This window comes from Anomaloglossus baeobatrachus, chromosome 3, assembly GCF_048569485.1.
Source record: "Anomaloglossus baeobatrachus isolate aAnoBae1 chromosome 3, aAnoBae1.hap1, whole genome shotgun sequence".
Taxonomy (NCBI): domain Eukaryota; kingdom Metazoa; phylum Chordata; class Amphibia; order Anura; family Aromobatidae; genus Anomaloglossus; species Anomaloglossus baeobatrachus.
In genome coordinates this window covers 592,840,211-592,984,389 of record NC_134355.1, presented here as the reverse complement: position 1 = coordinate 592,984,389, position 144,179 = coordinate 592,840,211, and the positions used below count along the sequence as shown (strand labels likewise).

At 47.8% G+C, this 144,179-nt stretch overlaps 1 protein-coding gene across 1 annotated transcript; it reads right to left on the bottom strand.

Annotated features, from left to right (window-relative positions):
• Positions 1–76,514: 76,514 nt before the first annotated feature.
• Positions 76,515–141,031, bottom strand: DZIP1L (DAZ interacting zinc finger protein 1 like). The gene is made up of 17 exons (XM_075341559.1): positions 140,567–141,031; positions 133,903–134,478; positions 132,592–132,676; positions 130,879–131,003; positions 123,967–124,119; positions 110,575–110,706; positions 110,415–110,477; positions 109,065–109,205; positions 105,217–105,253; positions 101,774–101,848; positions 98,607–98,734; positions 98,305–98,503; positions 96,210–96,215; positions 83,687–83,837; positions 78,318–78,535; positions 77,804–77,937; positions 76,515–76,887 (listed from the first exon to the last, which is right to left on the bottom strand). The coding sequence occupies exons 1-17, from the start codon at positions 141,029–141,031 to the stop codon at positions 76,726–76,728; spliced, it is 2,850 nt and encodes a 949-aa protein (XP_075197674.1). The 3' UTR covers positions 76,515–76,725.
• Positions 141,032–144,179: the final 3,148 nt, after the last annotated feature.

Here is a 144,179-nt window from a genome sequence, read left to right as displayed (position 1 = left end):
GAATGTGCTTGATGCAAATCAAAACATCCTGTTTGCAACTAGGGCACAAATGCTGCCACTGATAAGGTGTCTGTGTGGGGCCCAATTTTTGGAAAAAAGGGAGGCTCTGCTTGGAGTAACCCTTGCTTACATTGTTTTTAAAAGAAGCCAAGATGAACAGAGCTGGGATCAGGAAAGACTTTGCAACCTACCCCGGTGTCATCCTGGGGACGGTTAAGAATAGCGTATTTTTGAATGTGCTTGATGCAAATCTAGCTGTGAATTGTACAACTGGGGCACAACTGCTGCCACTGAAGGGGTGGGTGTGTGTGGGGCCCAATTTTTGGAAAAAGGAAGACTCCGCTTGGAGTAACCCTTGCTTACATTGTTTTTAAAAGAAGCCAAGATGAACAGAGCTGGGATCAGGAAAGACTTTGCTACCTACCCCGGTGTCATCCTGGGGACGGTTAAGAATAGCGTATTTTTGAATGTGCTTAATGCAAATCTAGCTGTGAATTGTACAACTGGGGCACAACTGCTGCCACTAAAGGGGTGGGTGTGTGTGGGGCCCAATTTTTGGAAAAAAGGGAGGCTCCGCTTGGAGTAACCCTTGTTTACATTGTTTTTAAAAGAAGCCAAGATGAACAGAGCTGGGATCAGGAAAGACTTTGCAACCTACCCCGGTGTCATCCTGGGGACGGTTAAGAATAGCGTATTTTTGAATGTGCTTGATGCAAATCTAGCTGTGAATTGTACAACTGGGGCACAACTGCTGCCACTGAAGGGGTGGGTGTGTGTGGGGCCCAATTTTTGGAAAAAAGGGAGACTCCGCTTGGAGTAACCCTTGCTTGCTGTGTTTTTTAAAAATGATCCAAGATGAACAGAGCTGGGATCAGGAAAGACTTTGCTACCTACCCCGGTGTCATCCTGAGGACGGTAAAGAATAGCGTATTTTTTAATGTGCTTGATGCAAATCTAGCTGTGAATTGTACAACTGGGGCACAACTGCTGCCACTGAAGGGGTGGGTGTGTGTGGGGCCCAATTTTTGGAAAAAAGAAAGACTCCGCTTGGAGTAACCCTTGCTTACATTGTTTTTAAAAGAAGCCAAGAGGAACAGAGCTGGGATCAGGAAAGACTTTGCTACCTACCCCGGTGTCATCCTGGGGACGGTTAAGAATAGCGTGTTTTTGAATGTGCTTGATGCAAATCTAGCTGTGAATTGTACAACTGCTGCCACTGAAGGGGTGGGTGTGTGTGGGGCCCAATTTTTGGAAAAAGGGAGACTCCGCTTGGAGTAACCCTTGCTTGCTGTGTTTTTTAAAAATGATCCAAGATGAACAGAGCTGGGATCAGGAAAGACTTTGCTACCTACCCCGGTGTCATCCTGGGGACGGTTAATTATGGCGTATTTTTGAATGTGCTTGATGCAAATCTAGCTGTGAAGTGTACAACTGGGGCACAACTGCTGCCACTGAAGGGGTGGGTGTGTGTGTGGCCCAATTTTTTGAAAAAAAGGGAGACTTTGCTTGGAGTAACCCTTGATTGCTGTGTTTTTTATAAATGATCCAAGATGAACAGAGTTGGGATCAGGAAAGACTTTGCTACCTACCCTGGTGTCATCCTGGGGACGGTTAATTATGGCGTATTTTTGAATGTGCTTGATGCAAATCTAGCTGTGAAGTGTACAACTGGGGCACAAGTGCTGCCACTGAAGGGGTGGGTGTGTGTGTGGCCCAATTTTTGGAAAAAAAGGGAGACTCCGCTTGGAGTAACTCTTGATTGCTGTGTTTTTTATAAATGATCCAGGATGCACAGAGCTGGGATCAGGAAAGACTTTGCTACCTACCCTGGTGTCATCCTGGGGACGGTTAATTATGGCGTATTTTTGAATGTGCTTGATGCAAATCTAGCTGTGAAGTGTACAACTGGGGCACAACTGCTGCCACTGAAGGGGTGGGTGTGTGTGGGGCCCAATTTATGGAAAAAAGGGAGACTCCGCTTGCAGTCACCTTGCGGTGTTTTACATGATTTTAGAAGGGCGTGCCATGCCTATATCTGTGTGTCCTCCACTTTTTCCTTGTCCTGCTCTTTTGTTTTCGCATGAGTATATGTCCTTGTCACTTTCCCATGTGTTTGTGTTGTGTTGTGAGTTGTTTGTCACCTTTTGGACACCTTTGAGGGTGTTTTCTAGGTGTTTTTATGTGTTTGTGAATGCCTGCCATTGTTTCCTATGCAGTTCGAGTTCGGTTCGTCGAGTGTTCGACGAACCGAACTCGAACGGGACCTCTGTTCGGCGAACCGACCTCGAGCTGAACCGGGACCGGTTCGCTCATCTCTAGTCCGGACACAACTTTTTTTTTAGGCCTGCGACACACATCCGTGCCACCGGCACGTGTTTGTCATTTTTTACACGTACTGGCGGCACAGAGACACGTTAAGCAATGCTACCCTATTGTAGCAGGCACACACACGTAAAACCACACAGAACGTGTGTCCGTGTGCGTTTGTATGTGTGTGCGTTTTTCAAAGCGCTGACATGTCAGTGTTTTCTCCCGCAGCACGGGTGTCACACGGCCCGCACCCGTACCACATGGGTGTAGTGTGGATGCGGTCCTGTGTGACACGCGCCGGAGAAAACACACGTGTCAGTGAAAAAAACCCAAAACATTTACTCACCTTCTCCAGCCCTCCTGTCTCTGCCGCTGCTGCCTCTTGCTGCCGACCGCCGCTCATTATTCTCATTAAATATTCACTTCACTGCCTGGCAGCAGCAGCGGGGAGATGGGAGTGCTGGAGACCGACGATCAGCACCACGGACAGCAGTTCGGACAGCAGGAAGGACCAGGTGAGTATGTAAATTACCGGTTCTACGTGTGCTATCGCGGATAGCACACGTAGAACACACGTGGCCCGCACATACCAGAGACACGTACTTACCTGCACACAACACGCAGGGGAAATGCGTGTCTCTCGGCACATGCGTGAATTTCACGTAAGCTGCGTTTTTGAGTTTAAAAAAAAAATGAACATGTCAATTCTTTCCTGCGTTTTTCTGCGTTTTCCCCCCATGCAATGTATTGGAAAAACGCAGAAAAACGCAAAGATCAAAAATGCAGCCAAAAACGCACCAAAACGCGGTAAAAATGCATACCGGTGCCTTTTTTGCGTGTCTTTGCCGCGGGTGCGTTTTTAGGCATTTTTATGCGTTTTTAGCGGCCAAAAACGCACAAAAACGCAGCTTCAAAAAAACGCTGTGTGCGCACATAGCCTTATTGGCACATCTGTCTGCACTGTATACATATTTTACCTATGAACTGATAATGAAAGTGCAGATCATGAGGAGAAAAGAACAGATTTCTTTGATAAGATATATAACAAAGTTTATTTTTTTCCTGTGGACTATTGATTTATGAAAAAAACTAAATTGTAAGGAGACATGTCAGGTTTCATTCCTATAATCACACCTATTAAAATCCAGAAACACTGCTGAAATATATTTAAGGTGTTACTTATAATTAGCTATGAGCGAACCTGAGGTTCAATTGTCGAATCGGACACTGACTTAAAAAATCAAGGTTCGGGTTCAGGGCTCAGATCCTTTACATGCGAACCTGACTCGAGGGAACAAAGCTGTGCTCAGGTACACTTGGTGCTCAGCCCTGGGCGAGCTGCTTGCGGTGTTCGAACGGTTCGCACTGGGGGTAACATCAGCCCAATTACATGTAGTGTGCAACCCAAAAAATTGTTTTAAAAAGCCCACCCTCCTCTGGACATGACCAGCTGAGGGAGGATTCTCCGGTCGTGATGTCTGTGTAACCAAACCCCCCTTATCCTCTAAGAATAAACACACGGACTGCATGCGACTTGGTTTAAAATGGCCACAGCAGCCTTTTATTGCCTATTGTTTAACAAACTAGCACCTTAGGGACGCCGTCCAACGGGCGACCCAAAACAACCACATAACAGTAACAATAGACAATAACATTTACAATACCCCCCGGGGTAGGCCCAGTCCACTAACTACTATTCCCCCTGTCCCCGGCCGCAACACACCGACCCAGAGACGAGGTGCCAATCACCCACGGATTGACCCCCACACTTTGGCAGAACCCCGTGCCTGCCACATCCCGGAAACCGAGAGCCACCATACCAAGACAATGACTCCCGGTCCAGCCACCAATCACTTCCAAACCTCTGGACCAGACCTACCCCCACCGCTGCTGTGACAAAGAGTATCCCAACTACCCAAAAAACATCCCCCACATACCAACACAAAGGGAGGGTGGGCGGGGATTGTTCGGCGTCCGGAAACAGAAGAGGAGGTAACTCTTTCCTCTCCCAGACTAACCCTTTCCCCGCTTCTCCTCTTCCTCCCAGGCTAAGACCATCCCCCAATGCCATATTAGGCATACACACAACTGTCCCTGTTAACCCCATCACTCCCTACCTCCCCCTTGGTCATGTCGCCCCTCCCCCCCAAGTGGGTCCGTGGCTTTCTTGACCAGCTGAGGGAGGATTCTCCGGTCGTGATGTCTGTGTAACCAAACCCCCCTTATCCTCTAAGAGTAAACACATGGACTGCATGCGACTTGGTTCAAAATGGCCACAGCAGCCTTTTATTGCCTATTGTTTAACAAACTAGCACCTTAGGGACGCCGTCCAACGGGCGACCCAAAACAACCACATAACAGTAACAATAGACAATAACATTTACAATACCCCCGGGGTAGGCCCAGTCCACTAACTGCTACTCCCCCTGTCCCCGGCCGCAACACACCGACCCAGAGACGAGGTGCCAATCACCCACGGATTGACCCCCACACTTTGGCAGAACCCCGTGCCTGCCACATCCCGGAAACCGAGAGCCACCATACCAAGACAATGACTCCCGGTCCAGCCACCAATCACTTCCAAACCTCTGGACCAGACCTACCCCCACCGCCACAGGACAGGCCACGTGACACCTTACGTGGCCTGGACCCGCCACACACCAAAAGCACGCTCCACACCATCCTGCAGACCCAACGCCCATAAATCCAGACCAACCTCGTTGAGGTGCACACCATCACCCCTCCGAAATCGCCAATCTGCCGGCTCCAAATCCCTGTGCCTTACCACAATCCCACCATTCCTGGTCACAAACCTAGCCACCACCCTATTCACCTGGGCCCTGGCCTTATTAACCTTCTCCACCGACCAAGCCCCTCTCCATGCCAACCTGGTCACTATGTCGGACCATACGACCAGCAAACCAGGATACCGCTTCCACAACTGCAGTAAGCCAATCTTTATATCTCGGATCAAATCCCGTGACGCCCTGGCACCAAGATCATTACCCCCCACATGTAATACCAGCACATCCGGGGGCCGCTCAACTTTACAATGGAAACGAAATTCCGGGACCACCCTGCCCCACTCCATGCCCCGAACTCCGATCCATCGAACAGTCGCCTGCGCCCGATCCAAACCCAGCTGTCGACCATTCGGGCGGACCTCAGCCCGACGGGCACCCCAAAATACGAAGGCGTGCCCCAAGATCCAGATCAGGCACTTCCCTATAACAAATGAAACAAAATGAAAATATCAAAACCAATAACAGCACAACCACCAACACAGCTAGAAACACCCCTTTCCTCAAACCTTCCGCACGTAACCAAAGTACCATAATGCTACAACAACTGCGGTCTCACATACCGCCGAAAACAAGAAGATTCCCATCTACCAATACGCTTCACCACCTCATCTCCAAGCCCCCAACGAGCTGCCTCCGTCGCTGCACCAATTCGGAATGAATGCGATCCGAATTCCTCCGGGCGCTCCCCCGCGTTACGTAGACTTAGCCGCAGCACCGCCACAAACTGGAACCTTGACAAAAACGACCCATTCAAATGCCGCAACAACGGGCCAGGTAAGCCTCCCCTCACGGCCATAAATCTCTCGACTAAACGCACAGGGCACAATTCCTCTCCTGGAACCGCATATAACACAACCAATCTACCCCGGCCCAGCTGATCCATTTTTGACCGGCGAATCCGGCACTCCACCTGACTACCGCTCACTCGCACGTCCTCAAGCATCAAACCACCACCCGTCACCCTGGACGGGCTCACCAGCTCGCCTATCCGGAAAGCCCCATAAAAAGCGAGACCGAAAGCCGTTGTGAACAGAACCGTCTCGTACACAGACTCACAAATGCCGCTCAGGCCCCCCACCATCCGTCTCAACAAACCGAACGATACAGGACGCCTCTTGTCCCTTTCCCGTACGCCGCGGCGAAAACCCCGCAAAGCCTGACGAACCCGAAAATCCTGTGAGACATCACGCTCCCCTCTCATTTTTAACCAAAACGCCACTGCCGACACCCGATGTGCCACAGCCGATGCCGATCGCCCGGCTGAAAAATCCGTACTCACCAACGACAACAAAGCCACCAAGTAATCCACGCTCTCCCCACCAAACATCAGACACAACAACTCCTCCCATTCAGCCCACACCTTAGCATACCGGCACCAAGTCACCTCGGTCACCGAGTTCCGAATCAAGTCTGAGATCACCGCCTCACCAGATGCCACAAATCCTCGGGACACTCCACTCCAACTTCGTCTGCCCACGGCAACAGCGCCCGAAACCTGCTGAACTGAAAACGAGACAAAGCATCAGCCACCTCGTTGTCAACACCCGGAACGTGCCTTGCCACTACCTGCACATTCAGCTGCAGACATCTCAACACCAAATGCCGCAAATACACCACCACTGGCTCTGACTTAGCAGACAAGTTGTTAATCGCGTGCACCACCGCCTGGTTATCACAATGAAAACACACTTTCCTTCCGGCAAAGTGCGACCCCCAGAGCTCCACTGCCACTACAATGGGGAATAGCTCTAACAGAGCCAAATTCCTAACCAAGCCGCTCTCCCGCCACGCCTGTGGACACTGCCCGACACACCAATGACCTCTGAAGACAGCCCCAAACCCGGCCGACCCCGCCGCATCCGTAAACAGCTGCAACGCCCCGTTAGACGCCACCCTCTCCATCACCAGCGTCCGGCCGTTAAAATGCTGCAAAAATTGATCCCATACTTCCAAATCGTCCCTGATCGCCTTTGTGATCCGCACAAAATGCGCCGGCGACCTTACCCCGGCCGTCGCCGTCGCCAAACGCCTCGCAAACACTCTCCCCATCGGCACAATTCTGCAAGCAAAATTCAATTTTCCAAGCAAGGACTGCACCGCCTTAAGCCGCACCTTCTTCGCCGCTTTCACCCCCGTCACTGCGGTCCTCAAATCACGGACCTTCTCCGCCGGCAACCTACATTCCATAGCAATGGAGTCAATTTCAATTCCCAGAAAACACATCACCGGCGCCGGGCCTTCCGTCTTATCCGGCGCCAAAGGAATCCCGAAGCTGGCTGCAACTTTTTGCAACGCAAATAGCAAACCCGCACAAACCATCGAACCCGCCGGCCCGACACACAGGAAATCGTCCAAGTAATGAATGATGGACGTAAGCCCGGACACGTCCCGAACCACCCACTCAACAAACGAACTAAATGCCTCAAAGTACGAACACGAAATGGAACAGCCCATTGGCAAACAACGATCAACATAATAACTGCCATCCCACCAGCAACCCAACAAATGCTGACTATCTGGATGAACCGGTAACAACCGAAACGCCGCTTCCACATCCGCCTTTGCCATCAATGCACCCCGCCCCGCCGCCCTAACCAGGTCCAACGCCTTATCGAACGACACATAATATACCGCTGACAACTCCGGTGCAATGCCATCATTCACCGAGAACCCTTCCGGGTAAGACAAATGATGAATCAGCCGAAATGTATTCCGCTCTTTCTTTGGTACCACCCCCAACGGCGAAACCACCAAATTCCCGCACGGCGGGGCGGCATAAGGACCGCCCATCCTGCCCAAAGCCACCTCCTTTTCCAGCTTCTAATCCACCACCTCCGGATGATCCCGAGCGGAACGCAAATTACGATACGGCGGGCCCGACGCATTAACAACCGACGGAATATGAAAACCATCGGAAAAACCAGAACATAACAACGCCGCAGCCTCCTCGTCCGGATACCTATTTAAAAACGGAACCATCACTTCTACCTTCACCGGCGTCGTCCCTCTTACCAGCCCCATCACCAGCCTTTCCTTTTCCTTTTTTAAAACATTTGGACAAGCTATGTCCTCCCCCACATCCAGAGCATTCATGCTTAAAACGGCACGCCGCTCCAAACCTACACTGCCCTTCATTGTACTGCCAACACAAACCTTTTTTGAAACTTGCCGGGGACCCGGCCCCCGAACCCCCGGCGCCCCCCCGAAAGGGCTGAGCCGGTGCCGACATCAGTCGCATCCATAAGGAAATATCCTTATGGTCCCAACGCATATCTGGCCGCAATGCCTTCCGCTGCCTAAATTGCTCGTCGTAACACAGCCACGCCAGCCCGCCATAAACTCGATAAGCCTCCCCTATCGCATCCATGTAGCCGAACAAAGCTGAACAATGCTCCGACTCTTTCTCCCCGACCACGCTCGCCAAAATCGCAAATGCCTATAGCCAGTTGGCAAAAGTCCGAGGAATAAGCCTATAACGGCGCTTTTCCTCCTCGTCCTTCTCCTTTTTGGAGTCACTCGGCTTAACCCTATCCAGATTAAATTTCTCCAGTGGAAGCAGAGAAAATATCTCTACATATTCCCCTTTCCAAATTTTTTCCCGCACCTCCTTCTTTAAATGGCCCCCCCGCGGGCCTTCAAAACAAACAAACTTCGCTTTTAGCCCTATCATCTAAGCGCACCACCTCATCCTCCTTCTCCTTTTTCTTCTCCTTTTCCTTCTCCTTTTCTCCCCCCGTCTCACTCCCCCCTTCGCCACCCCCCTTTACTCGCACCCGCTCCGTCACCCCCCGTCACCGACGAGGCCCCTAAACCGGCTGCACCCACCCGCGACGCCACCGGCGCCTGGACCCCCTCCCCCACCGCTCCCGAAGCCGCCGCCAGCCCCTGCAACAGCCCCAACAATTGACTCCACACAGCTAAACCAGCGGGCGCTGCCGTAGCCGCAGCACCCCCCCCCGAAGCCCCCCGCCAGCGCAGCCCCTGCCGCCTCCACGGCCGTCTCACCCGACCGCCGCTCAGCATCCCCCGAGACCGCCGCCTCTCCGTCCTCCGTCTGTCGTCCATCTGACTCCTCCGAAACGAAAGCCTCTTCCTCCTCCTCGACGCTGGCCTCATCTTCCATCCGACATCCGGGGGGCGCCGCCGCAGCACCCCCCCCACCACGGCTACCAGACAGGGCCGCCGCGTGGGCAGAGTCATCCCCGCTCCATCTCTTGCCCCGGGGTGACAACCCAGGAGACCGTCCTGTCCCCCGCGCCGGCACCCCGGGCCTTGATCTCTTGCGCCCGCCCCCCTGCCGACTGCAGGGGGCCTCTGGGCGCGGACGAACAGACGCCCGGCTCCGGGTCTCAGCCATCGTCGCCTCTGGCCCTCCTGGGCTATTGCAGGCCTCCGTCCGCCGAGTCCTCCCGCTCCCACGGGAGACTGCCACTTCCGGGGGCTGCACAGCAGTACTGAGTGACCCGGCGGTCGCCGCAGGGCTCCCGCCGTCACTCCTTCTCTCAGCCGCACCGGGGTCAGGCACCGCAGACCTCCCCCCGGCGCCGGACTTACCGCCACGTGCAGCCCCGCGGTCCCCCCGCCGACTGCAGGGGGATCTGCTGGCCTCTCTCCTGCGCCGAGCGCGCTCCCGGCCTGGAGCCGCTGCACTCCCAGTAAATCCAGCCCGGAGGTCGGGACCGGAAGTAAGCCCCGTGCTGGCCACTCCCACCTCCCGACCGCCGCGGCTGGAGCGAAGATTCCTCCCGCCGGCCTCTGCAGCAGCCAGACGCTGCTGCTGCGCTGCACTCTGCGGAGGGTCCCCGGAGGGGCTCTTACATCTCCTCCTCGCCCCCCCCGCGCCCGGGGAATACCTGCGGGGGGGCCGCGACTGGCGCCCGCTGCTGCTGGGGGGACGAGGGGCAAGCGCCGACGGGTTAACCCCGGCAGCCCTGATGTGGGACTGCACTGCCATGGGCCCGTGCGCTGCAACCGCTGCCTGGATCAAACGCTGCAGGTCCTGGAGGTCCGCCATGGAGGTGATTGTTCGGCGTCCGGAAACAGAAGAGGAGGTAACTCTTTCCTCTCCCAGACTAACCCTTTCCCCGCTCCTCCTCTTCCTCCCAGGCTAAGACCATCCCCCAATGCCATATTAGGCATACACACAACTGTCCCTGTTAACCCCATCACTCCCTACCTCCCGCTTGGTCATGTCGCCCCTCCCCCCCAAGTGGGTCCGTGGCTTTCTTTATCTGCTTATGGCTGGCTGTTTGTAGACAGAGACTCAAGTTGCCAATCAGTTACTTGCTCCGGGGTTCTGGTCAAGCTCGAGCCAGTGGAGGCTCAGCTCGTTTGATGCCTTTGAACCGAACGTCCACGGAACCGCTCATCTTTACTTATAATACTTTAGTGCTGCTGGCTCAAACATAGCAAAAGATGAGCATTCACATAGCAGGTAGGGAAGTAAGAGAGTGCTGAGCAGACTGACTGAGAAAATGCCGTGCTCACTTTCTGGTTTGCTACCATCTTAAATACAGATCTAAATGCCGGTAGTACCAATTACCTTCTACCTTGGAATTTTGAAGAAACTGATGCAGCTTCATTATGCAGGCTCTTGAAGTTAACCCACTGCTTGCCAGCAGATGATGACTGTATTTTTCAGTCATAATCTATTATTAGTGCTGTTAACCAGTTAAATGCTGCTGTCTGTCTATGACAGTGGTGTTTACAGCACGAGTCCTGGTGGGCACACTGTTCTAACCTACCAACGGAACCCATATGCTAACCACTCCCGTCACAAAACTCCTGTGAAAGCCAGCCTGTGGCCGGCGGTCATAGGACACTGTTATTTTTGCTAGATAGAACAAAACTATAGTACTGCTGTATATAGCCCAAGTGATCAGATGATCACGCATTCAAGTCCTCTAAGGCCCTGTGCCCACGGGAGAAAATACCTGCGGATTTTGCTGCGGAAAACCTGTGGATTTTCTAGATTTTCCATATAAATTCGCAGGTTTGCGCAAGTACACAGACTCCCTATGTTATCCTATGTGATTTGTTGTGTGGTGTTTCAATGCTGCGGATTTTGCACCTGCTGAAAATGCTGCGGAATTTCCGCTGCCACAAAGAACTGCATGTCAATTATTCCCGCGGATTGTCATGCGGATTTCCTGCCTTTCTACTATGGAGATACAAGGGAGTAATCCGCAGTACAAACACACGAATTCCGCATATTTTCCGTAGGTTTTCCGCACCAATGTCGCATGAAATCCACATAAATGGATAGCTGCGGATTATGGGGAGCTACTGGGTGACCCTGCGGAAATACCTGCAGAAAAATCCGCAGCTATTTTTTCCGGTGGACACAGGGCCTAAGGAAACTACAGAATACAGTAAAAAGTGCAAAACATCTTTTTAAAAATCTGAAAAAAAATATATGTATGTGTGACGCCCTGGACTAGCCAGGTAGTCACAGATAGCGCCCCGCACAACACCTGTCCCCTAAAAAGGTGTCATCAGCCAACTATTAAAACCTAGTCACCTCTCTCAGTGCTTGATGGACACACCAGGGGGCGGAGCCAGGTGGTTGCCACGCCCACCGAGTTCAGAGGGCCTGAGGCAGGAAAAACACAGTCTGTAGTCAGTTGCTAGCAGATGAGTTAACAGGAGTGAAGGAGAGTGGAAGCAGGCCTGTGTGTCAGGTCTGCAACTAACTGACAGGAGCCGGGGTCAGAGCCCGGGCACCCTTGGCTAGGAGGCAAGCGGTGGCCTCAGCCTGCAGGAGCCGGGAAGACGGCTCGGTGGAACCATGGTAATGGCTCGCCGGTACCGACCCGGGGAACCGACTCGGAAGCCGGAGCACAAAGTGGGGTACTCAGACCCTGAAACAAGGTCCAGAAACCACTGGATCAAGTTAATTAAGTGATTGCGGTCTGGACTATAGGTCTTTTCCCACCCAAAGTCCCGACTGAAGACAACAGCCCAACGAGGGGGATAGAAAGCCACCGCACAGGCAGAGAGATCCAACGGGCCAGCGTCTGCGGGCAAAAGGGCTCTCCTGACATCCACAAAGCCAGGGAGCAGAAGCGCAGGCAGTCCACAGATACACAACACGATGCAGGAAAAAGGCAGAGACCACCAACCGAGTGGGGGACCCGACTCAGCCGGCTGCGGGCACCGACCACCATCAACTTGTTTTACCAGAGACTTATGTGCGTTACTAATCATGAGTACAACAGTGCCCTCCGGCTGCGCACCTCCCTGCACCACCCAACCACACAACACCCAACGGGTCCCGGTGCCATCATCCCTGCCCACGGAGGGGTTAACATCTTGCTGCATAAACATCTCCCCCGAGTGCCCCGTAACTGCAGCGGTGGTGTCTACCTTCACCACATCCCGTGGGTGGCGTCACGAACTTAACCACAGCTCCGGCCGTACACCTACATCCTCTAAACCGCCAGCCCCCTTTCAGATCGAAGTGACCACGGGGCCCCCGGGTCCGGAGATTCTCGAGCCACCTACCAGCGAGCCCGGACCCGAGCGGCTCGGCTGCAGCCGAGCGTGGGGCGGTACAAATGCAAGTTTGAACCACCCCTCTTTTCCCTCATTAAAATAAAAAAAAAGAAAATACACATGTTGTATCTCATGAAAGTACAATTTGTCAAGATATAACATTAACTCAATCGGCAAATGCTGGAATGAGAAAAAAAAGTCTTGACACCAGAACAGCATTTTTGGGCTACAGCAAGAATGAAAAAGAATGCAATAAAAGCCAATAAAAACATAGTGTGAATAAATAGATAAATAGCGTACATCAGCTCAACAAAAAAAATGTCTTCCCGAATTTATAATTTTTTCTACACAATTTAAATTAAAAAAAAATGTATGTTTAATATCATGTTAATTTTACTGACCTGGAGAATCATACTTCCATGTGATTTTTACATTTTTATAGCTAACATTGTAAAAACAAAGTCAAAATACAAAGGCGGAATTGAGCTTTTTTGTAATTTCGCTGCATTTCAAATTATTTTTCACCCTTTCCAGTGTCTCACATAAATAAATGGAAGGTGTCATTAAAAATTTCAACTTGTACTGCAAAAAACAAGCCCTATATCTACAGTATGTCGTCAGAAAATGAAAAAGTTATGGCTTTTGGATGAAGGGGAGGAATAAAATAAAAACTCAAAAAACAGAAAATCGCCAGGGTGGGAAGTGCATCCAGGCATCTTCTCCATGCTGTTTCCATTCAGTTTCAGCACTTTTCCATCCATTGCAGCATTTTTACAGTCCTCCCAGACCTACTTCCAAGGTACTCAGGAAAAATATTTGCGTTTCCCATTGACTTGCATTAGGATCATTATTCGTGATGAATACACAAATAGTACAAACTATTCAGTATCAGTAATCCAAACCTGAATAATTTACTATTTGCTCATCACCAATAATAATAGGATAACAAGATAATATCAATAATAATATCAATAATATGATAACACAGCTCTCTCCCTGCTCTCCTTGTTATCGCTTCACCTACTGTGTAGCGTAAAGCTGAGCAACATCATTCATCTCATAGCATTCAGTGTGGGGAGATGGAGAGAACAGCAGAGCTTACAGTACCCTGAGATGAAACTGTTTGAGGTGTTTGTAATGACATATAGCTAAAGTCTCCTTTACAAAATAGGTGCAAACATAACTGAGGAGGGAAAGGGTGTGTGTCTTTACATGTCTCACACAGGCCTCTGCCACACTTACGCAAAAAACACGTACATGTCTTACGTTCCGGTTTTCAGGTCCGTGTTCCATTTTTTATGGGCGTTTCTCCGGTACGTGTGACATCCGTGTCATGGCGTATGCTCGCCGTGTGTGCATGTGAAATGTCTGTGTATGCGAGAGATACGTACGTGTAATGTCCGTGTGGTGTCCGTTTGAAATGATCCGTGTTTGTTGCAAAATGTCGTTGCTACATACCCGCTGACAGCAGAAAGCGACGCACGATGAGAATGAACTCTGATGAACTTCACCCGACTTCATTGTCATACCACGGCTCTGTCTGTGTGTGGCATCCTGATTAGCGGTCACCCGTGAAGGAGTCACCGGTGACCGCTAATCCCCTGAGTGACTGAAGTTAGCGGTGTGTTTAGCGCTGCTGTCACTCAGGCTACCTGCGGCTAGCTGGATTCCTCCACCTGAGATCGCAACTCACCTGTGACTTCATTGCAGATCGCTCAGCTCACTTCAGTCACTTGGGCACCTTGCTGTTACAGTTGGAGGATCCAGAGGTGGCCACGGGTAACCTGAGTGACGTCATCGCTGATCGCGCGGCTCACCTCAGTTGCTGCGTGAAGCTGAAAGAGAGCAGTCATGGTATGTGTCTGCCCCTGTCACCTTCATGCAGCAGAGCTGAGAGCATCGTGGGACCTCCGTGGATTACGCCGGACCTGGAGGGGTATTTGTGGCTTAATAAAGTGGTGAAAGAGGATGTTTGTTTTTTTGTATTTTTCCAAATAAAGCATTTTTTGGATGTGTGTTTATATTTTCTTTAACTTACAGGTTAATCATGGAAGGTATCTCGGGGAGACGCCTGTCATGATTAACATCTTGTTACCTCGATTGCCAACGCACCAGGGCATTTTGGGATGAGCTGGGTAGAGTCCCAGAACTGTCGCATCTAATGGATGCGGCAATTCCGGGCGGCTGCTGGCTGATATTGTTAGGCTGGGGGGCTCCCCATAACGTGGAGCTCCCCATCCTGAGAATACCAGCCTTCAGCCATGTGGCTTTACCCTGGCTGGTTTCAAAATTGGGGGGACCACACGTCGTTTTTGTTTATTTATTTATTTATTTGTTTTACTGCTTGATATAGACATGCCAACCGGTGTCTGTGATTGGTTGCAGTGAGACAGATGTCACTCAACGTAGGGGCGTGTCTGACTACAACCAATCACAGGCGCCGGTGGGCGGGGAAAGCATTGAATACAGGAATGAATAATGAGCGGCCGGCATTTTCAAAATATTAAAACCCGCCGGAGGTTTTTATCAGCTGTGCAGCGCCGCGCTGGTGATCGGGGATCGGTGTGTATGCGAGAGGGGGAGAGACCGACCGACGGGCAGAGAGAGGGACAGACAGAGAGACAGACAGACAGAGCAACCATCTGACAGAGAAAGATACCGACCGACCAACAGAGGGAGATTGACCGACATCGCTTCCAGAATTAAATAAAAAAACGAACATGGACGGTATGGGTAGCACACGGACATGCTACGTGCAGACACGGACCCATTGACTTTAGAGGGTCCGTGCCTGCGTGATGCCAGAGAAAAATGGACATGTTGAGCGTGTTGAAAAACGCACAAACGTACAAACGACACGGACACACGTTCCATGTGGTTTTACGTGTGTGTGCCTGTTACCATAGGGTAACATTGGTGTATGTGTCTCCGTGCCACCGGTACGTGCAAAAACATACCAAACACGTACCGGCAGCACGGATGTGTGTCGGAGGCCACAAAGGAAGCCAGCTCTAAGCTTCTCTAGCTTATCAGCACCAGGATAGACGAATTTGTGGTAACACCCTTGCTGGGGTGGCACAGGGCATTTATAGTTGTGGGTGTAGGCGATCCCTGGCTGCTGCACAGCTCTGCATGATTGGTCCGTGGGGACAAGTGTGGGGCACATTTTCTCTCACACACTTCAGACATGGACTCTAGGATCTTAGTAAACAGTTCTTTACTGGTCATATCAACTAACATTTGCTGAACAAGAACATTACGGGCACTTTTCTTGAATATTGCTGGGGCAGCAAAATTTTCCATCATTAACACTTTAAGCGCACACTTCTTCCCTGGCTCCAAAATAAAGAATATACGGTAGTTAATAATAAACATTGTCACTATACTTAAGCGGGCTTTACACGCTACGATATTTCTAGCAATTGCTAGCGATATCGTACGCAAAAGCACCCGCCCCCATCGTGCATGCAATATCGTGTGATCGCTGCCGCAGCGAACATTATCGCTACGGCAGTGTCACACGCACTTACCTGGTCGGCGGTGTCGCTGTAACTGCCAAACAATCCCTCCCTCAAGGGGGAGGTGCGTTCGGCGTCACGGCGACGTCACTAAGCGGCTGGCCAATCAAAGCCGAGGGGCGGAGATGAGCGGGACGAACATCCCGCCCACCTCCTTCCTTCCTCATTGCGGGCTGTCACACACAGCGATGTGTGCTGCCGCAGGAACGACGAACAACATCTATAAACAACCATTAACAATTTTTGGTTTTAGGACGATATCTCCATGGTGAACGATTTTCACCACTTTGGAGGACGTTTAAGGTCGCTGGTAAGTGTTACACGCTGCAATACTGTTATTGACGCCGGATGTGCGTCACTAACGACGTGACCCAGACGATAAAACATTAACGATATCATAGCGTGTAAAGCCCCCTTTACAGATCCCGCGATGTGTCCTGCAGACTCTGTCTCCCGGCACTTCTGCTTCCGTGCCCGATCATTACTGTGCCCCCCGGTAAGCACCACTGCCTAAATGATCTTCCATGATGTCATAGCCATCTGATGTGAATGTTGTACAAACATTGGCTTACAGACTGGTCACATGACTATGATGTTATCCAAGGTCCTGTTAACTGAACTTTGATAGTCACTGTGCTTGTGTCACATTGCATCACGGCGTACAATCTCCTGACAGGAGCGGGTCATCTGCATGTATCTCCATGCAGCTGAGGTGCTCCTGTTGTGTGAGCGTCAGCAATGTGAGACGCAATTGCAATCATACCCTAACTGTCAGCCTGCTTCTCGCTCTGTACAGAGCAATGTAGCAGAGCTGACATAGCTCTCTCTACTTCTCACTTTGTACAGACTGTGTCTGTACAGAGTGATGAAGCAGAGTTGACATTGCTGTCTCTGTGAATTATGTCGGACTATGGATTTTTTTATAATAAAGATGGAGTCTCTAAATGTTTTTCTTGTTTTATTTCTAATAAAAAAATGTCTCTGTGTTGTGTTTTTTTTTACTGTTTACTAGAAATTCATGGTGACCATGCCTAACTTGGCGTGACACCATTAATTTCGGGCATAGTACCATCTGAGAATACAAAACTGGTATTAACCCCTTTATTACCCAGCGTGCCACCGCCACCAGGGCCGCTGGTCGAGCCGGGTAATGCACCTGAAAATGGCACTAAGAAACAATGCACCATTTCCAGGGGCAACTGTGGGCTGCCAAGAATGCCAGCCCCCAGCTGCCTTGCTTTACCTGACTGGCGATCAAAATACAGAGGTAGCCCACACATTTTTTTTTGTATTTTTTTTTTAATAAATTAAAAAAAAATGAATGGGCTTTGCTGTATTTTGATTGCCAGCCAAGGTAAAGCCAGGCACATGGGGGTGGCAGCCCGTAGCCATCCGCTTTATCTACGCTGAAATGCATACAAAATCATAGCGAAGTCCACGTCTTTTTTTTTTATTTTTTTTTTTGGCAAAAAACTGAAAAAAAGGGTTTCCTTGGACTTTCCATCACCAGTGAAGGTAACACCAAGCCATAAGGTTAGCAGCCAGTAGCTGCTTGGGTTACACTTAGCTAGCAATAGAAAATTCAGCAGGAGCCCACGCATTTATTTTTTTTTTAGCCTAGGATTATGTGTTGGGTTTTTTTTATTATTTTTTATTTTTTTCATGAATTTTAAAAAAAAAAAAAAAATCGACATGGGCTTCACCATATTTTTGTAAGCCAGCCAGGTACAGCAGGCAGCTACGGGCTGTCCCCAACTCCCAGCTGCCTATTTGTACACAGCTGGGAGCCAAAAATATAGGGAAGCCCTTTTTTTTAATTATTTCATGAAATAAAAATAAAATAACTTGTCCTTCACCCAATTTTTGTGTCCAGCTAGGAACAACTAGGCAGCTGAGAAATGGAATCTGCAGTACAGGGTGACCCAAGCTTTCTGGGACCCCCGCTGCGAATTGCAGTCCACAGCTGCCCCAGAAAATTACGCGTTTATAGAAGTGCCATCTTCTGGCGCGGTTTCCAACTCTTCCAGTGGCACTGATGCTGGGTGGCTTGCTGGAAAATAATAAGGTAATTGCCAGCTGTGTATTATCAGCTGGCCCTAACCCTGAAATTCATGGTGTCACGCCAATATTGGACATTGGCACCATGAATTTCTAGTAAAGATAAAAAAGCACAACACAGAGAAAAATATTTTTATTAGAAATAAAACACAACACAATTAGTGACCCCATCTTTCTTGAACTAAAGAACCCCCCCTCCGCCGTAGTCCTGGGTCAAGGGTCCCACGATGTCCAATCTGGATCCAATATCATCTGATTGGTTTGATGCATCAGTAGAAAAAAAAAACTATACTCACCTCTCTGCAGACTCCCGGGACATGTCAATTGGCTCCAGGACCCTGACAGCATCATCTGATCGTTTAAACCTGCTGGGCGGTAAAAAGTCGGCTTTTGACTGGACTTAAATGATCAGATGATGCTGTCAGGTGACAGCATGAGATGATTACCAGGAGGTCCTGGAGCCGATAGGACCTGTTCTGGGAGTCTGCGGAGAGGTGAGTATGCTATTTTTTTTCTACTGTTCACGTTTGATTTCGCTTAGCAGCAAATGTACAGGCAGAAAGAAGCTGCCGCACATACGCTACTAAGTGAAAGTGCATGTCACACATGTCAAATGGGAGAAGGAACACAGGATTCTTCTACCCCCTAATACTCAGACAACATTTTTCACAGCAGTGACCTGGGAGTCTGAAATGCTTACAGGGGTCCTCCCCATGCTGTTCTCATGTCATCTGAGCACTGTTCTTATACATTTGTGACATTTTTAGGCTTTCTGCAGACCGCCAGGAGTGCTGGCGGAAAAATGCTTGAGTTTCCCATAGGTTAACATTGGGTTTGGTGCTCGGATTGAGCACCCAAGCATTTCAATATGCTCGATCCGAGCATCGAGCACCCGAGCATTTTTGTGATTGCTCATCCGTAGTTAACACCAATCATGGGTGTACCGGCTGCTAAAACCCACTCTAAAAAAACCCAAAAAAACGCAAAAAAGAAACCGCAACCGTTTTCTTCTTAATTTCACAGAGGAAAGTCCGTTTCTCCCCTGGGCTGTCTCCTTTAACGTTACATAACAGATTGCTGTCCAGCTCTATGTCCTCCCTCTCTCTCTCTATTGAGCCTGACAGTTTTTAGGAATAACCATGGGGCAAACTGGTAACACACTGATGAAATGTGTTCAAGTCCACTTTTGCAGCCGACTGTCCTCTCATTCCTGTGTGAAGCCCCACAAGTGCAGTGTCGGTGCATTACCTTCAGGGACTCCACTCAGCTGGATCCTGTCACAGGTAGGAAATCTTCTATTTGTCGTGACGCCACTCTCAGAATTGCGGTCAGTGGGGACCGCCACTGCAGATTAAGGGATGCCTGGGGCTGATGGTGGGTGCAGTCGGTTGTAGTAGCCTCCTGAGAGTGAGGCAAGCCCCAGGGCCCTGTGTAGGTGTGTAGAACCACAAGGCGCAGAATAACTCCACACAATCAGAATGTCTTTCAGGGGTTTTACTCACAGTTGATGGCAGGGTGAGTAACCCGGGCGTAGCTGGGATGAACCAGGCTGGAACCAGGTGTCCTTCAGGCTGACTGATGAGGGTGACTACCGACTCGCCTTCCTTAGCCCTTTGCGTTTTGGGGTAACCCCGACTTTTAGTCCCTATGGGGGTCACCCAGGGAAGTTGCTGAAGCCTCTCTCCCCTTCGTTTTGTCCGTTTGCTTGTAGCCTGGACCAGGACACTCCGGCTGCTTGCCTCCTGTGAACTATGGGCCCTAACTGTGGCGACGTGGCTGCGGACTTTTTAGTGTGTTCTTGGGGGTGTAAAGTGCCCCCTCAAGCAGGTTTGGCAAGGAAAGGTGGATCTATCCCTGCACTGGGACCTACTACCCGTTTGGGCCTGGTAACTCCCTAGCAGTCTCCTTACTTCCCACTCCGTTGATCTCTCTTTAGCTGAAGATGGATTTCGGGTAGCACTACTAGGTGACCGTTCTCCCCCGTCGGTAGCCACTGCGCGGACGCTGTCAGACTGCAACAGCCCCAGGGGTCTGCTCCTGACGTCTGCTCCCCCTGAACTGCACACTGAACCGGCTCACTGCTCCTCCTCTCCTGTTCTTGCCTACGCCACCTAGCAACCAGGCTCTCCACCACACCCCTTGAGTGGAGATGGAGGCTTTTTACCCCCTCCACTATTCCAGTGGAGGTGAAGGCTTTGCCCCCTCCTGGGATCCCCAGGGGTCCTCTCAAAGGTACATGTGTGAGACCTGATCACTATGCGCCTGTGTAGTCACACCTCGGTCAGCCTTCTGGATTACCTGTATTGTACTGTCCCCAGTATGGGTGCAGTACTCAGTGGTGCCTGACCAGGTCAGGGGCGCCACATTCCCCCTTAGTTATCACCAGCACGTCCTCGGGCTGCAAGACAACATTTTAAAATGCATAAAACAGTAAAACATGGTAAAACATCTTAAAACCACCAGGTACCATACATCACCACCCTCCACCCACAAGTCTGTTAACCCACCCAAACCCTTTCAGGAGGCAGGTCACCGGTCCTTTTGGTAACCAGATCTGGGCCATCTACTTCCCCAGACCTTTCCTCCAATCTGCCTCTCCCGTTGGCCGCGCCTTCAGCCACTTCTGGCAGGATGTAGAGGCGGCTTCCAGGGTCTGGTGGTTTTCAGGGTATACCTGGCCTGGTAGATCCGCGCCTTCAGCCTCTTCTGGCAGGATGTAGAGGCGGCCTCCACAGTTGGTGCTGACCAGGTACCCTCTTTGTGGTGGAGAGCCAGGCCCCATAAACAGGCATGCTCTCTGGTTGCAGGTAAGCCAAGGCCCCATAACGGACGTGCTCCCTGGTTGCAGGTGAGCCAAGCCCCTAAACAGGCTGGCCCTGGTGGTGGTACCCTCTGGTGTAACTATTTACACTGCGAGAGTTTGTGGCTATAGCCAGTTCATAGCCTTAAGGTTCATTTCTCACATTAGTTTATGTGGGCACATTGCTTAAACTTGTGAACGTTGCAAAAACTTTTTCAAAACTTGTCAACTGGTAACTTCTGTACTTTACTTTTCTTGCTTTACGTGGATTCCTCCTCACCAGGGCTTGAGCCTGTAGGGCTGCGGCACCTGTTGGTTTCTCGATCTTTTTCATCATCCGTGGTGGTCTCATCAGTGGGTTCTTTGTCTGTTTCTTTTGCAGGACATGGTGTAACATCTAGTGCATACCAGCCTCTTTCTCCCTGATGCATTGTAAACTCCACTGAGTCTCCCATCCGTAGGTTTCTTCCAGGATGTCCTCTGGGCAAATGGGCTCTCACGTCTCTTCTGTTGACAAAGATGCCGACCTTCATACCAGGTGCAACTTTAAAGCCGTATCCTGATTTTAGGCTGAAATCTTCTACTACTCCTCGACAAAGGGGTCCTCTGACCTGGGCTTTGGCCCTTCTCAGGAACCGTTTCTCCTCTAAGTCTCTGGCCGTTATTTCATCTTTCTGCTCTGGAGACTGTGGTGCAGGGGCGAACTTGGTTCTGCTACGGCGCCGTGTCTTGCGGACTGGATTCTGCGAGGTACAGCTCACAAGCTCCCAGGTGAGGCTTTTGGGCAGATCTTCTTCAGCGGAGGGTATCGGGTCTTCTTCGTCCCAGCGGGAGTATGGCAACATCTCTGGCTCGGGGTATGAATCCACTGCTGATGGCTCCGGAGTCAGCTCCTCAGCCTTCTGGCCTCCCCTCCCCCTTAGTTCTTCTGAACACTCCTGTCGTGGCAGTGCTGGGGATGGACTTTCATCAGCAGGCCCGGGCGGGGGACTCTTTGGCGTGGTCGCTGCAGGAGTCGCCTTGGGGGTATACGGAGGGAGCAGATACCGGTCCACCATCTCCTGTGGGAACTTGGCCTCCAGGTCAGCCTTCAGTCTCCAGTATTCGGGGTCCGCACCTATCAGGGACTTCCTAGCTGGGACTTCCTTAGACTGGGGAGCGGTGTCTGCTCTGGCCTTGCAGGCCGGGGTAAACAATGGTACGTCTGTCTTTTCTTGGCGGGCCGCGCCCTGCATGGTGGCGGCCTGGTCTTGGCGGGCCGCGCCTGGCATGGCGGCGGCCTGGATCAGCGTCGCTGTTGCAGCTGGCGTCTTAGCGGGCTTCGCTACTATGGCCGGTTCTTGGCGGGCCGCGCCTGGCATGGCGGCGGCCTGGATCAGCGTCGCTGTTGCAGCTGGCGTCTTAGCGGGCTTCGCTACTATGGCCGGTTCTTGGCGGGCCGGGCTGGGCGTTGCTGCCGTGGTCTGGGCTTGGCGGGCCGGGCCTAGCATGGCGGCGGCCTGGGTCAGCGTCACACCTGCGGCGTGGATAAGGGTCGCGGCGGCAGCCGGATCTTTGCGGGCCGGACTGAGCGTTGCTGCAGGGACCGGGTCTTGGTGGGCTGCACGTGGCGTGGCTGCGGCCTGCTTCAGCGTCGCCGCGCCGGACGCCTCTTCAGGGACCGCGGGCATGGCAGCAGGGATCGGGGCACTCGCGCTGGCAGGGGCAACACTAGACTCACCCATCGTTGGCAGCATCGGGGTCTGAGTCGTCACCGCCCGGTCTGGCACTCGGCACGCGGCTCTCTCCTCATAGGCCTGAACCGCCGCGGTCATTTCCAGAAACTCCATACGTCCCTCTCTGATCTGCCTTCCGACCCTGGCCTCCAGTTGATCGCAGAACTCGGCAAGCTCCCGACACCACCAGGCAGTGGAGCCCGGCTCTGGGTCTCTGCGTTCAGACGCCATCTCCTCCAACAGCAGGCTTCTGGCTCCCTTTCTGTCCCGACGTCTCTGAACGCCTCCGCTCTCTTCACTGGCGAGGTCAGGACTCTGCAGGGGATCTCTGGGTAGCCACGCCTCTTCGTGGGCGGTAACTTCTCCCAGCGGCGCTTCCAATTTTTCAAGCGGACCGCCCAAGCACATGGTCACCTGTCTGAACAGGTCTAGTCCTTATCCTGTTCGTGACGCCAGATGTGAAGCCCCACAAGTGCAGTGTCGGTGCATTACCTTCAGGGACTCCACTCAGCTGGATCCTGTCACAGGTAGGAAATCTTCTATTTGTCGTGACGCCACTCTCAGAATTGCGGTCAGTGGGGACCGCCACTGCAGATTAAGGGATGCCTGGGGCTGATGGTGGGTGCAGTCGGTTGTAGTAGCCTCCTGAGAGTGAGGCAAGCCCCAGGGCCCTGTGTAGGTGTGTAGAACCACAAGGCGCAGAATAACTCCACACAATCAGAATGTCTTTCAGGGGTTTTACTCACAGTTGATGGCAGGGTGAGTAACCCGGGCGTAGCTGGGATGAACCAGGCTGGAACCAGGTGTCCTTCAGGCTGACTGATGAGGGTGACTACCGACTCGCCTTCCTTAGCCCTTTGCGTTTTGGGGTAACCCCGACTTTTAGTCCCTATGGGGGTCACCCAGGGAAGTTGCTGAAGCCTCTCTCCCCTTCGTTTTGTCCGTTTGCTTGTAGCCTGGACCAGGACACTCCGGCTGCTTGCCTCCTGTGAACTATGGGCCCTAACTGTGGCGACGTGGCTGCGGACTTTTTAGTGTGTTCTTGGGGGTGTAAAGTGCCCCCTCAAGCAGGTTTGGCAAGGAAAGGTGGATCTATCCCTGCACTGGGACCTACTACCCGTTTGGGCCTGGTAACTCCCTAGCAGTCTCCTTACTTCCCACTCCGTTGCTCTCTCTTTAGCTGAAGATGGATTTCGGGTAGCACTACTAGGTGACCGTTCTCCCCCGTCGGTAGCCACTGCGCGGACGCTGTCAGACTGCAACAGCCCCAGGGGTCTGCTCCTGACGTCTGCTCCCCCTGAACTGCACACTGAACCGGCTCACTGCTCCTCCTCTCCTGTTCTTGCCTACGCCACCTAGCAACCAGGCTCTCCACCACACCCCTTGAGTGGAGATGGAGGCTTTTTACCCCCTCCACTATTCCAGTGGAGGTGAAGGCTTTGCCCCCTCCTGGGATCCCCAGGGGTCCTCTCAAAGGTACATGTGTGAGACCTGATCACTATGCGCCTGTGTAGTCACACCTCGGTCAGCCTTCTGGATTACCTGTATTGTACTGTCCCCAGCATGGGTGCAGTACTCAGTGGTGCCTGACCAGGTCAGGGGCGCCACACCTGGCTACCCAGATGAACATTCGCATGGCATTGGGCCCCTGGGTAACACCAAGTACAGTCACAGCAGCCGACACATCCCCTACCGCCACACGTCCATTGGTGGGAGAGCCGGAGTCATCGCTGTCGTCCCCACTGGGATGGCGGGACCACTGTGGTGTTGCCTTAGACGCAGCTCCCGAGCTGGGCTGACCACCACCACCCAAGCGGCCACCGCAAACGAGCCCAGCGGTTCTTTCTCCTTTATGAACCGGAGGTGGCTACCCATCTGCACCAGGAACCCATTGTCCAGGGACCCTATATTCAGATAGATTTTGTCACAGGTACTCTCCCCCAGCATGAACGCGTACCCGCGACTGCAGTCCATACAGACAATGTGCCCGTGGGTGAATCAGGCAGCTGTAGCCCCGCCACCGAGCATCACCAGCTGGGCCCAAATCTGCCGATCCCAGGCCTTCTTGCCCTGGATGACCCATTGCATCTCCATCTACTGAATGCTCCTTGGGGGTGGGAGTAACATGGCCTTTCGTCTGCTGCGCGGCCTCCTCCTGCCGTGCCACCTTATCTGTAGCTTGCGCGGCCGCTTTCAAGTTTTCGCCTGAGCATGCTTTGCTGCCTTCTGGACCTGAGCTGCCCTGTCCCAGGCCGCGTCCAGCCCCTCCTGGTCCTGCTTTGCCTTGGCCTAGGCCCACACCGCCTCCTCTATATGGTGCAGCTGCACCTCGTGGTTGTGTCCCAGTGAAGGGAGTGATGCCGGGAGCTGCACTATTGCCGGCTGAATGACATTATCTGTGCTCACCGCATCGGTCGAGTCAGGCTCCGGCAACCAATTTTGGAGACCTCCGAGTCTTCAGTTTCACAAACTGACCCTCCCAAGCCCTCCGACCAGGGCCTCGGGTGCGATGAGAGAACCAGCGAACCTCACATGGGGGTCCTGGTCTTCTCTCCATCATTTCCTGCAGCTCTCTGGCAGCACACTGCTTTCGAGGTACAGTCCGGAAAGTCCCTGTCCCTGGAAACACCTTCGAGGGTGCGTCTCCTTTCTTCTGCTGCACCTCACTTTGACTTTTTCCTGCCTGCTGCATCTTACAGTATAGCAGAGGGGGGGGGTTCCTTTAGGTCGCACACCCCTGGACTGACTGACAGGTACAAGGGATCCCGGGGGTGGGCCACACTTTCACGCCTTGGCTCCACTCATGCTGTGCTTGTCGCTCTTCCAGCGCGACCTCCACCATCTTGAATTTTGCCCTGCGGCCTACTCTGCGGCAAGGAAGTCCATTCTGCTGAATGCGCCAAAATGTAACGGGTGCCCAGGGGTGGGCAGCGGTGGTAACTGTGCATTCAGGGGTTACCAGGGCGCAGCACCCCCTCACCTCCCAGTCACCGTGTTACTACAAGGGTGACTTCCACACAGTTCATTCTCACACTGAAGCAATAAACTGCACACAGTAGTAGTCTTTTCAAGCAACAGAACTTTACTAAAATTCTTCTCAACATCATATACAGGATACAACTTCTGCATTTCACTTTTGGTCTCCTCAGTATTTACTACAGTTAACTTCTCAGTGTTCCTTCTCATCTGTTCAGTATCTACAATGTCTATCTTCTTCACTGTCCAGTCACCGTTCCTGGTTTCATTAGGGTTCCCTCTAAACTCCACTGCAGAATTCAATTTAATGGCTGGCCGCTTTCCTGGCACCTGGGCTCTTGATGACACCACTAGGCCCCCTCATTCTCTCGGCTAACACGGCACTGTGCGACTGACTCGCCCACCCCAGGGCTATGGGACACCCGGTGCCGGGCCGGACTAGTCCGGTGGTAGTCAGTGGTGGCTGGGCCCGGCTCCGTGGCCCTGGTGGGTGTCAGTTGAATATGTGGCTTGCTTGTTAATGGTTGTGTTCGTGACGCCACCTGTGGCATGCGGCTATTAAGCCGCCGCTGCTGTGTGAGGCCTCCGGGATGATGATATAGCAGCTATGGTAGTACTGCTCCCCACAGGTGGAGCAATGCCCGGGGCACAGTTGGTGCTTGTAAAAGTCTATGGTGCTGTGTGACTAACACGGTGCAGGGCCGACAGGCGAGGAAAGAACCAGGCACAAACAACAGTCTCTTTACCTTTTCCTCTTTTACTCTGGGAACAGTCCAGTCCTGGGAGACCGTTACAGGTGGTGATGGGGATCCGGTCGGCCTGGAAGTACTTGGGGTGATCTTTCTGGCCAGCTGAGTATGAGGCCTACTCCTGTACCTTTCCTGGTGATGATAGGACCCTGCTTCTCTGAATCCAGCAATGGCCCTCTTCGCTGCTGGGACCAATGGCACGTCCCTTCCCTCTGTAGGTGGCTGCGCAGGCCCACTCTCTGGTGCTTCTCCGCTGGGGTCCACACCGGGCCCTGATGCTGCAGCTGTACCTTGGATGTGTCTGGGCCAGGGGCTTGCAGCTCCCCTGCCCTTCGGATTCGGCTACCAGGGACGGATTTTATACCCTGGCAACCACAGACTCCGATGTCCGAGTCTCTCTGCTGCCTCTCAGCTACTCCTGCTTCTCTGGGCCAAACTGCTCCAGCTCTAGGCCCCAGATTCACAGGACAGCTCACTCTGTGTCTGTTCACTTCTGCTGCTCCCTACAGACTAACTAACTCCTCCCCCAGGTCAGGCTTAAGGAAGCTCCCTGAAACTTCAGGTTCAGAGCTCCCCCTACTGGCCTGAGAGAGAAACTGCGGTGGATGTTAACTTACTGGCCAGTAGATTTCCCCATTACCTCCAGGCTCAGCATTAACCCTCAGGAGGGCAATGCCGTTGTGGCGACCAGGTCCTAGGGCGCCACACTCCCCCTTAGTTAAATTCAGTACTCCCGGACTGTAGAAACAAAACATAACATGTCATACATTTCATCCCAATATGGGAGGCACATTCTCTTTAACGTTACAATCTTAAACATTTCTATAAGAGTCCAGTGTGGCTCCCTGCCGGGTGTCCATTACACTGCTCCATGGGGGACCCGCCGCGATCAAACCCCCAACGTAGGCTCTGGGCGTGCGTCAGAGCATTGATGACCCCACTCTATGCACGCCGGACGGGTTTTTCTTCAGGGGTGTTTGAGCACACTGGTACTAACTATGAACAATTTAGGTGTTGGCCACCCATAGTCCAGTGGCCCAATTGTCCATTTTCGCAATCAAAGAAAAAGAAAACATTTTGTACACAACATGACAGACATTTTGCATAACTATTTACACTCTAATAAGTACTCTTTACTTTATACAGTAGACTCCCTATACCTTAGAGGGGGTTGTCCCCGAGTGCTGCGCTGGGACCTACGTAGCTCTGGTGTTTGCCCCTGACTACGTGGTGCGTCTTCTATCTCAGCACTACAGGTGGGCCTAACCCCAATAGGTAAGCGTGATGGTTGCCTTTGTGGTCTAGGAGTCGCCAAGGGTATGACAGGTTCACCACTGACAGGGGGTTGATCCTCCTGTTCCACTGCTGGCGTGTCATCTCGTGCTGGAGCGGACGATTCTTTAGGTGGATCCGGAACCTTTTCTGTTTCTGGCTCGACCAACTGCGGAAACGCCAAAACTGGTACCACTATGGCATTGTTGATTCGGGTCCAAGTTTTGGGGAACTTCCCAAGGATGGTTTGAATCATCTCCCCTTCTTTCTCTTGACTTTGGGGACTTCCTTGTACTCCTTCCATTTCTCTTTGGATTCGGCACCGTTCAGGGCACGCTTTCAGGCGGTCTCGGGAAATTGCTTGACAGGTCTTGCCTTCATCTTTGCTTATGAGGCATACCTTACTATTGTCAAAGTTGGAGGGGATAATGGTGTAGGGCTCGTTTTCCCACTGATCATCCAACTTATGCGTCTTCCGCTTCTTCTTGAGGACTTGTTCTCCAGGTGCTAAGGGAGTTGCTGGGGCTGTTTGATTGTAATGCTGTTCTTGTCTCGTTCTTGCTTGAGACAGGCTCCTTTCCACGCACTCCTGGACCTTACGGTACCGCTGCTGCCGTTCTGCATCCCAATCCTCTATTTCTTGAACCGCCTCAGGCGACACAGTCCCCATCTCAAAGTCTACAGGCAACTTGCCTGGTCTGGCTCGCATCAGGTAAGCGGGGCTGCAGTTGGTCGAATTCACTGGGATGTGGTTGTACAAGTCTACCAGATCTGGCAACTTTTCTGGCCATTGGTTCCTCTCTTCCAGCGGTAGGGTCTTCAGCATATCAATAACCACATGGTTCATTTTCTCGCACAGTCCATTGGTCTGGGGGTGGTACGGTGTGGTTCGAATTTTCTTACAACCGTACATGTTACAGAACTCTTGGAACACTTCAGCCTCGAATGCAGGACCCTGATCCGTCAGTACCCTTTCCGGATAGCCGTGCGGTCGACAAAAGGATGCCTGGAACGCTCTAGCTGCCGTCCTGGCTGTCTGGTCCTTCACAGGCACTACTACCAGGAAACGAGAGTAATGGTCCACAATGGTGAGGGCGTACACATAGCCTGACCGGCTTGGTGTTAACTTCACGTGGTCCAGGGCCACCAACTCCAGGGGCTGCTTCGTGACAATTGGCTGTAGGGGAGACCTTTGGCTGGCATCATCCTTCCGCCTCAAGTTACACGGGCCACAGTCTCGGCACCATTTCTCGATCATCTTTCTCATGTGCACCCAGTAGAACCGATCACGGAGTAAGGCCTCCAACTTCTTCCACCCGAAGTGCCCTGCGTTATCATGATACGCTGCTAGGACCATTGGAGCATCCCTCTGCGGAACCACTATCTGCCAGACAAGTTCATTTGTTCGATAGTTGACATATCTCTTGCAGAGCTTGCCCTGGTAGGTGAACAGTCGTCCCCTCTCCTTCCACAGCTGCTGGGCTTCCTCTGGAGCGTCTGGGCCAAGATGGGTCTCAGCTTGCGCTAGCTTCTCTTTGACCAATCGCACGGCCGGGTCACCATTCTGTGTTTCTTCCCAATTATGGTGGAGTAATGGATTGACCGAGACCTCGTGCTGGTTTAAGCGCTTCACTCCCACAGCATGCTCACACTGTGAAACACCCTGGTGATGGAAAGCCGGTAACTCTATCTCTTCGAGTTCATCCAGGTCTTCTCCAGACTCGGGTAAGTGAGGCATTCTGGACAGCGCATCAGCATTGTTATTCTTCTTGCCAGCCCGATACTTGATGGTAAAGTCAAAGTTAGACAGCCGGGCCATCCATCGCTGTTCCATCGCACCTAACTTGGCTGTTGCCAGGTGTGTCAACGGATTGTTGTCCGTGAAGATGGTAAACTTGGCCGATGCCAGATAGTGCTTGAAGCGTTCAGTCACTGCCCACACAATAGCGAGGAACTCCAGCTTGAAGGAACTGTAGTTTTCTGGATTCCTTTCCGTGGGCCGAAGCTTCCTACTGGCGTACGCTATTACCCTCTCTCGGCCTCCCTGTACCTGGGACAGAACTGCTCCCAGTCCCACGTTGCTGGCGTCTGTGTACAGTATAAACGGTTGGCTGTAGTCAGGGTAGGCCAGGATTTCTTCTCCCGTGAGAGCCCCTTTCAGCCGGACAAAGGATGTTTCCAGTTGGCTGCTCCATTCAAATGGAGGGCTCTGCTTCTTAGCCTGCTTCGGCTGGCCCACCAGGAGATCTTAAAGGGGCGCTGCTATCTTGGTGAACCCATCAATGAACCTTCGGTAGTAGCCCACCAGTCCAAGGAACTGCCGCACCTCCTTCACCGTGGTGGGTCTTGGCCAGTCCTTGATTACCGTGACTTTCTCCGGATCAGGTGCCACGCCTTCTGCGCTGACCACATGACCCAGGTACTGTACCTTTGGCTTCAAGAGGTGACATTTGGACGGCTTGATCTTCAGGCCATATTTCGACAAGGACTCAAACACTTCTGCTAAGTGCTTCAGGTGGTCCTCATAAGTCTTGGAGTAGACTATTACGTCATCCAGGTACAGCAGCACGGTTTCGAAGTTGTGGTGGCCCAAGCAGCACTCCATCAACCTTTGGAATGTCCCTGGGGCGTTGCAGAGCCCGAATGGCATACAATTGAACTCACAGAGACCCATTGGTGTCGTGAATGCAGTCTTCTCCTTGTCCGCCTCTGCCACGGGAACCTGCCAATACCCACTGGTGAGATCCAAGGTGGAGAAATAGTTAGCTGACTTTAAGGCTGTTAGTGACTCCTCTATTCTGGGTAGTGGATAGGCATCTTTATGTGTAATGCGGTTAATTTGCCTGTAATCTACACACATTCTCATTGTACCATCTTTTTTCTTTACGAGCACTAGTGGAGCTGCCCAGGGGCTACAACTATCTCTGATAACCCCAGCCTCCTTCATTTCCCGTAACATTTCCTTGGCACACTGATACTGTGCGGGGGGTACAGGGCGGTATCTTTCTTTAATGGGATGATGATCACCCGTGGGGATTTGATGTTGAACCCCTTTCACCTGCCCAAAATCTAGGGGGTGTTTGCTGAAGACCCGCTCGTACTCCTGTACCACCCGGTAAACCCCATGCTTTTGGTGTGAGGGGGTGGAGTCGGTGCCCACATGTAATTTTTGGCACCAGTCTTCCGGCTGCCCCTTGGAGCCATTGTCTTCCGCCTGGTCGGACGGGATCAAGGGTTCCACTGCTTTAATGGTATTGTTGCTGACAGTGTACAATTTTGCCACAGTGGCATACCGGGGCAATTTGGCCTCCTCCTCCCCACAATTCAGGACACGGACGGGCACTCTCCCCTTGCGGACGTCCGCTACCCCTCTGGCTATCAGGACTCCAGGCCTACTGTCTGAATACATTGGTTCTACCAAGGCATGGTAATCCTGACCCTTGAGGCCTATTGCTGCCCGACACCATATCAACATTTCACTTCTTGGGGGTATTACAATGGGGAGGGGGTCACTTACCCTCACACTGCCAATTTCTCCTCCGGCCAGCTCTACCTGCTGCCTCCTCATCAGGGCTCTGATCTCCCTCTGTAGGACACGCTGCTGCCCGGAGCTGGCAGTTTCAGACGCCTGTTGTAACAAAATTATCACTTCGGCAATACAATTTTCTATCACATTTGTACCAAGAGTTAGCAGTGGGTCAGATTCTTTGCGATCAATATCTACATTTATCATCCCCTGACATGGCAATTCCACCCGCCCCACTTTAATGGTTACTTCTTTGTACCCAATCTGAGGTAAGGGCTGACCATTACTGGCCACAATTGTTAAATCATCATCTGGGCCATGGTCAATGTCTGAATCGGCCCAATATCTTTTGTACAGTTTGTGGGGGATGGTTGTTACCTGGGACCCCGTATCCAGGAGGGCATTCAAAGGGATCCCATCCAGCACAATAGGAAGGACCGGTCGTCCTCCCACATACTTGCTGCGGCTGGGGGTTGAGCCGGGCTTCCTTACACCTGGGGGTCGGCTCCTGGCCCCAGGCTCGGCCCATTTAAAGGACAGCGTCGTGCAATGTGGCCCGCCTGGTTGCAGTTGCGGCAGATCGGTTGTCTTGTTGAATCGTACCGGTCTGTGTCTCTGCCTCGGGTCGGCGGAATCCTTCTCTGTCGCATCCATGGGACGTCCTCTGGGCTGGAGGCCAACTCGATTTTCGCAGGCGAGGGGGTCATTTGTAGAGACTGCACGGTCTTGGCAAGGGCAGCCACAGTCTTGGTCAGCTCCTGGACCTGTTGTCTGAGCTCCGCAGTGGGATCCTTATCCAGGGACTGCGCCTCAGCCCCTGCAGTGGCTCGTGTTGCAGGCACCACCCCGGGGTACGTGATAGCAGGAGGCCGGAGGGGTACTGGGTCATTCGGTGTAGATTCTCTCAGTACCCTGATGGCCTGGTCCTTAAACTTGGCAAAGTCCAGAGCAGGGTTCTGCAGGACCAGGATACGCAGCTGGGTCCTGTGGGCATCTGACAGGAGCCCCTCTATGAACTGCTCAGTTAGGAGTTTGTCTTCTTCACGTACACCCTCTGGGTCCACCTGTTTAACTGCTTTCAGGGCCTCTTGCAGGTTTAGGGCATAGTCCCTTATGCTGTCTGTGGCCCGCTGCTTGCACCCAAAGAATCTCATCTTTATCTCTGCTGCGGTGCGAGTGTCAAACGTACTCTTTAGCTTGGCCAGTATCTGGGTTGCTGTCCCTTTATCTGTATCAGGCCAGGACTTCGCTTCACGCTGGGCTGCGCCGGCTAGCTGTCCCATTAATATGCCCACCTTCTGGCTCTCAGTCAGCGGATACACCCGGAATAAGCTGTGTAGGCTTTCTCTGAAGTCACTCAAGGTATGGGACTCCCCGGAGTATTGCGGCAGCCATTCTGCTCCCGGTATGTATGGCATGGTGATCGGCATTACCGGCGCTACAGTGGGGGCCGGGGCGACGGCGACTGGGATTGCTTCTGCTGGTGCTGCGGCGTCTCGGGCTATGGCAGCCACCTGCCCTCCCTCTGAGTCGGACATCTTCCTCCCCCTTAGTGAACCTTACCAGGCTCCGTTCACTTTTCAAATTTTCTTCCGGGTCGCGCGGGGTTAACAGCGCTCTGCTCTGATGGCGCGCTCCCTTCGCGCTCTTTGTCAGGCACGCCCCCCTTCTTCCTGCGCTCGGCGAGGCTAATGGCGGCGGTGGTCTGCAGCCAGTACACAGTCTTTTAAGCACAATTCCGGCAGGCGCACAGTACCCGGTGGGACCGGGCACGAAATCCTGTTCGTGACGCCAAAATTGACTCGCCCACCCCAGGGCTATGGGACACCCGGTGCCGGGCCGGACTAGTCCGGTGGTAGTCAGTGGTGGCTGGGCCCGGCTCCGTGGCCCTGGTGGGTGTCAGTTGAATATGTGGCTTGCTTGTTAATGGTTGTGTTCGTGACGCCACCTGTGGCATGCGGCTATTAAGCCGCCGCTGCTGTGTGAGGCCTCCGGGATGATGATATAGCAGCTATGGTAGTACTGCTCCCCACAGGTGGAGCAATGCCCGGGGCACAGTTGGTGCTTGTAAAAGTCTATGGTGCTGTGTGACTAACACGGTGCAGGGCCGACAGGCGAGGAAAGAACCAGGCACAAACAACAGTCTCTTTACCTTTTCCTCTTTTACTCTGGGAACAGTCCAGTCCTGGGAGACCGTTACAGGTGGTGATGGGGATCCGGTCGGCCTGGAAGTACTTGGGGTGATCTTTCTGGCCAGCTGAGTATGAGGCCTACTCCTGTACCTTTCCTGGTGATGATAGGACCCTGCTTCTCTGAATCCAGCAATGGCCCTCTTCGCTGCTGGGACCAATGGCACGTCCCTTCCCTCTGTAGGTGGCTGCGCAGGCCCACTCTCTGGTGCTTCTCCGCTGGGGTCCACACCGGGCCCTGATGCTGCAGCTGTACCTTGGATGTGTCTGGGCCAGGGGCTTGCAGCTCCCCTGCCCTTCGGATTCGGCTACCAGGGACGGATTTTATACCCTGGCAACCACAGACTCCGATGTCCGAGTCTCTCTGCTGCCTCTCAGCTACTCCTGCTTCTCTGGGCCAAACTGCTCCAGCTCTAGGCCCCAGATTCACAGGACAGCTCACTCTGTGTCTGTTCACTTCTGCTGCTCCCTACAGACTAACTAACTCCTCCCCCAGGTCAGGCTTAAGGAAGCTCCCTGAAACTTCAGGTTCAGAGCTCCCCCTACTGGCCTGAGAGAGAAACTGCGGTGGATGTTAACTTACTGGCCAGTAGATTTCCCCATTACCTCCAGGCTCAGCATTAACCCTCAGGAGGGCAATGCCGTTGTGGCGACCAGGTCCTAGGGCGCCACACGACCAACTCCACTAGTCCTGGGCTCCTTCTCTTTGTGGACAGGGGGCCACTGACCTGAAGTCCCACCGGGAACGTCGTAGGGTATACGTATCCAGGAAACAGATGCCTTGCCTGCCGTCCAGACTATACCCTGCTTCTGGGGCCAGGATTACTTGACCACAAACATTCAAGTTCCTGTGGGTCCATATACGCAGGGATGATCTCCCTTAGGTAGGTAGATTAGGTGATCAATATGGACAAAAAAGAGGTTTGGGCTTCCTTCCTGTAACTACTCCTGGGGACTCTTCTGCTAATTTACTTCCTACTGTGCTTTTTATGAGATGCTCTCCTCCTCTTCCTTAACCCTTAGTCTACCTTCCCAGGTGCCAGGACTGCTGTCCCTAAGCCACACTGCCACCTGATGGCCACTTACACAAAATACCATACATCATGTTACACATTAAACATCAGTGTGCCGGCCACTTCTGCAGGGGTGGCCATAGCCCTGACCCGATTACACATGTGCTCCGATTCTTGCATGGAAGAGAATCAGATCACAGTAAACAACACTCGCCTCATACTCACAGCAGAGTTTGAGCCAAGAGTCATTAGCATATAGCATCCGATTCTCTTACATTACATGCTATACACTCATGTGACCCTGGCCTTAAGCAGGGTCTCACTCTCTTACTAAAGCCTTCGTTGTTTAAACACGTACAGGAAATAATTGTACCGACATCAGTGTTTTGGATCAGTGTGTCATCAGTGTGTTATTCATGAGTCCATTTTTACCATTAGTGTATCATCAATGCTTTTTACGGATGGACAAATAAATGATACAGCTTCTCCTATTCATTGCAGTGTTATACACGAACAGAACATGGATGGCATACAGATGACATCCATGTGTTTTATGTGTTTTTCACGGACTCATAGACTTGAATAGGCCCCTGTCATTTGGGAAACTGGAGAAAAATAAACATTTCTCTGAGGTTTTCACGGATGTTGCGGGGGTGGTACGGGCACTTGTAGTCGCGAGTGAGGGTGAACTCCGACTGCTGAGCAGCCCTGCGGTATCAGACCCTGCCCCAGCCACCTTCACTGTGCAAGGGATCAAGATGTGTGGTGCAGGGTACACACACATAGGCCAGAAGCCCCCGCTGTCTCCATCTCCTTGGCCACTTCTAAGCTGCCGGTTGCAGCTGGCTTCCATTCCTCAGTTTCGGTAACTGTCGCACAAAATTCAGCGGACACCAAATTCTTCTCTTCAACTAGAACTTTACTCAACATTTTTGTTTCATCATATCTTCACAGTATATGAGGCATAACATCTTTCAGCAACAATGTTCATGGCACAGTGTATGTTCATATTGTTCCTGCTTACTACGTGGACTATTCCTGCTTGCTGCCTGATGAATTCCCAGCTCAATGTCTCTTCAGCTTTGGGCCCCATGCCTCTCTTACCCAACAACTTCTGGTTTCACTTCCCTTGTACAGAAGGGGGCTTACAGGTGCTCTTCTAACACCAGCACTGAGCTTTAAGCGCCAGATGGCCAAAAGATTTCACAGCCTGTATTTTCGGGGTCCTGTCTTCCAGAAGTGAGCACACCTGGCCTGACAAGCCAGTTTCTGCATCTACTCCATACACTGACTGACTTTCTAAAATGGCTACTGCCTGCAGCCTCTGCTATGGCTACACCCACATTAACTATTTGTCAACCTATAAGAATACCCGAAATACAATAACCGACCACTGGAGGGTGACATTACCTTGTAAAACAATCTATCTAAAGCCTTATATGACACTATGGCCTAAATAACATACAGTGGAACCTTGGATTAAGAGCATAATTGGTTCCGGTAGTGTGCTCTTAAACCAAGTTACTCTTATATCAAAGCGAATTTTCCCATAGGAAATAATTGAAACACAGAAAATTTGTTCCACAACCCAAAAATATTTACTGTATTTATACAAACTTATTACAGTAATACAAAGTAATGTACTGTATTCATATAATATTGTTACCGTACACTAATACAAAAACAAACAAATTAAACTGCACTTTCGCTGACAATAGAATTGTTGGTGTACAGTATAAGCAATGTGATGTACTGGTTAGCAGAAAGAGAGTACAATACTGTATTCACAAATGCAAACTGATAGACATGCTCTATAGTATATACTGTGCTGTACAATGGTATACTGTATACAGTACATATGGACAGAAAGTTACCTGCAGAGCAGGTCAGAGCGCGGTGAAAGGACAGAACTGGAAGTGTGCTCGGTGAGTGTTTGCTCTTATTGCAAAGCATTGCTCTTAAACAAAGTTACAAGTTTGGAAAAAGCTTTGCTTGTCTTGCAAATCGTTCTCAAACCAAGTTACTTTTAATCCAAGGTTCCACTGTGCTTCCTTATGTTTCTATGTAAACATTACTGCCTCTACATTAATACATACATTCTTATGCACTGTAATGTTCTCACTCTATGCAAAATATTAACATAACCAGCGCTGTTGGTGTATTGGGGCATGAGCTTGTGGTACCAACCACCCCCTTACATGGGCACATGGTAGATTATAATGGGAACATGTTCTATCCATGAAAAACACAGATAGAACAATGTGTAACACAGACATCTGTATGAGACCTAACACAGTAGAACTGTAAAATTATCTGCAAATAAAAGTAGAAACCCTTTATAAATCAAGAAACGTATCTGAAAGATATACACATTTTTGAAAAAGTAATTCAGATCTGTTCAAACTGTTGACATGATGACTGGTGCCAGGGAAGTTGTTTGTACTGGTGCAACACAAGTTGTTAGGCCTAAAACACACTTCCGCAAAAAAAAGATCCGTGTGACACGCTCCGTTTTTCGGGTCCGTGTTCCGTTTATTTGGGGCGTTTCTCCGGTACGTTTGGCATCCGTGTGATGGCGTATGCGAGCCGTGTGTACGTGTAAAATGTCGTTGTTTGTATGTATAATGCCCGTGTATGTGTACGTGGAATGTCCGTGTGGAATGTCCGTTTGTGTGTTGCACAATGTCGTTGATACATGTCGGCTGACAGCAGACAGAGTTGCGCGATGAGAATGAACTCGGGTGAACTTCACCCGACTTCATTGTCATGCCGCGGCTCTGTCTGTGTGCCGCGTACAGATTAGCGATCACCTGTGAAGGATTCACCAGTGACAGCTAATCCCCCGAGTGAATGAAGTGAGCAGCCCTCTCTCATACTTACCGCTCCCCGATAACCAGCGCGGCGAGGAACAGCTGTGCAGAGAATACGCGGCAACAATTACTTTGAATATGCCGGCCGCTCATTAATCAATCTCGTATTCCCTGCTTTCCCCACCCACCGGGACCTATGATTGGTTGCAGTCAGACACGCCCCCCACGCTGAGTGACAGCTGTGTCACTGCACCCAATCACAGCAGCCGGTGGGCGTGTCTACACTGTGCAGTAAAATAAATAAATAAATGATTAAAAAAAACGGCGTGCGGTCCCCCCCCATTTTAATACCAGCCAGATAAAGCCATACGGCTGAAAGCTGGTATTCTCAGGATGGGGAGCCCCACGTTATGGGGAGCCCCACGTTATGGGGAGCCCCCCAGCCTAACAATATCAGTCAGCAGCCGCCCAGAATTGCCGCATACATTATATGCGACAGTTCTGGGACTGTACCCGGCTCTTCCTGATTTGCCCTGGTGCGTTGGCAAATCGGGGTAATAAGGAGTTATTGGCAGCCCATAGCTGACAATAAGTCCTAGATTAATCATGTCAGGCATCTCCCTGAGATTCCTTCCATGATTAATTTGTAAATTACAGTAAATAAACACACACACACCCGAAAAAAACCTTTATTAGAAATAAAAAACACAAACATATACCCTGGTTCACCACTTTAATAAGCCCGAAAAAGCCCTCCACGTCCGGCGTAATCCTGGATGTTCCAGCGTTGCTTCCAGCTCTGCTGCATGGAGGTGACAGGAGCTGCAGAAGACACCGCCGCTCCTGTCACCTCCACGCAGCTAATGAAGGCAATAGCGCGATCAACCATTGAAACATCATAACAGTATAACATTTTTAACGAGGTAGCCGGGTTCCACTACCATTCCTCTCTGTGGTAGTCGGGGGCAGTTGCAGGAGCTGGCACTACTCTTTCACCCTCTATGACGTGCTTTCTAACCTCCAGGGCATACCAGCCCCTCTCCCTGCAATGCCGGCAATAGGAGACCATATCCCCTGGCTTTAGGTTTCGGTCAGGGTGTCTCTTTGGGAGGTGCTCTGCCACATGCCTCCTGGAGACAAACACCCCAGCGGCAATGCCCGGCTCAGAGATAAAACCCCACCCCTTGGCGGGGTCAAAACACTCCACCAGGCCTCGGTACCGCGGCCCTCTGACCCGGAACGTAGCCTTTCTCAGGTGCTCTTTTTCTCTGTGCGTGCAGGCTGCAACCTCTGCATGACGCTGCTCTCTGGCGGACATCTCTGCAAGCAGCTGCTGGTGTTGTCTCCCCCAGTATGGGACGTGGACCTCTGGTTCCGCCTCCTCCTGGGGAACCAGCTGCAATTGGACTCCAGCGGCCCCAGCTGCTACCTGTAGGCCATGCGGTGGTGGATCCGGCATGTCGGCAGGCTCCTCTTCTGCAGCATTGAACAAAAGAATCGTCTGTTTCGCAGCTGGGATAGCAGTGGCCGGGTGCTCCGTACCGTGCTACGGGCCAGGTGATGCGGCCAGATCTGGTCTAGCCGTGGACGGGACCGGAGGCATTGCGGTCTGGTCTGGTCTGGCTAGTGGCAGGGCCGGAGGCGCTGCGGCCTGCTCGTCTTCCGCGGGGGCTGGAGGTTCCGCTGCCGATGTCAGGGTTAGCGGCTCGGCTGCAGCCGCAGCCGAGGGTGGAGGAGGTGGCATGGATATTGCGGTGGTCAGGGTCAGACCGTATTCCGCGACCGGGTAGGCCGGATCAACCAGAATTGGGTTACTGCTTACCCGCTCCACAAGAAGGGCATCCGCTTCACAGGCCCGCACTGCCGCGGCCACGCTCCTCATCTCGACTCTCCAGCAGGAACAGGAACTGCGTCCGCATCCTCCTGCAGAGTCACTCCGTCTCCTCCTTAATCCAGGTAGCTGTCCCAGGAACAGCACGTTCTGGTGACCATTACCTTGGAGCTGACATATTGCTGCAAGTTCCAGGAACCTATGAGCAGAGTCCTGGCGTCACTGCGCCCACCTCCGCTCTCACATCCTGTCACACCCCCCTTGGTTCTCGTCACCAATCTATCTGGATGAGGGGTGGGGCTTTAGCTTTGCGCTCTTTTGCTGGGGACGATGGCGCAGTTTTTGTTTTTGGCGCCAAAATATGATGGGCAAGATGGCGGCAAGGTAAATTTACAGTCACTTTTCAGATTTGGACAATTCTGCAAGGCGCACGTCACCCGGGTTAGCGGGCCCAGTTCTTATCCTGTTTGTGACGCCAGGAATTCGAGGTGTGCCGCCCGTGCAGCAGTTGAACTGCTCGGATCTGGGGTTACTGTGGCTCGAGGTTCTCCGGACCCGGGGGCTCATGGCCACTCGAATGTAAAGGGAGTATTTACAGGGGATAAATGTTCGGGACGTCACCTGCGGGTTGTGGTAAGGGGAGTACCGCCGCTGCCAAAGGGAGTACTGGGGCAGATGGTGTGGGGGCAGTAAGGTGTCAGTCCTTCTGCAGGTAGGGAAGGCCCTGAATGGTGGGGGAAAAGCAGGGTTGGTGATCGGGTTGCACAGTCATGGGAAAGCAGGGTGCAGGGGTCAGGTTACTCACTGCGGTAGTCTTGGTGCTGGGTTAGGTGGAATAAGCAGACACTCAAACAGATGGTAAACCAAAGTCTCTAGGTACCGCAGTCCCTTCAGGGGAGCTTGTCCAGGTCCCGCTCCCACCGGTGTCACTTGGTAAGTCCAGAGCCCTGCCTCCATGCACAAATTGATTGGCTGTTGTGGCCCCTTATTTTGAAGTTTTTGGGGCCCCCGATACATGTGTGTATGGCAGCTGTGCTCTTGATGGCTGGCACTTGGGATTTTAGTGAGTTGTGTGCTTTGGAGAACCCTATCTCCCCCATTGTGCTGATGCCTTCAATCTCTGAGCTCTTGGGGAAAGTTCATAAGGATACTATCCTCCACAAGTTAATTATCAAGGCGCCTGAAGCTCTTCCCTGATCTAGGGTCCTGTACCCCACCGTGCTTGGTACCGGTAAGGTAATTGGGCTTTCTGGTGCCGACAGTCCTCCTAGACTGCGTCCGTCACACCCCTGTCCCGTGTTCCTGATACCGGTCCCCGACTCCTGTGGTTCCGGACCAACGTCTGCAACCCAACCTGTCGCCTCTCTGGGAGCTACAACTCCCCAGCTCCTCACTCTTTGAGGGCCAACTCTCAACTCTCTCATCTCCCCTCCCACCAGTCTGCCTTACCCCTAGGTGGGCGGCCGTATTCCAACTTGACCAACCCACTGGTGTGTCTGTACACGTCATGGTGTGAGCTGTGGTGGGGATTTGGAGTGCGGATGTTAGTGACACCGTTGTTGGGAACCTGGAACCATGGGGGGTAGGCCCTGCACCATGGGTGACAGGATGCAGTTCCCTGTAGCACCCTGATGTATTCAGGGGCGCTACATAGTCACACAATCCATGATGAAAATGGTAGAAGACAGAAGGCCATATTATTCGTTCAGTGTCTGCATTGAGCTAAAATGCAGCACAAGTACATGCTAGACAAGTAAATAATCTATAGTTCTATAATATCTTCATCGAGCAATTTAATTACTCTCTTGTGATATCTGGCCATCATCTCTTTTGAAAACACAAGGCAGTGTTGGTTGCAAATGTGCAATAATTTATGAACGTAAGATTGCCAGACTTATTCCAAAGGAAAGGGGAGCTTAGTCCAGTACATTAGAAAATAAAAGGCCTCTTTTTATTTAAGGAGGCAATACACAAAGCACCTACATGTGAAAATATTCTAATAGAGCTAATATAATCTTCTCAAGCAGAAGTTGATGTCATCACACACCTATGTCAACAGATATGGGCTACTGGTAAATGGCCCAAGGCCTGGGCAAGACTGTGGAAACTATCGGACTATTGCGCTCATACCTTATTCTAGCAAAATAGTACTGAAGATGCTACAAAAATGGTTACAGCATTACTGTCACGGAGTGGCAGGGGATAACAGGGGAAAAGGGCTCCTAAACTGGCCCTCAGGTTAGGGGGGCCTAGCTCTCTCTGATCCCAGAGATACATCTGATAGTGATGATGTCTGGGCCGGCTTCCTACCCCGTTTCTGACCAACCCTGATCTAGTACCCCTTCCCTACCCCAGGGAGGGTCGAGACAGGAGAGTGTAAACACCAACAGTGATATACAAACAGAGGAAACCAAACCTCTATCACACAGCATGCCCACACAGAGATAACAGATAACAAATGATAAGGAGGATACCAAAGCAGGGAGGAAATAACCAGAAGACAAGAGGAATTCCACTGCACACTAAATAAAACGCAGTAAATCAACAGACTGGAAAACAACAGCACACTGACCAGTTTAGGAGAAACCTATAGTTGGCACAGGAAAAAAAAATCCTCCATCATAAATAAGTGGGGATTACCTGTGATAGGTCTCCAATAACATGTGATCAAAACGTAATCAGCAAGCAAGCAGAAATTAACTCCTACTAGGCCGATCACTAATGAGCACACAGCTGGTCAATGCCCGAGCCTGTTTGTGCAACGCAGAAGCACTAGAGAAAGTATAGTGAGGAGTGTCACAGCCTTGAGCCTAAATAGAATCTGATGCCACCATGACACTTGGCGAGTTTAGAGCAAAACACTGTGTGTGAATTAATTTGACAAAAAGCTGCAAGTGCCAGAGAAACATGCAGGATTTTGGACAGGCAGAGGAACAAGAGATGTCATTGCTTTAATTAGATAGATAATGGAAAAGGCAAAAAAATACAACAAATAGATCTATTTTTGCTTCTTTGACTACAGCAAAGCCTGCGACTGTGTTGATGACCAAACTTTGGTATACTATTAAGGTTATGGGTGTGCCGAACCATCTGATTAGCCTCATCAGGAACCTTTACATCAACCAAGAAGCAACAGTCTAAACAGAACATGGCGACATGGCATGGTTCAAAGTGGAGCGAGGCGTCAGACAAAGCTGCATACTATCACCATTTCTTTTCAATTTGTATGCACAAGCTATTTTCAGGAAGGCTGGTTTTGCCGAAAAAGAAGAAGGAATCAAAATTGGTTGACGTATCTCAACAATCTTAAATATGCAGACAACACAACATTGATGGCAACAAGCGTAAATTGAATGAAGGACTTATTATAGACTGTTAAGAAGGAAAGCTTGAACATGAGACTCCTACTCAATTCAAAGAAGACAAAGATAGTGAATATGACCAGAACACATTTGGGATGGACGGCGATGAATACTTGGATGAATGATCACTTAAGATGCAGTGACGACACCGAATGTCAATAAGAGAATAGTTATGGGTAAATCAACAATGAAGTCCCTGTACAAGTCCTCAAATCGAGGAACATTTAACTGGCGATGAAGACACGGCTTGTACATAGTCTGTCCTTTTCCATAATAACAAATGAATGCAAAACCTGGGCAATAAAGTAATGAGAAGAATCAACGTTTTAGAAATTTGCTGCTGGAGAAAGATGTTGTCAACACCATGGATTGCTAGAAGAAGGTCTATCAGTAGGCCTATCCAGCTGAGAACAGGTGGCTCTGTCTCCATATCTACCACATACTTTGTTTGAAAAAGTCTTATTAGCCGAAAACACGTTCTTTTTCTTACTTGTATCCTGAATAATTATGGAATAAATCCATTATAATTGTTTATGAAGTTTGGAGTGCCGATCCTTTTTTGCTGCATATTGTGGATGCCTTCCCTGGATTTAGGCACCGTTGATTGTGAGTGCTGCCTGGATATTTTGATTTGTACCACATACTTTAGGAAATAGAGCAATGCACATGCCTCCACTGTATCTTGCTGTTATAGAAGGTCATGTGACTACTGGAACCGAATGGTGGAATGAAGACATTATCTCAACCTCCTCAACATTAAAAGAGTTCGAATCATCAAAAATGTCCAATTGTTTAAGTCAGTTGACTGTAATTTTTGTATATATTTTTGGCACTATTCTTTTTACATACCACGATCTGTATTAAAAGTAAATAGTAGAATGCTTTCAGTTTTGACATTGACTACTGGGGATCTTTTAGACTGTAACTTGCTGATGTTTCAGGAAACAACACATGTACACAGCAACAATGAACAGACCCTGCCCCTCTCTGTTGTATTGAAACATCTAACCAACATGTGCAAGGGTCATTGTGAAGGGAGGGGGAACAGGGTCTGCAAAGAGATCTAGTAGGATTGGTAGATTCTGTGTAGATTCAGTTGTGCATAGAGGTGTGACCTCTAATGATAATGAGAATGCTGAAAACTCCCTTTAGGAGAGGAAAGAAAATGTTTTATCTAAATAAATTTAGTGGCCAGTGTGAAAATTGCAAGATTATATATACAGTACAGACCAAACGTTTGGACACACCTTCTCATCTCTAGAACAACTGTTAAGAGGAGACTTTGTGCAGCAGGCCTTCATGGTAAAATAGCTGCTAGAAAACCACTGCTAAGGAGAGGCAACAAGCAGAAGAGACTTGTTTGGGCTAAAGAACACACGGAATGGACATTAGACCAGTGGAAATCTGTGCTTTGGTCTGATGAGTCCAAATTTGAGATCTTTGGATCCAACCACCATGTCTTTGTAGAAAAGGTGAATGGATGGACTTTACATGGCTGGTTCCCACCGTGAAGCACGAAGGAGGAGGTGTGATGGTGTGGGGGTGCATTACTGGTGACACTGTTGGGGATTTATTCAAAATTGAAGGCATACTGAACCAGCATGCCTACCACAGCATCTTGCAGTGGCGTGTTATTCCATCTGGTTTGCGTTTAGTTGGACCATCATTTATTTTTCAACATGACAATGACCCCAAATACATCTCCAGGCTGTGTAAGGGCTATTTGACTAAGAAGGAAAGTGAAGGGGTGTTACGCCAGATGACCTGGTTTCCACAGTCACCAGACCTAAACCCAATCGAGATGGTTTAGGGTGAGCTGGACTGCAGAGTGAAAGCAAAGGGCCAACAAGTGCTAAGCAGCTCTGGGAACTCCTTCAAGACTGTTGGAAAACCATTTCCGGTGACTACCTCTTGAAGCTCATCAAGAGAATGCCAAGAGTGTGCAAAGTAGTAATGAAAGCAAAAGGTGGCTACTTTGAAGAACCTAGAATATAAGACATATTTTCAGTTGTTTCCCACTTTTTTAAGCATTTCATTCCACATGTTTTAATTTATAGTTTGATGACTTCAATGTGAATCTACAATTTTTGAGAGTCCTGAAAATAAAGAAAACTCTTTGAATGAGAAGGTGTGTCCAAACTTTTGGTCTGTACTATATATATACACATATACGTATATATATATATATATATATATATATGCATACGTATATGTATATATATATATATATATATATATATATATATATATACTGTGTTGTTCTAAAAATAAGACACATACTTGTTTTGCCCCCCAAAAAAGCACTAGGGCTTATTTGTGGAGGAGGTCTTATTCTTGGAGAACCACGGACCAAAAAGCAGACCCCCCCACTTCCCAGGAGATACATACTTACCAGACCTTTTTGCATGGCTCCAAGGTCCTCCTCTGATCTCCGGTGGGTGCTGTACGCTGTCCTCCCCTGCTGCTGGCTGACATGCTGACACACACAGACACACACACACACAACAGATCGCAGTGCGCACACACACACAACACATTACATCACATCCATCGCTGCCGGCCACAGGGAATGATGGGAGGAAGTGATGTGTGTCCTCAGGTCCTGTTGCAGCAGCTCCTTGGCGCTCCACCGCACAGCTTCTCAGGATTCTGCCGGTGAGAAGAGATCGGTGTCGCTGGATGTGGTGAGTATGTGTGCGATCCGATGTGTGTGTGATGCGATGTTTGTGTGTGTGTGATCTGATTCAGGGTGTGAGATCTCTGCAGATCCTCTGCTCGGTGTAAGGTGAGTGTGACTACGGGGTGCCCGCTGTGTATAATGAAGTGTCCTGCAATATCTGTAACTTTTTTAGCTGCATGGACACTTCATTATTGAACCGTGACTAGGGCTTATTTGCGGGAGAAGGCTTATATTTAAGCCTTGCTCCGAAAATGCAGAAAATACCTGCTAGGGCATATTTTTGGGGGAGGGCTTATTTTTGGAAAAACACTGCGTGTGTGTGTGTGTGTGTATATATATATATATATATATATATACAGTTAGGTTCAGAAATATTTGGACAGTGACACAATTTTCGCGAGTTGGGCTCTGCATGCCACCACATTGGATTTGAAATGAAATCTCTACAACAGAATTCAAGTGCAGATTGTAACGTTTAATTTGAAGGTTTGAACAAAAATATCTGATAGAAATTGTAGGAATTGTACACATTTCTTTACAAACACTCCACATTTTAGGAGGTCAAAAGTAATTGGACAAATAAACCAAACCCAAACAAAATATTTTTATTTTCAATATTTTGTTGCGAATCCTTTGGAGGCAATCACTGCCTTAAGTCTAGAACCCATGGACATCACCAAACGCTGGGTTTCCTCCTTCTTAATGCTTTGCCAGGCCTTTACAGCCGCAGCCTTCAGGTCTTGCTTGTTTGTGGGTCTTTCCGTCTTAAGTCTGGATTTGAGCAAGTGAAATGCATGCTCAATTGGGTTAAGATCTGGTGATTGACTTGGCCATTGCAGAATGTTCCACTTTTTTGCACTCATGAACTCCTGGGTAGCTTTGGCTGTATGCTTGGGGTCATTGTCCATCTGTACTATGAAGCGCCGTCCGATCAACTTTGCGGCATTTGGCTGAATCTGGGCTGAAAGTATATCCCTGTACACTTCAGAATTCATCCGGCTACTCTTGTCTGCTGTTATGTCATCAATAAACACAAGTGACCCAGTGCCATTGAAAGCCATGCATGCCCATGCCATCACGTTGCCTCCACCATGTTTTACAGAGGATGTGGTGTGCCTTGGATCATGTGCCGTTTCCTTTCTTCTCCAAACTTTTTTCTTCCCATCATTCTGGTACAGGTTGATCTTTGTCTCATCTGTCCATAGAATACTTTTCCAGAACTGAGCTGGCTTCATGAGGTGTTTTTCAGCAAATTTAACTCTGGCCTGTCTATTTTTGGAATTGATGAATGGTTTGCATCTAGATGTGAACCCTTTGTATTTACTTTCATGGAGTCTTCTCTTTACTGTTGACTTAGAGACAGATACACCTACTTCACTGAGAGTGTTCTGGACTTCAGTTGATGTTGTGAACGGGTTCTTCTTCACCAAAGAAAGTATGCGGCGATCATCCACCACTGTTGTCATCCGTGGACGCCCAGGCCTTTTTGAGTTCCCAAGCTCACCAGTCAATTCCTTTTTTCTCAGAATGTACCCGACTGTTGATTTTGCTACTCCAAGCATGTCTGCTATCTTTCTGATGGATTTTTTCTTTTTTTTCAGCCTCAGGATGTTCTGCTTCACCTCAATTGACAGTTCCTTAGACCGCATGTTGTCTGGTCACAGCAACAGCTTCCAAATGCAAAACCACACACCTGTAATCAACCCCAGACCTTTTAACTACTTCATTGATTACAGGTTAACGAGGGAGACGCCTTCAGAGTTAATTGCAGCCCTTAGAGTCCATTGTCCAATTACTTTTGGTCCCTTGAAAAAGAGGAGGCTATGCATTACAGAGCTATGATTCCTAAACCCTTTCTCCGATTTGGATGTGAAAACACTCATATTGCAGCTGGGAGGGTGCACTTTCAGCCCATATTATATATATAATTGTATTTCTGAACATGTTTTTGTAAACAGCTAAAATAACAAAACTTGTGTCACTGTCCAAATATTTCTGGCCCTGACTGTATATATATATATATATATATATATATATATATATATATATATATATGAAACACAAAAGGCTGATTTAAACAAAAGATCATATTTTTAAGTGACAGTTACCCTTTAATCAGGACCTTAAAATTGGGTGAACAATACGCATTACAGACTTTTACCCTACATTGCGAAAACTTCAACAGGTGAGCCCACATTAAACTCAATTTTTAATTTTTCATTTTTCTTTTTATCATGATAAACATTTTACAGATCTGGAAATACTTAAAGTTTTTCACTGACATTTAAAGATGATAGTGAAAGCAGAGAGGGACATCAGTAGGTCTGCAGCAATAGCCAAAGTTGATGACCACCAGATCATCAAAGCCTTGAATAGACTTTAGTTTTCAGCAGTAAGATGATCCTGGTTTTTATATCTCCCAATAAAATGAGCAGCGCCGTCGACCCTCTTTTTAGTTGTTAAGAAGATCAAGTGTTCCTGGTTTCAGGTAACATCAAAGAAGAAAAGATTTATCAGTAAATGCTTGAAGAAGATGAGTTAGGATCATTTCAATCTAAAATGTATGTGTGTTTCCTGCCACCTGGTGGACTGTGCATGTGATGCACTCATATATTAGGTAAAAGTAGTAAGTAAGAGCAAAACTTACATTTCATATCATTATTAATGACCAAACATATATTATAGTTTTATATATATATATATATATATATATATATATATATATAGTGCTTATTTTAGTTTTAGCAATTAAATTATTCTTTGTATACAGTTTTTCAACATTTGTATCAATTCACAGCATTATCATGATCTCTGATTGTTTTGTTTAGTAGAAACCTTATTGTTCACATACATTGGATAAATCATCTTTTTGGTATTTTATCTATATTTAGAATTTTCTTTAATTATTATTTCTAAATAACACACAGTCTTCAATTCATCATTGTTTCTCCAGTTTTCTGGAGTAATTTGTTTCTTTATTAGTGGCTTTAGTATTTTCACCTTATTGTCTATATTTTGGCACCATTTTTAAGTTATTGTGTTTTAAGTCTGTTTTGCTCTTTCACTAACAATATTGCTTATTTAACAGTTTTAGACAGAAATTAAAGTTTTTAAAATGTATATTTTTTTTCAGGGGAGGTGAGGTATCTCCAGTCACCGCTTTGTGTAAATTTTTTTTTTGGTTTATTTATTTTGGAAAAGTTGAAGACTAACGTATAACAATACTAATAACGTTCCTTTTGGATCCGTTATTATCTGCAGAGTTGCAACCAGTAAGCTCAGTGGCCTTGAGTGGCTCATGGTGTCAACTCAGGTACAGCCGCTGGGCTCGGTTATTTGACTGCTGAAACCAGCAAACAGAGCTGAATCCTCACAGTGAGTATATTGCACGCTGTTAGGATTGGACATGCTACAGTGCTTAATTTTATAATTAATCGGCTTGTTCAGGTTTGAGATGAATGTCTTCAGTCATCTTAGGGGACTGCAGGCTTTGGAATTCTCACAATGTTAGTCCATTGTTCATATTCAGACAGAACTGCCTGCTTAGACCAATAATGTTTTCAAAATAAATGCTTCGGATTCACAGGACACACACTGAGCAGCATGGGTGGGCCGCTTCAAGTCAAACAAACAAAAACAAAACAGTGTATGTACAGCAAGCCTTGCTTTGTAAATGTCAGTGAAAAGTGATACTGCATTGTATCATGCAGCTTTGCATAGCTGTCTAAAACTGCTGCATATGTGGAGCCCACCTGTAGCAGTCGCCTCAGGGACGTCACCCCACCTTCAGGGACACCACAGGGTCTTCACTTTGGTATTTCTGGCAACAGGTATGTTGGTTCTGTATGTGTATAGGAATCGTGACGCCACTCACGGTTTGCGGTCAGGGATATGGGTGACCGCCACTGCAGGTTTAATGAGCGTCTGGGGCTTATGGAGTCTGCAGTCTGATGGTATGGCCTCCCATGTGTGAGGCTGGCCCCAGGGGCTCGGTGTGTAGAACAACAGGTTCCAGAATAACTCAGTCTTAGTCCAAAATGTCTTTCAACTTGCTTTTACTCAGTTTTGTTGTTCTGTGAGGTAACCCGGGTGATGCTGAGATAAACCAGGTGGAACCAGGTATCATTTAGGCTGGTCTAAGGGTTAACCGTTATCTTGCCTTCCTAGCACGTCTTGTTTCGGATAACCCCTGACTTGAAGTACCCTGGGATTCATCCAGGGAAGTCGTTGCTGCCTTTTCTCCCCTTTTTGGACCGTTTGCCGGCAGTGTGGACCAAGGGAGATGGCTCCAGGCTTGATCCCCCATATGGGCCCCCTCGTTGCTGCTGAGGCTCGGACTCTAGATGGTTGGTTAGGGACTTGTAGTTCCCCTCATCGGCAGGCTTAGCAGATCAATAAATGGACGTCTACTCTAGGGACCTGTCCCCCGTACGTGCCTAGTCACCAGTAGTCCGTGTACTCAACCACCTCTCCTCAGGTGTCTTTCTGACTGACTGACTGATAACCGTTCTCCCCCGCTAATGGCTACTTCACGTGCAGGGTCTGACTAGTGTGTCAGCGCGCTTCTCTCCCCCTCTACTGCCACACTTTTTGCGCTCACTCCCGCCACCAGACTGGCTAGCTCCTCCTACTTTCCTGACAGCCACTGCAACCTAGCTTCCAGCCCCTCCCCTATACCCCTAGACAAGATGTGGAGGCAAGCCCCCTCTTGGGTCTGCCCAAGGGTTCCCTCTCAAGGTGTGGGAGACCTGGTTGCTATGTGTCTGTGCGTACACACCCTATTCCAGCCTTTGGATTACCTGAAAGTACTGACCCAGCATGGGTGCAGTACTCATTGGTGCCTGACCAGGTCAGGGGCGCCACACATACAAGCAGCATAATCTGTTTGTGGCCACAGTACCACCAAACCCAAAAATGGAAATAGAGTCTTAGCTAATTACTCAAAGCTGTTGTATTCAGACAGGACTGCCTGATTTGAACAACAATTTTTTCAAAATAAATGCTTCGGATTCCTGGGATAGACATTAAGCACCATAGGTGAGCCGCTTCAAGTGTAAATGGCTGGGACTGGCAGTAACAAGTCTAGCTGGCGTACCGCCAGCTCAATTCCAAATCCAAATACAAGCTTTTTAAATTCAGCAACTAGACTGTCCACCACTGGAGCAGAAAAATTCCTCCTATGTGGGAACTGTTAAAACAGGCAGTCAAAGAATTGGTGCCTTGCTGAAAGCACAGAGTTGGCACCCCCTGGAAATTAAGTAAAGCAGTGTGAACTTCAAAATGTCAGGCACCTGTCACTTCTGGTTTTTGAGCACTCTGTTGGATGGGGTTCCATGCCCCCTCTCTGCTTTAATTGAGTGCTGTATGGTGGATGTTGGGCAACGAGAGCTGTGTAAGTCAGTTGGGTAAATAGGCTGTTTAGGGGTCTTTTTAAACATTGGGTGATGTGTGGTGGATCTTCGTCAATCTTGGCTGTGAGACTTAACCGTGTAAAGAGGGTATTTAGGGGTCTTTTATACAATTCGGTGGTCCGCGGTGGAACTCTGTCAATCTTGTGGGGAACTGGAAATACAGGTCACATAGCGCAAATTTGTTAAACTTCTTGCTTTGTGGGGGAAATTGGGGATGTCTGGCAATCTTGGCTGTGTGGGGCAACTGTTTAAACAGGCTCTTTTGTAGCCTCGATTTGAAATTTCACTCTTTGGTAACACTGGCAATCTTGACCGTGTGGGTAAATTGGGAATACAGGATATATAGGCAAAATTGGTTAAAGTTTTCTCTCTGTGTGGGAAGTTTCACAGTCTTCACTGTGTGGGTGAACTAGGAATACAGGCTCTGTAAGGGGCCTTTCTTATATTGTAAAGGCCACTTTACATGCAACAACATCGCTAACGAGATGTCGTTGGGGTCACGGGATTCGTGACGCACATCCGGCCTCATTAGCGACTTCGTTACGCGTTAAACGCAGGAACGACCGTTAAAGACCAAAAATACTCCCCATATCATTGATCGTTGACGTTGTTCTAATCTCAAATATCGTTGCTGCTGCAGGTACGATGTTGTTCGTCGTTCCTGCGGCAGCACACATCGCTATGTGTGACACCGCAGGAACTAGGAACATCACCGTACCTGCGGCCACCGGCAATGAGGAAGGAAGGAGGTGGGCGGGATGTTGCAACCGCTCATCTCCACCCATCCGCTTCAATTGGGCGGCCGCTTAGTGATCCACTGTGATGCCGCACAGACCGCCCCCTTAGAAAGGAGGCGGTTCGACGGCAACAGCGACGTTGCCCGTGGCCACAACCGACGGAGGCGTGTGCTTTCACCAGCGACCTCGCTAGCGATGTCGCTGTGTGTAAAGTGCCCTTTAGTCTGTGGAGAATCTCTGACTGTAACTGTAAAAATTTTGAGTTTCTTAATTTACTTGCTATGTAACCATAATTACTAGGGTGACAGAAGTCCTTTAAGTCATTTATCCCCAGTCAAGTTCCTTTTGCAGCCCCATAGCCCTTACTACTTTCTACAGCCATTGTACAGCCACGAACTTGGGCTCCCCATTGACGTGTAGGATTTGTTGTTCAAGGTTAAGTTCAGTGTTAAGTTCACTTGCTGATACAGATTTTTTTTTTCCCATGTTGGTTCGATGAACATAAATATCCACAGGTCCACTCATCACTACTCAAAACGACATCCAAGAGGTTTATTACCCCTTCAGATGCTTTACAGGAATTAAAGCAATGTGCAAGGAAAAAATGAAAATTGTATTTTTTTCCCACAAAAAAGTATCTTTAGCCCAAAATATTGCATTTAGAGTTTGCAGAGCCCCTGATGTGCCTAAACCCCACAAATGACATTTTGGAAACTATTTATCTAGATGTGTATGAGCGCCTTGAACCCCCAAGTGCTTCACTAAATTTTATAACGTTGAGCTGTGAAAATAAAAAATCTAATTCTTCCCACAAATGTTGCTTTAGCCCTAAATATATTATTTTCAAAATGGTAACAGGAGAAAATGCTTCAAATGTGGTGGAAAACTACTGTTTGGGTTCATGATGCAACAGGAAAGGAGCACGATTTTGGGTGGAATAAATTGCAGATGCTATGTCCCATTTGATGAGCCCCTGACATGAGAAACAGCAGAAACCTGCACAAGTGTCCCCATTTTGGAAGCTACACCATTAGTGGAATTCATCTAGGGGATAATGAGCATTTTTAACAGTCAGGCAATTCACAGAATTGTTTAACGGGAACCTGTCACCAGTTTTTTGCCCTATAATCTGCAGCCACCACCAGTGGGCTCTTATATACATCATTCTAACATGCTGTATATAAGAACCCAGACCGCTGTGTAGAACATAAAAAACACTTTATAATACTCACGTAAACCGGTCGCTGCGGTGGATGTGGCTCAAATGGGCGTGTTCATCCTCCGGTGCCGGCGCCTCCCATTTCGGCCATCTTCGTGCTCCTTCTGAAGCCTGTGTGCATGACGCATCTATGTCATACACACTCGCTGATCCCGCACATGCGCACTACAATACTTTGATCTGCCCTGCTCAAGGCAGATCAAAGTTCGCCTGCTCAAGACCTGAATGTTGGCGAGTGTGTATGATGTTGGATGCATCATGCACCACGGCTTCAGAAGATGGAGGACAAAGATGGCTGAAAGAGGAGGCGCCGACACCGCAGGATGAAGACACCGATTTGACCCACATCCACCGCAGCGACCGGTTTAGGTGAGTATTATAAAGTATTTTTTTATGTTCTATACAGCGGTCTGGGCTCATTTACAGAATGTTAGAATGCTGTATATAAGAGCCCACTGGTGGTGGCCGCAGCTTATAGGGCAAAAAACTGGTGACAGGTTCCCTTTAACATTGGGCACAATAAATGAAAATTCGATTTTTTTTTTCCACTAAAATGTTAGTTTGGCCCCAAGTTTTGAATTTCCAGAAGGGACTGTGGGATTGAGAATTTGAATTTGGGGGACACATATTTTGTTGGATTTCTTTTGAGGGGGAGCCATAGCTCTTTTCTAGAGACTTTGTGTTACCAGCAACATGGAAGCCCCCAATATTTCTGTGACGACCCTGCGGTAACCAGGTGTCACAAAAACAAGGTAACAACAAGGCAACAGCTCGGGTCCTACATGACTGTGCCAGTCATCACAAACACACAAGCACACCAGGACATTTACACTCACAATCAGGGTGGGAGACCGCCCCTTAGAACCAGGTGACAGGGCTGGGCACTGTGAGCTAACAGGCAGCCAACTAAGAAGGGATGTTACAAGACCTGGGGGAGGAGAGAGTGACCTGGGAAGTGTGGGTAGACAGCGGGAGGAGTTAGTTAGTAAGTTGAGAGGAAGGTGTAGAGAGGATAGGAGTGAGAAGTGTGCGGAGTAACAGGAAAAGTGTCAAGACAGACCACAGACTCTTGAGACACAACAAAAGTAGCAAAGAATCCGCAAAAACCTGAGTAGAAGATCAGTCACTCAGAGGAGAAAAGTAGCTGGAGAGCGAGAGAGCAAGCTCCAAGGACAGAGAGATCCTGTGGGGTGGACATCCAGGGCTCACAGTACTTTGCACGCACGGGGTGCAGATCCCAGAACAGACCAGGACTTGAAGACATCTGTTAACTCTGCCAGGTGGGTGGGTTTCCAGGACTCATCTGCCACCACTAACGTCCGAGGCATCAGCAGCAAAGAGGGGACCAGGAGAAATTACCTTAAATAGTCCAAGCTGCCTGCGGCAGGACCCAGACACCAGAAAGACCTCCAAGTGCTCCACACCAGGGAGGACTGACAAATACACCAGAGTGCATAAGTGGGAGAGTGGCACCAGGTTGGCTGGCACAGTTATAAAGGACACGGGCGCACCTGGGATCCAGCACGTCCCTAGGGCGCGAATCCAGTAAGTAAAAATAACCAAAGTGCACTCCCTGTCTTGACTGACTTATTGTTGTGCGCCTCCACGTTAACCCTTCACCTACCCCTGGGGAAAAGCCCTGCTCATGGAAGGCTCCACCATCCATGCTGCCCCATCCATCATCCCCAGTGGGAACCCGCAGCGGTGACCCTACCATCCCTGGCCGCAAACTGTGAGTGGCGTAGTCGGACTTATTATTTTATTTTTCTTTTCATTTAAAACTGGTCGACGGTGCCTCCGGATCTGGAACCCCTCGAGCCATGGACCGTCCGGATACAAGCAGCTTGGCTGCCCCGGGGCATGACATTTCCATTTAGAGATGATGAATTGGAGTGGGGATTGTTTTTTTTTTGTGGATTGAGTTGAAACCTTTGAATAAAATTTTGGATCACATTTATCCCATGCCCTATGCTAAGCATTTGCATTGGGATTTCCATCTAAATCTCCAAATGACATGATTCAGGTGAAACCCCAGAGGGATCCGTTCACTTTAATGAAGCATCAAAGTTTGTCAGGAGCCTTTCTGGTCTCTGTTCAGCTATGTCCAAGGTGACTCTATCTGCCTCATTTTAGTGAATTTTCTGTCAGGGTCATTATCTGAATCACTTTTTTTTAAGAGATTTACATAGAAACCCGGAGTAAGCGCTCGGTGTAGAGGGCAGGATAAATGTGAGCCGAGCCTTACTGCGATCTTTGGGAGGAAGAATGAGCAATCAACTACAGGACAAGAATTGTTTTTATTTAATGCCGATCATTGTGCGGTAAAAGTGATTAGAGGGCTTTATTTTTCGGGTAGGTGCGATTACATCAATACCAGATTTATACTGTTTGTTTTATGTTTGTCTGCTATCACACACTAAAAAACGCTTATTTTACAAAAAGAGGTTTTTAAATCGTCATATTTTAAGAGCTATAACATTTCTGTATTTCTGCTGACAATCATGTGATGGTTTGTTTTTTGCATGATGAGTTGACGTTTTCATTGGTACCCTTTATGATTCCGGTTTTTGAGAAAAGAATATAAAACAGCAATTCAGAAATTGTTGTTGCTTTTTTATGCTGGTAAAATTAATCACAGGTTTATTCCTTTTGTCAGCATTAAGGCTGCTTTACACGTAGCGACATCGCTAGCGATGTTGCTGCTGAAAGCACTCACCCCTGTCGGTTGTGCGTTATGGGCAAATCGCTGCCCATGGCGCACAATATCGCTAGGACTCGTCACACTATACTTACCTGCCTAGAGACGTCACTGTAGCTGGCGAATCGCCTCCTTTCTAAGGGGGCAGTTCGTGCGGCGTCACAGCGACGACACACAGCAGCCGTCCAATAGAAGCGGAGGGGCGGAGAGCAGCTGAAGGAAAGACACGCCCACCTCGTTGCCGGAGGACGCAGGTATGGTGTTGTTCCTCGTTCCTGGGGTGTCACACGTAGCGATGTGTGCTGCTTCAGGAACGACGAACAACCTGAGTCCTGCACCAGCAACGATATTTGGGATTAGAGCGACGTGTCAACGATCAACGATTAGGTGAGTCATTTTGATCGTTAGTGGTCGTTCGTACATTTCACACGCAATGACGTCACTAATGAGGCCGGTTGTGCATCACGAATTCCGTGACCCCAACGACATCTCGTTAGTGATGTCGTTGCGTGTAAAGCCCTCTTTAGAGTTGAGTGAGTACCTAACGATTTGTACTCGCTATACTCATCATGAATACTGTCTACTACTCGCATATTCATTCCGAATAGCATGTGCAATACAAGTCAATGGGGAAAAACTCACAATGTAACGAGTAACCCGAATGCCGTAGTATTTGCGACTTGCACGAATAATACGGTATTCAGGTTGCTGGTAACATTGTGAGTTTTTCCCCATTGACTTGTATTGCCCATGCTATTCGGAACAAATACATGAGTATTAGACAGTACTCGTTATGAGTATAGCGAGTACAAATTGTTAGGCATTCGCTCAACTCTAGTCAGTATGTTTCCAGTGATACCACACTTATGTTGTTTATGTTTTGACGCTTCTAAACAATAAAACTATTTTAAAGAAAAAAGAAATGCTATATTCTGAGAGCTATAGCTTTACATGTTTCTGCAGCCAGAGCTGATTATGGGCTTATTTTTTGCAGGACAAGACTTTTTCAGTGATATTTTTATTTACATGCAACTTTTTAATCATGTTTTATCCCACTTTTCGATGAAAAAAAGCATCATTTAATGCCAGTTTATTTTTTAGTGTTCACTGAAGGGGTTGACTAGTGTTAAGTTTTATAGAGTGGGTCGCTCTGAATGTGGCGATACCAAATATTTTTTGTTCAATTTTGTTTTTATGTGTTTTTTTTAAATTTTTTTGTTCTTTATTTTGTGATTATTTTTTATTGTTTGGGTCAATATTTTTTAAAAAAATGTTAAACTTATTTATTTACTTCTTTACCTAGTCCCAAGATGAGACATTAAGCTTCTTTCCTGTGATCACTGATATAATACTGTGCAATCTTTTTAGATTGCAGGGCAATAGATCAGTGACTTCCACAGGAAAAAAACATGTCAGGCCACCATACATGGGTGACCGCATGGCAATTATTCGGCCTGGGATCACGATGAAGATCATTAACACAACACAATCACAATTGTGTTTTGCCAATCAGAGCAGAGAGAGCCCCCTTCCTCTACAAGCAAATAGATGCTGCTGTCGCTATTGACAGCGGCATAGGAGGGTTTAAATGCCCGTGGTCAGTTCTAGCACCGATCGTGAGATTTATTTCAGGGTTCAGCTATGACACATATCTGACACCCATTGATGATTTTGCAAGCTCTACTTGTGAGCCGGCGTGAATGTAGCGCTGTACACGTAAGGTGGTTTGTGGGAATGCAATTCCTGCAGCACAGTACATGTATGGTGAATTTCATGAAGGGGTTAAAGCGCTTGAATTGGGTTGGATACATTCCTAGGAGACCTCAAAGTGTATTTTTTTTATAAGCAATCAGGAGTTCTTACAGTATTTGTGTCAATTTGTGTTAGTTATGGTACCCTGGATATAAATGGTTATTTCCATCCTAAAAGATGAATGTAATTGGAAAGTGCTTGTAAAAACAAACTACTTTCCAATTTACTTCTTTTTAAAATTGTGCACCATTTTTCTTATAACCACAATTTTATTTTTTTTTTGTTTGTTACCTAGGATACTGGCCACCTTCACACTTTCATCGGTGGCCAAACATACAGTATGCAGCACGTACAAGCTCTTTTTTGTTAAGTTAGTAAGTGCTGGCCTGGATCGATGCAGCACATTGGAGAATACACACTTTTGGGCCAACAGTTCTGATCAAACTGTCAATCAAGCAGGAGAGTCCATCCTCCAACAAAGCTGGAAAGAAAGGGAAGGACAAAACTCTATAAGTGATGGGGTGTGCAAGTGGGGATATGTGCAAATGCAATAGCGTGGCATCTTACAGGATATATACAAGGTCCAATTATGATCTTAGCCTTCATGCTTCTTTGCTTTTTACATGTTTTTAAATTTACCTGACCTTTTTTATCTGAGTAAATAATAAGTTGTTTATTGTTATTGCGGATTTCTGGCTTCCTATACAAAAGTATCATAAGTATCTAAGGGGCACTTTGCACACAACGACATCGCAAGCCGATGCTTGCAATGCCGAGCACGATAGTCCCTGCCCCCATCGCAGCAGCGATCTCTTGTGATAGCAGCTGTAGCGAACATTATCGCTACGGCAGCTTCACATGCACTTACCTGCCTTGCAACGTCGATCTGGCCGGCGACCCGCCTCCTTATTAAGGGGGCGGGTCGTGCAGTGTGATAGCGACGTCACACGGCAGGCGGCCAATAGAAGCGGAGGGGCAAAGATGAGCGGGACGTAAACATCCCACCCACCTTCTTTCTTCCGCATAGCCGGCGGGAGCTGCAGGACGCAGGTAGGAGATGTTCCTCGCTCCTGCAGCTTCACACACAGCGATGTGTGCTGACGCAGGAACGAGGAACAACATTGTACCTGTCGCAGTCGCGTAATTATGGAATTCCCAGACACTACACCGATGATACGATTACGACGATTTTGCACTCATTAATCGTATCATATAAGATTTACACACTACGATGTCGAGTGCGACGCCGTAAGTGCGTCACTTTCGACATGACCCCTCCGACATCGCACCTGCGATGTCGTAGTGTGCAAAGTGCCCCTTAGAGTTCATATGTGTTGTCAAGTTTGAGATAAACCTTTTATATTCTGCATAGCAGCACCTCTGGACAGCAGCACAAGACCAAATTGGGTGGTCAACATTACTGCTACAAAACCCAGAACCCATGAGGATAAAAGGGCTTGTTCCTTGAAAATAAGTTATCACTAGTGAGGGGCGATCATGCTTCGCACTGCTCGGTACTTGATTAAGCATCGGGGTGCTTGGGTACTCGCGGTGCTCTGCCGAGTATCACGGGTGTTCGGATGTTTCGTCCATGAAACAATGACCACAATGCATAGACTCGCTTCACTGCATGATGTGTACAGGAACCCCAAGGAGAGCCATTTGCAGTCTCTGAATGGCTCTCCCTGGAAAAAAACAACATTCTCGGTCGTAGTGTGGCCAAAAACAAAACCAGCACTCCCTCCCATGAGAAACGCTGTGTTTATGGCTGGCTGTATGTGGGTGTAGAGTTGAACTGCCCAATCAGTGACTTTCCATGATGCTCGTTACTCATGTCGAGCTCGTCCGAGCGTCTGACCAGCTCGAATCAACTATTGAGCATTCAAGTGTTTTAGTGCTCGCCCATCACTAGTTATCCCCTATCCACATGACATGTGGTAACTTACAGATAGTTGGGGGTCCAACTGATGTGATGTGACCCACCCAGATTGGCAGACGGGGGTACCTTTATCCGTTAGAATGAAGCAGCAGTGCCCAAACTCCACTTATTCCCCATGGAAGTTGGGGGTCTCAATGCTGTAACCCACCCAGATTGGTAGAAAGTAGTACCTTTTTACCTGTTAGAATGGAGTGGCAGTGCCGAAGCTTCATTTATTCCTCATTGAACTGCTAAGCACTGTACTTTTCTTTTTCTGGTAGCCCAATAAAGAACGAAGGGAGCAGTTTTCTGATGACTGCCCAGACCCACCACTAAACCGTCCTCTTCAAAAAGAAAACACCACAACAAGTCTTTTTTTCTTTTAAATCCAACTTTTTTTATTAAATATCATTTTATTACATAAAGGAGAGACTGATAATTAGAAGCTCTCATCTTTTTCTCCAGTGGCAACAATTTAAAGGTCACAGCTTATAAACTCAACAGGAGGCCTTAACAAGGCCAACACACAAAAAATGGGGTTTTTGGGATATTTACCGCCTAAACCGGCCGTCCAGCCACCTCTAACAACCCCTTCTGCCAAGGAACAGCGAAATCCTGATGAGCTGTGACCCCCCCCCAAGCCCATAAGAGCCTGGGCAATACCTTCATGAATCCCTTCTAGAAAAATATCCAAACCAGAATCATTTAAATGAACTCCATCTGGACGCAAGAAAAAGGAGTTGTCCCATTCTAGGAGATGGTGGCGAACCACTACACCGTTCTTGAAACGGACAAACCTCGAAATTCGCTGATTAAGCGTGCACCTGGTTCTCTCCATGGCGCTTCCCTCTCCAGCCCCGTGCCACATAAGCCTGGGGATCACCTCAGACCAGACTAGCTTGAAAACCGGTAAGAAACATGGAAACTTATCCATGTCTGACCTCATTAACGTTAAAAGTTCTGCCAAGGGAAAAGAGGCTAAGTCATTTCCCCCTGCATGAATGACCAAGACAACTGGCGCTGCCACACTATTTGCAATCTTCACGACTTCCAGTAGGACCTGTGGCCATGACAGGCCCCTATAACCCCTCCAATTGATGTCCTCTTCCAGAAATCCTAGACTTCGACCACCGGGACAGGAATCGGCTCTCCTTGCGGCCCAATATACAAACGAATGTCCCAAAATCCAAATGCTAGGCCGGTTTTCACCTGTAATAAAAACTGTGTTAATACCAGAACTACAAACCCACCACCGAATGTCATATCTGTCTGACAATCCCCTGTTTTTTTTTTTTTGTTTTTTTTTTTTTTTAATATTCGTATCTACATCGTTTTCCGGGGAACTAAACAACGTTTGTAGAGAAAACTGGACTTAGAATCAAATCAGGTCTTATATATCTCATGAAACATTTCGATTGCCACCTTCCTACCCTCTGGATTTCCAGTTCTTGCATGCCAGCCCGCGATGCCTCTGTAGCCGCCCCGATCCTAAAGGAATGGGTGCCGAATTCCGACGTGGGTAAACCCAATGAGCTTAAAATTTTTCGCATTACCGCCAAAAATTGTCCCAACAAAAGAGGTGAACCATCCTCATGAATGAAAAATTGTTCGCCATTGCTCCTAACCCCTAAGAAGGCCGTAACGCATGCCTTCGGGCATACTGGGCCGTCCATAGAAAACAATGGGAACCATGTGCCTCTACCTGACTGATCTGTTTTTGACTTACGCAGCCTGATACGTAACCCATTTCCACATATCAGCACGTCATCTTGGCGCAAGCCCCCATCTGACCCCAGTGTCCTTGGAATAAGCTCCGAAATTCGCAACGCACCAAAAAACGCAATTGCAAAAACGGCCGAAAACAAAATGGACTCATATTGTGAGTAACAAACCGTTCCCGCACCCTTTATTAACTCTGCCAGCAAAAGGAATGAAATGGGCCTGCTAGGATCCTTTCGCTTGGCACTCTTCAACCAGCCCTTTAATACCTGGGTCACTAAAAAAGCCTTTGTCACATCCGGCCAGTTCCGCAATTTAAAATGAAAAGCCATTCCCGATAATCGGTTACGAGCGACAGTCCCAGATGTGTTCCGGTTATTCAGATATGTTAAATAATGCAATGTTTGCTGTAATAAAACATCACTTGAGGGCTTGCCCTCAGCCACACCTCCCGAGTCACACCACTCACTCCATGCTTTACCATAAGCATGCCAGGTTGATGGGGCCACCGATCCTTGAACCATGGATGTTAGTGCATGGTGACATCCCACAACCATGCCGAGCATACCAGGCCTTCCTCCTGTGCCGAAGGGTGGAGCTCTCGAAATCTCTGGAAATTGAAACGTTTGAGCGCATCAGCTATCTTATTACTATAACCAGGTACAAATTTTGCTCTAAACCACGCATTTAAATTTAAGCATTTTAAAACCATGAACCTAATTAACTTGATGACCGGAGGAGAGGAAGCGGACAAATGATTAATAGCGTGTACGACGCTGGCGTTATCGCACCAAAAAGTTATACGCCTGTTTTTCAAAGCCTCACCCCACAATTCCGTAGCGACCACTATAGGGAACAGCTCAAGCAAAGTCAGGTTCTTCGTCCATGCCCGCTCTTCCCAATCTTGAGGCCATTTCTCTGAACACCATTGGTTACCAAAAATTACTCCAAATCCAGCTGACCCGGCCGCATTGGAATACAGTTCCGCTTCGTCATTTGATTGTATATTTTCCTGGAAACATGTGCGGCCATTATAATTTTCCAAGAAGGACTGCCATACCAATAAATCCTCCTTCAAAGGAACAGTTAACCTGATTTTATGGTGAGACAATCTTACCCCGCGGGTGGCCAAAGAAAGGCGCCTTGAAAATATTCTACCCATAGGCATAACTTTGCACGCAAAATTCAAGGATCCCAATAACGATTGCATTTGAACTAACGTGACCTTGTTAACGGACAAAAAACCCAGAATAAGGTGCAGTAAACCAAATATTTTGTACTGTAGGAGCCTGAATTCCATTGCCTTGGAGTCGATCACTATCCCTAAAAATGCCAATTCTGTCACTGGGCCTATGGTCTTTTCTTGTGACAGTGGAACCCCAAAATCTTTCATGAGTTGTTTAAATTGAACCAAAATATTTGCGCATATAGGCGAATTCCCGGGGCCAACAAATAAAAAATCATCTAAATAATGGGTTATTGAAGAAAATCCTGTTTCCTTCCGCACTACCCATTCCAGGAATGTACTAAAAGTTTCAAAATACTGACAAGAAATGGAGCAACCCATTGGAAGACAGGTGTCGAAATAATATGCACCTTCTAGCATAGCACCCAAAAGGTGATAACAATCAGGATGTACTGGTAGCAACCGAAAAGCGGATTCAATATCAGATTTTGCTAAAAGGGCACCTGGACCTGCCTCCCTAACTAATTCCACTGCCTTATCGAAAGACACGTATTTCACCGCAGATTCCTCTTCTGGAATACCATTGTTCACCGAAGTGCCCCTTGGATAAGACAGATGATGGATTAAACGAAATTGGCCTTGGTCTTTTTTGGGCACAACCCCCAATGGGGATACCCTTAAATTGCGAAAAGGCCGTACTCTAAAAGGGCCTTTAAAACGGCCAAGCGCAACTTCCTTATCCAGTTTTTTCCGAATAACCTCCGGATGTTACTCCGCAGATTTCAAATTGGGGGAAGAAGATGGAGACCTAGAGTAAACAAAAGGGATGAAAAAAACAAAAGAAAAACCAAACCTAAGCTGTGCAGCTGCCGGTTTATTGGGGTACCTGTCTAGCCACGGCCCCATCCTGATTACGCTCACCGGGGTCGCGGTGTTCACTATGGGTATTTGGCTTTTGTCCTGGAACTTTGTGTCCCGGTTTTGGGCACTTTGAAACCGGGTGGAGGGCTCCACATGCTGAACATTCATGTTTGAACTTACACAGCCCATAACATTTGCAGAACCCCTCGTTAAAAGCCCAACATGTTTCGGGACGGCGGACGGCCACTGGACCTGTATGTTGGTTCCCGTGTCCAGCGGCCGAACCTGGAAAGGGCTGCAAGGTTTTTTGCGTCATCATCAGCCTCAGCCATGAATCCATGGCTTTTACACCCCAACCTAAGTGCGGCTGAATATCCAAGCGCCGGCGGAAATCCTCATCGTATTTCCACCAAGCTGAACCACCATGTGACTTATATGAATTGTAGATAACATCCATATAAATAAAGAGTTCTGAACACCGTTCCGGATGACATTGGCCCATAACACAACCCATTACTGCGAAAGCCTGTAACCAATTGTTTATAGTCTTAGCGACCTTAGGTTTACGATCGTAAGACTTCTCCCCGAAACGCCGTTCCCTATCTACCGCATGCTGTTCGGTAGATATAAAAGACCAAATGTCCACTTATTTATTAGCTCATATAGCTTCTTTTACTTGTTCGTCCAAATGGGCTCCCAATGGAGGGACTCCACAAAATAAGCCCTCTTTATATAAATCCGGGCGTAAAGGGGTGGGCAATGGAGGGACTCCATCAGTATAAAGCAATTTAGGATTTATAAAAACTTTATGACCAGAAGGCTCTATACTCCCCATCCCCTGTGACGAACCACCTTTCCATACACCCACATAAGGGTACTCACCATGTGGCGATGTCATTGAAACCAGCTCTTGCAAAGGTTCGCTCTGTGTTGGAGGTTGGGCGACCGTCCTGACCGATTGCTCCCTTGTTGATCTTCTGCTGATCCTTCACTCAGCTAGTGAATCTTCCGAAGAAGAGGGAGAACGCCAGCGCGACGATCTTGATCGTCTACTACGCCGTCTGGATCTCGACCTCCTATTACGTCTACTATGCCGACGATGCCCGTAATGCCCTGAATGACGATGCCCGTACCATTCATTTGATGATGAGGGTGACGAGAAGTCATGGCGGCTGCCTACACCATGTGACATAGCACCGGCCAGGGTTCCTGCGCATGACCGCTGCGACTGCCGTTCTGTACTATGAACCGCCACTGCTGCGACCTGCTGTACCCCGCTCTGTACCATTAAAGATGGGTTAGATATTTCCCCTAATGCTTGAGGAGCCGGTTGAACAAGTACCTGGGCATGGGTATTATTGCCCTGAGGCACCGTCGCAGACCCCACAGGGGCGGGAAGCATAGGCAGAGTGGCCTGAGATATAGGGGGAGTTACAATTCCAGGAACCCACTCTGTTTGCTGGCTTGCTGCATATTGTAATATGGTAGGGGTCCTCACACCCCCTCTCCCTACCTCCCTCTGAGATTCTGTCATAGTGCCTCGGCTATCTCTCCTGGGCGCAGGGTCACCAGTGGATTCTGAGGAACCCTGACTCACACTCTGGTTATTTCCCATTATGGGTCTCCACAGGTCAGTGTATGTGGGAACAATAACTAAATTACCCTGCTGAGCGTTTATACCCTCCCTTAAATTGCAGCCACCAGCGATGGGAGCCAAAAATTCCAAACTCGGCTGCACTTGAATAGCCCCTTCTGTGGGGAAACAGCGCCCGGACTCGATAAAACCCCTGTCCCCCTGAATGACTGGCCTGTGTTGATAAACTCCCACTGGGAGTCCCACAGCTGCAGTGGTTACCTCAGAGACCCGAGTGGGCGTGGCTTCCTGGACAGAGCCTGAGGTAAATTTCCTCCCACTCTTTTTTGACTGTAAATGTGGGCTCAAACGCACCGGAGGGTGGGCAATCCTTTTAGATCTCCGCCCCCCGGTCTTTGTTGTTTGAACCTCGGCAGGAACGGAGTCACCCGCGGCTAAAAGCGCCGTGAGCCAGTTGCTCCCTTCCCTGCCGATACGCTCTCTTACCGCTTCCTGAAGCGGGTCCATCGTTCCGGCTGACCAGACAGGTCCGAGTCCTTCAGAGAGAGGCCGCCTCCGGGACGTGCTGAGGTATATATACTACAGGGTGTAGGGCCAGTGACATCACCTGCGCATCACTGCATAACTAATGAGATGTTTCCTTCTTAAAGGGGACATCACTTTATTGAACATATTAGGGCCGGCAGTCAGGGGGCAGCATCACAAACATGGCTGCAATGCCCCACAATCTGACCTGCTTCTCCATTCTGTATCTGTTTGTGATACAAATTCTCAATTCTGCATATTGGGGTGGACCCCAGTAGTTGAACCCCCCACTGATTAGTAATTTATATTATGGAGAGGTGATAAAAGGGTTGTCTGGAAAAACAAGTTTTGAGAGGGGGCAGGGACTTAAGGCCACATTTAGTTATGGGTCTAGAAGAAAATCCATCCATATATACTGATGAAATACTTACAAATACAGTAGAACCTTGGTTTAAGAGTAACTTGGTTTGAGAGTGTTTTGCAAGACAAGCAAAGCTTTCTAAAAATGTGTAACTTGGTTTAAGAGCAAATATTTGCAAGAAGAGTAAATATTCACTGCACACACTTGTGGTTCAGTCATTTCACCGCGCTCTGACCCGCTCTGGAGGTAACTTTCTGTACATATGTACTGTATACTGTATACCATGTACAGTATATAGTATATAGTATATAGCATGTCTATCAGTTTGTATTTGTGGATACAGTATTGTACTTTCTTTCTGCTAACCAGTACAGCACATTGCTTGTACTGTAATGTAATTGCCTGTGCAGTATTCCTACCCCACATTTGGCTTAGTTCTGCCCTTATTAAGGGGAGAATAGATTCACGGTGTGTTTTGTGTACTGTACTACAATATTGATTGTCATATTTATACATTATTTTTTCTCTCTATATTGTACCTGCCGCATACAATTCCATTGTAAGGTAATGTGTAGTTTAATTTGTTTTGTTTTTTTACTGTACAGTATTTTGTATTAGTGTACTGTAATAATTTTATATGAATACAGTACATTATTTTGTATTACTGTATTAAGTTTGTATAAATGCAGTAAATATTTTTGGGTTGTGGAACGAATTGTCTGTGTTTCAATTATTTCCTATGGGAAAATTCGCTTTGATATAAGAGTAACATGGCTTAAGAGCACACTCCCGGAACCAATTATGCTGGTAATCCAAGGTGCCACTGTATATATATTCTGTAACATGAATGTATATTTATATAATATCATCTGTAATATGGACGTATTCTAGATCAGTCTTACTCACATGTACTGTAATGATGCGCCAGTGTGAAGCCCTCAGTATCGTCTATGAGTATTAGAAGGACAGTAGAGAGAAGTGTGCCGCTTAGGCTGCTTTCACACTACGTTTTTTTAACATGCGTCATGAATGTTTTTTTGCTGCAAAAGCGGATCCTGCTTTTACAGCAAAAAAACGCATGCAAACGCATGTGTTATTTTGCAGGATCCTATCACTTTAAGTTTATGGGCGGGCATTGGAGTCATGTGATCGGGAGTGAGGGGAATTGAACGTGACAGACTGGGAGCTGGCATCTGACAACTGCGGAGGTTCGTAACCAAGGTAAGCATCGGGTAACTTGCTTGGATACGCGATATTTACATTGGTTACGAGCGTCTGCAGCTGCTAGGAGCCGGGCTCCCTGCACACGTTACCAACGTAAACATCGGGTAACTAAGACCGCGGTTACCCGATGTTTACCTTAGTTACGAGCGTCCTCCGCTCTCAGGCAGGGGAGAGTGGAGAGAGAGGGAGGGGGAGAGAGGGAGGGAGGTGGAGAGAGGGAGGGAGGGGGAGAGAGAGACTGATCACCCGAGACTGGTTTCTGGGCATGCTCAGTAGAGCAAGCAGGATCCTGTCTATCAGCATGCCAGCGTTCATACGTTTGTGTGCAGTATAGTCAGGATCCAACAATTTGCAGTATTTGGATGCAGCTCAAAAACTCTACAAGTAGCGTTTTTGAAATAATTTAAAAACTGCAAGTCGCTGGATCGTCACTATAACGCACGCAAACGCAGGTGAACGCATGTTAACGCGAGTCCATTGCAAATGCACTGAAATGAAAACGCATTTGCACTGGATCCGTTTTTGCGTTAAAAAAACGTTAATGACGGATGTTAAAAAAACTTAGTGTGAAAGCAGCCTTACAATGTCTCCATGAATTCCCCGCACTGGCTGCGAGTTTTGCCTTTTAATTACTATGGAGCTGAGCTTAAATCCGTCTCCTCTTTTTTTGCTTAATGAATTTGTCCTGTTTACCTTTGTGGGAAGTAGATTTGTCTAACAAAGACATGGGCGTGCGGAGAGTATCCTCTAAATGAATAGTTAATGAATACCGGGCCTGACGCTGTTTGTAGCAGCTCTCGGATGGCTTGTTCCTACCTCATATACACAGACACAATCCATCTGTCAGATGTAAAATGTTGTTCTATGACACGTCCTCTTTACAAGACGCTCTTGACAAGCACCAGGGCATTGTCACTAGCAATGTTTATGGCCTGTGGGGATGGTATAAACGCTAAATGCTTCACTGCAGAAAGTGTCAACATGACTAAATGGATTTTGACATGACTGCAGAGACGGTTCATTTATGTATCAGACTGTGCACGGACCACGCGAAGGACACAATACAATGTAATTAATAGATTCATATGCTGGCAACACGCTGTACACTTGTAAAAGATCCAGGCTATTAAAGGCAACATGTTGTCAGGTTTGTATAATGTAGAGGCAGAGACCCTGATTCCAGGGATGTGCCACTTACTGGGCTGTGTTCTGCAATTTTGATAAAAGCACTGTTTTAGGCCTCTTTCACACGTTCATGAAAATCACGCACGTTTTTCACGGACATGTCAAAGGTGCGTATTGCCCTGCGTGAGCTGCTTTTATGGCACACGTGTGTTCTCCGTGTGTTAGCCGTGAAAACACATGGAGAACGGGAGCTTTCTGCTGACCTGTCCCTGGCGTTCCTGTCCGTGGTGCTAATCTTCGGTCTCCGGTCCTGCGACTCCCCGCTGCTGCTGCTTCCGGCCGCAGTGAAGTGAATATGCAATCAGCATAATGAGCTGCAGTCAGAAGCAAGTGACAGCAGCGGCAGAGACAGGAGGGCTGGAGAAGGTGAGTAAAGTTTTTTTTTTTTTTCTCAGACACGTGTGTTTTCTCTGGCGCGTGTCACACGGAACACCTCTATGTGGTCCGTTTGCGTTCTGTGTGACACCCGTGATGCCGGAGAGAAACTGACATGTTGATGTGTGGAGCACACGGACACACGTATGCTCCACACGTACACACGGTCCATGGCAGAACACGCATGTGAGCGCAGACCCATTGATTTTAATGGGTCTACGTGTGTCCGCGTCTCCGGTACGTGAGGAAAAGGACCAAACACGTATCGGAGACAAGGACGTGTGAAAGAGGCCTTATCAACAGGAAATTATCACTAGAGGACTAGTGAACTTGCTGCCATGTATCCTCCATATTCATGAGCTCCTCTACCACTGATTGGATAGCTTTCAGCATACACTGTATATGGGCAGAGAGCTGCCAGTGTTGTGGGCGGGGTTATACAGAGCTCAGCATTCAGAGAACTGCTAGATCCGCAGCAGAAAAAATAGTGATTTATCAAAATGACAGCATGTAGCTCAGTAAGTGACACATCACTGGAATCAGGGTCTCTGTCTCTACATTATGCTGCTCTCAGATGGTGGAGCAAAAACCTGGTGACAGATTCCCTTTAAAGATGTGGCTGTTCACTCTGTTTTGTGCTGCCCCAAAATTTTACTCATTAAAATGGGTAACCAAATGCTCCAAGACACCAAAGTGTATGGCAGGTTCCCCATCTGCCACATTACTACTGTCTTATGTCACATAAGGAGCCTTGTACCCTTCAGATAGGATCCAATTGCAACTGCAGCCATTGCATCCTGAAGAGCAGCATTCTGCCCTGGACACATCTCAGTACAGGATCTTATATACAGTAAACCACGGCTACACAGCAACACAGCTCCTTAACATATAGAAATGCTCCAATCCAGGGAAATGTAAGCTTTATTTGTATAAAAATAAAAACAAACTAAAAAACATCACAAATACAAAATATCTATATCCAGCACTGAATTATTAAACTAGAAAAATAGATTTAAAGACGCCAAATAATCAATATTTCACAATTTAAAGTGTAACTGTCATTTCAGGAGACCGTGCAGCAGAATATCCAGGTCCCTATGTTTCCTGCTCCACCATAGAATCTTATGAGCACCAACTGCCCTCTCCGATCTCAGCAATGTTAACATTTCTCTTCACGTAAAACAGATGTTTAGACTATGTTCACATGCATCTTTTTTTACTTCGTTTTTAAGAAAATTTTTGAAAAGTTGCTATTTACAGTGACAGAGAAAGCTGAGATGTTTTTATTTTCCTGACTGAATTTGAGAACTGCAGCAGGTCAGTTCTTTCATTGTTTTACAAGTTTTTTCACCCATAGAAAGCAATAAGAAAGTGAAAAACACTACAAAAAATATGCAATAGCGCTTTACAAGAGGTTTGTTTTTTTTGGTGAATACAACTTACTTTTTTTTCAATCCTTTATTTATAAATTATATAATTACATAACCTGAATATAGATATCATAACATATGTAACAAAAGCAAAGTGGGCCAGTACAATCCTAGAGACATAGATGTAAAAACGCAAAATCCTCCAAAAGCAAAACAGAAAAGTGCAATATAACTAATTCAACAGTGCGAAAACCAATCTTGTCAGAGATTGTTCTTTTTATATCAAAAAGAAGACACGGAGCAGAGAAAGACAAGAGAAGAGGAAAAAAGGGGGAGGAGAAGCAAGAATAAGGGGTGAAAGACCATGGAAATGAAGGAAAGGCAGGGAGTAGGGAGGATGATTACCAATACAACTACAAGTGCATCTCAATAACTTAGAATATCATCAAAAAGTTAATTTATTTCTGTGATTCAATACAAAAATGAAAACACATAAATTAGGCCCGTTTCACACGTCAGTGAAAAACACTGACGTTCTTCACTGATGTGTAAAACACTCACATGACCCTCCGTGTTCCGTGATTCACGGCACATGTGGGTTGTCCATGTGCAATCCGTGATCCCGTGATTGCATATGGACATTACTCACCTGCCTTCACTGCTGCTGTCCATGGTGCTGATCTCCTCGGGTCTGCAGCATCCGCCCACCGCTCTCAGCACCTACTTCCTGGTCGGCAGTTCCTGCTCTCATGAATATTCATGAGACAGGCAGGAGCTGCCGAGAGCGGAGCAGGCACAGCAAATCGCAGGCAAGGTAAGTAGGAAATTTTGAATTTTGAAAGAGATTCTGAATTCAATGATCTATCACTTAGATTACTGGGTTTAGCTGTTCTGACACAATGTACATATTTAGTTAGACTCCAAAGGTCTATACCCTTCCACACCAGGCTCTCTAAAGAGATTGTACATTGACTGTGAGGTGTCAATCGGAGGAGAGGGCATGCTAAAACAAACATAAAAAATAAACAAAAGGTCACTGTGACAGATGCAGGTATCCCTGAACTTTCTGTCTTAACCCTTACAGCATAGTGGCTTCAGCTTATAAATCAAAACCTACTAGTAGATTCCCTTTGACTGAGCCCCTCTGGCAGCTATACCCTGATAGAAATGTGATCCATAGCTAGACACCAGCTTCTGGCAGGTTTCCATAAGAATCTTTACATATTTTTCATGGGCAATGTCCTCCAGTTATTATTGGGTTTGTGTTGTTTCAATTGCCTTCAGGAAATCCAACCAATCTATTGAATTCAAGTCAGGAGACTGTGTCAGGCATTCCTGAATCTTCCAGGAATTCTTCTGAAAGCAAGCCTTGGTGGACTGTGAGGTATTCTTTTGATCATTGTCCTGTTGAAGGATCCAATGATGCCCAAGATTCAGCTTACTCACAGAAGGTAGGTTTCTAGTGCCATAAAAAGCCAAGCAGCTCCAGAGCATCTCCTGCAACTGCAATGCTTTACTGTAGATATCACTGTTATCACTGAATCACCACCATGCTTCACTGTAGGCATCACTGAGTTACCACCATGCTTCGCTGTAGGCATCACAGAGCCACTGTCATGCTTTACTGTAGGCATCACTGAGTCACCACCATGCTTCACTGTAGGCATCACTGAGTCACCGCCTGTAGTAAGGGTGTTCTTTTCAGGGCATGCTTCATTCTTCCTGCTCCAAACATACTGCTTATCCATATAGTGGCGACACAAACAGTAGACCGTTTGCACCAACAGTATGTCCGCCCCTGAATCTACAGGCGTTTAGGGTTCTCTCACCCTGGTATATACAAAAATCGGTGTCATCATCCAGAAAAGATGGATGAATGAAATCCATTTGGTATTCCGTATGTCATGCGAGTGCTATGCCATTGTGTGATGCCATTGTGTGATTTTTTTTTTTTCCTCACCTAGCATCTGTATGTCATCAGTATGACATGCGTTTTTTTTCTCAGCAGATGTTATTCTACAATCACTTACAGGACCATTATTATAGGTATTCTGTCCCACAGAATGGTAATAAATCCTGAAAAAAACAGATGTCACACAGATGTACGTGTGGTGTCCGATTTTTTTCTCGCACTCATAGACTTGCATTTACAAGTCGTGTCCAATATAAGTGTGCACTCACTGCATGCTGTAATTTTTTTCATCAGTATGATTTCAGGTGAGGAAAAACTTGCAGATCTCCTCTGCCTCATTGAGTAACATTGGTCAGAGTGCAATGCAATTTTTTCACTTTGCACTCGTCCGTTTTATACTCCAGAGTGAGAGAACCCTTACTGTGCAAATAGTAACATCAGTGTCAGGTGGAAATCTTGGTGCAGATCTTTAGAAGTCACTCAAGGGTTATTGACAATCGGCCTCTTCAGAAATCTGGTGGCACTGAGTGATGGCTTCCTCTCTGCCACGTCCAGTTAATGTGTCTATAGTTGTCCTTCAACTTTCAGTTTGTGAACTCTGCTTCCAGCTTTATTCATAGGAGATGTCAATGCCATGACTTTATATACCGTATTTTTTGGTTTATAATATGCACCGGATTATAAGACGCATCCCGAATTTAGAGAAAAAAAACTAAAAAAAAAAGATGTTTGTCTAATGATCCGGTGGAGTCTTAACTGGGGGGGCTCCAGCAGTGGTGGAGTGCAGGGGCGGTGGTGGATTAGGGCAATGCTGTGGGTGGTGCGCCAGGTGTCCAGGATCCTCGTTGCAGGCGCTGTGAGGCAGGCAACATCCAGAAACTGTCGGTGGTGTGGGCTTTAAAGAAATGGTGCATCATCACATCACCATTTCACCATCATCACATCACCATCAGTACATCACCACCACAGCAGATTGAGCTATCGGCTTGATGACTACCCGAGATCTCATCAGTGCATGCGCCACCTCCGGGCACCATTTTACTTAAGTCCACCCGGAGGCGGCAAATGTGCAGATGACATCATGAGCCGAGAGCTCCATCTGCGCACACACCACCCCTGGGTGACCACTGGGTGACATTGTTTGAAGCCACTGCTGATATTTTCAGGATGGCCGTTACCTCACCGTGCGCAGCGAGCACCAGTACACTGGCCTGCAGTTCGTGGCAGTGCCCCTGCCTCTTGCGACCTCTCTTCACCACCTTCCTGTTAGCTATATTTGGACTATCATTTTCCTATCAAATTTGTTGGAGGAAAAATGCGTGTTATAATCTGAAAAATACGGTATTTTTTTAGCCTTTCTTATTTTGTGCAAATAAATGATCTCTTCTTTTACCTTTTTGGAAATCTCTCTTGACAAACCAAGAATGTGTTAGGTCCAGGAGGTGGATCCACTGGACCGTGCACCCCACCGGAGGCCTGGATGCACGGTAGCTGGAGCACTAATGGGGCAGGGACAGCGTCCCACAGGGAACGGGTAGAACAAAGTCTCTGGGGTCACAGAGTTCCTTCAGACAATGCAGGATACTGGTACAGGTGCCGGGTAGTAATGACAGGCAGTAGTACAGGACACGGCACAAGGGGACCTGAGCACCTAGCTCACAAGACAAGGCTTCAAGAAACGTTGATCAGGCCCCGCCCACATGTAAAGGCCAGTCTTATATACCCAGCACAGCCCTACGTCATAACCTGCTTCAGGTGTGCTGGGCCCGTCCTATACAGAGGCATGAGTCTAAGGGGTACTTTGCACGCTGCGACATCGCAAACCAATGCTGCGATGCCGAGCGCGATAGTCCCCGCCCCCGTCGCAGCTGCGATATCCTTGTAATAGCTGCCGTAGCGAACATTATCGCTACGGCAGCTTCACATGGACTCACCCGCCCTGCGACGTCGCTCTGGCCGGCGACCCGCCTCCTTATTAAGGGGGCGGGTCGTGCGGCGTCACTGCGATGTCACACGGCAGGCGGCCAATAGGAGCGGAGGGGCGAAGATGAGCGGGACGTAAACATCCCACCCCCTCCTTCCTTCCGCATATCCTACGGAAGCCGCGGTGACGCCGGTAGGAGATGTTCCTCGCTCCTGCGACTTCACACACAGCGATGTGTGCTGCCGCAGGAGCGAGGAACAACATCGGACCGTTGCGTCAGCGTAATTATGGATTACGCCGACGCTGCACCGATGATACGATTACGACGCTTTTGCGCTCGTTAATCGTATCATCTAGGCTTTACACACTACGATGTCACATGCGATGCCGGATGTGCGTCACTTTCAATTTGACCCCACCGACATCGCACCTGCGATGTCGTAGTGTGCAAAGCCCGCCTAAGACTCAGAGTCAGACTCCTGAGACCAGGAGCAGGACGCAGGAGAGCACGAGTGGGAGCGGCAGCCATGACCGGTGGACACGTGGGCTGGATCAGTGGTTACGGAGCGGTGCAATGACGGTGAAGCCGGATCAGTGGGTACAGAGCGGTGCAGCAACGGTGAGACCGGACCAGTGGGTAAGGAGCGCTGCTGGGACACCGGGAGCATGACGGTATGTTCATGAACTGGAAGCCATTGCACATGACGGATAGGTTAAGATTTTTCTTCTGCTACCAGAACCTTGTGTCCGGCTATGAATCATTTTTTCAGCAGGTTATAACAGCCAGAGGGGCTCTAATAAGTCCTAAAGACACTTTGGTAGAGGGGTGAAAAATTCTGGGACTACAGAAGTCAGTGTATGTGGCATTTTGTGATGAATTTGGAGAAACCCGTTGTTAGATGTGTGGCGCTAATTATACTGTTCTTGTTTGATTTGTTAATTGCAAATAGCGGAAAGTTTGTAAATTGTGATAAACTTTATTTGTACTGGCTGTTGAATAATTCTGACAGCAAATGTACAAGTAATACATTTCTTTGCTTGATTTTATCTGATTCAATGAGAAAAAAAGATTTCATATTCAGTTTTTTTACTTCTTGAAAGACTTAGATCATAATTAATTTCAATATAGTAAAGTTATATAAAAAAACATAGTAATTATGTCTTCTTATTCCTTTTTTACACTTTGATTCTTTTCCAGTCTCCCCTGTATTTGTATATCTCAGCCAGTCCCATGGACACAGAATGGAGCAGCGGTCACAAACAACCATTGCGCTCTATTCAATCCCAACCAGATTCTCATGATCAGTGACGGTCCCAGAGCCGAGGCCTTCAGTGATCAGACATTTATCACCTGTCCTGTGAATAAGTGCTAAAGTCTTTCTTTGGAAAACCCCTTTAAGCTTTTAGGTTTATGCTGCAATACATTGTTGTTGGATACAGATATTGCACAATAGAATATTTCCTGAGTCAAAAGGAATAGTATCAATAACTGCTGCGCTAATCGTACTGGGGTAGCTGTATAATGGTGGGGAGGGGTTGGCTACTATAAATATGTAAATGGATAAATAAACAAATCAATACATCAATAGATATTTCAGGTACCAGTGGTCATATAAGTTGTTAGTATTGTTCTTGGGAGAGTGCAAAAATGAGTCCAAAAATGTTGTGCGAAGCTCTACTAATACGGGAAAAGGGGTTAAAGTAAATATATAAGATGGAGGGAGGAGGAGGGAATGGGTCTATGGATTATAGTGTGGTTTAAAACCAAAATTGCTTTTGGGTTCCTGGAGGGAGATACAGTCACCCAGATTTTCCCTGTGCGCATCACTGGAGGAAGGAGTTTCTTGGCCAGGACTCTCCTCCACATGTATCGCAAACCCCTTGCTCAAACTCGAGCGCCCACCATTGTGGTTCCAAGCACATCCTTAAGTAGAGTCTGCTCCTCGCTTCAGCTTACTCCATATCCAGGTGCTGCATAGCGGACCACCACTGCAGGATTCACGGTGCTTCTATAGCACACGCCTAAGAAGATTCCGTCCATTTTCTTCAGTGCACCCAGCACTAGCACCGCAGACCAACACTGTAAGGAAAGTGCACGATTATTACATTTAACATATTCACCGGTTCTGGAGTAGGCAGTCCCTTGAGACATTCTGCTACCCAGCTATTACTATAAGGCAAGCGCCAACTAACTATACCTAGTACAACCATTGGTTTTTACACTAGCCAGATCTTAAGTATTTTAGTAAGCCTGCAGTTAGTTGAATTATCAGTGAATAACTAAAGTGCATTGATCTTTCCTCTGCTCCTCTACTTTTTTAGACTAAGGCCTAAGCCACACGGCGAGAAAATCGGTGCGAGTGGAGTGCGATAAAACATCGCATTCCCCTCGGACCAATTCTAGCCTGTGTGACAGCACACATGAGCGATTATTTTCTCAGCCCTAATCGGACCGAGAAAACAATCGCAGCATGCTGCGATTGTAATCCGAGACTCTTTCTCTCGCACCCATTCAAGTGAATGGGGCGAGAGAAAAATCGCACTGCACTCGCGGTACACCGGTGTACTGCCAGTGCAATGCGAGAATGTCTATAGCCGGCTACACAGGCGAGAGGGAGAGAAATCCCTCCCTCCCCTCCTGAGTGCCGGCCCGCCCCCCGCAGCTGAGGTCTGCTCGCACGAACGGACCTCAGTTGCAAGGACACAAGCATGAGACTCGGCTCTGCTGTACTGCCAGCACGAGCCGAGTCTCATGCAAGGGGATCGCAGTAGTCCCCGTGTGGCCCCGGCCTAACGGTACTTTGAGGCATATTCCAAAGAAAAGCTTACATTTCTGCTCCAGTGCACCCTACAACCAGTCAAACCGGTTCTACCCTTTCTACACACCATATTGAATTTGGGGATTTTAAATTTGAGCACCCTGCTCAGACAGCCATTATATGCCAGGTACTAACATTGCTGCTTCATTTTGTGTTCCAAACAGTACCCAATAAATTCTCAAATTCTGAAACTCCTTCCCCTCCACCCCTTTTTTACCATCTTCTTATAGGCAACCACCAATCACCCCTACACCTTGCTGTTCCTCCTGAACCCACAACTACAGACTATCTACCTCCGGAAACCCGAAGGCAAGGTTGGTTTTAAACCACACTATAATCCATAGCCCGGTTTCTTCTCCCTCCCTCCATCTTATATTTTTCATATATTTACCTTAACCCTTTTACCGTATTAGTAGAATTTCGCACAACATTTTTGGACTCAAACCACTCTCCCAAGAACCATGCAAACAACTTTCATGACCACAGGTACCTGAAATATTTATTGATGTATTGATTGATTTATTTATCCATTTACATATTTATAGTAGCCAACCCCTCTCCACCATTATACGGATACCCCAGTACGATTAGCGCACAGTTATTGATAATATTCCTTTTCCTGTTCCTTGACAGGTCACGTTGACCCTGTCTACTGCTTGCAGCTCTACCAATTGTGAGACAGAATACCTTCTCATTAAATATATTCTGTTTTGACACTATTACTGTCTCCTCTTGCCTTCCTTTGTGAGCACCAGTGTTTCCTTATTCAAAATTTTTATTTCCTGAGTCCACTTTATCATAGATATGGAGACGGTCGTGGTTTCAGGGTTACCAGCCCTTCGCACTCGTGGAGCTCCAGATGCTGGTTCCGTGTGAGCCGGTGGATTCGGCACTCTGACGTAAAGCAGGCTGAGGTTTTCTTAGACTTTGATCTTGATTATCTGTGATTTCTTCTAATGATGAAAATTCAGAGTCACTGTCATCCCATGACTAAAAAGAATATATGAACAAAATGTAGTTATAACAATTAGAGAGATAATGTAAAATAGCAGCTCTGAAACCTGCAGTATTGTGATTGCAGCTCTAGACTATAATATAGATCAAAAAAGTTAACTTTTTAGGTAGATTCTAAATAATATATGCTATCTGTAAAATGATGTTCAAAGATAATCCCTACCTTGTAAATTTACAGCAACGGTGGGTGGAGCATTTACACTTTCCAACCCTTTAGATGCAGCAGTGAATATCTACTGTGGTATTTAAGCAGTAAAACAAAGAGGGGAGTCATTCTGACACCCCATCAGCACCCTGTACTATGATCTCTGATTGCTGATGGATTTTTATGGAAATTTGGGACCTAACATACGTTACTCAGGTTACATATGAACTCCTATAAGGCCCTGCAAAAAGTAGGAAATTATTGGAAGCCTCTAATATTTCCCTAACAGGCACAATACATTGCGATGCAGAGGTATCGCAGTGTATTAAAGAAGAGATCAAGTGATTACATTGGTCAAGTCCTATATTAAGCCAAAGGGGTTTTTTTGTGTAAAAGAAAGACATACCCTGATCTTGTCATGCATCACATTTTGCCATTTAGCCTAAGCCAAACCTGTTGGATATTTGGTTGTAGATCTCAAGGTAAACAAGACTTACCGTCTTTGACTTCAATGTAAGTCGCCAACACACATGCAACATGTCTGCTGCTAAGCTGTCTTTACAGCAAAACCACTAATCTATAATAGTAGCATATCAGTAAGTTGCATGCATATCGCAAAAATGTTTTTGGCCGCGTGACCTCACTGAGACTTTTGTTGTGGACGTGTTGACGTGAAGCCTAGTCTAAAGCTATGTAGCTATGTCTACATCACATATCACCTGAATGGTCAGCTGTTTTTTGGTTTACCTGTGATTTCCTTATTGCAGGTGCATTTGTGGATTTTACAGTAGAGGATAGAGTTTCTACTCCACCATATGGTTTCTCCCTTGGCTTTGATAGTTGTCTCTCTAGATTTCGAGCCATAGATTGGATCGCAGACCCTAATTGTGGAAGACAGAGTATGCATTAAATATTACAGCACTATAGTAGACATCAAAGATGGAATCATAAACTGGGCACGTATTCTTGCACAACAAGGAATGGCATAAATAGTAAAGGAAGAATCCTCCTCCTCCTAACCGATGCAGTTCCAGTGGTGTCAGCACTGGCTCTCCTGGGGATCACCCAATATTACCATGTCGAATGATCCCTGTAGCTAATCAGCAGCCACTTCAGTTGTGCCGTCACCATTCCAGTGGTGTCAGCACCGGAGGTGAATATAGCTGTTGTTTTTCTAGAGTGTCACATACTGATTGAAAAAGGGGTTGTCCAAGTAGTGGCCAACCTCTTTAACATTAATTTTTTTTTGCAAATCTCTAACCTTTATCTGCTTTGTCTTTTGTAAAGCTAACCACTCTGGGGCTAGGCTTTCCAGGGGAGATATCTGATTCATCTGACCAGTCATCATCACTGGAGTCTTCATCTTGCTTCTGCGCTCTAGGAGTAGTCTGTGAGTTCAGATTAGTTCTGGGCTTAGGAGAAGGGAAGGATGAACGATCAAGCATTGATGTGTCCTCTTCTGATGTGAATGGAGGTGTCCTGGTGGAAATGAAACATCAAAGAAGAGAAAGTAATAGACAGTATTTCTAAGGGAGCAATGAACCTAGACATGAAAGATACAACTAAAGAGAAAATAAACATGCCCCCACTGATTGTCAGACTGCAGGATCTTCAACACTGAAGAGCTGAGGGTGAGGCTTACCCCAGGTGTCCTACTGGACAGAGCAGAGGGGGAGGCTCCCGCTGCAGCCAGTTGTTTTACAGCCATAGGACTGTGACAAGTAGGAGTGGCTATAAGGTTGAGTTTTTGAGACATATTGAGATGATTTTTATTTATACGCCCCTTAGTTACAATTTTTATATCAGACAGAATAGAAGAAGAGGGAGTAGAGCAAATGGGTTTTCTACTTTTAGTAAACTGTTATCCCCAGGCACGGAAAAGTGTAAAAAAGAAAACTGTGCCTTAATTTCCCTCCCATATTCTAGCGCATGGTCTCTGCCGCTGTCATGTTGACAGTACTGCAGACAAACAACAGAGACTAGGACAGCAGCAGAGACTCAGAGATGACGAGAGAACTCCTTTAAGGAAGAAGCAGGTACCCACATTTTCAATATTAGCTTTAATGCGGTGAGTTTGCATCCAGTCATCAATTGGCCCAATCCTCCTGATCCTATGTTTGGCTGTTATTTATGGTGTAAAAAGCCTTGATACCATCCACGTTTCTCAATGTCAAATGCTAATCTGGGCCAATGGAATGTGCAACATGAACTGGTATCAGTATATCAGTTGTATTTGTCACTCGTGGTGGCTCTACATATTACCTGTGACTTCTGAATCCTCATATAAGAATAGGATAAGTAAAATAAGAAAAAGTGAATTCAATGGTGAAGTCAGTGCGGACGAAGAGTAAAATGATGGGATTTTTTCATTTCATTTGTACAGTTCCTATCTTCCCTCATGTTGTCCCATAGTACAAAAAAAAATTACATCTCTTCTTACATAACTTCATCCAACATGAAGCAATCAGTAGCAAAAATTTAATCTGTGTTTCCATTCCGCACACTTTTCTGCACTCTCCCCCCACACACTGGTATATCCCAGCATAAGCAGCAAGTCTCACACTGCTGACACAATAATGAAGCGGTAGAGAGCCCAAAGTCAGTCTCCCTTTCGTAAAAGGTCAGAACTTTGATCACTAAATTTGACTGATATTTCTGAGTTTTACAAATTATATACTGTATATTTTATAAAGTTTTTAGATTTTGGTCTCCTATTAGTTTATAAGATGGTGATTGAGTTACTACCCCTGAAGACACCAAAAGTGTTCTGAAATATGTATGTGTGACACAATATAAAGTAATGTTATATAGGAAATTAATGTAATGTATAGGAATGCAAAATATGGAGTGTAATGTATAAGCAATGGACTATATGATGTACAAGATCTGCAAGTAAACTACGCTATCTAGTGACCGCACATTACAAGAATATAGGTAAAAGATTATGTAAGATGTTTGGTAGGATAGGCTGCCCCCTTAATACAGGGCAAGAAACAGTTAAGTTGTGGGATTAGCCAACGGGGGGGGGGGATCAGTCCCTAGGAAAAGGGTAGACTTCATCTTAGAATTTAGATTAGGAGCAAGGGCTAATGAGTAGGATGGATGTACAGTCTGTTGAATCACATTTTGCTCACATTTTGTGGGTGACTTGTGAAGGCTGCAATGTTGACACTGAACTACAGTAGCGTGAGAGAACGAACAGATACATGAAGGCTTATTGTAACCCATAATGGAGATCAACAACTAAATCTGACTCTGATAAAGAGGCCGAATGCGACCCTTGTGGATAGGGTCTAGAGACAGACTCTTTGTAGCAGGCCTCGAGTAGCTTAAAACTGAGAAGTAATGGGCTGGAACGGTGTTGGACGTGAAATGAGTATTCAGTCCTGTGCAGCAGATCCGAGAGTCTCATTACTCCCTGTTGCCTGGGGGACATCGAATTGTGGGAGGACAAGAATGACTTTCTCATACCATTCTGTTATATTAAGCTGGGTGGTGGCAGGAGGACTGGAAACATCCACGATAATAACAGCCGAGGTGAACTTGGAGGAAGTGTGTCTGTTGGTGCTTTGTGTAAGGACTCTTTCACACGTCCGTGAAAATCATACACGTTTTTCACAGACGTGTCAAAGGTGCGTATTGCCCTCCGTGAGCCGTGTTTATGGCACACGTGTGTTATCCGTGATAACACATGGAGAATGGGAACTTTCTGCTCACCAGTCCCTGGCGTTGCGGGCCGTGGTGCCGACTCCCCGCTGCTGCTGCTTCCTGCCTGCAGTGAAGTGAATATGCAATGAGCATAATGAGTGGCGGTCGGAAGCAAGTGACAGGAATGGCAGAGACAGCAGGGCTGGAGAAGGTGAGTAAAGTTTTTTTATTTTTTTCTCAGACACGTGTGTTTTCTCCGGTGCATGTCACACGGAACACATCCGTGTGGTCCATTTACGTTCCGTGTGACACCCGTGATGCCGGAGAAAAATGGACATGTCTACGTGTGGAGCACATGGGAACACGTATGCTCCACACGGACACACGGTCCATGGCAGAACACACATGTGAGCACAGTAGACCCATTGATTTTAAAGGGTCTACGTGTGCCCGTGTCTCCGGTACGTGTGGAAACAGACCAAATACATACCGGGGACACGGACGTGTGAAGGAGGCGTAAAAGAAATGTCTGACAAGAAGTGTACCTGCTACATCTTGTCAACTAGAGACTGCATAGTAAAGAATTGTCGTTTAAAAAGAACAATCAACTTCCGGATTCGGTCCTGGCTGAAGTGGAAGCCTAGAGGAGAAGCTCCTGCCACCCCTCACAGAAACCGACTAAAAAAAGCCCCCCCGGACGAGCCACCGAGCAGAGAGCAGCACAGGAGGTTATCTAAAGCAGCCAGCTATGGAACGGTACCTCCTGAGAAGCGCTGGAAGCGGTGAGGCAGCCTGGAGAAGTCATGACATGGACGGGCAGTGCAGAGAAGAAGATAACAGCATGGCGCCGACGAGCCTGATGGGGGAGGAGCCTGAGCGCATGGTGCGAGACACAAAAAAGGAAACACAGAGCCGGAGGGGGAGAGATAAGGGAGATATGAGCGAGGAGACAGGAGATAAGGGAGATATGAGCGAGGAGTCAGAGGAGGACGGAGCAGGAGAGAGGTGGATGCAGGGGACTGATGAGGGTGGATCGCAATGGGAGGATGAAGGAGATATGGAGGCAGAAGGGAGAGAAGAAGATGCTGGCAAAGCAGGGGAGCTCAGACACAGCAGTGTTGGAGGATGAAACAGATAAACAGTACAGGGAGATTAATCCCACTCAGACACACAGGAAGTCAAATGCAATAATTAACAGTACCCCTTACAAAGGAAACACAAAACAGCTTGCTACACCAACATCACAAGCCTGCAAGTTATTTGGGGAGGGAGGCAGTGGCCCAGTCCAGACAAAGAGAGCTAAGAAAACAGCACCACCTGCAGGCCAAGACAAGTACACACAAAAGCTTAATGTAGACTATAGAAAACTGGCTGAAGAAGTGGCATCACACTTGTCAAAAGAGATTAAAGTGGCTATTGAGGCAGCCATACAAACATCATTAGCTAATATGCAAAAACAGATAAATGCCCATGCATCTAGACTGGCAGAATCAGAGCAGAGAATATCTGACTCCGAGGAGACAATACAGGCTATGCAAGCACAAATAGCAGCTATAGCGAAATCTAATGAATACTTGAAGGATAAGGCAGAAGATTTGGAAAACAGATCAAGACGCAACAACCGACGTATAGTGGGGTTACCAGAGTCGGTGTCGATTGGACAGTTGGATAATATATGCGAGCTGGAGCTACCGTAGGCCCTGGGCATAAAGGCGAAATTCAGAGTTGAAAGAGCCCACAGAGTGGGTCCACTGAGACACCAGGAGGCGAATAAGGGAGAGGGCCAAAACTCAAACAAGAATACCCCGATAAGAGCCAGACAGGTGATAGTCAAGTACGTCGATTATAAGCATAAGGAGGAAATATTGAGGGCCTTTAGAGAACGAAAGCGTCCACTACAATAACAAGGCAACAGACTGCTAATTTTTGGAGATTACTCGGCCGAAGTATCCAGAAGGAGAAAAGAATTCAGCAAAATTTGCTCATTTCTGTACAATAAAAAAGTAAAATGCCAGCTGTTATACCCTGCTACACTGAAAGTTAGAAACCCCAATGGCTCGTTTGTATACTACAAGGACTACAAAGAAGAAGAAAACATTCTCATGGCAGAGCTCGACAAGACTAGGTCAGAAAGGCAAGAAAAAGGATCTAGTGGAGAAGGGAATAATAGAAGAGGATCCCCCACAAGCTCAGGAAAAGATGTGGCACGTCTTGGGGGACAAATGCAAGTCGAGACCAGGGAGGAAAGGAGGCTAAGCCCGGGTCAACAGCATAATTCTCGCCCGGAACACAGGAACCAACCCTTGGAGAGAAACAATGATACCTGAACTGGAACTCATTCATTATTTTTCCTTTTTTGCCTGTTGTTTTTTTTTTCAAACAGGAAGAGGCGTTGAGGAGGATGCATTAAGGAGAGAGGGATGGGGTGGTGAGAGGAGGAGGGGGAAATGAGAAAAGAGAGGAAAACATCCCAAAGTCTGGGCCCTCTCCCCCCCTCTTTCTTTCTTTTTTTTTTTTTTTTTCCTTTTCTTTTTCTTCTTCTTTCTTTCTCCATCTTCTCTCCCCTTGGTCTTTTTTCTTTTTCTCCTTTGTCCAGGAACGTCACCCAGATTCAAATGAAGTGGGCTTGTTCTAAGCAGACTGATGGCTACCTGGAGTCAGAGATAAGTAGGACTGAAGAATCTTGCTGACGTTTTGACATACTGTGCTAATTTTTGCATAATTTTCAAAGGCTTATTCAAATCAGCCTCCATCTACATTGCCTCCATGATCCGCTCTTGGTATGAGGTAAAGGTATGAACAGCACCGTACCTAGCCACACACAAAGCCAAGATCATAACACTTTTCCAGTTAAGTGGGGATGGGGCGAGAATCCATCGCATGGAACAACCGCTTCGTGACCTCGCTTTACAAATTCATGAACATTTTGAAAAAGTGAATCGTCATCTTTAAATAAAATAAATATATTTTAACTATGCTCACCTTCTCTGTGGGGAGACATTAATTGCCTTGCTTACATTAAGAGCAGGTGTTCCATCTGCAAGAGGTTTGGCAGAGGTAACCATTCTGACATTGTTAATGTGTTCAGTGGACCCAGCAGATGTGACGTAACGTGGACTCTTTGGGCTCTGAACTGCGGATGCACAACAACAATACAAATTGATAATGAGATCATGCATTGAGACAAAACACAATATATATATAAATACTGTACAAACAGAAAAGGAGCAAAGGTTGCTTTTGATGACAATTATATACTAAGATTTGGTGTACCCTATTGTGACAAATCAGCATCAATGAGTAATATCTGCCCACTTGTGTGGGGGTAAACTATCCTTAATTGTGCCCAACGTATTATTCGTTTGTTGATGAGTCGTGGGATATGAGCCATTGTTTCATGTGAGACTGTGTGGAGCCTTTTATGTGTGCCATTTGGTGGAATAGCAGCTGATTACGGATAGCATCAGCCCATGACCCCCATTTCTCCACACCTATATTCAGTCCCTGACAAACGTTCTGTCGCTTCTCCGTGTTATGTAAATAAAAGCTTATAACCTGACTTTAAATTCATCCATTGGTTTCATTAATTACTCTTTTGAAAGCTGAAAACCTCCCAAATTTGGTTTGGGTTATGAAAATAAAGTTGCTGCAAAGCTGAAATATTGATCATTTAATGAACACAGAAAGGTCAGATTTTGGCAAGACAAAAGTTTTGTCGCCCACAGAAAGTAATGTGAAAGTCAAACAAATAATTAACTTCTGATTCAAAGATTTGAAGAAAAACAAAACAAAAAAAAAAAAAAAACAAAAAGCCAGCACTAAATGTGCACTACAGCACTAAAAATTCCAACTGTACTTATTATAAATTTGAGATTTTTGGCAAAAAAAATTGCAATTTCTTGAGCTACCGCGCCACGTCACGTCACGGCAAATCTCTTTGGGGAAGTCCTACACTAAAATATTTTTATAAAATGTGCCAGACTGCCTCACATATGAAATAGTAGAAGTGATCCTAGAAACACTTACTTGGTCTTTTTCAATCCCGTATCCATGACTGAGTCACGGCTGTGGGCGGGACAGGTCCAAGCAAATGCTGCATGAAGTAAATAGCTTGTGGACAGAGGGCCTGATGACTGAATGTGAACAGCCACCAACCGCCAAAATCTAGATGGTGGAATACATCCTAATACAAAGATGTGTTGCATAACATTGGTGAATAAAGTTGTGGTGCTATTAGAGCCATATTTAATATTCTGTGTGACTTCCTTGAGCTTGAAGGACTGCATCCATGCAGTTCAACCAAAAAAGATTCATACAATTTATTGATTTATTTATTAAGTCGTTATGATGTTGCAAAGGCCAAGTAAGCAACAGAGGTGCCCAGGATGTCAGGAAGAGGATACCGGGCAGAGGATGATGACCCCTTTGTCAACCCTGCAAAGAAACGGCTGCCACAGAGTACCGAACAGGATGATGAAACAGGGTAGTTTGAATATTTTTGCTTATTTCTAAAAATGGTTTATTAAAAAAATATATAGCCTGTACATTATCTTTCAATTACAAACTGCAAAAACTCCTGAGATAAGTAGTCAACTACTAGAAGGTCAGACATCTAGAAAATGTGATGCCACCTAGCAGCTGCTGGGTAAGGGCACAAAACAATTAACCCAAGGAATATTTGATAGTGCCAGCATATTAGGAAGCTGCTATATGATCGATCCTAAAAAATTTGGAGACTTAATGGAGTATTTTCAAGGTTAGACGTTATCCTATATTCAATTATTATGGAATAACTTACTGATGACTTGGAGTGTGACCCTGTGACCTCACGGATCCAGAGAACTGGGACCCGAGGCAAGTGAGATTAAAGTTGTATGAACCCACCATCAGATGATGTTGGGGAAGACGCGGATTGACGGTTTAATTTCGATCTCCAGATCCTTTTGTTCTCCAGCTTCATAAGAACCACCAGAGGGTTCTGACCCCAGACAGACTACTTGTCTCTTATAAGCAGAGCGTTGCTGTTTATGAGGGAGTCACTATAGATAGCCATCTCCTGAATGAGCGTTTGACCAACAACTGTCAACGGTGTTCAGGTGAATTTTCACCAGGACATTTTCAAAAAATTAGAAATCTCATAATTGATCAAGTAATTAGCTATTGGGGAAAAAGGGACTATTTTAATATTTTTTTGTCCAAATTTATTAATCTGAACCATTGTACAAGGATCGTTTTACACATGCATTTAAGTTGTTTTATTTTTAGCGGGTTTTTTTAAGTTTTTTTTTTGCTTTTCTATTTGGCACACGTTGTTTTAAAGTTTTTAATCATTATGAAACTCATTACAAACAAAGCAGATTTTCTTGGTTACGTTTTTAGCACTTTTTGCTTTTCAAAGCACAGCATGCAGTAGGTATAGTTTTTTTATGCTTATGAGGCCTTTAGTTTTAGTTACTAGACTCAAAGTTGGTCTGGGCATTGCATGTCCACATGGACCACATAACATGAGTGGAATATGTGAATTCAGGACCAGGTTCCTACAGATGAGGGCATTTTCGATCCATATGCACAATGAACTCCACATGGATCAAGTATAGTCAATCTGCTAGTGCACGAGTGATTTTCCAATCATGCCGATGGTCCAAAAAACAAAACTGAAATAACATTTTCTACTATTCTACAGATCAAAATGGTACATGTATTAGAATAGCACACTGATCTAGTCAATCTATAATACATACAGTAAGTCTGAAGATTGGCCTAAACTATTATATTTTCATATCATTAATTACAGGATGTATTCCTCTGCTATTTATGTACCTCAATGTTGGCTGCTTTAAAGGGGTTTTTCGGCTTTGGAGAAACCCTGTTCCCTGGCTGCAGTTTGTCTTAGAAATTACAAACTGGGCACCATCGTTAGCGGGGTCAAAAGCTGAGGTGAGGTCACTAAGCTTAATGAGGTCAGCTGAGATCAGTTTACCTGAGGTCACAGGTGGGGTACCGAGTGAAACTCCAGCTGTGAACACAAATAAACTAAGTGATGTCACCACTCATCGCTGTGGCTAAGTCAGTAGCTGCATGAAGCTAACAGTGTGCAGACATATTCTGTGCCCACGCGCTGTGACTTTAGTATGTAGCAGAGACAGAATTGTCGTGGGACCTCGTGTGGATTACGTCAGAACAGGGTGTTTGGGGTTAATAAAAGGGTGAAGGAGGGTGTTTTTTATTTCATTTCAAATAAAGGATTTTTTTGGTGTTTGTGTTTATTTCTTTTCACTTACAGATTAATAATGGGGTGTCTTATAGATGCCTACCATTGCTAATCTTGGGTTTAGTGGCAGCTGTGAGCTGTTATTAAGACCTTATTGCACTTAGTGCCACCACAACAGGGCAATTGGGATGATCTGGGTAAAGTGCCGGGATTGTTGCATCTAATGAATGCAACAATTCTGGGTGGCTGCAGGCTGCTATTTTTAGGCTGGAGGGGCCCAATAACCATGGTCCTCTACCGCCTGAGAATACGATCCCCCAGCAATTGGCTTTATTATGGCTGCATATCAAAGTTGGGGGTGACAGCATGGCTTTTTTTAAATTATTTATTTAAATAATTTAAAAAAAATAGCCGCATAAGTTCCTCTTATTTTGATACACAGCTAAGATAAGGATAAGGCTGGAGGCTGCAGTCTGTAGCGGTATGCTTTATCTGTGCTGGGTATCATAATATTGGGGGACACTATGCCAATTTTTAAAATTATTTATTTTTACACCACTATACATACACAGACAGCATGTGATATTGCAAGCAGTCAGACATGCTGTCACACAGAGTGGGTGCGTGGTCTGACTGCAACCAATCACATATGCCAACACTGCCGGTTGGCAGGGGGGCATTTATATTTGAGACTGCAGATTTTGCTAGATATTTTTGGGGGGAAGCCATGACACTTTTCACAGAGCCTTTGTGTTACCAGTAACATGGAATTCTCCTATAATTCCACTGACAGATGCTGGACTTGAGTGAGGATTTTTTGTGGAATGAGTTGAAACTTTTATTGGGAACATTCTACATGACACTTTGGATCACATTTATCCTGTGCTCTACACTGAGCACTTATTTTGGGGTTTCCATCTAAATCTCAGAATGACGTGATTCAGATGACACCCTCAAGGGATCCATTCACTATATTTACAGTATAGTTACTCTCGACTAGAGTTGAGCGCGGTTCGCGGTTCGAGGTTCTCCAGTTCTAGCTCGAGTGATTTTGGGGCCTGTTCTAGATCGAACTAGAACTCGAGCTTTTTGCAAAAGCTCGATAGTTCTAGAAACGTTCGAAAACGGTTCTAGCAGCAAAAAAACAGCTAATTCCTATCTTGGTTTCCGCTGTAATAGTGTAAGTCACTCTGTGAATCACACTATTATGACATTTCAGTGTATAGTGTGCGTGAACAGCGCCTTCAGATCACTGCTGTTTCTATAATGGCGATCGCCATTTTTTTTTTTTTTCCTTGTCTTCCTTCCCTAAGCGCGCGCGTGTAGTGGGGCGGGCCAGCATGTCAGCCAATCCCAGACACACACACAGCTAAGTGGACTTTTAGCCAGAGAAGCAACGGCATGTGTGATAGGATGTCCATGTCACATGTCCCTGCATTATAAAACCGGACATTTTCCTCCAGGACGCCATTATCTCTTCTGCGTCATTGGTGTCAGACATCACTGTCGCAGCTCCGTCCTCCTGAGTCCTATCGCCGATACAGCTGTATGCGCTCCATACACAGCGTTAAACAGCTTAGGGAGAGCACTTTCTATCAGTCCTTTTAAGGGCTCAAACCGGTAGGGTCAGAGCCATAGGTGACAGGTCCTGAAAACAGAGACAGCGTCTGTGTAGCCAAGGTCAGGGATTTCGTCGCTGCATTTCACCATTAGGAGGGAATAGAAAGGCAGGCTTCCATTCCTCTACCCAGAGCCCCACAATCCTGGCACTGTACCCTCCTGTCCTCTGCACACTACAACTCTTTTTAACTAAGCCATTATGCTAGCAAACAGTCAGTGTACCTAGTGGCATCCTAAACGTGGCTATTGGACTTTTGTGTAGTCACAGTAGTGCAAAGATATTTGCAGCACGTCTGCCTGCATTGCACACTCCAACTCTTTTTAACTAAGCCATTATACTAGCAAACAGTCAGTGTACCTAGTGGCATCCTAAACGTGGCTATTGTACTTTTGTCTATTCACACTATTGTAAAGATATTTTCAGCACGTCTGCCTGCATTGCACACTCCAACTTTTTTTAACTAAGCCATTATACTAGCAAACAGTCAGTGTACCTAGTGGCATCCTAAACGTGGCTATTGTACTTTTGTCTATTCACACTATTGTAAAGATATTTGCAGCACGTCTGCCTGCATTGCACACTCCAACTTTTTTTAACTAAGCCATTATACTAGCAAACAGTCAGTGTACCTAGTGGCATCCTAAACGTGGCTATTGTACTTTTGTCTATTCACACTATTGTAAAGATATTTGCAGCACGTCTGCCTGCATTGCACACTCCAACTCTTTTTAACTAAGCCATTATACTAGCAAACAGTCAGTGTACCTAGTGGCATCCTAAACGTGGCTATTGTACTTTTGTCTATTCACACTATTGTAAAGATATTTGCAGCACGTCTGCCTGCATTGCACACTCCAACTTTTTTTAACTAAGCCATTATACTAGCAAACAGTCAGTGTACCTAGTGGCATACAAGAAGTGGCTATTGTACTTTTGTCTATTCACACTATTGTAAAGATATTTGCAGCACGTCTGCCTGCATTGCACACTCCAACTTTTTTTAACTAAGCCATTATACTAGCAAACAGTCAGTGTACCTAGTGGCATACAAGAAGTGGCTGTTGTACTCCATTACTGCCCCACTGGTGCCAAGCTATTTCTAGCACCTGTGCAGGACACCCTCCTGCTCTGTTTTTAATAAGCTATAATGATAGCAAAATATACTGCCATTTAGTGGCATCATAGAACTGGCTGTTGTATTCCATTAGTGCCCCACTGGTGCCAAGCTATTTATAGCACCTCTACATGACACCCTCATGCACATTTTGCTACGCTAATGTTATAGCAAACTCAGGGAATTCATTGCTGCATTTGATAATTCGGAGGGATAGAAAGTCAGGCTTCCTTTAGCTTTTCCTTCTGTTCATAGACAGCATCTCCAAGAGCAATTTCCCCTCCACGTCTAAGTGTGGAGAGGCAGCTAGTGCGCATGCGTGTGCCGATTTACCCCAGCTGCAGCCTAACTACAGTGTTTCGCCTAGTGAGTATGCTCAGCCTGACTGTGCCATTCCTGACGCTAAGTCTTCATTTCGGGATACAGCGCATGCTCCCACACTAAGTGTGAAAAGCCTCTTTGCACAGGTGCTTGCATTCCGTGCCGGGTCTAAGTCCTGTTTTGTGCCTAGACACCATGCTAAAGCTGATAGTCTTTTTTCAGAGACTGTATTTCATGCTACTGAGCATGCTCAGGCACTTACTGCATCAGAGACTATGTCCGGTAATAAACTCTTTGGCCCTGCCCCTGATGTGGGGGTCCCATATAGACCACAGGGCATCAGGTGTCCTCCCAAATGGCTTGCAGAGGCCCACCCCTATGACTTGTCACCGCATTATTGATGGTCAGACGATGACTGGTGAGGTGTTTGGGTCATGGCAGCCATGAGGTCATCATTGAAGTTGCGTTTCCAAATAGGTTGCTAGTTATGCCACTCATGACGTGTCACTCTACTTTTGTCTCCAGGAGGTGCATTGTGGTTCACCCTGGTTTGGGGCGGACCCAGGTTATAAAAGGGGCTGGAGCCAACAAGGAGGTGCGCAGTCTTCTATTATGCTCCGAAAGAGCACACCTCCATGTGTTGAACCCATTGCGGCTTTAGGCCAGAGGTAGGCAAGGATAGGGTGTCGATGCAGGCCACCACCACAGTTGGTAACGCAGAATGGTTAAGACCAGCTCCTGTCCTACCAGTCCTGCTTGTGCAGCCCAGTGGCATTAACAGGCCTGCTGCTGCTGATGCGCCTGCTGTCCACAGGTGTGCCCCTACGCACACGGTCAGCGTACTCAATGGCCCCTGTGTTGTTAACAGGGAGTTCCTGGGCTGGGTGGGCATGTGGACCCTGTGACGCTAACAGGGCTCCCAGTCTCCAGATCCGAATGGCGTCTAACTCGGTTCAGGCTACTATTAGTTTCATAGCCACACAGCTCTGTATCCTCCACCAAACCTTCCAGTTGCCAACCTCTCCTTTTCCAACTGGGAGCACGGTGGACACTGACTGCTGATGGGGATATATACCTTTCTCTTTCTTTTCTTATTAATTTTCGTTATATAGCGGTAACATAGTATATACCACTTTATCCAAATCTGCCAGTCCCACTGTAACAGATGGTGTTTCTTCAGCAAATGTTACTGTTGCTTAACCACCAAATCCACGGACCAAAACTTTTTCCCCTTTCCAACACACCTGTTACCCTTTCCACCAGCATCTGTCCTTTTTCAACTCATTTTGGTATATGACCAAAAGTGCAACTCTGCAGGGACACCGTACTCAATGCCATCTCAGCACAGCAGCCAGCCCTCGGTCCCTCAGATGTGGACAAGTAAAAGACCATTTCCTCCTATCCATGACAAAGCGTTGAGATTCACTCTGTGCAGCACTGGTGTTTAGTGGAAAAGTAGATCTAAGATTGCGTACCACATTCTGCAGATACTCCTGTATACGTGCGTCCATTTCTATGACAGGAATTATTTTGCCAAATTTTGTCTTGTACCGGGGATCTAACAGTGTGGCAACCCAGTATTCTGGATTACTTTGAATTCGTACAATCCGAGGGTCATGTTGTAGGTAGTGCAGCAAGAAGGCGCTCATGTGTCTTGTGCATCCAGGAGGACCAAGTCCTTGGTGTGTTGGTGGCAGAGAGGTGAGAATCGTGCCTCCTTCCTCTGCCCTCTCCCCACAACCTCGCACAACCGAAATGTGAGCAAGCTCTCACTCATCTGCTGAGTCTTCCATGCCCATCGCCAGTTCGTCCTCCATTTCTTCATGGGCTCCTGCACCTTCCTCAACACTTTTTGCTGATACTATGTGCCCTTGTTAATCCCTCTCCCTCACCATGACTGCCGCATAGGTGCCGCTGACCATCTGGACCTCGTAGATCTTGTTATCCCTTCCGCATATGACTCCTCCTGTACTTCTTCCCCTTCCTCTTGTCCCAACACCTGACTCCGAATAATAATTACAGTGTGCTCCATCCTGTAGATGACCAGAATTGTCACGCTGAGAATGACATTGCCAGTGCTAAACATCTTCGTCGACATTTGTAAACTGTGTAGCAGGGTGCATAGGTCCTTGATCTGACACCACTCCAGCAGCGTGATCTGCACCACCTCTGGATCAAGTTATCCCAGGCTATATGTCATAACGTATTGCAGCAGGGTTCGGTGGTGCTGCCACAAACGCTGCAACATGTGCAGATTCAAATTCCTGCGTGTCGGCACATCGCATTTCAGGCGTTTAACCCCCAAACCTAAAGACTTCTGTAGCGACGAAAGTTGTTGAGCTGCTGTGTGCGCACGATGGAAGTGAGCACATAGCGAGCGTGCACGCTGCACAAGGCCATGTAGGCCGTGATGGTGTTTTAAAAATTGCTGGAGAATTAGGTTCAACACGTGAGCCATACAAGGCACGTGTGTCACATTGCCCTGACGATGGCCCGCAGCCAGGTTTGCATCATTGCCGCACACGGCTGTTAAGTCACCAACGGAGTCCGCTCCGTCAATTTGTACTCCGGTCGCCAGGTGACAACGTGTTCCTTTCATGAATAGTGCTGATGATGGGAGAGGAGTCGATGCCAGCGGCGCAGGTGGACGCAGGTTATGCTCACCCACTGGGCTGCATTACCTTGACAGATGCAGAATCTCTGGCTGAATGTAGCTGGTGGGTATCTCACAGATGAAATACCATCATTCAGCTACAACCAATGGGAAGACACCACACCCTTTTTTATGCCCATCCTGTCTGCAGACCACTCTGCTTTTACCCCCAGTTCAGTTTTATGATTTTGTGTGCTTGTTACCTGACTACTTTTCCTGCTTGCTGTTTATGTACCTTGTTGGCCGATCCGCATTTCACCTCTGCTTGTTTTCTGATTAAGTCCTGGCCGTCCCATTCTGTTCCTGTTCCTCAATTAATGTTTTGACCCTGCCTGACTACTATTCTCTGGAACTGCAGCCTTCCACAGGTATTAATCACCTTGGGCCCTGTGCAATTCCTAATCCCTGTATAGGGGTTAAAGGGTTTCAGGGTTCTAGGGGTCCTGCTTGGTGAGTGGCTTCCCTCTAGCCTATCATTTACAGCCCATCTGAGTGTGTGGATCAAGCAAGGCGTTACACCGTGCTCTCTGCAGAAGGCCATGTGGGCCAGGATAGTGCTTTAAAAATTGCTGGACAACCAGGTTCAACACGTGAACCACACAAGGCACGTGTGTCACATTGTCACAGCGAAGGGCCGCACCCATGTTTGCATCATTGTCGCACCCGGCCTTCCCTGGCTGCTGGTTGAGTGGAGACAACCATTGATGAAACTCGGTCTCCAGAGCTAACCGTCCACAACTTCTCAGCGGTGTGACTCACATTTCCCATACATTTCAAAGTAAAACTTTGACTGCCTGATGGCATTGAGCTCTGCTGCCAGCATAGTAAGGAGGTCTGTGGTAGTCCTTGTGCGCAGTTACAAGGAAGGGTGGCCTGACCACACAGGGTTTGCGCCAAGGTGGAGGACCCACACGAGGTTGAAGAGGCAGAAGCAGTGTATTAACTTCTACATACAGAAGAAGGATTGAAACAACTCGTGGGGACGGCAAGACTTGTACAGCAGACCCTTCTCCATCTCTCCCCACAGTAACCCATTGCCCAGTCAGCGACATGTAACGCCCCTGTCCATGCTTACTGGGCCAATTATCTGTGGTGAAAAGCACCCTGTCACACAGAGTTTCTCAAGGAATCAGTGATGTTTAGTGCGACATGCTGGTGTAGCGCGTGCACGCCTTTGTTGGAGAAGGAGTGGCTCCTGGGCATCGGCTCTTGGGGCACTGCGATGGGCATAAGGTCTCGAAAATCCTCGGTTAAAAAGGTTGGAAAGGCAGCATTTTGGTAGCCAACAGTTTCCAGATGCTGAATGTCAACCTCTAAGCCATGTCATGCCCTTCTAAAAGCATGTAAAACACAGCGCGGGGACTCCAACCACAGTCTCCCTCGTTGCCACTAACTGGGCCACACACACCCCACTTGACTGGCATCGGTTGAGCCCCCTTTTGAAAAAGAAAAAGATGCTTTGCATGAAGCACTCTCAAAAATACGCGTGCCTTTCCCGTCCCCTGGCTGACCCAGGGGAAGAAAAGTCCTCTGAGAGCCATGATTTGTTCATTTTGGTTCTTTTAGAAACACAGCGAGGGGACTCCAACCACAGTCTCCCTCGTTGCCACTAATTGGGCCACACACACCCCACTTGACTGACATCAGTTGATGCCCCTTTTCAAAATGAAAAAGATGCTTTGCATGAAGCACTCTCAAAAATACGCGTGCCTTTCCCGTCCCCTGGCTGACCCAGGGGAAGAAAAATCCTCTGAGAGCCATGATTTGTTCATCTTGGTTCTTTTAGAAACACAGCGAGGGGACTCCAACCACAGTCTCCCTCGTTTCCACTAACTGGGCCACACACACCCCACTTGACTGGCATCGGTTGAGCCCCCTTTTGAAAAAGAAAAAGATGCTTTGCATGAAGCACTCTCAAAAATACGCGTGCCTTTCCCGTCCCCTGGCTGACCCAGGGGAAGAAAAGTCCTCTGAGAGCCATGACTTGTTCATCTTGGTTCTTTTAGAAACACAGCGAGGGGACTCCAACCACAGTCTCCCTCGTTGCCACTAACTGGGCCACACACACCCCACTTGACTGGCATCGGTTGAGCCCCCTTTTGAAAAAGAAAAAGATGCTTTGCATGAAGCACTCTCAAAAATACGCGTGCCTTTCCCGTCCCCTGGCTGACCCAGGGGAAGAAAAGTCCTCTGAGAGCCATGATTTGTTCATTTTGGTTCTTTTAGAAACACAGCGAGGGGACTCCAACCACAGTCTCCCTCGTTGCCACTAACTGGGCCACACACACCCCACTTGACTGGCATCGGTTGAGCCCCCTTTTGAAAAAGAAAAAGATGCTTTGCATGAAGCACTCTCAAAAATACGCGTGCCTTTCCCGTCCCCTGGCTGACCCAGGGGAAGAAAAGTCCTCTGAGAGCCATGATTTGTTCATTTTGGTTCTTTTAGAAACACAGCGAGGGGACTCCAACCACAGTCTCCCTCGTTGCCACTAATTGGGCCACACACACCCCACTTGACTGACATCAGTTGATGCCCATTTTCAAAATGAAAAAGATGCTTTGCATGAAGCACTCTCAAAAATACGCGTGCCTTTCCCATCCCCTGGCTGACCCAGGGGAAGAAAAGTCCTCTGAGAGCCATGACTTGTTCATCTTGGTTCTTTTAGAAACACAGCGAGGGGACTCCAACCACAGTCTCCCTCGTTGCCACTAATTGGGCCACACACACCCCACTTGACTGACATCAGTTGATGCCCCTTTTCAAAATGAAAAAGATGCTTTGCATGAAGCACTCTCAAAAATACGCGTGCCTTTCCCGTCCCCTGGCTGACCCAGGGGAAGAAAAGTCCTCTGAGAGCCATGACTTGTTCATCTTGGTTCTTTTAGAAACACAGCGAGGGGAATCCAACTACAGTCTCCCTCGTTGCCACTAATTGGGCCACACACACCCCACTTGACTGGCATCAGTTGACCCCCCTTTTGAAAAAGAAAAAGATGCTTTGCATGATGCACTCTCAAAAATACGCGTGCCTTTCCCGTCCCCTGGCTGACCAGGGGAAGAAAAGTCCTCTGAGAGCCATGTCCACATTGTCAGTGGACAGACACGTGTGCTTATCTGCCAGCAGACCCCCAGCAGCACTGAAGACAGGTTCCGAGAGAACGCTGGCTGCAGGACACGACAAGATCCCCAAGGCGTACGTGGCGAGCTCAGGCAATTTATCCAGATTGGAAGCCTAAAATGAGCAGGGCTCAAGTTGCACAATAATGGAATCGATGATTCCTTGCATATACTCATACATCTGTGTGTCCTCCTCTTTTTCCTTGTCCAGCTCTTTTGTTTTCGCATGAGTATATGTCCTTGTCACTTTCCCATGTGTTGTGAGTTGTTTGTCACCTTTTGGACACCTTTGAGGGTGTTTTCTAGGTGTTTTTCTGTGTTTGTGATTGCCTGCCATTGTTTCCTATGCAGTTCGAGTTCGGTTCGTCGAACGTTCGACGAGCCGAACTCGAACGGGACCTCCGTTCGGCGAACCGACCTCGAGCCGAACCGGGACCGGTTCGCTCATCTCTACTCTCGACTCTGACTGGCCTCTGCTCAGCGGTGTCCATCTTTTCAGAAGTGCACAAGCCTGTAGCCCACTGCAATTTTATGAATGCTTAAAAAGACAGACACGGCTGGATTACTGGCTAGAGAGAGTCCACAGTGTCTCCAACTGTCTCATTATAGAAAATGTTCTGTTGGGGGTTCTGTCTGAATCAAGTATTTAAGCGATTTACTCAGAAACCCCGGTTTAAGCGCTCATCATAGAACGCAGGATAAATGTGAGCTGAGCCTAAGGGGTACTTTGCACACTGCGACATCGCTACGCCAGCCTCACATGCACTCACCTTGCCCTGCGACGCTGCTCTGGCCAGCGACCCGCCTCCTTATTAAGGAGGCGGGCCGTGCGGCATCATAGCAACGTCACACGGCAGGTGGCCAATAGAAGCAGAGGGGCGGAGATGAGCAGGACGTAAACATCCCGCCCACCTCCTTCCATCCTCATTGCAGCCGGGACACAGGTAGGAGATGTTCCTCGCTACTACGCCTTCACACACAGCGATGTGTGCTGCCGCAGGAGCGAGGAACAACATCGGACCGTCGCGTCAGCGTAATTATGGATTACGCTGACGCTGCACCGATGATACGATTACGACGCTTTTGTGCTCGTTAATCGTATCATCTAGGATTTACACACTACGATATTGCCTGCGATGCCGTATGTGGGGCACTTTCAATTTGACCCCACCGACATCGCCCCTTACTGTGATCTTTGGGAAGCAGAATAAACAAATCAACAGCAGGTCAAGAACCAATTTTATTTATTTTTATGCCATTCACTGTGCGGTATAAGTCATAAGTTTTATTCTTTGGGAAGGTGTGGGTACAATGATACTAGGTGTATATCAAGGTTATAAGTTTGGCTACTATCACACACTAAAACAAAGGTTTAAGAAAGTTTTTGCATCACAATATTTTGAGACATAATTTTTTCATTTTTCTACCAACAGAGTCATCTGAAGGCTTGTTTTGTTATGAGATGAGTTGACAAATTTATTGATACCATATTCGGCCAGATAACATTTTTTGGTAGTTTTTTATTCCGATTTTTGGGAGGAAGAATAAACAAAAATCAGCAATTCAGATTTTTTTTATGTCATTCACCTGCGATGTCGTAGTGTGCAAAGGGCCCCTTAGTCTGATTGCTGATGTAATGCATTGCCATGAACAAGCTTTACACAGATTGCCTGTTAGACGATGTTGTTGGCATAGTCTAAGGGGTACTTTACACGCTGCGACATCACTAGTGACTGCTAGCGATGTCGAGCGCGATAGCACCCGCCCCTGTCGCACATGCGATATGTGGTGCTTGCTGCCCACCTCCTTCCTTTTCCGGTGGACGCAGGTAAGGAGATGTTTGTCGTTCCAGCGGCGTCACACATAGCGATGTGTGGTGCCGCAGGAATGACAAACAACATCGTACCTGCAGTAGCACCGATATTATGAATATGAACAACGATTTTTCACGTTTTTGTGCTCGTTGATCGTCGCTCATTTGTGTTACATGCTGCAATGTCGCTACCGGCGCCGGATGTGCCTCAATAACGACGTGACCCCGACGATATATCGGCAGTGATGTTGCAGCGTGTAAAGTACCCCTAACAGGTCACCATAGCCAGGTAACCCAGAGATCTTCATTTGACCTTGGGTTGGCATGGCAACGATCAGGACTCTGTGATAATGTTGCAGGAGTCCCGATCGGGTGAGAGAGTGAGTCCACTCCCTCTCTCAGCCTCTTAAATGCTACAATTGCTATTGATCGCGGTATTTAAGGGGTTAAGCAGCCGAGGCATTGTAGGCACCAGCTATGGCTGTGACAGCTGGGTCTTGTCTATCGCTCAAACTGAGCTCCTGGAGACGATCAAGCGGGGGCAGCTCGTGTGCCCATATGATCACTAGGACTTATCAATAGGTCCAATTGCAGAAATGCACCGTGCGGTAAGTCCAATGTTGGGAAGGGGTTAAAGAAGAACAAATTGTTTGATTAAAATCCCCAAAATACAAAAGCAAAATTGCAATGATCAATCAGGCCCTGTATCTCTATAAAATGTGTGAAATAATAACTTAAAAGTTCCTTACGTGACAGCTGTGAGGTTGTGGACATTAACATTTCCTTTTCTGAATTTCTATTTTGTTTCTTCACTTGTTTGTTTAAAAGTTTCTCCATCTTCGCTCTTTCAGTCTCAATTTCTGGCCATTTCTTCACTTTTTGCTGGTACTGCTTTGCCAACACAGATCTCAATTCTTTGTAGACAGATAACGAAATTCCTTTCGATCCCTTTAAATGACAAAAGCAGAAATTCCATGGATTATTCTAAGGCTGTACGTAAATTAGGCAATGTTGGCCTTTATGTTAGTGCTGTGTCATGTATATATTTTACCTTTTTCACACCCATACTTTCAAGCTTCTCCAGTAATGTCTGCTTCAAGATTGGGCGAAACTTTTTGGCAAAATTAGGGTCCTTTCTCATAGTCTCAATCGTTTGTATTCTGTGATGTAAAGATTCATCTAATAAGGGCACAAAAATGAAGAAAAAAGTTACATTAAAAGAGAAAAAGAAAATATTTTTGCACGGAGATGCTTAATGGCCCACGTTCCAAGTGCATTGCTACAATACACATCCCTATCTGACGGTCTGGGCTCCACCAATCTTATAATGATCAATTCTTCAATGTTTCTCCCTCCTGTGCTGCTCTATGCTACCCAATGAGCTAGAACAGCCCCTTTTACTTGAACGAAGTGATAGGAGGATATACTACTACACTTCAGTCATTTCAGGACTAAAGGGTGCTTTACACGCTGCAATATCGCTAAGGAAATATCGTCGGGGTCACGGTGGTTGTGACGCACATCCGGCCTCGTTAGCGAGATTGCAACATGTGACTCCTCTGAGCGACCGTAACCGATTGCAAAAGAGGGAAAAATCGGTGGTCATGGAGAGGTCATTCTAAAACAAAATATCGTTTTCTGCCCAGTAGCGATGTGGTTCGTCGCTTCTGCGGCACCACACATCGCTGTGTGTGACACCGCAGGAGCGACAACCATCAGTTTACCTCCGTCCACCGGAAAAGGAGGACGGAAGGAGGTGGGCGGCATGTCCCAGCCGCTCATCTCCTCCCCTCCTTTTCTATTGGGCGGTGGTTCAGTGATGCTGCTGTGACGTCGCTTTGACGCTGAACGAACCGCCCCCTTAGAAAGGAGGCAGTTTGCCGGTCACAGCGACGTCGCAGAGCAGGTATGTGCGTGTGATGCTGCCGTAGCGATAATGTTCGTGTAATGCGTGTAATGCTGCCGTAGCGATAATCACGGCCATACGACAGGGGCGGGTGCTATCGCGCTCGACATCGCTAGCAATTGCTAGCGATGTCGCAGCGTGTAAAGCCCGCTATACTCTCTGTTGGAAATGATTGTAAAGGGAGTAGCTTTTCAAAAAAAGTAGCCAGGGCAATCAAAACTTTAGGGTGGTAAAAGGGTATTGCACCAAAAAAATTAAAAAGCTAGAAACTTTAGCGAGTTTCAAAGCAAAAAATCAAAGATATTTACAATCATTCATGATTTCCTGGGTTGCACAATCCAGGATGAGATGGCAAATCTGTCCAGGGAGAAGCCAGGGCCTCCTTAAAGGGAACCATCCAGCAGGATTTTCATATATAAAGTAAAGCCAGTGCTATACTGGCCCTAGGATGCTGAATTTAACCATACCTTTTGTTTACAGATTGGATGTCTTATTTCAGAAATATGTGCAAGTAAAGTTACAGCAATGCACTGCTTTTTGATTAACAGGTGCAACTGGAAGGGAGTATGTGGGTCGGGTTTTGCTATCTATTCCTGCCCTTGTCACAGTCATAGATGTTAATTCTGCTGCAGGCAGACAAACAGGGGCGGGAACAGATAGCAAGACCCAAACCACATATTGCCTTCCTGTTGCACCTGTCAATCAAATGGCAGTGCATTGCAGTATCTTTACTTGCAGAAATCTCTGAAATAAAACATTCAATCTCAGAACAAAAGCTATGCTTACATTCAGCATCCTAGCACCTGTATAGTTCTGACTTTACTTATTTTATGAAAATCCTGCTGGTTAGTTCCCTTTAAGCCACAGGAAATGGAACCTTTTTTGCAGAGGTTTCTTATGTTTAATCATCAGACTGAGTCTTAGGGGTACTTTGCACGTTGCGACATCGCTACTGCGATGTCGTCGGGGTCAAATCGAAAGTGACACACATCCGGCACCAGTAACGGCGTCGCAACGTGTAAAGCCTAGATGCATCGATAAACGATCGCAAAAGCGTCGTAAATCGGTGATCTGTGTAGTGTCGGTCATTTTCATAATTTCGCTGCAGGGACAGGTACGATGTTGTTCCTCGTTCCTGCGGCAGCACACATCGCTGTGTATGAAGCTGCAGGAGCGAGGAACATCTCCTTACCTGCCTCTACCGGCTATGCGGAAGGAAGGAGGTGGGCGGGATGTTTACGTCCCACTCATCTCCGCCCCTCCGCTTCTATTGGCCGCCTGCCGTGTGACATCGCTATGACGCCACACGACCTGCCCCCTTAGGAAGGAGGCGGCTCGCCGGCCAGAGCGACGTCGCAGGGCAGGTAAGTGCGTGTGAAGCTACCATAGCAATAATGTTCGCTACGGCAGCTATCGCAAGATATCGCATGTGCGACAGGGGCGGGTACTATCGCACTTGGCATCGCTATCATCGGCTAGCGATGTCGCAGCATGCAAAGTACCCCTTAATGTTCAAGGGACACATGGGGGGATGGGTGATGCCTAAAAAAGGGATGTGGCAATAGGGGGACATTTTTTATTGTGTTCTTCATATGCTGTATATCCTCTCTGGAAGGACACTCTAAAAAACTTACCAGGGGGCTTTAACTTGTCAAGAAGATTGTAGATGAATGATTCAGCAAATAGCACCAGAAAGACTGGGGTGGAACTAGTGTAAAATGTTTGTGCAAAAAGAGGTGCAACTTATAGGAGAAATATACTCCTGTATGATTGGCAAACACAAGGGGAGTCTTAAGGACTTGGACACCAAGTCATATATATATACTATGGGACTCAAAGTAACCTTTAATATTCTTAACTGATACTGGCAAGACATGATCCGTGTTAGTCAGTAGAGATAAAAAAAATGTTTAAAAGAACTGAGAGACATCAGTAGTTGATACCTTTTAATGGCTAACTGAAAAGATGGTAATAATAGCAAGCTTTCGAGACTACTCTGGTCTCTTCATCAGGATACTGAGCCTGATGAAGAGACCTGCGTAGTCTCGAAAGCTTGCTATTATTACCATCTTTTCAGTTAGTCATTAAAAGGTATCAACCACTGAGGACTTCAGTTCTGTTAAACAATTGTTTTTACTTGCGGGACAATATTACTTGGCGCTGCCTGTCTGAGACTCCCTGATCAGGCTTATAAAGCTGGGTAATAAGTGGGGGACCCTCCTCTATGAGGTCCAAATGGCCTAAGCGCTATACATCAGTGTTGGAGAATGCATTGTGAGAGCAGTCATGTAACACTTATACGCTCTACTCACCATCATTACTGGACTCTTCACTTGCCTCTTGTTTTGCTTCTCCCACTGGCAAAACCACTTGTGCAACTTGAGGCGCTGCATTATAAAGGGAAGGATGAGAGTAAGACACCAATACCCTTATCTTCTGCTCTATGTATGCGCATTGCGTAGTTTTTTACGGAAATGATACTAAAACCTTAATAATGAGTTTTGTGTGTTTTTTATATTAAAAAATAAAAAAATCTTGTTAGATTTTTTTTTATACGAGTTCTTTTTAATTTTGTGCTTTCTATAGGAGTTTTTTTCCTCTATCCTGACCCTATAGATTTCTACATTAATATATTGACATAAAAAGCTTAGTAACTTCTGATATTACTTATCTTGTACTATTCTGGAGGTACTGATCAGACATCTCTAAAGGGGTTTTCTCCTTTGAGAAAAGTGGATTACAACTGATCACAAAGTAGTAGGAAAAATAAAAACTGGAGACAGTACTTACCTACCTTTAGTCCCTGCCGCAAGCTGCGGTCTCTGTGTTTTGCCTGCAGTGGTGATGTCATGACTACAGAGCTCATTACCACTGCAGCTAATCACTAAACTCAATGGCGTATACCTTTAATGACTCAGTGATTGGCTGCAGTGGTGATGACATGAATAGAGAGCCCTTTACCACTGCAGCTAATCACTAAGCTCAATGGTGTATACCTTTAACGACTCAGTGATTGGCTGCAGTGTTGATGAAATCACTACAGAGCCCTTCACTACTGCAGATCATCACAAAGCTCAATGGCAGAAAACCTTCAATGACTCAGTGATTGGCTGCAGTGCTGATGTCATGACTATACAACTCATCACTATTGCAGGTAATCACTAAGCTCAATAGCATAAACCTTCAATGACTCAGTGATTAGCTGCAGTGTTGATGTCATTACTATACAGCTCATCACCACTGCAGCTGATCACTAAGCTCAATGGCTCATACCTTCAACGACTCAGTGATTAGCTGCAGTGGTGAAGTCATGACTACAGAGCTCATCACCACTACAGCTAATCACTAAGCTCAACGAGCCATACCTTCAATAGCTCAGTGGTTGGCTGCAGCAGCGATGTGGGTAGTAGTTGTGACTTCACTGTTGCAGCCAAAATACTCAGATTGGAGCAGCCCTGGTGGAGCAGACGCTTGAGTGAGGGAGGGTGACTACTGTCTCCATTTGTTTTTATTTATTACTACCTGATGAGTTGGGGGTCACTTTTCTAAAAATGGAAAACCCCTTTAAGGATATTTGTTTACATTCAAAAACGTGTCTCTTGGCAGGAAAAATGCTCCATCAAAGACACGATTTTTTGCATGCGTTATTGATGCATTTTTCATCCATTCTAATGAATTGACGCAGCAGATCTGAAACTGCTTCAAATCTGCAAGGAAAGAGAAAAGTAATATTTGGACGAGATTTCAGAAATCTCATTATCTTTGCTGGGACAGGAAAATTCTGCGTTTTTTGTGACAAAAAATATAAGGAAAAACATGGCAAAAAATGCAACCTGTGAACATACCCTAAAATGGATGTGTCACCACATACCACAAAACAAACTGTGTACCTTATTACATAGATCTCATAGACCTGATGATAATGGATTTATTTTATTACTAGCTGTAGTACCCGGCATTGCCCGGGATAGAAACTGTCTCTCTGTCTCTCTCCCAGTCTCTGTCTGTGTGTCGCTGTCTGTCTCTCTGTCTGTCTCTCTCCTTGTCTGTTTCTCTCTCTCTATCTCTGTGTCTGTCTCTATGTGTGTGTCTGTCTGTTTCTCTCTTTGCCCGTCTGTCTCTTTGTCCATCTGTCTCTTTGCCCAGCTGTCTCTTTCCAGGGCTGTCTCTTTCCAGGGCTGTCTCTTTGCCCGGTCTGTCTCTTTCTAGGTATGTCTCTTTCTAGGTATGTCTCTTTCTAGGTCTGTCTCTTTCTAAGTCTGTCTCTTTGCCTGGCTGTCTCTTTCCAGGGCTGTCTCTTTCCCCGGCTGTCTCTTTGCCCGCTCTGTCTCTTTGCCCGCTCTGTCTCTTTGCCCGGCTGTCTCTTTCCAGGACTGTCTCTTTCCAGGTCTCTCTTTGGCCGTCTATCTCTCTGTCTCTTTCCAGGGCTCTCTCTGTCTGTGTCTGTCTGTCTGTCTTTTTCTGTCTCTCTCTATATCCGTCTCACCACTGACATCATATTACCTCACACATAAGCTTCTTATACGAACAGTTTATTTTGTTCTTATAGCAACCACTGACAGTTGCTATTTATAGCCTGTAGCTCCCACCTCCATTCAGTTTAATAGAGGCAGGATTTTTGGCGAGTAAAGGGTACTTTAGACACTGCGATATCGGTACCGATATTGCCAGCGTGCGTACCTGCCCCCATCGGTTGTGCGACACGGGCAAATCTCTGCCCGTGTCGCACAACATCGCCCGGACCCATCACACTACTTACCTTCCCTGCGATGTCGCTGTCACCAGCGAAACGTCTACTTTCTAAGGGGGCGGTTCCTTCAGCGTCACAGCGACATCACAGCAGCGTCACTGAACCGCCGCCCAATAGAAGTGGAGGGGCGGAGATGAGCGGGACGAACATCCCGCCCACCTCCTTCCTTCCGCATTGTGGCCGGGAGGCAGTAAAGGAGAGTTTCCTTGCTCCTGCGGTGTCACACGTAGCGATGTGTGCTGCCGCAGGAACGAGGGACAACTTCGCTACTGCTGCAGTAACGATATTTGAGAATGGACCCCCATGTCACTGATGAGCGATTTTGCACGTTTTTGCGACAATGCAAAATCGCTCATAGGTGTCACACGCAATGGCATCGCTAAAGCGACCGGATGTGCGTCACAAATTTCGTGACCCCAACGAGATCACTTGAGCGATGTCGTAGCGTGTAAAGCCCGCTTAAGTGTAAAGCGCAGGGTTAAATTTTCCCGCCCAAACATAGTCTATGACGTTCCCTGAGTCACATGGGGTGTCTGTGCAAAACTTCGTGATTGTAAATGTGACGGTGCGGATTCCTATAGTGGACACACACACATACACACACTCAGCTTTATTCATTTATTTTACTCACTTATAGGAGCAATCCCTTTAAATGCTCATTGTAAATGTAAAGGGATTTTCCAAAAACATATTTCTTTATTTATTTATTTTTAACAAACAGCACACAATTGTACAAACCAAGAAAAGAAGTAACACCACAGTACCACTCTCCTGCTGCTCCTGGGGTAAAGTGACCCTAGACCCGTTTTTACAAGGTTCTAGCTATGTTATCTATATGTTGACATCACTGTGTCACCGCTGCTCCCATAGACTAGCTGCAGTGGTCAAGTCTAATGTCAACTCACTGTTAAAGCCATCTGCAAAGTTGTTCCAATGCAGCAGGGGATTAGTAACGTGCGTATAAATATATGGACATGTGCAGTAACAGTCTGGATTTGTACTTACCCTCTCTGAATTCTCTGCTTGTGCTCAATTCTCTGATCTCGGGGAGAAAAAGTGACATATATCGTTTAATTAACGACCGACAACGTGAACAGAAGTTTGATTATAATAAGACACTTATACAAATGAGGACTCCCACATCCAATCACCGTATATCTTAGGCCTCATGCCCATGAGCACATAGTGACGCCATACGACATTACGGTTGTGAATGGTAGAAGCCCGGTGGCCATTACTGTGCAGTATTTAGACATTTTTCTTCAGTCAGATTCTGTGCGCACGTGAGACAAAAACTCGTGATACACTGCATGAGTTACTGTATATGTGAAGGTATACTCATAGAAGCATCAACTCTAGGGAAAAAACAGCTCCACTCAAAACATTCAGAAGACCATATGGCTCTGCTATACTCGGCTATACACATTATATATCTCGTCCAAGTCCCAGATACACAAGTGCTCAGCTATCTCTGCAGACACCCTGATGCACATGAGCGCTCAGTTATCTCTCTAGATTCCCTGATGCACATACCCATGAGCGCTCAGTGAATTTTCCAGGATCCCATACACACATGAAGCTCAGCTCTCTAGACTCCCCAATACACATGAGCGCTCAGTTATCTCTGCAAACTCCATGATACACATGAGCGCTCAGTTAGCTCTCTATATCCAACCATACCCATAAATGCTCAATTATTTCTCTAGACTCCATTATACACAGGAGCGCTCAGTTATCTCTGTAGACTCCCTGATACACATGAGCGCTCAATTATCTCTCCATCTCCCACCATACCCATAAATGCTCAATTATCTCTCGAGACTCCATGATACACATGTGTGCCGCCCCCGTGTCAGCAGCTGGCGCTGCTCGGATTCGGGGTCTACGGTATGGCTCGAGGGGTTCCCAGGACCCGGGGGTCGCGCGGACACTCCGAATAAAAGGGGAACGTATTTGTACAGGATTGATTGTAGAATGTCTGTGTGTGGTGAGGTGGGACACCACCGCTGCTGTCGTGGGATACCCAGGGGAGATGTAATGGCAGCCGGATGTTAACCCCTCCATGGGTAGGGATGGTTGCCCCGGGGCCCAGTGTCTCTGTGCAGGGTATGGCGACGGCAAGGGGCTTGCCCACCCAGATGGACCAGGGAATAGTTGGTTACTCACAATTGAATGAATCACATGAGTCTTTTGGTAAACCAAGGTGCTGGTGGTCGGCCGCCGCGGCTGGGCTGGTGGTCGCTGTCCTTTACTCTGCACTGTTTTTGTATATTGTGGGCTGCCTGGTTTGGAACTCAGGAGTCTGCTCCCGGCTTTCTGTGTGCCTAAGGAGCCGGGCCCGCTGACGCTGACCCATGGGATCTATGGGCCCTGGCGGTTGCCCTATCCCTCTCTGTGGGTGGTTGTCTGCTTTTGGGACTTTGGTTGAGACAGGACCTATAATTCCTGTCCTCAATCGGTTAATTAGCTAGGCCGCTAGTTTCGGTCCTGGCTTCAGGGTCCGAGTACCCCCTCTGTGCACGGTTTCCGGTCGGGTCTCCGGTGTCGGTACCGGTGGGCTCCAACCCTTCTCCAGTCCTTCTTGGATCTGCCGAGCCGTCTTCCCATCTCCTGCTGACGGAGACCACCGTCTGCCACCACCTAGCCAAGGTACCAGGGCTTCGACCCTGGCATCGTTCAACTTGAACTTCCTCTGCTGGAGCTACACCTAGCTCCAGACCACACTCCTCTCCACTTGAACTACAAACTCGACTGTTTGTTTTCCTGCCCCGGGCTGTCTAGACCCCTAGGTGGGCGTTTCCTAACCGCCTGGTCCCGCCCACTGGTGTGCCTGTCTTGCCCTGAGGGGGGTGACTAGGGTTTCAGGTCGGCTGTATGTAACCTAGGTGAGGGAAGGTGTTATGTGGGGGCCTATGTGTGACTACCTGGTTTTGCCGGGGCGTCACATGAGCGCTCAGTTATCTCTCTATATCCCATCATACCCATAAATGCTCAATTATTTCTCTAGACTCCATGATACACATGAGCGCTTAGCTATCTCTCTATATCCCACCATAGCCATAAATTCCTAGCTGTCTGTCAGAAATTTATCAGCTAGTATGATAAATCCCACGTCTCAAAGCATACAGGCTGTAAACAACAGAATGTCAGTAAGACCAATACTTTTAGAAAGAATATACCAAATTTATCATACTAGCTGTTCATTTTGTGATTAGGTTGTATTGTTAAATAACATAATATATCGTGACCCTCTCTATTTATTATCATTTCCGTGTATAGACAGGGAGGATAGGGAGAGACGAAGGGACAGCCACCGAGAAATGGGGTCATCGGTTAAATTAGGGTGTTTACTCCATTGACAGGTAGGGGCAGAGCCTTTTAGGGATTGTTTTTCTATGTACCCCACCAAATGTCCCCCTGATATATAGTGATAGACTGTTATCCCCCCATTGATAAACCTGAATTAACAAATCGGCCGCCTTTTTAGAATGACATATGTGTCGATGTAAATCTCCCTCTAAAACGATCACTGAGCTATATTATTACATTTTCCTGTGTGTGCTCACAGCTTGTATGTTGACATTTTATATTTAATATATTGGGTATATGCTGCTAACATAACCAATTTTCTATTAGTAATTTTTTCTTTTTTCTGCTAAACCTATCTCCTAAACACAGCAGAAATTCTGGGACATTCTTTGTCCCCATATATGTGTGGCTAAAAATCTTTTTTGAAATTGAACTTAAAATTTGTACCACTTTTCTTCTATTGCTTTTGAATTTTACCTTGTATTGCTGGCTGCAGAGCTAACTGAGAATCTGTCAGTAAGCTTGTTGTAAAGGGGGAGTTTATAATTGTTAACTTCTTTCTTCTTAGCTCACCTTCATGTGATTTATGACCAAGGAGTTTAGCTCAACCTTTATGTGCACATAAATCAGTTGGGAAGAAGACAGAGGAAAGAAAATAATACTGATAGACTAAAGGGTGCTTTACACGCTGCGACATCGCTACCGATATATCGTCGGGGTCACGTCGTTAGTGACGCACATCCGGCGCCGTTAGTGACATCGCAGCGTGTGACACCAAGGAGCGACGATCACCGATCGCAAAATCGTTCAAAATTGTTGCTCGTTGACACGTCGCTCCTTTCCTTAATATCGCTGCTGCCACAGGTACGATGTTGTTTGTCGTTCCTGCGGCAGCACACATCGCTACTTGTGACACCGCAGGAACGACGAACATCTCCTTACCTGCGTCCACCGGCAATGAGGAAGGAAGGAGGTGGGCGGCATGTTCCAGCTGCTCATCTCCGCCCCTCCTCTGCTATTGGCCGGCCACTTAGTGACACCGCAGTGACGTCGCTATGACGCCAAACACACCTCCCCCTTGAGGGAGGGATTGTTCGACGGTCACAGCGACGTCACTGACAAGGTATGTGCGTGTGATGCTGCCGTAGCAATAATATTACCTACGGCACCGAGCACCAAATGTCGCACGAACGACGGGGCGGCGGGTGCTATCGCGCTCGACATCACTAGCAATCGTTAGCGATGTCACAGCATGTAAAACACCCTTAAGACTCTAAGAACAGCTCACTGATGGATTCTCACTTAACTCATTCAGTAATAAACAGTGCAACATGGAGTATATAAAGACTGTCTTTACCCAAAAATATATGTATTTAAATACAAAAAAGCCTCAAAAGTAATCCTTTATGCCACAATTTCAAAAGTATGAAATATTATATATTATACAATAACGTTTTATGTGTAATTCCCGTGCTGTACTGAACATTAGGTGAGTGATACTAAGTAATATTGTGATGATATAAAATAGAAAATCCTGAACATACTTTCTTCTCCTGTGTCTTGATGACTTTTCCCTGGCTCTTAATTGTAGACTGCAGCGTTTGCATTGAGGATTCAAACTGCTCATCTCTTGCCTTCTGGTCACTGGACAGTGAAGCTCTCAGTCGTTTATTCTCACTTATGAGCTGGCGAGGTACAAAAAAAAAAGTTATTGGACATCCTGAAAAATCAGCAATAGAAATTGTTTTTGGAACTTTAGGGAATCTATCACCAGGTTTTTACCAGAGCGGTAGGACAGAGATCCTGATTCCGGTGATGTGTCACTTACTGGGCTGCTTGCTTTAGTTTTAATAAAATAATTATTTTATCAGCAGGATGTTATCACTAAAGGACAGGAAAACTTGCTGCCAGGTAAGCAGCTTGCTCTCCTCAGCACTGAGTGGCCACCTTCTGCCTACGCACAGCCTACACAGAAAGCTATCAATCATTGGTGTGGGGGGGTCATACAGAGTTCAGAAAGAAAGCTCTAGTAGAAATGTAGCCTCCTGAATGCTGCAATCACATTGATTGCAGCAGGGGGTTAAAATACCGGATGTGGCCTGGGCACCGCTCCGGGCAGTGAGAGCCGCGTCCTGACTGTTATATCAGCCGGAGAGCCAGCAGCAATTGCCGGGGTACAGCACCTGAACCCCGCGATCACTATTAACTACAAACTAAGGAAAAATGCAAAAATAAATGTATAAAAAAACATTAAAATGTGCGTTTTTTTCGCTGCATTTTTTCTGCCAAGACATGCAGTTTTGTGTGCAGAAAACCTGCACACAAATCTGCCACATAACCTTATAGGCCATGCAATGCTCTCTGGGAAAAATAGGTATGAATGTTATCTCTTCTCCAGAAGCTCTCTCTCCTGGACAGCTCATCTTCTTTCGATAACTATGGTCCCCTCAGTAGCGTCTACAGTTGGCCAGCAGTCTTCCTTTAATATCACTTCTTTATAATCACTTAGAGGCAATCTGCCACCAGGTTTTTGATACCTAATCGGAGAGCAACATATAGCAAGGACAGACACCCTCATTCTAAGGATGTGTCACTTATTAGGCTGTAGTTTTTATAAAATAACTGTTTTATCAGGAGTTTATCACTAGAGGACTAGTAAACCTGCTGCCATGTAGTCCTCCATATTCATTGTCATTGTATAACCCCGCCCCCACCACTGATTTGCAGCTTTCTGCCTATGCACAGTGCACAAATAACGCTGACAATCAGTGGGGTGGGAGAGGTCATACAGAGCTCAGAATTCAGGGAACTGGTAGATCTACAGCAGATAAAACGGGGAGTAGAAAAAACCTGCAGACAGATTCCCTTTAATCTTAATGATAAGTCTTTCTTACCTCTTCTCTCTCTACATTGTGGCTCGTCTTCATATCTTTGATCTTTCTCTTCCAATCCGTTCTCTGAAACACATATTTCAGTTAAAAAGCAGATATTTATGAGGAATAGTTTTCGTGTTGCTGATGATCCAATAGAAATGTGAAATATTCCCCAATTTACCTGTTTCGCTAACTCTTCTTTCATGTTCAGGAGATCTCTCTGTATCCTCTGCCTCTCCTGGCGGTCCTCGTCATCCAGGAGCTCTCCGAGATTGGAGGTCACTGACATTTTACTCTCCATGTCCTGGAATCTCTAAGAGATAATGGACATCCACAATAAGTCGATTACACGGTATTCTCTCATGGGATTTAACCTGTGCAATTATGTGTCCTTTAACAACGTTGAATTTACAAGGAGATTGGGCAAGAGTCAAAAATAAAATCAGTCGTATCAACTTCTGTAATGTTAATCTATTGTGTATTATTACAGTATATCACATAATTGAGTACACCCCTCACATTTTTGTAAACATTTTCTTATATCTTTTCAGGGGACAACACTGAAGATATGAAACGTTGATACAATGTAAAGTAGTCAGTGTACAGCTTGTTACATAGTTACATGGGTTGAAAAAAGACCTAGGTCCATCTTGTTGAACCTTCCTCCACCAATTAAATATTTTGTCCCTAAGTCACTTATAACCAACAATGTTGTGTACTGAGGAAGTCATCCAGCCCTTTTCTAAAAGCTGTTATAGTATCTGCCATTACTACCTCTTGTGGTAGTGTATTCCACAGTCTGACCGCTCTAACTGTAAAGAACCCTTTCATATTTAGCTGTTGGAATCACTTTTCTTCCACTCGCAGTGAGTGCCCCCTGGTCCTTAGTATTGTATGTGGAAGGAATAAGTCATGTGCCCGTCCTTTATATTGACCACACATGTATTTATACATATAAATGAGATCTCCTCTGAGACGTCTTTTTTCTAAGCTAAACATATCTAACTTTTCCAACCTCTCATCATATGTGAGGCCTCCATTCCTTGTAGTATTCTAGATAGCCGCCTTTGAACTGACTCTAACTTCTGAATGTCCTTTTTAAAATGCGGAGCCCAAAACTGGATCCCATAGTATAGATGTGGCCTTACAAGTGATTTATAGAGGTGTAACAATACGTTGGGGTCACGGGATCTTATCTCTCTTTTTATACACCCTAAAATCTTGTTTGCTTTAGCAGCTGCTGCTTGACATTGAGTGCTGCTGCTCAGCTTATTTGTAATGAGAATACCCAAGTCCTTCTCCTGTTCTGTAGTCCTGAGTTTACTTCCATTTAATGTATACGCAGCTATAGGATTACTCCGTCCTAGGTGCATTACTTTACATTTATCAACATTAAATCTCATTTGCCAAGTGTCTGCCCATTCTGACATCTTATCCAGATCTTTTTGTAATATTGTACTATCATGGTCAGTTTTTATTATCCTACATAGTTTAGTGTCATCAGCAAAGACTGACACTTTACTATCAATCCTATCTACAAGGTCATTAATAAAGAGATTAAAAATCATCGGTCCTAGCACAGATCCCTGCGGTACCCCACTCCTGACTATATCCCATGTAGAGAATGTACCATTTATGACTACTCTTTGTTTCCTATCTTTTAGCCAATTCCTTACCCATGTACATATAGTTTCCCCTAGTCCCTGCTTCTGAGCTTCAGTATAAGGCTATGTGCCCACGGGAGCTTGCTCCTGCAGATTTTGCTGCGGAAAACCTGCGGATTTATCTGGATTTTCTAGATAAATCCACAGGTTTCAGCAAGTACAGACACTCCCCATGTTACTGTACCGCCCCGCGCTCGGCCGCAGCCGAGCCGCTCGGATTCGGGCTCCTTTGGTGGGTGGCCGAGCGCCTCCGGACCCGGGGGTCACGTCGCTCTGAAGGGAGGCTGGAGCTACGTGAGGGGATTTCGGTGGGGAGGTTCACGGCCGAGGCCGTGGTGTTTAGGGATGTAAGTTCGTGACGCCACCCACGGGTTGTGGTGAGTGTGGACACCACCGCTGCCGTTAACTAGGCTCCCGGGGACGGTGTTGTGCAGCCTGGTGTTGACTCCTCCGTGGGTAGGGGGTGATGGTCCCGGGGCCCGGTGGTTGTGTCGCGGGCGGGGAGGGGACGCTCCGCTCACCACGCTTTGGTCCGGCGCTGCTGCTGCTCGGTGGCTCGAGCAGTGGGCCGGATCCGGGGACTCAAGCGGCGCTTCTCGCCCGTGAGTGAAAGGGGAATAGTTTTTGGGGTTTGGGAAGTCAGTCCGTGACGCCACCCACGGTTGTGGTGAGGTTGGGACACCACCGCTGCTCTGGACGGGGATCCCGGGAGCGATGACAGGGAGCAGCCTAGATGTTTCTCTTCCCTCCGTGGGTAGGGGGTTTTGGTGGTCCCGGGGCCCGGTGATGGTGACTGAAAGGTGGATGGCGGGGTTTGGTGAGGTGCAGGGTCGCGGGGGCAGCGCGGTGCCAGACGGCACGGTGGTACTCACTCAGCCAATAACGTAGACGGAGTCTCTGGTAAAACAAACGGCTGGATGGACGGGTCCCGCAGTCGGCTGCGGTGGTCACTCCCGGTAGGTTGGCGGTGACTGTCTCTCCCTGCACCTGTGATGTGTTTTCGGCTCCGATGGCTTCCCACCGGTAGCCCGCTCCCCAGCGGTGTATTTGCCAGAGGAGCCCCTTTTTGCTCGCAGGCTCTGGCCCTGGGAACTCTAGCTGTGACGGTAGCTGTATTTCCCTTCACGGTTGAGCGGTTGTCTTCAGTCGGGTCTTTGCTGCTGGGAAACCCCGGAGGTTCCCGTCGCTGACGTATTTGACTGGTTTAACAGCAACTCCAAGCCTGGTCGGGGTCCGTAGGCCCTGCCGAACGGTGCTGCCTTCTCTTCGCTCCCCGGTTCGGTACCGGCGGGCCACCGCCCGTCCCCGGTCCTTACGGTTATGCGTCAATCGGCCTCTCCTGCAGACGGTCACCACCGTCTGCCAACCTTGCTCTTGGGTGCCCGGGCCATGTACCCGGACACGGTCAGTCTGCTCTTGCTCCTCAACTACCACCTCAACTCTCACTCTACTCTCTCCCCACTCTCTCGCTTCTTTTCCTGCCTCCAGGACTGTGAACTCCTCAGTGGGTGGGGCCAACCATCTGGCTCCACCCCACCTGGTGTGGACATCAGCCCCTGGAGGGAGGCAACAAGGATTTGTGTCTGACTGATGTGCCTAACCGGGGTGTGGGGTGTGTTGTTGCAGTACCTGTGACGTCCTGGCTTGTCCAGGGCGCCACATTCCCCCTTGGTTAAACGCAGACTGTCCGCGGGCTGCCCGTCCATCACCGGTTTTATTTTGTAACTGTAGAAAAATTGGAAAAACATAAAACATTTAAACATAAGCATATCATAAATCTTCCCTTACGGGAGGCCCTTTCTTAAACGTTGCTAATGGTAGTCAATTTTATTAACGGTAACGGCTTCCGCTCTCCCTCCACCCAAACAACCTGGCCCTGATGCTGCCCCTAAGAAGTGGGAAGCACCCCTTGCCCCAGTCCATCACCAGGCTGCCCGAGCGGGTACGGTCCCTTTCAGGGGACACATGTCCATGGGGGACCCCTGACCCCCGGAGGATGGCCACCAGTCCAGGTGGTGACCGGGCCCCAGCCTACTCTGCTGCGGGCCCTTCCTCCAATCTGCCTCTCCGGAGGTGGTCACAGAATAAAGCAAATATATTTACATGCCACAAGTTTGTGGTTGCCCTGCAAGTTCTCGGGCGTCTCCGTAAGCAGTTTCTTACGCAAACGGTGCAGAAAGTCCCTACGGGGACAACTTGCCGGCAACGGCCGGGTCAATCACAGTTGCAAATCAGATAAACTTCGGTTGATTGCTTTTCTTATCATTCGGTTACTTATTCAAACATTCATCAGATCACACCCCTAAATGGTAGTCTCCCTGTACCTAAGCGGGGGTCGACCTAGGTTGGGACGTGTGGACCTACGTGGCCCAATGTCTGTGGTGGTAGGCAGTGAGGCTGAGGACACAGCTGGTTCCTCCCCCCTGCTATCGTGTGGGGCAGGCAGAGGCATAGGGGAGCTGGGTACAGGCACATCCCTGGGCGCTGGGTCATTAACGGCCACTTCCATCTCTTTTTCCTCCACGGGTTGTGGGAACAGTATTACTGGAAGAATCACTGCGCCATTCTGTGTAGGCCAATCGGCTGGGAAATCACCCATCATGGTGTGGATTACCCCTTTTTCCTTCTCCTCAGCCGGTTCGGTGGCCGGGGCTTCAGTTGAGGTCCTCAATGGTGGTGGGCACCTCTTCTGGTGGTCTCGGGAAACCGTGGCCAAAGTCTTCCCCTGGTCACGGCTGATCTGGTAGGCCTTCCCATTCTCCCAATCGGTGGGTTGTATTACATACGGTGTCTTCTCCCATTGATCGTCCAGCTTATGGGTCCTTCGCTTTCGCTTCAAGACTACATCCCCCGCCTGAAAGGGACCTGCAGGCGCCTTCTTGTTGAAGCACTGCTCCTGCTACCTCCGACTCCGACACAAATTCTTTTCCACATAGTCCTGGACCTGTCGGTACTGCGCTCTTCGCCGAGCGTCCCATCCTGCAGTCGAAGAGAGTGCTTCTGGGGCCTCCAACCCCATTTCTAGGTCCACTGGCAGTCGACCGGGCCAAGCTCTCATCAGGTATGCCGGTGTGCACTTCGTAGAGCTGGAAGGGATGTTGTTGTACATATCGACCAGGTCAGGTAGCTTCTCCGGCCACAGATTCCGCTCTTCCAGCGGTAACGTCTTGAGGAGGCTCAGGACCAAGTGGTTCATCTTTTCACACATGCCATTGGTTTGGGCATGGTAAGGCGTAGTCTGAATTTTCTTGCAACCGTACAACTGGCAGAATTCTTGGAATACCTCCGCTTCAAAGGCCGGGCCTCGGTTGGTAAGCACCTTCTCTGGGTATCCGTGCGGCCGACAGAAATAGGCCTGGAATGCTCTAGCGGCGGTACGGCCGGTCAGGTCCTTGACTGGGACAACCACCATGAATCTTGAATAGTGGTCCACAATGGTCAGAGCATAAGTATACCCACTTCGGCTAGGAGTGAGCTTCACATGGTCGAGGGCAACCAGCTCCAGCGGTTGATGGGTAATGATTGGGCGTAGAGGGGCCTTCTGGCTGGCCTCGTCCCTTCTTCTCAGTGCGCAGGGACCGCATTCTCGGCACCAGGCCTCCACAAATTCCCGCATCCCACTCCAATAGAACCGCTCCCTCAACAGCATTTCCAGCTTCTTCCATCCGAAGTGCCCAGACCCGTCATGGTATACCTGTAAGACAGTGGGCACGTTAGCCTGGGGAATCACCAGCTGGCGAACCTTCTCGTGGGTCTTCGGGTTGATCAACTCCCGATACAACTTCCCTTGGTGCAGGTACAGCCGGGTTCGTTTCCGCCACAGGCGTTGGGCCTCGGCAGGGGCGACAGGGTCTATCCCAGCAGAGCCCTGTTCCACCAGGGTCTTGACCAAGCGGACAGCAGGTGCCTGGTCCTGAGCTTCTTGCCACCCCTGACTGGGCAGCGGGTTTAGGTTCACCTGTTGCTGATGGACACGTAACTTCTCAACTAGTGCCGGTGAAACACAGGCAACTCGATCTCTTCGAGGTCATCATCATCCAGCCCCTCTTCCGACAGGTGGGGCATCCGGGAGAGTGCATCAGCATTAGCATTTGTACGGCCGGCCCGGTATTTGATGGTGAAGTCGTAATTGGCTAGCCTGGCCACCCACCGCTGCTCCAATGCACCCAGCTTAGCTGTATCCAGATGGGTTAATGGGTTATTGTCCGTGTAAGCGGTGAACTTGGCTGCTGCTAGGTAACGGCGGAACCGCTCAGTGATAGCCCACACCAGTGCTAAGAGCTCGAGCTTGAAAGAGCTGTAGTTCTCAGGGTTCCTGTTCGTGACGCCAAGTTGTCGCGGGCGGGGAGGGGACGCTGCGCTCACCACGCTCGGGTCCGGCGCTGCTGCTGCTCGGTGGCTCGAGTGGTGGGCCGGATCCGGGGACTCGAGCGGCGCTCCTCGCCCGTGAGTGAAAGGGGAATAGTTTTTGGGGTTTGGGAAGTCAGTCCGTGACGCCACCCACGGTTGTGGTGAGGTTGGGACACCACCGCTGCTCTGGACGGGGATCCCGGGAGCGATGACAGGGAGCAGCCTAGATGTTTCTCTTCCCTCCGTGGGTAGGGGGTTTTGGTGGTCCCGGGGCCCGGTGATGGTGACTGAAAGGTGGATGGCGGGGTTTGGTGAGGTGCAGGGTCGCGGGGGCAGCGCGGTGCCAGATGGCACGGTGGTACTCACTCAGCCAATAACGTAGACGGAGTCTCTGGTAAAACAAACGGCTGGATGGACGGGTCCCGCAGTCGGCTGCGGTGATCACTCCCGGTAGGTTGGCGGTGACTGTCTCTCCCTGCACCTGTGATGTGTTTTCGGCTCCGATGGCTTCCCACCGGTAGCCCACTCCCCAGCGGTGTATTTGCCAGAGGAGCCCCTTTTTGCCCGCAGGCTCTGGCCCTGGGAACTCTAGCTGTGGCCGTAGCTGTATTTCCCTTCACGGTTGAGTGGTTGCCTTCGGGTCTTTGCTGCTGGGAAACCCCGGAGGTTCCCGTCGCTGATGAATTTGACTAGTTTAACGGCGACTCCAAGCCTGGTCGGGGTCCGTAGGCCCTGCCGAATGGTGCTGGCTTCTCTTCGCTCCCCGGTTCGGTACCGGCGGGCCACCGCCCGTCCCCAGTCCTTACGGTTATGCGTCAATCGGCCTCTACTGCAGACGCTCACCACCATCTGCCAACCTTGCTCTTGGGTGCCCGGGCCATGTTCCCGGACACGGTCAGTCTGCTCTTGCTCCTCAACTACCACCTCCCTCAACTCTCACTCTACTCTCTCCCCACTCGCTTCCTTTCCCGCCTCCAGGACTGTGAACTCCTCAGTGGGTGGGGCCAACCGCCTGGCTCCACCCCACCTGGTGTGGACATCAGCCCCTGGAGGGAGGCAACAAGGATTTGTGTCTGACTGATGTGCCCAACCGGGGTGTGGGGTGTGTTGTTGCAGTACCTGTGACGTCCTGGCTTGTCCAGGGCGCCACATTTGCGAGGTGCGGGCGTGTTGGTGCGGTGCGCAGCCCGAGGGCACTGTTGTACTCAATATGACAGATACACCGGAGTCTCTGGTAAACCAAAAAATGATGGTGGTCCGTGCCCGCAGCTGGCTGCGTCTGGCCCCCCACCAGGTTGGTGGTCTCCACCTTTCTCCTGCACCTCTTTTTGTAGAACTTGACTGCTTATGCCTCACCAACGGTAATCCGCTCCCCGGCTTTATGTGTGTCGGGGAACCCGTTTGCCCGCAGGCGCTGGCCTGTGGGATTTCTCTGCCTGTGCGGTGGCTTTCTATCCCCCTCAGTGGGCTGTTGCCGTCTTTCGGGTCTTGGGACAGGAAAGGACCTAAGGCCCAGACCTCAATCAGTAAATTTGACATGGTCCAGTGGCTTCTGGACCTCGTTCTGGGTCTGAGTACCCCTCCTGGTGCTACGGTTTCCAGTTGGTTCCCCGGTTCAGTAACGGCGGGCCACTACCCTGTCCCGGTCCCTTACGGTTCCACCAGCCGTCTTCCTGGCTCCTGCAGGCAGCAACCACCGTCTGCCTCTTGGTCACAGGATATCTGGGCTATGACCCAGACTCCTGACAGACGTTTACACTTTGCTACTGCTCTCTTTCACCTCCAAAACTGATCTGATTTGTGTTTTTCCCGCCTCAGGCTATCCGAACTCCTCGGTGGGCGTGGCCAACCGCCTGGTTCCGCCCCCTGGTGTGAACGTCAAGACCTGAGAGGGGTGACTCAGGGTTATTAGGTTGGCTGCTGTTACCTTGTTAGGGGAAGGGTGTTTGTGCAAGGGCCTACCTGTGACTACCTGGCTAGTCCAGGGCATCACATTCCCCCTTGGTTTAATGCAGACCATCCGTGGGCTGCCCAACCACCACCGGTTTATTTTTGTTTGCTGTAAAAGATAAACGGGAAAACAGGTACAAGTATACTAAACTTTTTACATTTCAGAGGCACATTCTTAAACGTTGCACATATATAAAACATTTTTATTAATGATAACGGGACCGGGTCCTTCCAGTTGCCCACCCAAGCAAACCTAGCCTTGATGCTGCCTCTAAGAAACAGGTCAGCACCCCTTTTCCCCAGTTCAGGAACAGGAACTGGTCCAGGTGTTACCCAAACGGGACGGGTAAAAAGTTCCTTACCCGGCAGTCTCTCAGAGGCCCCACGTCTAGGGGACCCCTGACCCCGAGGGTCGTCACCAGTTGCATTGGTGACAGGCCCTCGGCCATCACATTCCCGCAGGCCCTTCCTCCAGTCTGCTTCTCCGGAGGCTGTGGGACCTAAAGGGTGGTGAGGGACTTATTTACAAACCCAAAAGTTTTTGGGTGGCCTGCTAGTTCTCGGCCTTGTTCATGGGTAAACTGGACAAACAGGGTTCAACGGGGTCCCAACGGGGACCAACAACAAATGGGGTAGCCAGAAACCCTCTTTAATGCACGGGGTCGGGCCGCCCCTGTCGCTGGGAGTCGGACCCGCCAAACCAGGTACGGTATATCCTGGGATTCACGGCTTCCACCATACACTGGAGTAACTCTGCGGCCACCGCCGCTCACTCCTGGAACTGAGCCACCTGAGGTTCACCGATCTCATGCTGCGGTAGTTTTGTTTCCAGGCTGGCTGATGGGGCCGAGGGGGTCTGCGTGGCCCTATCCTTTCCCAAGGCGGGCTTCTCGTTCGACCATACTACAGCCACCATTTTCTGCATTTCCCCCCTCCAGCCCAAAGCCTGCTGCATCGACTCAACTCGTACCTGGATAAAAAACTGCGCCATCTTTCACTCTAACCAAGCGTGGGTACCTGGTGGCAGCCCATATCCGTCCGCCTCGGCTTCAGCACCCACAGCGGGCTCCGCGGCCCCTTCATCCGCTTCTTCTTTCTTGCCGGTGGCTTCCCCACAGGCCGGTGAGGCGGACCCCACTGCCGGTGCTGGTGGCAATGGGCCGGGCGGGGAAGTAGCGGTGATCGACAAGGACAACGTGGGAGGCAGTATAGGGGGCCGGGGCAGACCGGGTCCCTCATCCGCAGCAGCCGGTCCCTCGGGGACATAGGGGCGTGGGTCGCCCACCCACTCCTCTAAGGCTGCCTCCACGTCGTACGCCCGCGCGACCGCAGCCAGCTCCTCCACCTCGGCTGTCCATCGCTCCATCAGAAGACGCAGCTGGACCTGGTTGCAGTGACATATGGCCGCTGTCCGGGCTTCCATCCACGCCGTTCCAGGCGCGGGCTCCGGGAATTCTGGCTTGCCGGACGGGGCGGACATGTTGTTGTCTTGGAGTCCAGGAACCAAACGGGTGGCAGAGTCCTGGAGTCCCTGCCCTTTATCCAGTCAGTCACATGGGACAAGGTCTTCACCCGCTTCCCCTTGGTCTTTTCGCGGCACTTGGCGCTCTTTCTGCTCGGCTTCACTTTTCAGCCGCACGCTTTCCTGCACCGCTCTGTTCCCAGGGGGCAAGGCTTCAACTCTCGCGCTCTTTTCGCAGGGGAGACGGGTCTGGCGGGAAACTTCGCGCCAAGGGATAGTGACAACATGGCGGATTCTGAAATTTTTCAACGGGTCACCGCTGACTTCTACTTCAAGGTGCACTTCCACCGGTAAGTGGATGGGTTCAATCCTGTTCGTGATGCCAGAAGAGTCGATATGTACCGCTCCGCGCTCGGCCGCAGCCAAGCTGATCGGATCCGGGCTTGTTTGGTGGGTGGCCGAGCGCCTCTGGACCCGGGGGTCAAGTCGCTCTGAAGGGAGGCTGGAGCTACATGAGGGGATTTCGGTGGGGAGGTTCACGGCCGAAGCCGTGGTGTTTAGGGATTTAAGTTCGTGACGCCACCCACGGGTTGTGGTGAGTGTGGACACCACCGTTGCCGTTAACTAGGCTCCCGGGGACGGTGTTGTGCAGCCTGGTGTTGACCCCTCTGTGGGTAGGGGCTGATGGTCCCGGGGCCCGGTGGTTGCGAGGTGCGGGCATGTTAGTGCGGTGCTGTGCGCAGCCCGAGGGCACTGTTGTACTCACTATGACATACACCGGAGTCTCTGGTAAACCAAAAAATGATGGTGGTCGGTGCCCGCAGCCGGCTGCGTCTGGTCCCCCACCAAGTTGGTGGTCCCCGCCTTTCTCCTGCACCTCTTTTTGTAGAACTTGACTGCCTATGCTTCAGCAATGGTAGTCCGCTCCCCGGCTTTATGTGTGTCGGGGAACCAGTTTGCCCGCAGGCGCTGGCCCGTGGGATCTCTCTGTCTGTGCGGTGGCTTTCTATCCCCCTCGGTGGGCTGTTGCTGTCTTTCGGGTCTTGGGACGGGAAAGGACCTAAGGTCCAGACCTCAATCAGTAAATTCGACGTGGTCCAGTGGCTTCTGGACCTCGTTCTGGGTCTGAGTACCCCTCCTGGTGCTCCGGTTTCCAGTTGGTTCCCCGATTTGGTACCGGCGGGCCACTACCCTGTCCCGGTCCCTTACGGTTCCACCAGCCATCTTCCTGGCTCCTGCAGGTGGCAACCACCGTCTGCCTCCTGGTCACAGGATATCTGGGCTACGACCCAGACTCCTGACAGACGTTTACACTTTGCTACTGCTCTCTTTCATCTCCAAAACTGATCTGTTTTGTGTTTTTCCCGCCTCAGGCTATCCGAACTCCTCGGTGGGCGTGGCCAACCACCTGGCTCTGCCCCTGGTGTGAACGTCAAGACCTGAGAGGGGTGACTCAGGGATTTTATGTTGGCTGCTGTTACCTTGTTTGCGGAAGGGTGTTTATGCAAGGGCCTACCTGTGACTACCTGGCTAGTCCAGGGCGTCACATTACCCTATGGGACATGGGGAGTGTCTGTGTCCATGCTTCTGAATGTGTGACTGTGGAATATGCTGTGGATGTCCCACAGTCGCACATAACTGCATGTTAATTATTACTGCGGATTTACCTGCAGAAATTCCAGCCCTTCACTATGGAGATAGAGGTCGGGAGTTCCGCAGGTAATTCGCATGCATATCCGCAGGTTTACCGCAACAATTCCGCTGGAATCCCGCAGCTATGTATAGCTGCGGATTCCGGGGAGGTGCTGCGGGAAACCTGTGGCCGTACCTGCAGATATATCCGCAGGTACGAGCTCCCATGGGCACATAGCCTAAGGATATTATGTGGTACAGTATCAAATGCCTTTGCAAAGTCCAAATAAATCATATCAGCTGCATTACCAATATCCAGGTTTGCACTTACCCCCTCATAGAACCCCAACAGGTTGGTTAGACACGACTTATCTTTCATGAATCCATGCTGTCTGTCAGTTATTATATTATTTTCTGCAATATATTTTTCCATGTCATCCCTTAAAATGCCCTAAAAAACTGTTGTACAAGGCCCCTTTCACATGTCAGTGATTCTGGTACGTTTGTGCTTTTTTTTAAACGTACCAGAATCACTGACATACGCAGACCCATTATAATGAATGGGTCTGCTCACACGTCAGTGATTTTTCACTGCACGTGTCTCCGTGCAGCGTACCCGCGTGTGCGTGATTGCCGCACGGAGACATGTCCATTTTTTCCTGGCATCACTGATGTTCCATGGACCACGCAGTGGTGTGGTCCGTGAAACACGTGCCAGAAAAAAACGTGCTTTTAAAATAAAAAACATTTTAACTCACCCGGCGTCCAGCGATGTCCTCTGCAGCCCGTTCTGCTGGCTGCTTCTAAACCGGCTGATTACTGTCGCGCATATTCATTATGCGCGACACAGCCGACCCGGAAGCAGCTGCTGCGGAGGTCACCGCCGGCCGGATGCTGCGTCGCGGGAGCGATCAGCACCATGGACAGCGGGAGCGGGCGCAGGTGAGTGAATCTCTAAGTGCAATCACGGGCCACGGAGAACGGAGCCCGGATTGCACTTAGACAACCCACGTGTGCCGTGGTTTTCGGCACACGCAGGGACATGTGCGTGTTTTACACGCCAGTGAAAAACGTCTGTGTTTTTCACTGACGTGTGAAACGGGCCTAACAGTGTAGATTTGTTGTGGAGGATGGATGAGGATCCAGTGTCTCCTGTGAAGCTCCAGTGAACTCCATGCCCAAGAGAGTTAGGGCAGTGCTTGTAAATAATGGTGGTCACACAAAATATTCACACTTTGGGCACAGTTTGACCTATTTCACTTTTGTTGGCAGCGGTTTAGACCTGAATGACTGTGTGTTGAGTTTAGAGGACACCAAATTTAGACTGTTATGCAAGCTGTACACTGACTACTTTACATTGTATCAAAGTGTCAGATCCTCAGTGATATCCCATGAAAAGATATAATAAACTATTTACATAAATGTGAAGGGTGTACTCACTTTTGTGATATACTGTATATTGTGTTGTTGGACATAATGAAACAGAAAATAACAATGGGGTGAATTTCAATTAATACACAATGGGGGAATGCATTAAGATTGGTGTTTCACACCTCATATTTAATGTGCTGTAAGCTTAAGTAGGATGCGCCTGATTTACTCTTCATAAAGGGGTTATCCACTTTCAAAATGGCTGTCTTCCAATGACTTTACACATGTAAAACAGCAAACACAGATGGTATAATCCTCCCCTGCTACAACACCAGCTCTCCGCCACTAATCTGATATCTGTGATTTGGATTTAGTGGTAGCGTCAGGCCTACAGGATAGGTTACTGCTGCAATCAATCACTGAGCTCCGTGTCTTGTACTGTCATCAGAACCACTAAGCCTAGTGATTTGGCTTCAGCAGTAGCGTCAGGTCTTCATGACACATGGCTGCTGCAGCCAATCACTGCACTCCATAGCTAGTACTGTCTATGTCATCAGAACTGCTGAGCCTAGTGATTGGCTGCAGCAGTGAAATAAAGACTCCAGCACATATCAATACAGTCAATATACAGAGACCGGCACAGCAGTGGAGAGCAGGCACTGGACCCAGGAAGGGTGAGTATGATTTGTGTTTTCTGTTACATGTCTGCAATCATTTGGTGACTACTTTTTTGAAAGTGGGAAACCCATTTATGAAACATGGTGCAATCTATGCCAGTTTATATTGATTTTCGTTTCTCCAGATAACCAAAAAATGTCATAGTGTACATTGTTACTAGAGTTGAGCGGATCGGCTATAATCGAGAGAGAGAGAGAGAGAGAAAAAAAAAAGGATCCGGATCGTGCACCCCGGATCCCAGGTAGTGGTCGGACTCGGATCAGAACCTCGAACCGTGCAGATCCAGATTTTTCAGATCCGGGTGCGCTCAACACTAATTGTTACGCATATATGGAATAGTACTATAATGCCAGACAAATTACACATCCAGATCAGATAACTGCTTTATAATATTCAAGTGATATCTGTCTCAATTTTGGATGGTTGGCATTGGGCTCATAATTTAGCCCCCCCCAACCTCACTTACAGCCGTATTTTTGAGAGCAATGTCTTCGAATTGAGAAACGAGCTGTCGTCTCAGTTTATCCATATCATTCTGAAGCTTCACTCTTTCTTCTTCTTTCCATCTCTCAAAATCCCTCATCATATTTTCTTCCTTTCGCCGTGCTTCCTCCAGTTCCTGGTACAAACACAAGTAGAAAGAAAATTACAAGAAAAAAAATAACCAACTAACAAACAATGGGAGACTTGAGTCATGACAGACAATGTGCCCAATAGACAGACACTCAATTGTCCCAAAAATGTTACTGATGAAGGAAACATTATAAAAAAAAATAATGTAACTAACCTGGGAGAGGAGCACAAAGAGAACAATGACAAAGTTAGAGGTAGGTGGAAGGTCCTTAAAAATTATTTTGAGAATTAGGCTAAAAGCTTCAAAGGGTTCTCCCACAAACAAAGTTCATTAGATCTTGGAATAATAAGTTCCACAATTTGATGTGTTTTAAAAAAAAAATAAATAAAATATATTCCTGTGCTGAGAAAATCTTACAAATGTGTCCCTGCTATGTACTGTGTAATGTCCGTGTCTGACCGTACAGGGACAAGGTCTGATCATACCACATCTCCTGGGTCGGGGAGGAAGTAAAAAAGTAATCAGTCATTCCAGCATGGGATTGCAAATTATTCTTTCTTTGAGGGAAAACTTTTATTTAAAAAAAAAAAAAAAACCAGGCAGGGAAATGTTTTACCTCACAAAAAGAACCAGCTGTTATGCCATGTTGTGCTATCATATATTCTCTTTTGCATCCTCCCTAGCCCAGGAGCTGTGGTATGATCTGACCATGTCCTTGTACAGTCAGACACGGCCAATACACAGTACCTAGCAGGGACACATTTATCACTGATTAAAACCTTAAAATGAACTCTGATTGTGGGACACCCCCTTTAAGGCAAGGACCTCAAAGGTAGAATTCTCCAAAATACTACACGTACCACGTGCCACGCAAAAGAGGAAGCTCAAGATTAGGCAGGTGAATGAGTGTCTCAGGATTTGATGTCGAAAGGATGACTTGGGGTTCCTGGAGAACTGGGCCTACTTCTCTGTTGGCTCAATTCAAAACAGGCAAAGGAGGTATCCAGCACCCATGGCAATAGGAATCCAAAAAAATAGATTAAGAGCCTGCATGCTCAAAACGCATAGACTGTGTCCACTGCCAGGTTGTGAGTGTAAATTTTGGTCAATATAATTTGTATTTATTTGTGAAAATATCAAAAATGTGCCAAAAATGTGAAAATGTTGCAATTTTTGAATTTTATGCTTTTAAATCAGATAGATAAACCACAGAAAATCATCTATATATATAATTGCCTTATTCTGTCTGTCTGTCTGTCTGTCTGTCTTGCTCCAAAATTGTGTCCTTACGGTGACACAAAGCTGATTGGCCGCTGGGCTCGCCATGGCCCCGCCCCCCGCACGGATTGGCCGCTCGCCCAGGCTGCGCCCCCACACGGATTGGCCGGCCGCTCGCCCAGGCTCCGCCCCCCCCACAGATTGGCCTCTCGCCCCGGCACCCTGCAGGCATTGGCAACTCGGCCACGCCCCGCCCCCCTCACGCAATGCACGCTAGCTCTGGCCCCGCCCCCCCACACATTCCCCGAACCGACACGGTCACGGAGCCATGACTACCAGGTGAGTACTGTACCCCTGGGAGCCCACATCAGCGTACGCCGCCAAACCAGCCGACACATACCCTCGCATTGCTGGGGCTGGCCGCCGTATGCTGGTGTGGGCTCCCGTGCGAGCGGGGGACGAGATACGCTGGTAACCATGGTAGCATAGTTACCAGCGCATCAAGGTCCTGCAGCGGCGGAAAATACACACACGCACACACATAACAACAGACACACACACATACACACACACACACACACACACACACATCAGATCACACTCACTCTCACACACACCTCACACACACATCACATCGCATCCACACATCAAGGTCCTGCAGCGGCGGAACATACACACGCACACACATAACAGCACACACACACACATCAGATCACACTCACTCTCATACACACATCACATCGCATCCACATACTCACAACATCCTGGGATATCGCTTGCTTCTCGGCGGCGATACTGTGCTGTGAGCTTCCAGGACCTGCCGGAGGATCACATGGCCAGAAGCATGTGGTATCTCCGGATGTTGTGAGTATGAGCGCGTGTGTGCAATATCGTCAATGTGTGTGTGTGTGAGTGTATGCGATCGGGTGTGTGTGAGTGTATGCGATCGGGTGTGTGTGAGTGTATGCGATTGGGTGTGTGTGAGTGTATGCGATCGTGTGTGTGTGTGTGTGTGTGTGAGTGTATGCGATCGGGTGTGTGTGAGTGTATGCGATCGGGTGTGTGTGTGTGTGTGTGCGATCGGATCTGTGAGTGTCGGCAGAGGAGCACGGCGTGCTAGAGGAGGCTGGGAGGAGAGAGGCTGATTCTGGGGAAGGCTGGGAGAAGAGAGGCTGATGCTGGGGGAGGCTGAGGCTGGGGTAGGCTGGGAGGAGAGAGGCTGATGCTGGTGACCGAAAAGGCTGATGCTGGGAGGAGAGAGGCTGATGCTGGGGGAGGCTGAGGCTGAGGTAGGCTGGGAGGAGAGAAGCTGATGCTGGTAAGAGAGAGGCTGATGCTGGGAGGAGAGAGGCTGATGCTGGGGGAGGCTGATGCTGGGGGAGGCTGAGGCTGGGGTAGGCTTGGAGGAGAGAGGCTGATGCTGGGGACAGAAAAGGCTGATTCTGGGAGGAGAGAGGCTGATGCTGGGGGAGGCTGAGGCTGAGGTAGGCTGGGAGGAGAGAAGCTGATGCTGGTAAGAGAGAGGCTGATGCTGGGAGGAGAGAGGCTGATGCTGGGGGAGGCTGAGGCTGGGGTAGGCTGGGAGGAGAGAGGCTGATGCTGGGAGGAGAGAGGCTGATGCTGGGAGGAGAGAGGCTGATGCTGGGGACAGAAAAGGCTGATGCTGGGAGGAGAGAGGCTGATGCTGGGATGAGAGAGGCTGATGCTGGGGACAGAGAGGCTGATGCTGGGGACAGAGAGGCTGATGCTGGGGACAGAGAGGCTGATGCTGGGAGGAGAGAGGCTGATGCTGCGGGCAGAGAGGCTGATGCTGCGGGTAGAGAGGCTGATGCTGGTGCAGCATGGGGGATGGAGCACGATGGGGGGTGCGCAGCATGGGGGATGGAGCACGTTTGGGAGTGCGCAGCATGGCGGATGGAGCACGTTTGGGAGTGCGCAGCATGGCGGATGGAGCACGTTTGGGAGTGCGCAGCATGGCGGATGGACCACGTTTGGGAGTGCGCAGCATGGCGGATGGACCACGTTTGGGAGTGCGCAGCATGGCGGATGGAGCACATTTGGGAGTGCGCAGCATGGCGGATGGAGCACGTTTGGGAGTGCGCAGCATGGCGGATGGACCACGTTTGGGAGTGCGCAGCATGGCGGATGGAGCACGTTTGGGAGTGCGCATCATGGCGGATGGAGCACGTTTGGGAGTGCGCAGCATGGCGGATGGAGCACGTTTGGGAGTGCGCAGCATGGCGGATGGAGCACGTTTGGGAGTGCGCAGCATGGGGGATGCAGCACGATGGGGAGTGCGGAGCATGGCGGATGGAGCACGTTTGGGAGTGCGCAGCATGGCGGATGGACCACGTTTGGGGTTGCGCAGCATGGCGGATGGAGCACGTTTGGGAGTGCGCAGCATGGCGGATGGAGCACGTTTGGGAGTGCGCAGCATGGGAGATGGAGCACGATGGGGGGTGCGCAGAATAGGGGATGGAGCACGATGGGGAGTGCGCTGCATGGGGGATGGAGCACGATGGGGAGTGCGGAGTATGGCGGATGGAACACGTTTGGGAGTGCGCAGCATGGCGGATGGAGCACGTTTGGGAGTGCGCAGCATGGCGGATGGAGCACGTTTGGGAGTGTGCAGCATGGGAGATGGAGCACGATGGGGGGTGCGCAGCATAGGGGATGGAGCACGATGGGGAGTGCGCTGCATGGGGGATGGAGCACGATGGGGAGTGCGCTGCATGGGTGATGGAGCACGTTTGGGAGTGCGCACCTCCCCCCAACACACACACACACACACGCGCGCGCACTGCACAACACACCACACTGGGAACCACAAACCACTGCCCTACACAGACACCCACACACACAGACAACGCTGCACACACACAACACCCAACACACAAACACCGCGGCACACACAAATATACGCACATACCGCACAACACACACATTGCACAAAACATACCTCCCCCCAAAACACACCACACACACACAAACCGCGCAACACACACACAACGCTACAGACACACAGCGCTCCACAAACAACGCAACACACGCAACACACATACAACACCGCTCTCACCCCCCGTCACACCCAGACAACACCCAGAACATGTACAGCGCCCTACACAAACACTTGGTAACTACACACAACAACATCTATATATATATATATATATAACAAAAATCATACATGAACTACACAATACGTAAATTCTAGAATACCCGATGCGTAGAATCGGGCCACCTTCTAGTTAATAAATAACATTTGCACATGTCTACTTTACATCAGCACCATATTTGAAACAATTTTTTTTTTTGTTAGGAAGCTAGAAGGGTTAAAGTTTATCAGCAATTTCTCATGTTTCCAATAAAATTTACAAAACTAAATTTTCTCAGGGACCACATCACATTTGAACTGACATTGATGGTCCTTTGTGACAGAAAATACTCAAAAGTGACACCATTTTGAAAACTGCACCCCTCAAAGTACTTAAAACCACAATCAAGAACTTGATTAACCCATCAGGTACTTCATAGAAATTAAATCAATGTAGAAGCAAAAAAAAATAAAAAAAATCAACTTCCCGCAAAAATATTGTTTTATCCCTAATTTCTTCATTTTCACAAGGGTAACAGGAGATAATGGACCATAAAATTTGTAAAGAAATGTCTCTTGTTTTGGCACATGGCAGGGCTTGAAAGGAAAAGAGCGCTAGTTGAATTTTGGAGAGCCAGTTTTTTTGGAACATATTGTGGATGCCAGGTCACATTTAAAGGGAACCTGTTATCAGAAATTTACCTGTAAACCTAAAAGTTTCCCCCTCTGCAGCTCCTGGGCTGCATTCTAGCAAGCTTCCTATAGTTTTTGTGGCCCCTTTTATACCAAAATAAATACTTTATAAACTTGTACCTTTTCGTATGCAAATTTTGAAAATTATCCATGGGGGCGGGCTGCCTGGTGTCCATTGTTGTCCTCCTGCCGATTTACGCCGCCCTCGAAAGCTGAATTTCAAACCTCAGGACACCGCCCCTGGTCCCGCGCATGCGCTGTGCGACTGTAGCGGTGCCGTGCACTGTGTGCACGTGTGACCGCTGGTGACGCTTTTATGTCTCCTAAGTTTGCCAATACTCCATACGTGGTCAAAAACTACTTTTCATGGTTTGGGGGTGCCATGTCACATTGGCGGACCCCCTGAGGCACCAGAACAGCAGATTCCCCATAAGTGACCTTATTTTACAAAATAAACCGCTCAATAAACTCATATAGGGGTGCATGGAGCATACAGACACCCCAGGCGTTTCACATAATTTTATACCGTTGGGTTTTATACCATTTCCCTAAAATGTTGTTTTAGCCCCATGTTTTTAATTTTTATAAGTGATAATAAGAAGAATGGACCACACAGTTTGTCATGTTATTTTGCTGAGGGTGTCAATACCCCCTATGTAATTGGGGACTACTTTTGAGGTATAGTGCAAATCTGAGAAGTCAAGAAGCGACAAATTGGAGTTCAGAATTTGCTAGAATGGTTTATGGGTGCCATGTCACATTGGCAGAGCGCCTGAGGTACCAGAACAGTAAAAATCCTCCACAAGTGACCTTATTTTACAAACTAAGCCCCTCAATGAATTCATCAAGAGGTGCAGTGAGCATGTTGACACTACAAATGTGTCAAAAAAGTTTATACAATTGGGCGGTGAAGAAAAAATAATTACATTTTTACCACTAAAATGTTGTAGTCCTAGATTTCCAATTTTCACAAGGGGAATAATCTGCTCTGTGAACTTTCTTCTACAACTGGGAAGCTAAAAGCTGTGCAACAAAAAAGGCCCCATAATGTGTTACACAATTTCTCCTCAGCGTGGCAATACCCCACATGTGACTGTACAGTATTGTTTGGCCACATGCCAGGGCTCAGGAGGGAAGAAACGCATTGGTGCATAGATATTCCTAGAATAGTTTGCAGACTCCATTTGCAGAGCCCCTTAGTGGCAGAACAGTAGAAACACCCTCATGTGACCAAATTTTGGATATTACACCCTTCTGGGAATTCATCTACAGGTGTAGTGACAATTTTGTCTCTGGAAAACACCCATGGAGTCAAATGCAGTGAATGTTGCAGAATTAAAAATTGCAATTAAGCCCCTGTTGTGCCCAGTACATTGTAGTGCCCATACATTGTGCCCAGTTTGTGCTTTTGTAGATACACACCACGCAAATTAAGCAGGCTTCCTCACTACAACAATGCAAACTATGTGGACGTTAACTATGATTTAGACATGTTAGGAAACTTTTGCTGAACATAAAGCTCTGATATAAGCCACTTTATACTAAACAGTGTCAGACATCATCAATAGACCACCATGTTTACAGGGGATCAAAATAAAAATAAGCTCTATGTGCACTTGAATACAGAAAGGCTCTAGCGGCCACTTCACTTAGAGAAAAGGGTCAGGCTTCATTGTCCCCCCAATGTTATAAAAGTTGGAAAATATTATCAGTCACAGCTTATAGTATGAGAATAATATATGTCTTCAAAAGTAAAATGCAGGCACCAATTCAGCGTTGATCATTCATGGCTGTCCTACCTGTATTCTACGCTGATGCTCCATCTCCCTTTCTGTCTCCAGCTGAGACTGAGTCTTCACCAGGGTGGTCTTCAGCTCTTGGATGCCTTCTTGTATATCATCCACCTGCCTCTTCTTTTGTTTCTCTGCAACATGCAAATTAAGAAAGATTTTACCAATGCATTAAAAGAAACAGAAGCTGTCAAAGATACAAAACTGTGAAAGCTCTAGGAATATTTTGAAGAAGATGAAGAAGACTAGAGAAAACAATGGATCGTTGACCAAATTGGTAATACCTAACTTTTCTTTTGAAGCCCACATGGGCTAGCTTAAGATTTACCATACTCGGGCTAAATTAGAACAAACCATAATTCCAAAAAGATAAGTTATACTATGATAAGGGGGGAAATAAACAGATGAATGGGATAAATTGGAGACATTTATGGCATATCATTCTTACTGGATTACAACTCCTAGTTCCTGGTTGAGGGGGTGGGTTGCATGGGCATGGCCACTATATTATACTCTATGGCAGTCATAGGACATATAACTTTCTTAGCAGTTCTCCTACAGAATATAATTTTAACTGGTGGCCTTTGGACAATAAAGGTGATGGACCCTGCACCATTTTGGTTAAAAAAAACACCTTCCTTATGAAGGAGCATCCTTGCTTAAAAGCTTATTTATATTTAACTTGGTAAACCAATAAAGGTGTCACTTCTGAAATCTCAATAATTTTCTTTTTCTAATCATTAATATTTTCCTTGCCAACATGGCATCACATTATGTTTTGTGGTACATATTCCCTCAGATGAAGATCCCTATAGACAATATTTTAAGTAGTGTCATATTTGATTGTTTTTCTGTATAACATGCCTCACAGAGCTGAGTTTCACATTACATAAGGTTCCTCAGGGGCGGATCTAAAGATCCTTTACTAATTTGCTTTAAAATTAATAATCCTATTTAGTAATCTTAGTAAATATTTGGCATAAATAGAAAACCTTTCAGTAGAAAGATGATTGGACATATCTGTGATACAATTGGATTTAAAGCATTAATTGAAAAGGAAGTCACTATAATTGTATTAAAGGGGTGGTCTGACACCTAAAATGTATTTTCTAACTATCTAGCCTTACCCCCTAACCATTTTTGTAATTATCTTTATAATACAAATCCTTACACATGTCCCTATCTATCTAATTCTGAAAGGTGCTTTTTCTACCGCACTTCCTGTGACATTTCATTGGAAAGCATTCTGATGACATCTTTCATACAAGCAACAGTCATGGAGAGAGAAGCAGCATGCCGCTGCTCTGCTGACCTTGGCCACAGATTCCAGGATCCAGGACATCCTCAGAGGGGGTGCCAATGCAAGTAAATAGTAAGTAACTGCAGCCCCGACCCTAATGACGTCCTGTTCCGGGAGGAGCTATGGACGCTGTGGAAAGTGACTGCAGCTCCAGCCTCCTGTGACATTAAGTTTGAGAAGAATCTAATACGAAACATCATAGGGAGTGCGGTAGAAAAAACACCTTTAAGGCTTTAAGGATTTGATAGATAGGAAGACGTGCAGGCAATTGTATAATAAATATAATTACAAAAGTGGTTAGGGGATAAGGGTAGATAGGTAGAAAATACATTTTAGGTGTCAGATCACCCTTTTAAATTCTCTGGTACATATTAATATAAAACACAACATACAAAACATTATATCATTAATATTGAATATACCAAACTCTGCAGCCTCAGGGTGTCTGCGTTTATGGTGCTCCTGGAGATGGTAGTAGGTCATAAAGGCTTTATCACATAGCTGGCACTATGGGTAGAAGAAGACCAAATCATTAAAAATTGCCCAGTGCTCTTTAAAGTCCTACCACCAAATTTTCAAGCTGAACTGGGCACACAATGTAATTATGGATGCAGAATGGAATAAAACAATTTTTATTATTATTTTTAAATATTGCCTCTTCGTTGTGGAGATACTAGCGATCAGTTTTTGGAACCTAAATACTTAACTTTCATTAAGTCCAAGTGGGTGTTATCAGATACTTTTCACTGGTGGTGTGCACTTGTTTCTCCTGTATGATGCTGACCAATTGAAAGCAGGTAGCAGCTTTCTCAGTGTGTGTGATGTAATGAGACAGCCCTGATCTCCTGGTCTAACCTCCTGCATGAGTCAGTGTGGGGGATGAGGCAGTGAGGCTGAGTTTAGCTGTGTCACATTACAAACCCTTCTCGCTTATCCTCCTCTCATAGCACTCTCAGCTCTGCTGTTCTGCCCCTCCCCCCCACACTGCCTTTCTGGAGCTGAGAGTACAAAGTGTCAGTATCACACTTATGTCTATTCTAATTAACATGCACTCCCTCTGCAGTGAAATCAAAGCTGGCATTATATCTCACACAGGAGTAACCTGCCTGTTCTGGTTTTCTGTGTGTGATATGACAGCTGTGATCTCACTGCTGAGTAATTATAAAGTGAAAACAACAGACATTACTGATTACTGATACAGCTCAGTACAGGTAGTGTGGGTGTAGGAGCAATACAGCAGAGGTGACCATCCTATGAGAGGAGGTGATAGTTTTATAATGTGACACAGCTAAACTCAGCTGCACTTTTCCTCTACTCACATTCAGTTATGCACGAGGTTAGAGCAGGAGATCAGAGAAGTCTGTCTTTATATGTCTCACACACTTAGAAACCTACTCTGAGCCATAATAGGGTGTGTTCTTTTTCTGCTGTATTGCTGCCTGCTTACAATTGGTCAGAATCATACAAGGCGTAATAGAACACACCCATGGTGAAAACTATCTAATAATCACGTGGATTTACTTAAAGTTAACTCATTAAGTGCCAAATATACCAATTAAGTTCCAAAATAATGATGGATAATATCTCAACAAATGAAAGGCAGATAAAAAAAACAATGTATTCCGCTCTGCAGCCACCATTACATTGTCTGTCCATTTCAACATAAAAACATTGGTGAAAGGTCCTCTTTAATTTCCATTAGTTTAACTTTTCCTATGTTCTTTCATCCTCACCTTATGATAATTGTTAGCCTCAGCCTTGAACATAGTTTGTTGAGCTTCAAACAGCTTCTTCCTAATCTTGTTCTCCTCCTTCACCTTCCTTAATTCCTCACCTTGCTTGACCATGTCATCTTTAGTTTTTTGATGTTCATCAATAGCTTTTTGCACCTGATCTTCTAACTGTGCTACGTTGTTGCAGAGAAATTCTTGGCATTGAAGAAGGTATTCAATCGTCAGCTGTGCCAGCTTTAGGACTTTGAGTAGCACAGGGTCCACCGGCTGCTGACAATATGGACATTTCTCGTTATCCAGATTGCAGAAGGTCACTGTGCTGACAGTCTCTTGCAGAGTAGGGATGTCTAATTCATAGGCCACTCTATCCACATCAATGGCACTGAACCGTCTCCAGTCAATAAGATCCTTACGTGGACGAAACCTGAAACTCTGAAGAAGGCTGCCATATTGGGACAGTGCTAGAAGAGGCGCAGAAGGATATTGATGAGGGTTTGGAACATATCCCGGCATCTTTAGTGAGCGTTGGCTGAATGTAAGGGACGACAGAGGATAGTAAATACTTCCAAGGAAAGACTGTAAATGAAATAAACTGTAGACTTTAGAGAAGGAACTCAATGTATAAATCATTAGATACATCTTGTACATTTGTTTTCCAATCCAATTCAACCAATTTAAGTACTTTTCATGAGGACAATTAAATATGACTGTTATCGAGATAGAAAAAGACATTATTAACCCTTTGCCATTTTTTATTTTTATGTTTGTATATTTTCCTCCTCTTCTTCCAAGAGACATCACTTTTTTTCCTGTTGACATCTATGTGTTAGGAGTTGGGTTTTTTGAAGGACGAGTTCTAGTTTTGAATGACACCATTTAATTCACCATATTAGGTACCAAAAAAAGGAAAAAAAAGAAAAAATGCAAATCTGGTGTTATTTTTGGGGTTTTGTTTTTACAGTGTTCATGGAATGTTTTCTTTTATTTAAATGGTGGAAAAAAATGATGAAGTTTGTAAAAAATATGTTGGTTTGTGTCTCCTTTTTACAAAAATTGTCGATGGACTTGTGTCAGGGGTTTTCTTTACGTGGCGAGATGAAGGTTTTTTTGACACCAATTAGGGGTTCATGTAACATTTTGATCACTTTCTATGATATCATATGTTATTTTTATTGATTGTTTTTAAAACAGAGAAACATGGGAAATTAAAATGTTTATTTATTTGTATGTTTAAAAACATTCTGATTTTTTTAGCCTCTTAGCAGACTGTACGTTTACATGCGGCATCTTTTTTTTAACCACAAAGATGCAGTGTTTTTGTCCCCAAAAATGCACCAAAAACGTACCGTGGCATAAACACATCAAAAACCGCAATGCATTTTTGACGCATTTTTACCCTGTTTTGCCCAATGCGTTTTTTTTAAGTCAAATCTTTTGACTGGAAGGGCTCAAAAATGCTGGAAAAACGCAAAAAAAATTGACATGCTGCATCTTCAAAAACGCAGCCAAGATGCAGCCAAAAAAAGATGCGTAGTGTGGACAGCAAAATAGAAATCTCATAGACTTTGCTGGGAGAAGGAAATGAATGTATTTTGGTGCATCTTTGTGACCTCAAAAAACGCACCAAAAACGCAGCAAAAGATGCCTTGTGTGAACTTAGAACCTGCAATTATCAGGTCACTTGTACTATATATACTTCAAAACCATAAAATTGCAGATTCACTGGCAATCGCTCCATTTATATGTCAAATATGTCTACTGTCAAAGATTAACAACAGGGTTTAAATGGTTAACAGCAACATGTAGCAAAACTGGAAAATTAGACATGAACCGCACATCTAAAAATCATAAGTTGATCTAGTGCCTCTAGCCAAAATGTATATACCTGAACATGAGATTCTTGGTTAAACATTCTGATCAGACTATATGAAGCCCACTGCCACATCACGGTGAACCTTTGAGAGGGTTCCTAACTTATATGAAGCCTTAAGCCTGCTTTACACGCTGCAATGTATCTTACAATGTGTCAGCGGGGTCACGTCGTAAGTGACGCACATCCGGCATTGTAAGTTACATTGCAGTGTGTGACAGGTACGTGCGATTGCGATTGAACGGTAAAACGTTCATCGCATACACATCGTACCTTTCTCTAGAATTGCACGTCAGATTGTTCATTGTACCCGGGGTAGCACACATTGCAGTGTGTGACACCCCAGGAACGATGAACAGATCTTACCAGCGTCCTGCGGCTCCCGGCCCACAATGCGGAAGGAAGGAGGTGGGCGGGATGTTTACGTCCCGCTCAGCTCCGCCCCTCCGCTTCTATTGGCCGGCTGCCGTGTGACGTCGCTTTGACGCCGAACGTCCCTCCCACTTCAGGAAGTGGATGTTCGCCACCCACAGCGAGGTCGTATGGACGGGTAAGTACATGTGACGAGGGTTACTCTTATGTGCAGCACGTTCAACAAATTGAACGTGCCACACATACGATGGGGGCGTTGCAAATCGCATACAAGATCATATGCGAAATTGCAGCGTGTAAAGCGGGCTTTAAACTGTGCGGCGCCGTGTGCCAACCACCACCACAGCGACAGTGCACCAGCAGAGCAGGTGACCTGGTGCCTTACTACACCCATGCTGCAAGGCTCAGTCCCAGTAGCATGTAACATAGGCGATATCTACCACATGTGAAGGGAGCTCAGCTCCTCAGCTCCCCTCCACACATGAAGACCCAAACACTGATGTTGAGGTTCATCATTTTGTGCCAAGGCGTTATAACGAGTTTGACATCACCAAAATGACTGTTCAAACCAACTACAGGCACTCAATGCAGCTTTGGTGTGACCAAACGTTCACTACCCCTTCCCATATACTTTATGTTGCACCTATCACTTTCCCCTTTTCAGTGATTGATAGCTATGGCCAAGAAAATGTGGAGCTAGATGGATGAAAGTAGGTGGGAAGGTGCACTGAACTAATTCGCCAAACTAAGGGAGCACCGAGCATTTGTTCTTGGTTTGTACAGACAGTTTGCTGATTGACTTTTACATTTCATTATTGCACTGAAATATTGTGTAAAGATAAGCAATAGTGATGATCAAGCACTATCATGCTTGGGTGCTCAGTGCTCGTAACGAGCAGTTGATGCTCGGATGGGCGCAACTCGAGTACCCAAGTACAATGGAAGCCAATGGGAAACTCAAACATTTTTCTGGAAAACTTCCCGGAAAAATGCTCGAGTTCCCCAAAGACTTCCATTACACTCGGGTGTTTGAGTCATGTGCATCCAAGCGTCAACTGCTCATTACGTGTACAGAGCACCGAGCATGGCAGTTAATACTTGATCATCACTAATGAGGAATAATTAAAGCCCAGCAGCACATTTTAAGAACACCACGTGGCAGTATCTATTTAGTTAATGGAAAATGCCTGGTTAGAGATGAGCGAGTACTTTGTAATATTTGTGTATTCGTTACGAATAGCGAGTACAATGCAAGTCAATGGGAAATGCAAGTAATTTTCTGCTGGACCCAACAGAGAGGTCTGGGGCCCTGAGGAAAAGGCTGAAATGGATGAAAAAGTAATGAAACTGAATGAGTGGAGCCTGGAGAATATGTGTGCATGCATTTCTGACAACCTTATGGTTTCTGGGAATGAGGTTGTCACAGTGTTACGCCACTTATTCTCTCTCTCTCTCTGTCTCTCAGGTTCATACTCACCAATCACGGCATGGTGCGGCTGTCACACTGCTCCCGCTGCCTCTCTTTTCTTCCCTACCCACTCATTAGCCTCATCACATATTCACTGGACACGCTTATTAGCCTCATACATATTCACTACTTCCCTCTCACATTGGTGGCCGTGATTGGTTGCAGTCAGACCTGCTCCCACACTGAGTGACAGCTGTCTGACTGCAACAAATCACAGACGACGGTGGACAGGTCTATATCGCACAGTAAAATAAATAATTTTAAAAAAACGATGTGCGGTCCTCCCAATTTTGATACCCAGCCAAGATAAAGTCTCACAGCTGAGAGCTGGTATTCTCAGGCTGGGAAGACCCACGTTATTGGGAGTCCCCCAGCCTAAAAATATCAGCCAAAAGCCGCCCGGAATTGCCGCATCCATTAGATGCGACAGTCTCAGGACTTTACCCAGCTTATCCAGATTGCCCTGGTGCGGTGGAAATAGGGGTAATGAGGGGTTAATAACAGCGCACAGCTGTCATCAAGCCCAGAATTAGTGATGGGAAGGGGTCGTCTATGTGACCCCCCCATCAATAATCCTATAAGTAAAAAGAAATACACATACACCGAAAAAATCTTTTATTTGGAATACTATACAAAACCACCCTCTTTCACCACTTTATTAACCCCAATAACACCCAAGTTCCCACGACGGTCCTGACTCTGCTACATCCGAGCCTGTAGAGACCAAAAACATGTCCGATCTCTCCAGGCTCCAGGAAACACTGAAAAGACGGACTCTGCTGGCAGCAGTGATGTCACTCAGTTCATCAAAAGTCATACCTGGGTTTCCACAGTATGACCTCTGGTGACCTGAAGTACTCTTAAAAATGCTGTTTTAACAGTGATAGTGCCGGCATGGAGGTGGGGGCTGCCCCGCACTCCTTTGACAGCATTGTCAGTGTTAAAGTGCAAGGCCGTGTCCCACTTCTCGCCAGCACTTCAACACTGACAATGCCGTCTGGAGAGAGCGGTGATTACAGTCTGCAATCTGTTGTCAGCTGCCTGGGGTGTCTCGGCAGCTTCTCCTGGAAGAGCACACAGTTCTGCCAGGAAGAGTTGCTGGGGACCAAGGTCAGTACATGCTGTGGCGAGCGGTGATCACAGCCTGCCATCTGCTGTCAGCTGCCTGGGGTGTCTCAGTAGCTTCTCCTGACTGCAGCATGTACTGACCTTGGTCCCCAGAAGCTCCTCCTGACAGAGCTATGTGTTCTGCCAGGAGCAGCTGCCAAGACATCTCAGTTAGCTGGCAGCAGATGACAGGCTGTGATCGTCGCGCCCAGGAATATGGGGTACTCGGTTCTGAGCAGTGTATATCTTGGGAATGTCACTTTGGTGGCCATTGCCCGGTTCACAGGGGATTAGATTAGTGTTCATGTGTGATGCCACTTGCGGTGTTGCGGCTATGTGGATGGAGCCGCCGCTGCACAATGTCCACTACTGGGTCTGGTATTAATGGCAGCCTGGATGTTAGACCCTCCGCAAGCAGGGCCAGGCCCCATAGGGTAGGTGTAATGACGGGTGTCGGAAGAAGGTAGTCCACACAAAAGGTTTAGTGCAACTGGTTCTTTACTCACTTTCTGGAGATAACTGGTCACACGAGGCCGGCTTGTTTCACCTTCAGGTCCCCTTTGTCCCAGTGCCAGTGTAGTAATCTGGTACCTACTTCCCCTGCACCTGTCTCTGGTTAGTGGGTCCCCGTGGCGTAAAGCAACTGTGGGTTCCCGTCTGGTGGCATTTCTTTCCACTTCTGTCCATATGACTGTAACGTGAACCCTGTGGGGTTGGAGTCTCTGGTCCAACTCCACTGGCAACTACCCTCCTGGGTACCAGGTTACCCTCAACCCCGTGTCAGTGCATCTCCTCACGTCCACCTTCACTACTCGCCTCAAACTGACTCCGATTGACTGTCCAATGTCTGCCCCTCCCACCTTGTCAACCAGTGGACTGGACTGGCTCCACTCTAGGCGGCCATCCGTTGGTCTGACCCTAACTTTGCACCATTGCATGGGGTATTGTTGGGGAAAATTGGGATTAACTGGAGTTTTTGTGTGTTACCGGCACTGGTCTTCCGAGGGGGATGCAGAACCTTGTAGCACCCTGATGGCTTCAGGGGCGCTACATTCCCCCTTGGTTAATTCCAGCACGTCCTCGGGCTGCAAGTGAAACAGGTTACACTTTTATTTTTACATTTTGAAACATTAATATAAACAGGTCTTTTAACGCCAGGGAAGTTCATCACTTTCAATGTTGCATTAACTGAAGTACCCCTCCCTGCACCCACCACCCAAAGATCCTGGTCCCAGAACCCTCTAAGGAGGCATATCTCGGATCCCTTTGGTGATCAGGTTTGAGCTATCGCTGTCCCCAACCTTTCCTCCAACTTTCCAACCTTAGTGGCAGTGCTTAACAGGGTCCACTGGTTGGGTGTACTCTGGTGGTGCACAACTGGTGCAACATTTTACAGGGTAAGAGTTTTTGGCTGCTGCCAGTCCTGCAGCCTGGGGTCCATTTTTATATCAACATAAAACTGGTAAAGGCAACATTTCAATCAGGAACAGTCAACAGTAACGAAACAAACTGGTAGCATAACAGGTGACAGCTACCAGGGTGTTGGAAAGGGCCATCTAGTTCACTTGGCCTTCTGGGATCAGCATTTAGAGTTTGGCTGCACTGGCACCTGCACTGCCTCCTGGTGGCTCTGCTGGCACATAGTGTGACATCTGAGAAACAAGCTCACGCCAGGCTGGGAACGGGACAACAGTAGGCTTGTACGCAGGTTCCTCTGGCTTGGGCGCCCAGATGTCTTATACCGTGTAACTCGTTAGCACAACACGGAGGAACTCGCCCCCTGCATGCGGTATCCACGACTTCGGAAGCAGGTCTGTAGTACGCCTTGCAGCGATTGGGCACAGTACCTGGGGAAGATCATCAACGCTGGCGGCGGCCTCCTCCGCGGATCCCGATGACGTCACAGCCTTGGCAGTCATTACTGGATCAGGTGCCGGAGCTTGCTCCTTCTCCAGCGGAGAAAATGATGCGACCGCTTCTGGTCTGGTCAGGGGAACTGGTGCCACTTTGCCCTTCTCCAGCGGAGAATGTGATGTGACTGCTTCTGGTCTCTCTGGCTCTGGCGGTGATGCGGCCTGCTCGAGGATGGATCCCGGTGTCTGGGTCGGTGCAGCCTGGTCAAGCGGCGCTCCATTCTTTTCAGCCCGCATGGCTACCACTACCTCCATCATCTCTGCCTTCCACTCCTCGACTCGCTGCAGGTGTTCCGCTTGCAGAGTCCAGCACAGCCGCTGGACCTCCGCCTCAAGCCTCCCCGTGGTCCAGGTCCCTGGGTGACCTGGTGTGCTGGCATGGTGTCCTGGTGCAGACATGTTGCTTGTCGCAGTCCTGGAGGCATTCTGTGGCAGGGCCTCCGCGCTCCCTGCTTCCGGTTTCGTTTTACAAACCGGATACTCCCAGGGGGAAGGGCTTTCTTCTCACACCTTTTCCTCTGCTGTGGCGCAGTTACTTTTCAAAGCAAAATGGCAGCGTTTTTTCAAGCAATCAAGTACAGCCCATAAAACACAGTCTTTAAGGCACACATCACCCAGTTTGACCGGGTCCAGTTCAATCCTGTTCGTGACACCAGAAAAAAAGGGTTGTTGCACCCAGGGATATGGGGTACTCGGTCCTGGGCAGTGTATATCTTGGGAATGTCACTTTGGTGGCAGTTGCCCGGTTCCATGCCCTGCGCCCTTTTTGTAAAGGGGATATATTTACAGGGGATTAGATTACTGTTCATACGTGACGCCACGTGCGGTGTTGCTATGTGGATGGAACTGCCGCAGCACAATGTTCACTACTGGGGCTGGTGTTAATGGCAGCCTGGATGTTAGACCCTCTGCAAACACTCACTTTCTGGTGGTAACTGGTCACCCAAGGCCGGCTGGTTTCACCTTCAGGTCCCCTTTGTCCCAGTGCCAGTGTAATAATCTGGTACCTTCTTCCCCTGCACTTGTCTCTGTAGTAGTAGGTCCCCGTGGCATAAAGAAACTAAGGTTCCCCGTCCGGTGTTGTTTCTTTCCACTTCTGACCATATGACGGTAGCATGAACCGTGGGGTTGCAGTCTCTGGTCCTGTCCCTGTCTCTCTCTTTGCTACTGAGTCGCGGATTTTTAGGGTCAGCGAGGTCCTTGATGGTCCCCTCGCTGTGCAGGTGTTATCAGGTCGGCTTGGAGCTTCTGCCTGTCCTAGAGTCCTGTACCCCGTTGGTGCGTAGTTCCGAGAGTACTCCGCCGTACTCCACCGGCAACTACCCTCCTGGGTACCAGGTTACTGTCAACCCCGTGTCAGTGCGTCTCCTTACGTCCACCTTCACTCTTCGCCTCAAACTGACTCTGACTGACTGTCCACTGTCTGCCCTTCCCACCTCTTCAACTAGTGGACTGGACTGGCTCTACTTCTAGGCTGCCATTCATTGGTCCGACCCTAGCTTTGCCCCATTGTATGGGGGATTGTTGGGGAAAACTGGGATTACCTGGAGTTTTTGTGTGTTACTGGCACAGATCTTCCGGAGCTCTAGGGGGGTAGGCCCTGCATCCTGGTGGGGATGCAGAACCTTGTGGCACCTTGATGGCTTCAGGGGCACTACATGATCACCGCTCGCCGCAACATGTACTGATCTTGGTCCCCAAAAGCTCCTCCTGGCAGAGCTGTGTGCTCTGCCAGGAGCAGCTGAGCAGCTGCCAAGACATCCCAGGCTAACAGCAGATGGCAGGCTGTGATCACCGCTCGCCGTAACATGTACTGACCTCAGTCTGCAATAGCTCCGCCTGGCAGAGCTTTGTTCCTCTGTTTTTACTGCTAGAAATGTATGAATGAATTGACAACTGAGTATTAGCATATGGAGGTGTGTCTGTGAAGCCCCACAGGTGTTGTGTCGGTGCATTACCTTCAGGGACTGCACGTGGATGGAACAGTCTGGTCACAGGTAGGGAACCTTCTTTTAGGATTTTCGTGACGCCACTCTCGGTATTGCGGTCAGTGGGGACCGCCACTGCAGATTAAGGGGTGCCTGGGGCTGATGGTGGGTGCAGTCAGTTGTAGTGGCCTCCCAAGAGTGAGGCAAGCCCCAGGGCCCTGTGTAAGTGTGTGGCACCACAAGTCGCAGAATGACTCACGCACAAGCAGAATGTCTTTCAGGGATTTTACTCACATTAGGTGGCAGGGTGAGTAACCCGGGCGTAGCTGGGATGAACCAGGCTGGAACCAGGTATCCTTCTGGCTGGCTGATGAGAGTGACTACTAACTCACCTTCCTTAGCCCTTTTGTGTTTGTGGTGACCCCGACTTGAAGTCCCTACGGGGGTCACCCAGGGAATTTGCTGCTGCCTGTTCTTCCCTCGTTTCGGCCCGTTTACTTGTAGCCTGGACCAGGTCACTCAGGCTGCTTGCCTCCTGTGAACTATGGGCCCTCTCTTTGCTACGTGGCTGCGGACTCTGTGGTGGTATGGTGTTGGCTTTAAGGGCCCCACACCGGCAGGTTTGGCAGAAGAAAGGTGAATCTATCTCTGCACTGGGACCTGTTACCCCTGTGGGCCTGGTACCTCCCTGGCAGTCCCCTTACTCTGCCACCCCTTTGCTCTCTCTCTAGCCTTGGGTGGATTTCGGGTGGCACTACCAGGTGACCGATCTCCCCCGTCGGTAGTCACTGCGCGTACGCTGTCAGCTTGTGACAAACTCCAGGGTCTGCTGCATGTGACTGCTCTCCCTGAGCTGCACTCACTAACTGGCTCACTGCTTCTCCTCTCCTGTTCTTGCCTACCCCACCTAGTAACCAGGCTCTCTACCACACCTCTTAAGTGGACATGGAGGCTACGCCCCCCTCCTGGAATCTTTCAGGAGTCCTCCCAAAGGTAGATGTGTGAGACCTGATTACTATGCGCCTGTGTAGTCACACCTCGTTAAGCCTTCTGGATTACCTGTATTGTACTGCCCCCAGCATGGGTGCAGTACTCAGTGGTGCCTGACCAAGTCAGGGGCGCCACATGTCCTTAAAGACTTAAATTGTCCAATCAGTAACAAACAGTCCTCAGACAATGGTAATGGTAGCACGCAGTTGTCACATTATTCACAAATTCCTAGTAAGTTTTACAGATGAATGCACAACATGGAGTCAGAAGAAAACATGCCCCATCAGAGACAGGGTCCCTAACTAAGCATTTTTAAAAGTGTTATCCACCACATTTATTTTGATAACCAATCCTTATTACAAGCCACCAATATCAGATGGGTGGGGGTGTGAAGGACAGCACTTAATAACCGCTGATCAGCTACTTGTTTGATTGGTGGTAACTTATTACCCCGTTTACATCTGAAGCCTGACTGCGATCTGTAATAGTTAGATCACTGCATCTAGGCAACTACTGCACATAGCACAGATGCTATTTATACAGGACAATAAGATGACAAAAGGGTTGATCTTTTGGGAAAACCTTGGTTCTGGCAGAACTCCGATGGCAGGGAAGCTGATCGGTAACCA

Coding starts and splice junctions, on each gene's coding strand:
- DZIP1L (XM_075341559.1), bottom strand. CDS start 141,031: ATGTCTGCACCAGGACACCATGCCAGCACACCAGGTCACCCAGGGACC. Junction 131,004..132,591: donor CCCTGAGGCTGCAGAGTTTG/GTATATTCAATA, acceptor TGCATGTTGCAG/AGAAACAAAAGAAGAGGCAG. Junction 101,849..105,216: donor AAGCAGAGAATTCAGAGAGG/GTAAGTACAAAT, acceptor TTTATAATGCAG/CGCCTCAAGTTGCACAAGTG.